The sequence below is a fragment of the Marmota flaviventris genome, chromosome 14, assembly GCF_047511675.1.
Source record: "Marmota flaviventris isolate mMarFla1 chromosome 14, mMarFla1.hap1, whole genome shotgun sequence".
NCBI classification, from domain to species: Eukaryota; Metazoa; Chordata; class Mammalia; order Rodentia; family Sciuridae; genus Marmota; species Marmota flaviventris.
The window spans coordinates 6,884,546-6,997,481 of record NC_092511.1 but is presented as its reverse complement, the minus strand read 5'-3'; the positions used below and the strand labels follow the sequence as shown (position 1 = coordinate 6,997,481).

The 112,936-nt window shown below is 42.9% G+C and overlaps 1 protein-coding gene and 1 long non-coding RNA gene across 2 annotated transcripts; both read left to right on the top strand.

The window, feature by feature from the left end:
• Positions 1–22,042: 22,042 nt before the first annotated feature.
• Nol10 (nucleolar protein 10) lies at positions 22,043–102,458 on the top strand. The gene is made up of 21 exons (XM_027937875.2): positions 22,043–22,208; positions 25,486–25,531; positions 27,267–27,365; positions 29,612–29,689; positions 31,919–31,956; positions 33,537–33,673; positions 35,249–35,314; positions 36,993–37,053; positions 38,690–38,775; positions 43,079–43,157; positions 44,737–44,886; positions 47,635–47,701; positions 51,540–51,592; positions 76,317–76,443; positions 79,433–79,512; positions 79,705–79,803; positions 81,277–81,366; positions 89,072–89,245; positions 89,504–89,751; positions 98,484–98,586; positions 101,806–102,458. Exons 1-21 carry the CDS (start codon positions 22,143–22,145, stop codon positions 101,923–101,925), a joined length of 2,067 nt encoding a protein of 688 aa, XP_027793676.2. The 5' UTR covers positions 22,043–22,142; the 3' UTR covers positions 101,926–102,458.
• Positions 102,459–109,854: 7,396 nt separating this feature from the next.
• On the top strand, positions 109,855–111,984 carry LOC114094675 (uncharacterized). Its single transcript, XR_003583108.2, has 2 exons — positions 109,855–109,960; positions 110,344–111,984. It is a non-coding gene; the product is annotated as an uncharacterized lncRNA (long non-coding RNA).
• The last annotated feature ends 952 nt before the right edge of the window (positions 111,985–112,936 follow it).

The window sequence follows — 112,936 nt, the reverse complement described above, 5'->3', positions numbered from 1 at the left end:
ATGCTCCCCTTTATGTGGAACCACTGGAATAGGCAAGTCCACAGAGACAGAATGCAGACAAGTGCTGCCTGTGGGGGGGCCGTGGGGGAACATGGAGGGTGACTGCTAGTAAGTACACGGTTTCTTTTCTTTTCTTTTTTTTTTTTTTTTGAGTTTTGAAAATGTTCTAAAATCAGAACATTTGCATACTCTGTGAATAGACTTCACAAGCATTAAATTGTACAGCTGAATTAATAAATCGTACAGTATGTGAATTATATCTCAATAAAGGTATTTTAGAAAGAAAGTACAGCCGGGTGTGGTAGCACACCCCAGTAATCCCAGAGACTGGGGGCCAACCTCAGCAATGACCCTGTCTCAAAATTAAAAATAAAAACGGACTAGAGATGTAACTCAGAAATAAAGCACCTCTGGGTTCAATCACCAGTACAAAGAGAGAGAGAGAGAGACAGACAGAGAGAGAGACAGAGAGAGAGAAAGAGACAGAGACAGACCGAGAGAGAAAGAGAGGCTGGGGGTATAGCTTAATGGAAGATCACTTGCCTAAAATTCATGAGGCCCTGGGTTTGCTCTCCAGCACCGATTTTTTTTTTTTTAAATAACAATTAAAGCAACAACAAATGCCATCTACTGAAAAACATAACCTAACAGCAAAGGAAGCAAGCCAGATCAAGCATGGCCTAATTTTTCTTTCTTTCTTTTTTTGGTACTGGGGATTGAACCCAGGGACATATAACACCTGAGCCACATCCCAGCCCTATTTTATTTAGAGACAGGATCTCAGGGAGTTGCTTAGGGCCTCACCACTGCTGAGGCTGGCTTTGAACTCGTGATCCTCCTGCCTTAGCTTCCCAAGCCACTGGGATTACAGGCGTGGGCCATGGCGCCTGGCTAGGGCATGATCTACCTTTGACACCATATTTCTGGGCATGTCCCATCATCAAGGCTGTTGGTGTGGAGGCCACAGTCCTGCTGCCTCGTCTGCCTCCACCCATGCTCCCTGAGCTACTGGACAGAAGAGTCACCCAGCCTCCTCTGTATTCAGGCTCAGCACTGCATGTGACACATAGTAGGTAGCCAGGATCTGCTTGACGATGAGTGGGTTTTCATAATTACTTTGAAAAACATGATATTTAATAATTTAATAAATACATTAAATGTTCATATATTTAAAATGTTCAATATGTAAATATATTGCTTATTGTCCTAATAATATATCTTCAACTCACCAGCAACTGGAAAACATTGCTGACACTGAGGTTCTAAGAAGACACTGGTTACAGCTTTCGAGGTCACAAATGCTGGAATCTCCACACACTTGGCCTCTATTTTGGTGACACGAGCAGCCAGCATTTCTGGGGAGTGAGCCAACATGTGGGTGGCTAGAGTCACTGTGCCTCAGCACCTGGACCCCCAGCCCAGCTTCTGGTGCCCTCCCTGGGCCCTCAGCCTGCAGCCAGTTATGATGACAATCCAGCTCATCCAGTCCTGTCGTCGAATCATCTCCGTGCCCCAGTGTTGGCCCAGTGTCCCACACAAAATGAGTCCTTGGGCAAGGCTTGCACTGTGGGCTGTCCCACCTGGCCTGACGGAGGAAACCCATGCTTCCCACGGGCCAGTGGGAGAAAATCTGCAGGCAGAGCCAAGAACAGGGTGGTGAGGATATGTTGGATCCTGTCACCCCTGTCCTTTTACCCCACTGAAAGCTTCCTGCCAGCTGAGAGGCCCCGCCCCCTTCACTCCAGCACCTTGGGAGGACAACCCAGGCAGAGGAGGCTCCAACTCCCCCTTTCCTTAAAGAGCTCTCCAACATCCGTTTTAGAACTGCTGCAGCCACCTGTGGACATCTGTGCCCCTGTGAGAGACCTCCGACCTCCGGGTGCATTTGTTCTATGGAGTAGCACACTGATGGGTGGGTGTGATACAGTGTAACAAGTGGACAGCATCTTGGCTTTTTAGCATCATTTTTCAGGTGCATCCATTTGTAAATCGTATAATAATGGAGAACTTTATATACAAATATGAGAAAGGAACCTACACAAAAGCCATGGAACATGGGTCTGGGCCTGTACCACGGTGGTAAAGAGCTTGCCTAGCCTGGGCAAGGCCCTGGATTTGAGCCTCAGAACTGCAAAATAGCAACCACCACCGTGATAATAAAGCCGAGGAACCCTGGCCCCCACTTCCCACAGATCTTCTGCTTCCTGGGAGCCGGCACACAGTGAACAAAATGGAACTTCGAGATGTTTGAAAGCAGGGGTGAGATCTCTTCAGGGGAAAAAAAAAATGTGTTTGAGGGTCTGGGTGGGGCCGGAGCTGAGCCCGTGTCACAACTTGAACTGACCAAAGGTGGTTTCTTCAGCCTGTGTCTTGCCCTCCTGCAGGTCATCCCTGCCTCCCCACACCCTGCTCTCTCACTTTCGTTCTTCCCAGAGTGCTGTGTCCTCCCTCCATCCCAGATCCCCAGGGCTCCCTGGGCCATCGCCCAGCTAGGCAAACTCACCAGCAACTGAAACACTCTGGGATTACAGGTGTGTGTCACACGTCCAGAGGACCTAGCCACCGGCCTCCACTTCCTGCCCTGCCTTGTGCCCAAGGACACTATGAGGGATGGTGAGTCCTGGACCCCTCTCACCTCTGCCCGGGACTGTGATTCCTCCAGGCCTGCCAGAAGCCCCTGCTTCCTAAGGGTCCTGCCCTCCTGCCAAACCCCTCTGCCCCTGCTAGAATGGGATGAAAGAAAGCTGTGTATGTGACGCCAGGTCCCGGGACGTGATACGCCATCAGGAGGGGATCTGGGGCTGCTGGGCTCATCATGGGCTGAAGCTAATCTACATTGTTTCCTGAATGAATTCATGAATGGTGAGTGAATGAATGAAAGGTTGTCATCTGCTCTCTCCTGGCTCAGTGCAGACCCAGGGGTCTGACTGGAGCAGTATGTCTCTAGCCCAAGAAAGGGTGCTTTAGTGTCCTGTGGACAATACCCAACCCCTGCCTCTGGGCTCCATCTCCAAGGACCTTTCCTTTTTTTGGGGGGGGGGGCAGATTTCTCAGAGATGCCTAACCACTGAGCCACATCCCTAGTCCTTTTATTTTTTTATTTTGAGACAGGGTCTCACGAAGTTTTTGAGAGCCTTGCTAAGTTGCTGAGGCTGGCCTCAAACTTGCAATCCTCCTGCCTCAGCCTCTGGAGGCTCTGGGATTACAGGTGTGTGTCACACGCCCGGAGGACCTTTCCTTTGTCCGTTTGGCTGCCTACTCCCGTGGCCACGCCCTGCACCTCGTCATTGCCTGAAACTGCTCCACCTCTGAAATCTTGAATTCCAGTGTCCAACTCTTACCACAACCTGCTGTGCTTCCCGCCCGCTTGCCTACTTCCTTCTCACGTGTTTGTGCACTTGCCTCTGCTCTCCCTGGCTGTTCCCTCCTCTGGCTCTTTTCTGGCCAAGACTGAGCCCCCGGGGTGGTTTGCACCTCCCTCTGCCCAGCGTGTTGGACTGCCATGTCCCCTTCTCCCCTGCCAATCATGCCCTCTCTGAGGTCAGTGGAGGAGGACCTCTTTGCCTGCACTCTCTGTCCCAGCGGAGCTGGGAAGGGCCCCACAGCAGCGCTGACAGCCGCAATCTTGTCCCTTTCCTCAGCCACTCACCCATCATACCATCTCCAATACGCACTGAGCAAGTGCCAACCCCAGCCCAGGAGGGTCCGAGGCTGTGGGAACTGATCGTCAGAAAGACACGCCAGTCCCTGATATCAGGGGACTTTCCTGCTAGTCAGGGAGACAGTAAATAGGTAAATGATTCTTGCCAAAAGACAAAATTGAGCCAGGTGCAGTGGCCCACGCCTGTAATCCCAGCAGCTCGGGAGGCTGAGGCAGGAGGAACGTGAGTTCAAAGCCAGCCTCAGCAAAAGTAAGGTGCTAAGCTACTCAGTGAGACCCCGTCTCTAGATAAAACACAAAATAGGGCTGGGGATGTGGCTAAGTGGTTGAGTGGCCCTGAGTTCAATCCCTGGCACCCCCTAAAAAGAAGACACAGTTAGGGGGTGTAGTTCAGTAGTGGAGTGTGTGCTCCGCATGTGCCAGGCCTCGGGTTCAATCCCCAGCACCAAAAATACAAAACAAGGTGGTTTAATGTTCCAATGAAAAAAAGAACAAAACTATAGCAGTTTAGTATGTTGGTCTTATTTGGCTTTGTTTTCCGTTGGAGAACCAGGTGACCCAGGTGACACTTCATTCCGTGAAATAGAGTCAGAGTTCCCAGGGGCCCAGCTGAGGAGTTTTATTCTATAGACCAAGGCTGACAAAGCAGAAACAGAGCAAAAGCCACTGATCCTTGCAAAGTGACTTTCTGTATAAGGTGGGGACAGAACAATAGAAAAAGAGCTGATTGGATAACATCTGATTTCTTCAGGTTGTTTTTTGTAAGGCTCAAAGGCAAAGAAAACTTCCTTATCAGCCACTGAAACGGCCTGTTGGGGAAAGCTGGCTGTTCTCACTTCCCGGCTTGCCTGTCCTATGAACAGGTTAGTTTCAACTTGGTGACAGCAACCTTAGCCCGAGAGACCCCGTTTTGATTTTTAGCCTGGTCTGTTGGTGCCCAGTGCAGAGTTTAGTCCAGAACAAGGCCTCTCGGGATTGGGGTGCAGCTCTGTGGGGGCTTGAGCTGTGCGAGGCTCTGGGTGTGATCCCCGGCGCTGCAACAGGGAAACAAGCACCAAAAGAGCACAAGGGCCTCCTCTAGTTTGTTTCTAACTTCACCAAAATGATTTAGCTCATAGCATGCATGAGTTTCTAGAGCTCCTTCTCTGAGCTTCTGCCATCGTCACAGTCGGTGATCTCGCCTCCCACTGCGAGAAGTGTGATGCCTGTCCCAAGTCATTGCTCTCTAATTCCACAGGTCTATGCACTTACCTCCCCACGCACCCCACCTGTTGTGCTTTAGATGTGGTGTCCCCCAGAAGCTCATGTGGGAGCCAATGCAAGGTTTGGAGGAGAAACGATTAGGTTCTACCCTTAACCCAATCAGTGGATTAATCCCTGGTGGGATTCACTGCGTGGTGACTGGAGGCAGGTGGGTGTGGCTGGAGGAAGTGGTTCACTGGGGGTGGGGCTATGGGGTATATATTTGTGTCTGGAGCATGGAGACCTCTCCCTCTGCTTCCTGATCAACACGTGAGCTGCTTCCCTCTGCCACGCTCTTCTTCCATGATGTTCTGCCTCGCCTAGAGCTCCAAGGAATGGAGCCTGCTGCCTATGGATGGAGACCTCGGAAACTGAGAGCCCTCCAATAAAGCTTTCCTCCTCCACACTTGTTCTGGTGGGTCTTTCAGTCAGAGCAGTGAAAAGGCTGACTAAAACACCACTCTGAACTTTCTTTACCCCCAAGCACGTGGGGTTTCCCTCCTCACACCAGCCGGTTCTCAACTCTGCACCAACTGGTGTCCTACAATTCAGTCCAGCTCTGATGCCAACTGCCTGGAGTTACCGCAGACCCCACAGCAGAAGGGCACAGTTCACAGACTGCCCCAGGCAGATGCCAGCCAGAGACCCCAGTTTCCCCCTGTTGCTAAGGAAGTGGTTATGGGCGGAAGGTTCCTGTCAGCCCTTCCTCAGCCTGGATAGTGTGCTAGAATGGTTCACAGAACTCGGGGGGCGGCGGGGGGAGATTACTTTCTATTACCATTTTACTGTAAAGAATGGAAGACATATGTGGGGGGTGATGGGCTGCACAACTTCTATGCCCTCTCAGGGCACACCACCCTCCCAGAACCTCTCTGTGCCCAGGAAGCCCCCTGCACCCCTTCCTGCAGGGGTTTCATGGAGGCCTTACTGTGAGGGCAGGATGGGCTACATCAATGACCACAGGCAATGAGCCCAACCTCCAGACCTCACCCCTCCCAGAGGTGAGGAGGGCACCAACAACAGTGCTGGTCTCTTTGGTGACAGGCCCGTCCTGAAGCTGTTTAGGGTCCCCCAAGAGTCACCTTAGTAGCCTACAAAAAGACAGTCTCCTCACTCTGGAGATTCCAAGATCTTACAAGCTCTTGAGTCAGGAACCAAAGGCTAAGAGCAAACATAACCAAAGATGCTCCTATCGCCGAGGAAGTCCAAGGAAGTCAGGCGTCTGTGCCAGGAGCCAAGGCCACAGGCCAGATATACACATTGCTCGTAGTCTCACCTCTGTATCACTTCTTTCATTTATTTATCTATTTATTTATTTATTTTTGGTATAGTGATGGGGATGGAACCCAGGGCTGCACACATGCTAGCAGGAGTGCCCCCGTCACTGAGCTGCATCCTCCCTCTTTTTCTTATCTCAAAGGATGCCTGGCTGCTCTTTTCAGGCCCTCATCTCCTCAGGAGCTGGCCCAGAATCCTCTCCTTTCCCCCACCAGTTACCTGCTTGCTTCTTCTTCTGCTGACCCTTCCCCCGCTCCAGATAAGCTTAATTGTCTCAGGTCCCCAAACCACTGTGCTTGGTCTTGAGGCCCCTGCTAGCCTCCATCCAATCTCCCCCCTTTCCTTCCCATCTCATTCCCTAGAGAGGAAGGCCTGGGTCACTGTCTCCACCCACCCCACCATGCCCAGGCCAACAGACCAGGCCACCAACTTCCTGAAGCTGGTGGTCGGGTGTGGAAGGCAGCAAAGAGGCCAGGGGGCAGGTGACCAAGAAGGACAAAGACACGTGTTGCTCTACAGTGCCATGAAGATGAGGAGGGGCGGCAAGGCCACCACAACGAGGTTCTCTCTGGGGCAGTGACAGGCCTGGGGGTTCAGAATGATCCAGACAGAAGAGGGGCGGAGGCAGGCACATGTGGGGCTGGAGGACGGAGGCTGCAGGGCTGAGAAGCCTGCTTCGGGGAGCCTGGCTCACCCGCCGCCCACCTGGCCTCCTTGGAAACAATGCCCTTTCTGTGTGTGAGCCCAAAGAGGTGGGCGGCCGCTGTCAGTCCGCCTGCTCCGACCCCAGATCTGCTCGGGCTCCTGTGTCTGTGGTGACCACCTGGGTCCTCGTGGATGATGGATGCTCTTTCCTTTTACGTGTTGTCCCCAGTGTCCCTGCTGCCCTCTTACTCTGCACTAGAGGCTTAGACCTTTGGGAGGGGGGTGGCTAAGATTCCTTTGATCTTCTTCTGATCTCTCATCTCCCCACAAAAAGCAGTGCATGCTATACCCGTATGTGATTTTTTTCATACAACATTTTCAAGGAAGATTGGGGTCCCTCAAACCCATGTCATGAACTCCAGATTAAGAAGCCCTGTGTTCTGGGTGCACGTTGCAGGGAGATTCCCCCTGCTCCCACGGTACTGTGTATAACTCCCAGAAGCTGGAGGCGTGAAGAGGCAGCGCACAGATGTTTAGGGCAGTGAAACTACTCCTTGTGACACTGTGGTGTGGGGAGGTGCTGCTGCACGTTTGTCAGAAGCCACAGGATGCATCAGCCCAGGGGCAATCCTAACGCAAGGTATGGACTTCAGGTGGTCACGACAAGTCAGTGTAAGTCATCCATTGTGACAAAGGTGGCGCATGGTGGAAGTCAACGGTGGGGGAGGCAAGGGCATAGGAATTGCCTGTACCACCTTCTCCATTTTGCTGTGAACTCTTTTTATTTTTTGCAGTACTAGAAATTGAACCCAGGGTACATGTTAGGGAAGTGCTCTACAACCCCAACCCCAGCCCTCTCTCTCTCTCTCTCTCTCTCTCTCTCTCTCTCTCTCTCTCTATATATATATATATATATATATATATATTTATTTATTTATTTTTTATTATTATTATTATTTTTCATACCAGGGATTGAACTCAGGGGCACTCAACCACTGAGCCACATCCCCAGCCCTATTTCATATTTTATTTAGAGACAGGATCTGTTAGTTGCTTAAGGGCCTTGCTAAGTTGCTGAGGCTGGCTTTGAACACGCAATCCTCCTGTCTAAGCCTCCCAAGTCTCTGGGGTTACAGGCGTGCACCACTGTGCCTGGCTATATTTTTAAATTTTTAGACAGGGTCTCACTAAGTTGCTGAGGCTGGCTTCAAACTTGTGATCCTCCTGCTTCATCCTCACTAGTAGCTGGGATTACAGGCATGTACCACTGCACCTGGCTGAGCCATCGTCACTCTTGTCAAGAACGGAGCACTAGAGAGGCCGGAAGCTCCTCTGCCCTCTTCCAGCCACTCCCCTCCCCCAGTCCCCATCCTGACCTCTCACCATTGATTGGTTCTGCCTGTCCCAATAGAACCTCACAGCGTCTCTCTTCATGATCTGTCTTCTTCCGTCCAGCATTATGCCTGGGAGATTCCTTGGTCTTGGGTGTGACAATCACTTGCATTTTCACCACTGTGTGGGATTCACTGTCTGATGCACCATACTGTATTTTGGTGGGCTTCAGTTTCCAGTGTTGGGCCACGGTAAATCACGCTGCTGTGAACATGCTCGTATTTGCCTTTTGGAGAACATACATACACATTTCTGGTAAGTGTGTATCTAGGAGTGAAATGCTAGGTCGTCTGGCACACATGTGCTCGACTTATGTAGATCATTCCTAGGTCTTCCAAAGTGACTGTGCTCAATCACATACCCCCCAGCACTGGGTAAGTACCTCTCCCTTGTATCAGTACTTGGTATTGCCGGCATTTTTAACTTCAGCCATTCAGGTATGTGTGTAATGTCAGCTCATGTTGGTTTAGTTTGTATGTTCCTGATGACTAATCATATGAAGGACATTTTCATGTGCTTATTGGTTATTAATACACTGGTATATTTATACTGGATTCTTTTTCTGATTATTTAGTTCTCAGAGTTCTTTGTATATCCTGGACACTGGTCCTTCCTCAGATGTATGTTTTGGGAATGTTTTCTCCCAGTCTCTGTGTATCTCCCCCACTTGTTTTCTTACCCCTCCCACTGGATGACCACTCGTGTTGTTTCTCTTTACAGTGAGGTGATGGCAGGGTGTTCAACCAGGTGTGGGCCCTCCAAGCAGGGCCTTGACACCTCACGCTGGTTATTGCCTCTGTTTCCATGGAGCTGACAGCTCAGAAGGCCCAAGGCAAGTCACCCGTGAAGCTAGTTGTTTTCTTTTGGAATCAATGGCTTTTGTCTTTTGCTACAACCTGATCATGACAAATGCTCTGAGAGAGGTGAATGTTCCCTAGCGTTACAGTCCAGTTACCCAGCTGTGAAAACCCATGACGACCATGATGACGAGGGAGACGCAACCTCAGTCACCAATTTCCTCACAAAGGTAAAGTCTATAAAAAGCATTTGGGCACTGTGAACTGTGTTCGCTCCTGGTGGCCAGTTTGTATACTGTATGGTACAGTTAGCCTGTGCTTATTCTCAGTAGATATATGACAATGTTCTTATTCAAAGGATTCTATACCTTAAACAACCCCAAATGTCTCCCCCCATGCAGACAGGAAAGGTGCAGATATTTGCATTTGGTTTTATTTTTACAGCTGATAGATTTGTGATTAACGTGGAAAGTGGAACGAGGGAATGTCCTCTGTTGGTAACTGGGTTGTGTGTTTACTGTGGTCTGGTTTGGGGCCCGGGTCCTAGGAGGATCTTCACAATCAAGTCTAAGGGGTCTTCTAGGCTGATTATTGTCATACTCCTTGGCCTTGTTTCTCTTTCTCTGAAACTCCGTGGACCTTGGGCTCTGTTTGCTCCAGCCTTTTATTCCTAAAATGTGCCAAAGTCTAATGTCTGTTCCACTGAATGTTTGGCTGATGAAAGGAAGAGAAAGAACAAAAATCAGGAGGGAAAGAAGTATATTCCTAAAGTTGTTCTCTGTTGTCCTGTGAAAATGAGAGAACTAAGCTTGGCCAGGTGGTGCAGGATGTAGTCCCAGCTACCAGGACTTGGAGCTACCTGGTTAACACACTCAGACCATATCTCCATAAAGAAAGAAGTGCCAGGCACGGTGGCGCACACCTTGTCCCCAGCAACTTGCGAAGCAAAGACAGGTGGATCACAAGTTTGAGGCCAGCCCGAGCAACATAGAGAGGTCCTTTCTCAAAAGAAAAACAAGGGCAGGGAGCACTGAGAATGCAGCTCAATTATAGAGCATCCCTAGGTTCAAAGGAACAAACAGGCAAACAAGCAAAACATCAGCAGAGTTTTCCCTACTGTGTGTGGAAGAGATTCGGAGCCCCAGTCGGCTGGCCTGAAAGAACACCATGTGGGAAGGCTGGGAGAATGACCTCTGGGAGCTGCGGCACGTGGCCCCAGCTGACAGCTGGCCAGGAAGTGGGACCTTCGTCCTGCAATTGTGAAAGAATAAATTCTGCCAACAACAAAAATGAGCTGGGAAGCTTATTTTTCTCCAGATAAGAACTCACCTGGCCAGCACCTAGGCTTCTCTGTGTTTATCCCCTTAGAAGAGAATCCAGCGGTGCTGTGCCAGTCCTCTGGCCTCTGGAACTGTGAGCTAGCCAATGGGTATTGTTTTTGGCCACTAAGTTTGTGGTCACCAGTTACATGGCAATAGAAAACTAGTCCAGTTGCTCATGGTATTTTGTTTTGTTTTTGCAGTGCTGGGGTTTGAACTCAGGGCCTCACACATGCTAGGCAGTACTTTACCATTGAGCCATGTGCCCAGCTCCTGCACATGGTATTTTTAAGGAATGGGAAACATTTAGGTTCCCAGCAAAGCTAAGTGATGATTCAGGGAAATGGAGGTGGGTGGGCTTGGAATCCTAGGTGGGCAAGCCTTGACCAGTTCTTTCAGACATCCCAGCACTCCAGGGATAATCAGATACAGCAGACAAAGGGACAGGAATCTGAGCAGCACAGAAAAGACTGAGATCAGCAAGAGTCGGAAGGACAGGAACCAGGTCTTTGGTGATCCCTTAGATCAGCATCTGCCTTGCATTCATTCAATAAATACGTCTATTTGTTCTGTTCTCAGCATTGCATAAGTAGTGCTCAGACAGACCAGGTGCCTGTTCTCACAGGGCTTATAGCATAGAGGAAAGCACAAGTGTCAAAGACCAAGGTCATTTCCAATCAATAGTGCAAGGAAGACTATAGAAACTATGGACAAGATAGAGGCTGCTGGGGCTGGGGATGTGGCTCAAGCGGTAGCGCGCTCGCCTGGCATGCGTGCTGCCCGGGTTCGATCCTCAGCACCACATACAAAGATGTTGTGTCCGCCGAAAACTTAAAAATAAATATTAAAATTCTCTCTCTCTCTCTCTCTCTCTCTCTCTCTCTCTCTCTCTCTATCTCACTCTCTCTTAAAAAAAAAGAAAAGAAAAAAGATAGAGGCTGCTGGGCAGTGGGAGGAGACACTTTGGGTCTCAGAAGGCATCTCTGAGGGGGTGATATTTCAGCCGGGATCCGGATGGTGCAAAGTGGCCAGCCATGGAAAAGTTGGGGTCAAAGCCTGCTGGGCAGAGAGAACAGCAAGTGCTAAGGTCCTCAGGCATGGAAACTAGTAAACGGCGAAGGGAGCCTCCTAGGTGAGGCCAGCAAGACAGGCCGAAGTGAGGCTGTGCTGGGTCTTGCCAACACAGGAAGGAATTTAGATTCAAAGGCGAGTGCTCTGGGTTTTGCCCAAGGAAGCAATACCTGGTGCACTATTTTTTTCTTCTCAGTGCTAGGGATGGAACTTAGTTCCTCACATGTGCTGGGCACGTGCTCTACAACTGAGCCCATCCCCAGCATCATGCACTATTTTTAAAAGCTTCCTCTGAGGGCTGGGGTGAGAACTGACTGCCCCTGGGAGGAGTCAACACTGGCAGACCAAACAGAAGGCTCTGGAAGCAGCCAGGCCGCAGGTGGGGTGGCTTGGAGGGAGCGTGCCAGTGGTGATGATACAGACAGTCTGCTTTGGAGATAAAGTGGGTCAGACTGTCTGGTGGACCTGATGTGGAGGGTGAACAAGTGAATATGTTTGGTGATCCCATTAAATGGTATAAAGGAGATCAGGGAGGGGGAAGATTCAGGGTCTGTTAAGGGTGAAGTTGGAAGACCCCATAAGCTTCTTGTAATGCTGCCTGGGAAGAAAGCAGTTTCTAGCCAGGCGTGGTGACACACCCCTGTAATCGCAGAGGCTCAGAAAGCTGAGGTAGGAGGAACTGAAGTTCAAAGCCAGCCCCTGAGCAACTTAGTGAGACTCTGTTTCAAAATAAAAAATTAAAAGGGGCTGGTGGGTGTTCTCAGTATTTAAGCACCCCTGGGTTTAATCCCTGGTACAAAAATAAATACATAAATAAATGAATGAATAAATAAGTAAATAAAGCAAACAAGCAGGTTCTAGAAGAAACAAGGAGATCCCTGGGCTGAGTGATACCATCAATGACAGCCTAACTGGCCTCAGTGAAGTGTTGCTTGGTGTGGGTGGGCCTCTGAAGTTGGCTAGGGCTTGTTTCTTATTTGGGTCCCAATCCTTTGAAGAATCTAATGAGAACTTCATCTCTTCTCTAGGAAAAATGCACATGTAGGGCTTTAGAACAGGAAATCAATCCCTGAGCCGGCAGCTCCTGGGACAGTATGCTAAACAGGAAGGGGACCAAAAGCACTCACTCACTGACCACAGGCCCAGAGTGTATGGTAGCGGACACTGTCACCTGTTACTGCCCAGCATTTGAGCCCCTCTTGCCCAAAGTCCATAGAAGAATCTCAGCAAACGCTGCAAACACGGTTCTTGCTTCTCAGCTGTCCTGCAGCTGGGCGAGGAACAGACAGGAGCACTCTTCTGAAGCTGGGGCTGGGCAGCAAGCTGTGGAGCCAGGGCCTTTGGGGATGGCAGCGGTGTCCTCAGGGTGGATTCCTGCCGGGCCCTGCAGCCCCGCATCCCTCATTTCTGCATGGATTCTAAGCCTGCTTCCAGGCCTTCCCCAAGGATCTGTGGGACACTCTACTTGCCTTCCACACCTTCTTTTCCTTTCGAATCAACCAGCGTGAGTGGTCTGCCATGTAACCGCAGGATAGCAAAAGGGCAAGAGAAGGAAGAGGAGGAGAAGGCAGGAGGCAGGGAGGAAGGAGGGCCCAGGTCACCCAGTCAGCCTTTGAAATCTGCCTCTCTGGGGGACAGTAAGTCACGTTTGTTTCTGTTTTTCTTTGTGAGCTTTCAAACCTATGGAAAAATTGAGCAAATGGTATTTCTCATAAACTCCTTATAAAGATCCAACGATTTTAACGTCTTTGGGTAAGTTTCTAATTTGCCAACCCATGTCTCATTTTCCTCATGTGTAAAATTGGAAAATTAAAACCACCTCCCTCAAGATTGGGCCGAAGGTTAAATGAGGTAACTTGTATAACATTTGACTCAGAATGCCTCTGTGCACACAATACACCCTGATTATTTTATTAGTGTCATTAATTCTCTTAATAGACACTTATAGAGCATCTACAGGGTGAGGCATTGTCAAAGTTTCAGAAGTCTGATGACAGATCTTGTGGTTTGGGAATCCACAGGCTATGGATAAGTAAATAAAAGATCACAATATAAGATAGTATTCTTCAAACTTGAACCGCGTGCAGTCTTGTAAGTGGACAGCTCAGACTCTCAGTGTTGACTTAATTCTTTCTTTAAACTTTTTTGAAATAATTTTAGATGTAGATAAAAGCTGGTAAAAATACTACAGAGAGTTCCTGATTGTCCTCCTTCCTGTTCCCCCTATTGTAAACATAGTGGGTAAGATGGCATTATTTATCTAAACTAAGAAATTTTCTGTCACTTCCTGTCCATGGGCTGTGTGTGGACTGTTTCACATAGTAGCCTCCTGAGGGGACAGGTCTGGCACTGGGAACTCCCTGTAGCACCCCCTCAGGGGTGAACCTCCTTCTCAAGCTCTGGCAAAGACCCCACACAGCACCCGTGATGGGTGTGACCTGCCAAGATGTCAATCAACCTGCTGACTGCAAGGCATCCCCAAGAAAGACTCCACCCTTGAAACCTTATCCCTGCCTTTGATGTACCCCCTTAAATAAGCCACCGGAGCCATTTTTTCTTTGTCTAGTTCCAGAACCCATGTGAACTAGATCTATTGGGGGCTTTGCCTTTTGTAAATATATTTCTGAGTTTATTTGTGTTTTGTTATTCTCTAATTATTTGAGATTTTAAGTTTTAGGGTAGCTTGGATTCCCCTGGGCAAGAAGAACCCCCAATGAGATGCTGGCATCCACTCCACGATAATTTTCTGGGCATGGTGGCACATGCCTGAGATCCCAGGCCTGTAATCCGGAGGCTGAGGCAGGAGGATTGCAAATTCAAGGCCAGCCTGGGCTATTTAGCAGGACTCTATCTCAAAATAAAGTGTCCCTGATTTCAATCCCCAGTACCAAAACAAAATCAAAACAACTAAGAAATTAACATTGGTAGAATTCTACTAACTAAAGTGTAAATTGTGTTGCACGTTTACCAATTTTCCTGCTAATGTCTTTTCTCTGTTCTGAGATCCAATACAGGACACTGTGTTGCATTTAAGACTTATTTGTTTGAATTTTGCACACCTGTAATCCCAGTGACTCAGGAGGATGATGCAGGAGGATCACAGGTTTGAGACCACCCTCAGCAACTTAGTGAGGCCCAAGCACCTTAGTGAGATCCTGTGTCAAAATAAAAAATTTTGTGACTCAGTGGTGAAGTGCCGCTGGGTTCAACCCCCAGTACTAAAAAAAAAAAAAAAAAAAGACTTAATTGTTTGCAATTTGCTACTTAAAGATGTAAAAATATGGATTGGAGTGAAGCTCAGTGGTAGAGCAGTGCTTAGCATACATGTGGCCCTGGATTCTATTCCCAGCACACACACACACAAATCAATAAACATGAACTTCACTAGATAACTTATTATGCATTTAGCACTTGCATTATTTTCTTTTTTTTTTTTTTTTAAAGAGAGAGTGGGAGAGAGAGAGAGAGAGAATTTTTTAATTTTTATTTTTTAGTTCTCGGCGGACACAACATCTTTGTTTGTATGTGGTGCTGAGGATCGAACCCGGGCCGCAAGCACGCCAGGCGAGCACGCTACCGCTTGAGCCACATCCCCAGCCCCACTTGCATTATTTTCTGGGAAATCTTTATTACTTGTTTTAAAGCAAAATTGTAAAACTCCAAACCAATATAATTCAAATTAACCAATATAATTCAAATTGATAAAAGATTCACTTTTCTATTTTCAGTACTGGGGGTTGAACACAGGGTTTCGCACATGCTGGGCAAGGGCTCCTTGGTGGCAGTACCCCAGCCCGGGCTCATATTGTTTCGATGAAAGTCAGAGGCCTCTTTGCTAAATGGATAAGTAACACTGCTATGACAAGAGACCTTTTGCTTTCTCTCTCCCTGTGACATCCTTTGACTTTCTCTTGGCTCAAATTTATCCCTGTGATATTAATTCCTACCATCCCGCTTTCCCATTGAGCCAAGACAATAAAAGTAGTGGCACGTGGCACCAGTGACCTGGAACTTTAAATATGAACTTGGCACTGAAATCAAGCAGCAGCACTTCTCAAAACAAGGCTAAGCAGAGAATCAGACTTGCACATCTCAATTGCTAAAACGATCATCAAAATAAAAAAGACCACTGAAGGTTATTTTGGGAACACACCTGTAAAACTCTGGTGGGAGAAACAGTGCAGTGAGATCATACATGGGAAGAACTTGGGCATAGGGAGTCCTGGAGGTGACATGCCTGAGCATTACCCAGGTGGGTAGAGCGGGGAGTTTTCTCTGTCTCTTGTTCTGTTATGAGATGGGCTCTTGCTACCTAGGTGGGTCTTGAACTCTTGGACTCAAGAGATCCTCCTGCCTCAATCTCCCTAGTAGCCAGGGAAGGTTTTAGTAGTCGCCAGATGAGCAGGAGGAAAGGCATGAAGGGTATGAGGAAGGGTCCCATTGTTCCCCCGACCCCCATTCTTCTTCTCCTTTTTTTTTTTTTGGTACTAGAGACCAGGGGCACTTGACCACTATGCTACATCTCCAGTCTTTTTTTTTTTTCTTTTTTGAGACAGGGTCTTGCTAAGTTGCTGAGACTGATCTCAAACACGCAATCCTCCTGCTATGGCCTCCCGAGTTACTGGGATTACAGGCGGGAGCCACAATGCCCAGCTCTCATGGTTTCCAAGCTCTAACTCTGATTTGGGGAGAGTGTAGTCAGTGGCCGGGGGTAGGTGGCAGCTTGGGACACAGGCTGGGCAAGGAAGAAGGGGCCATGTGCTGAAGGGTCTGGAGCCACTAAGATCTTCATATGTGTTCTTTTGTCTGTAGGAGAACTGAATTGTGCCACAATCAGATGTGCTTGATGGAGACACTCTCTCTTGTGACAGAAGTCCAGAAAAAAAGGATTGCACCAGGCCTCCCAAGGCACTGGGAGCAGAGGAGCCTGAATCTGATACCTGAATGAGTACACAGGACCTGGCCACCCAATGGCCCCTCGTAGAGGAATCCCAATGTAATTTAAAGGTTTCTGGAATGGCAGCTAACACCAGAACATTTTAGGTTGGTTGGAATCTATAAACTAGCAAGTTTTTCTTCATGTTTTTGTTCCTTACTAGCCAAGACTTGCATAGTGCTTAATATAACACACTTTTTATTTGTACTGTGTTTTGCTAAATCTAAAAATCCTGAGGCGCAGTGATGGTGCCTGTAGTCCCAGTTGCTCAGGAAGGTAAGTCAGGACGATCACTTGAGCCTGGAGTTCAGCCTGGGCAACAGAGTAAGATGGTTCTCTTAAAAAATAATGACAAAATAACCACTAATTATAATATAGACCCTTACTTCATATACCACCAGAGGAAAAAATACTGCCAATTAAACACACTGGCACACAGGGCACATCCTGATTTCTGGATTGTTAAAAACAGCCTGGAGCTGGGGCTGGGGCTCAGGGGTAGCTCACTTGCCTGGCATGTGTGAGGCACTGGGTTCCATTCTCAGCAGCACATATAAATAAATAAAATGAAGGTCAATCAACAACTAAAAAAATATTTTAAAAAACCAGCCTGGACTCAGTGATTAGCGGCATAAACTTATAGATCTTCACAACAACCCTCTGAAGAGGGTACTGTTAGCATCCTCATCTAAGAAATGAGGATGGTCCACAGGTAACAGGAGGCAGAGCCAGTGCTCAGACCCAGGCAGTGTGGTGCACCTTGCCCCAAGAGTAGCATCTAGTACAGCATTCCAGTCAAGTTCATTGGTGCCTGGGGACTGGATGCTGTGTTAGACATGATAGAGACACCCTGCATCCTGCATTACAGCCGTGTCCTCGATGGAAGCAGCCCAGGAGAGAAGTAGGTCAAACCCTCAGGCCAGTGATTGAGGAGAAGAAGTTGCTCTGGCTCTGAGGACCCAGCACGACTCACTTCATCTTGGAGAAAACGTTGTGTGTCCCCGGAGTGTGTTTCCCAACACTTAACTGTACTGCTTTGGGAGAGACAAGGGTGGAAGTGTCTGTATTTGACACAATAAGGAACCATGGGCCCCGAGCATGCTGTTTTCAATATCACCGAGGCCGAAATGCATGGAGTGTGAAGCAGGTCAGGATAAGGAGTGTCATGGCTTGAACCCCAAGGTGATGATATTGGGGGTGGTTCTTTGGAGCTTACTGGTCCCCTTCTAAAATGGGCCCAAGGGAGCTCATTGCCCCCTCCGCCCTGTGAAGTCATGGAGAGAAGACGTCTAGGAAGGAAGCAGGACCTCACCAGACACCAGAACCAAGGCATCATGGTCTTTGACTCCCAGCCTCAGCAACGGAGAAGCTACTGTTGTCTGAAGCCGTGCAGTTTAAGGGGTTCTGTTATAGCAACCGGAATGGACTAAGACAGGGAGACAACTGGTTCATTTTTATCCATAAGTATTGACTGAGAATGCCCCCTATACCAGGCACTGGGCACACAGACACAAACAAGGCCCAATCCTGTCGTCAGCTCTGTATGAAGGAGGGAGGTCACACAAGTACATTGTGACCCACAAAGACAACTGACACAGGTTTGCTTCAAAATCTCTAGGATAATCCAAGGGTGAGGTGGGGTGTGGTGGGGCATGCCTGCAGTCCCAGTGACTGGTGGGATTAAAGGGGCAGGGGCGGGTGGGGGCGGAGGCAGGAGGATGGCAAATTTGAGACCAGCCTGGGAAACTTAGTGAGACCCTGTCTCAAAATAAAGATAAAAAGGGCTGGGGGGGTCTAGCCCACTGGTAGAGTGCCTCTGGATTCAATCTCTAGTACCAAGGGGGGAAAAAATCCAAGGATGAAGGAGTAATGAGGGAACATCTGAAACAAGATGGGTCTGTGTGGATTGCAGAAGCCCAGGGTGGGGGGACGTGTGAGCGCAGGACACCACTGTATATTCCTATAGTAACCAACAGGATGGGGAAAGGGACTAAGAGAGTGACAACACATTCAGAAAGAGCCCACCTGAAGAGCAATAAAGATTTGTGGGCGGGGCTGGGGATGTGGCTCAAGCCGTAGCGCGCTCGCCTGGCATGCGTGCGGCCCGGGTTCGATCCTTAGCACCACATACAAACAAAGATGTTGTGTCCGCCGAAAACTAAAAAAATAAATAAATAAATATTAAAAAAAATTCTCTCTCTTTCACTCTAAAAAAAAGATTTGTGGGCTCTTTAAAAATGACAGTTTTATTAGCCTCGAGGTGATTTGGTGGCCTGAGGAAACCCTAGTGCCTGATGGCAACTATCCAGTGTGGACATTTAATAGAGTGCTACATTTGAGCTCACTATTAGTGCACTTGCAGGCTGTATTCTGGTAATAAAAGTTTATCAGGAAAATTGTAATTGATGTAAAGGTATTCATAGAGTGAAGCATAAGAAAACAAGTCAAAAATTTAGCAGGTGAGTTTTGAGGAGCTGGTGGGGCCTGGGTAGGAAGATCTGGGAGGCATTTTAGAGTCTAGATCAGCAAAGATTCAAAACCAGAATAATAACACCAACACTAATGAAGTGGCAAGCCCATCTAGGGATTTGGAAATAGGATTGAATTGAGGGAGGCAAAGTGGTCTGGGGCCCTTGATTATCAAAATCAGAAGTAAGATATACCTAGAAATCTCACCTTCAACACTTCCAAGTGTTTTACATTCCAGTGGGCTTTTACTACACATTCTTGTGTAATAAAATATTGTGTGTGTGTAAAATCATTCAAGATTTCTTTAAAGCCATCCTGCATATTTTGGAAAATATGCATTTTCTATCGTTATGCCTGTTTAACAAGCTGATTTTATCATTTCTACAAAGCCTGCGGTCTGTGAAGGTACACTGCCTCCCTAGGGAGGAGGGCAGGCCTGAGGACTTCCTTAAAGAAAGGCTCAGGCAGAAGGTAAAATTTGGATGAAAACTTCAAAGATAGTTGTAACATAAAAAAACAAAAACAACCAAACCTTGAGTGACATGGAGAGAGCATCTAGGCTGAGAATCTGTATGGTCAGTGGTTGCTGAAAAAAGCAGATGGTCAGCCCCGTATTGACCACCAAGCGGTTGCCCAGCCCAGAGGTCCTCACCCTGTTAGATACTGATACAATATGGCATGTTCTAAAATTGACCATGGTGATGGTCGCACAACTCTGTGAGGCTACAAGAGCTCCTTACATCGTACACTTTTGTGTTTCTGGGGACTGAACCTACAATGCCAGGCAAGAGCTGTATCACAGAGCTGCATCCCCAGCTCTGTGTGCTTTAGATGACTTTTATGTTAAAAAAGGAAATGCTAATGGCATTTGGATAAATTTTGTTTATTTAGTTATGTGCATTTATTTTCAGCTTTATTTTACAAACACTTCCATGATTATTATGTGCCATGCACTGGATTCCAAGCACTTTACAAAAGAATATATTTCATCCTCATAGTAACTTCCGCGGATACTATTGTTATTTCCATTTAACTCAGGCACAGAGGCACACAGAGGTTAAGGTACTTAAGGTCATTCAGCTAAAAATTGCAGTTGGGATTTGAACCCTGCCAGACTGGTTCCAGAGTCTGATCTTCAATGTTCTATTATAATAATTTCACACTTAGTGGGCTGGGATTGTGGCTCAGTGGTAGAGCACTTGCCTGGCATGTATGAGGCCCTGGGTTTGATTCTCAGCACCGCATATGAATAGATAAAATACAGGTCCATTAACAACCAAAAATAAAAATAAAAAAAAATAATTTCACACTTAGGTCTTTAAGGAACAACCAAATTGTTCTTTATAGCGGTCACACTTTACATTCCTTTTTAAATATATTTTTTAGTTGTTGATAGACCTTTAATTTATTTATATGTGGTGCTGAGAATCAAACCCAATGCTTCACACATACCAGGCAAGTGCGCTACCACTGAGCCACAGCCTCATCCCAAGCAATTTACATTTCTACTAGCAATGAGGGTCCACATTTTTATTTTGCTGCTTTTTCCAGTGATATTTTTAACTGTAAGTGAGGGTCTTGGATTTGAGGAAAAAGGACAGAGCTTAGAAATTTATCCCTATTTATGATGCTAAATGTAAATATTTGATAATGCTTAATATAGGCCAGACACTGTCAGGTACTGGGTAGTGGTGGCTGGGCAGGGTAGAGAATGTGGATAAATGACATACAGTTCATGAAAAATGCTCAGCCTAATTCAGATGCAAGGGGGATGAAATGATATATTTGGGTTTTAGGAAGTATGGCAGTGAAAGGATTTTCAAAGAAAGGATGTAGGAAGATCAGTTGGAAATGTGCTAATTCAAAAATGATGGATATTTGAACTTGGGCAGGAGGGGTGAAAATGGAATTGAGTTTTGAAGGAATATTTCAGAATTAAAAATGACACAGTTTAGATACTGACTGTGGGGACCAGAGATTGGAGTGGGTTGAGAGTGGTTGTGAAGACACTGCTAATACAATTAACCAAGAAAGTACAATAGAAGGTCAAGATGAGCTCAACTAAGGAAGGTAGTTGTAGACAGGCTAGGTGTGGAGCTGGTAAGCCATCCTGGTGATATTCAAATAGGCAGGAACTGGGATGTGGATATCAGAGAAGGCTCTAGTTTTGAGAAAATAAATGACTTTTAAAACCCCCCTTTGGATTTGAGGCACTATGTACTAAGTTATTATAAGCAATGACTATATAGAGTAGTAGAGCTACCATGCATTTTGGGACACTGAACCTTGAATCCACTCATTTCTCCAATCTATGGTTTGGAAGAATGCCAACACTGCTTAGTAAGGGAAGTGGAGAATGTTCCGCTTTCAAAAGGACTAGTGTTAACCTGCACTTGCCCTGCAGTTTTCCTTAAGAATTCTCAAGTCCTCCTATTAGACAACAGCAGATGCAGTTTTCTGTATATTAAAAGTCAGCATAAGAAGTTTGTGAAAACTTTCAGAAAAGGAGAAATATGGTACTGAGGAGTTGTGCTGTCACTGCTGTCACGCCCGCCTCAAAAGACATCAGGTTCAAACCCACTTTTCCCTCAATCATCATCATCTCCTTCTCTTTTTTTCTTACTATTTTCCTTTTCTGTGTGCTTTCTTCTTTTACTTCCTTCATCAGATGAATGTTAAGTACAGACAAAAACAACATTTAAGACGCTTTTCCCCCCTTCCTGCTACTGGGGATCACGCAGGTCTCTCCCACCCTCCTTTTGGAGACAGGCCTGGTCAGGAACCTCGCTCCTACTGCCTGGCCTCCCAAGGAGCTGGGAGCACAGGCGGGCGCCACTGCGCTAGGCCGACACTGCAGCTTTGAGAGCCAGCTATTCCCCACGCGGGAGGAGTGAAAACGGAACCGCGACAACAAGAAACCAACGCCCACTCCGAATCCGCAGCCCGGTGGGCTTCGCTCGCTGACCCCACCCGCCCCTGCCCAGGACCGCGACCTCTCGGCCTGGCTAGCGGTAGCGACCAAAAGGCGACTTCCTGCACCTCGGGAAACCGAGAGGTGAAAAAGCAGAGTCTGGCAGTGCCAGCAACAGCGCAGCCGCCCGCCCGCGCTTCTTCGCCCGGCCTCGCAGGTTCCCCCCACTACACCGCCGCGGTGATTTACGTCTCCCACTTCCGGGAAGTGCGCGTCCCGGCGCCCGGAAGTGCGTCATCTCCCCGCGCCGGCCGCCGCACGCCGTGCGCCCCGTCGCGTAGCGCTCGGGTTCTCTTGCTGTGCTGCTCAAGTGCTGGAGGAGCTGGGACTGCGGCAGGTGCCGTCGCTTCTTGGTGCAGCCATGCAGGTCTCCAGCCTCAACGAGGTGAAGATTTACAGTCTCAGCTGCGGCAAGTCCCTTCCCGAGGTGAGTCCGTCCAGTTCCCTCACTCCGGAGCTCCTGGGGGCACTCCTCGCCCACCAGCCGCCGCTCTCCTTGGCCCTGGCCTTGGCCCTGGCCTTGGGCCTGGCTTAGCGGGGCCTCTACTCCCCCCCGATTCGTGGAGGCCCAGGGGCGAGTGGCTGTGAGCTAGGGGTCTCGTCGGCCCTGGTAAACAAGGGCGCTACTGTCACCGCATCAGAACCTGGACCGGGAGGTGATCAGGGTCGAAGAGCTTTGTTGGAATTTTTGTGAGGTTCACCAGAACAGAGGGTCTCGTCCCTTGGGCTTGTGAGCATGTCCACAGCCATTCCCACGCCGAGCAGCAAAACGTGGGCAGATGGGTTGACAGAACTCTCTTCCCCTATTTGAATGTTCTCCCGGTTTTCATATCCGTTCGTTTTTGTTGAGCTCCTATTATGAGCGAGGTCCTAGGGTCACAACGGTGGACAAGGGAGATCCAGACTTTGCACCTGTAGCATTTATGGACAATGTATTCGAATCTTGCTGAACTTGATTCCATGGTGTTAAAACGTCGAAGTCAGAAAGGCCTGGACAAATCGGTAGTACTTCTTCAGTCTTTTCATGTTTGAAGTATTCAGCGAAGCTCTCGCCAGGGGAAAGATGACTTATCCAGGGTCACACAGTAGGCTTTGAAGCTTGGTTTTTAGTTCTTATAAGTGGTAGTTAAGCCTCTGTTCAAGCATTTCCAGGGAGAGAAAACTTTGTGGACGCTCATTTCCTTTCGCAGGTCTCCATTCTTAGGAGGGTGAAAATTTACAGCCTTAGCTCAAAATTCTCAAGACTCTGCACTTGTTAGAAAGTGGTTTCAAAATGTACCACTTGATAACATGCCACTATTGGGTGGAGTCTGGCCTTTGGAAAACAAAATAAAGGTAGCTCTACTTCAACGGAGCTCTTCTTCAGTGTATCCGTAACCACTGAGAAATTTGGAACCAATGGTTTAACTGATTCCTCATCTTCCAGTTGTTCTTAACATAGGTGATCTTTCTCATTTTGTTTTTTCATTTTGCTCATTTGTTGAGAGTTAGTATGTGCAGAGATTTCCATTTTTGTTTGTTTGCTTTTCTGTCCTGGGAATTGAACTTAGGACCATGCTGGGCAAGTGGCAAGCTCTCTATTGTTGGGCCACATCTCTAGACAAGGCAGCTCTAAGTGTTTGGGTACATGGTGAACGTGTTAGATAAAGTTCCCTGTTGGGGAAAAGGATAATGAACAAATGAGCAAATGAGAAAACAATTTCAGATGATAAAAAGTGCTTTTAGTGATGAATGGTTGGGAGTGGGGAAGTCTTATTTTTGATATTGAAAGTTTGAAGTTCTAATAAGTATCAAGTGGAACCTTGAGTAGTAAATAGTAGTGTACATTCTAGCTCTACCTCCTTCAAATGTAAGAGTAAATAGGGTCTTCCCCCAACCCCTTTCCAGCAAGAGAGAGGCACCTATGCAGTGAGAGTGAGGCAACCAGCCTTCCCAGAGCTTGCTTGCTTTTGGGGTGCAGAAGGGGGTGGGGCTAGGTTTCTGATTACATTATTTGGTAAGGTGCTTTTTTTTTTTTTTTTTTTACTGGGGATGCTCTACCAGCCCTTTTTATTTTTTGTTTTAAGACAAGGGTTTTTTCCTAAGTCACCCACACTTGGAACTTGTGATCCTCTTTCCTCAGCCTCCTGAGTACCTAGGATGGCAGGCATGCACTACCACACGTAGTACAATTCTTTATTAGGTATAACTTTATAGAATATTGAGAGGATGGCTTAATTTAGTGAAAGCTTTTGGTTCTTTCATGAACTTTAGAAACATTTTTAGGCTTCTTTTTTCTTGTCCCATGATGACTCCTTTTCCTGTGTGCTGTCAGCTTTTATATAGAAACTCCTGAATGAACTTTTCTTCCTTCCCATCTTCACTGTGTGGAGAATTCCTGGCCTTCCAGGTCCCAGACCCCCATGTAGAAGGATATCTCAGTCTTCACCTCTTTGCCCCACACTCATTTGCTCAAAAGGATGAGCCCTATGATTCTATGAATTTTTGCCTTTGTAAGCAAAACTTCTAAGAAAATTGTATTCTAGTGTACGGTGGTGGGGGGCACCTTAGTAATATACCTTTGTTCTGCTTATGATAAATTGATGTGAAAGAACACATTGAATGCCCCAAAATGTACTCAACAGAACCTTTAATTACAATGTTACTGCCTAAAGTAAAATCAGAATAATACAATCACTGGCATAAATCTGTGTCAGTCCACTAAGAAGATGGGAGGGAGCTCTGGCTCAAAATCAGGCTCTTCAAAGTGTTATCTTGTTCCTCATGTAGACAACTGCCTCAGGTGTCACTTAGGGACTTGAGTGGTGAATCTGCATAACCAGAGAGTCCTGAAGATTATCGTGTCATAGAATAGGGGATGTACATTGACTTGTGCTTTTAGAGGAGACATATGTTTATTTTTCTTTTGCTTTTCTTTCACTTCTTTATGGCAGGGTTTCTTCACCGATATTGACATATGGACATTTTGAGCTGGTCAGTTCTTTGTTCCTGGAGCCTGTCTTATGCATTTATCATAGGATGTTTGGCATTGTTCTGGTCTCGACCTGCTGCATGCCAGGAGGATAAACCCCCACCCCAGTTGTGACAACTATATTTTCAGGAATTGCCAAATGCCTTTTGGGGAACAGAACTGCCCTGGTCAGGAGCCATTGCTTTAAGATAATCATAATTGACAAGTGCTTCCTCTTGTCACCCAGTTAGGCAACAGAATTGTGCTGCTTGCTAGGCTGGGGTATAGAACAAAACCTGGTATCAGTGAGTATGACTGTAAAATTACCATTTATTTATTATCCAGTCAGCTATTTGGCCAGTTATTTATCTGCTTTATTCTTTATGAAAAAAGAGATATTTCAGACTTTCTACTTTTATGTAAAATTTTCACTTAAATAGATGCAGTTATTCCATATATGAGTTACATATTTGAGGCTTACTATTTTCCCTTATATTGTTTAGATGAGTTAGTTTTCTTTCATATGAAACATAGGAGTTTGAGAAACTCATTGTCTAATGTATGTAAGCATATACAAGAAAAAATCCACAACATCTCTTCACAGTAGTAGTATTAGGATCACAGAATATTTTCATCTTATGTAGAAGTATATATTCCTATCAGGTTTGAATTTTCTAATGTATTACTACTTTTGTAAGCAGAAAACAATTTAGGTGAATTTGTTTTAAAATACAATCTCTTTATTTTCTTTAAGTGGTTGTCTGATAGGAAAAAGAGAGCACTGCAGAAGAAAGATGTTGGTGAGTATTGTCTCTTTCTGCTTCAGTGACGTTAGTGATCCGTATTATAAAGCTCTGGCTCGCCTGTTGTAAGTAAGGAGTTACAAAATACAAAGGGACTACTATAGTGGAAAATAAACACTTTTGCCTTTTTCTTTTTAAGAAGCTTTTTGTTGTGGTTGATATGTTCCTGGGAGGTGTGGGATTTGATTTTATTCTACTTAAAAACTAATAAATTAACCTCTTACTTCCTGGGTCAGAGATAGAGACTTTATTACTTAGAGCACAGCAAGTCCAGTGAGTGTCAGCATACTCATGATAATTTCCACTAGAGTCCCACGGGGATATTCAGCACCATGCAGATGGGTGCTCCCTAGACAGTGGATTTGCGTTGCAGCTAAGGCGCCTTCAGCTGGGAAGACCACTGCTTTTATAGCAGTCAATAAGGAAGCCTGCTCTTTGTCTAAAAGGGACATATAATTGCATCTGTCAGGGTTTCCAGCTGTATAAATAACCCTGAAAAATGGTCTAGATATAAGAGTGGCAGTGCCTTGCAGTCTTGCCACAATCAGCAAGATGTATGAGAACTCGAGGCCCAAGGAGGACCTCTTTGAACATTCCAACAATTTTTTTTTTTTTTTTTGAGGGGTACTAGGGATTGAATTCAGGGGCACTTGACCACTGAGCTGCATCTCCAGCCCTATTTTGAATTTTATTTAGAGACCATCTCACTGAGTTGCTTAGTGCTCACTTTTGCTGATCCTCCTGCCTCCTGAGTCACTTTGTGCCACTGTGCTCAGCGACATTCCAACATTTGTTTTGTTTTCCAGTATATCAGAATCTTTTTAAGTTAAATCTATTTGTTTTTTAAATAAAAAGCATTTTTCTTTCTGAATGAAAGAATTATACACATAGAGTGTATGAACATAAATAGAAGATTTGGATTCTTTTGTAATATAATTTTTTCCCTACATTTTTTATTGGTACGTCATAATTATATGTATTAATGGGAAGATTTTGATTCTTTAACTTGATGACAGCAGAGAAAAATCAGAATGTAAGATTTCTGATTATGAAATCAGAAATTGGTGGACAGATTTTCTTTACATTTTTCTCTATTACATTTTGTCATGGATAAAAAATTTATCTTTCCTTGTTTTTTCTTTCTTTCTTTTTTTTTTTTTTTTTTTTTGGTACTAGGAATTGAACCCAGGGGTGCTTAACTACGGAACCACATCCACAGCCCTTTTAATTTTTTATTTTGAGACAGGGTCTCTCTGAGTTGCTAGGGCCTTGCTGAGTTGCTGAGGCTGGCTTTGCACTTGTAAGCCTCCTACCTTATCCTCCTAAACCTGGGATTACAGGTGTGTGCCACTATACCTGGCTTCCCTTATATTTCATTTAAAATTGAGTGTATAAAAATCAAAGATTAATGGGTTTCTGGATGTGGGGTAAAGATCACAAGGTAAGAGTAGGTTTTATATAATACTAAAGTTAGAAAATTAAAATTTTAATTCAAAAGATAACAAAAATAACTGCTATAATACTTACAGATTTTGATTTTATCTAATTCTCCCATTCCCTTGTTCTCTTGTGTAACAAAATGGATTCATGGGACTGGGGTTGTGGCTCAGTGGTAGAACTCTTGCCTAGCATATGTGAGGCACCGGGTTCGATTCTTAGCACCACATAAAAAATAAAGTTATGTAAAAAAAAAAAAAAAAATAAACTGGTTATTTTTTCTCTCTCTTTGTAGATGTCCGTAGGAGAATTGAACTTATTCAGGATTTTGAAATGCCTACTGTGTGTACCACTATTAAGGTGTCAAAAGATGGACAGTATATTTTAGCAACTGGTAAGCATCTTTTTGGTTATGATTTACATACATTTCATAGCATGAAATGCTGTGGTGGAAAGGTCACTTTTTTTTACCCTAACATTTTATTGTAAAAAAGTTCAGACATAAAGAAATATTGAAAAAAATTGTACTATGAGCACCCAGTTATTTACTGCCTAGATTCTGCAATTAATAGTAGACTATTTATAGTAATAATTAAATAAATCGTTTACTATTTGCTGTCTCACCTATTTATTTCTCTTTCTGTGCATCCATCAATCCCTCTTGTTTTTGTTGTTGTTGTTGTATTGGGGATTGAACCCAGGGGTTCTGTACCCTGCTCATCTCGCCCTTTTTCTGAGACAGGGTCTTGCTAACTTACCCAGATTGGCCTTGAACTTGTGATTTTCCTGTCAGCCTCCCAAGTAACAGGTTACAGGTGTGTGCCACTGTGCCTGGCTCTATCTTGTTTTTTGTTGCATTTCAGAGCAAGTAGTAAGTATTGGCTTACTTCACCTGTATGTACCTTAGCGTGTATGTCATTAACTAGAAATGCATGGAGGTTTTGTATGTGTGCGTGCTTGGTATAGTACAGGAGGTTGAGCTCAAGGCCTTGTTATGCTAGGCAGGTGCTCTAACACTGAGCTGCATTTCCAGCCTTGCATATGTCTAGGTTTACAATTTGTTGAGCTTTGACAAATGGACATAACCTGCGTAACCCAGAATTGTTCTTGGGAATGAGGGGGAAAAAACAGGAAATAGAAGGACTGCTTTTATTTATGTTTATCTTTTTTGTCACATATTTTGTGATGGTCAAAGTAAAACATGTAAACCTTGTAAATGATAAAAAAATAAAAAGCAAAAACAAAACCAAAACAAACAATATGGGAATGAAGGCCCCGCATATATTCAGTCTTCCATATGGCCCTTCAGACACTCAAATGTACAGATCTTTTTAAATGGTCATCATATAACAGTGGGCTCCAAGTATATTTACTGTTTTTTCAACTTCTGTTTATTTATTTATTTTTTGACAGTACTAAGGATGGAACCCAGGCCCTTGTGTATGGTAGGCATACACTTTGCCAGCTGAGCTGTATCATTAGCCCTGAACTTTTCTTTTTTAAAATGAAATCTTAGGCTTTCTTGTGGTATTGAGGATTTAACCTAGGGACTCTCTACTGCCAAGGTATACCCCCAGCCTTTGTGTGTGTGTGTGTGTGTGTGTGTGTGTGTGTGTTACTGGGGATTGAACCCAAGGCCTTCTGTGTGCAAGGCAAACACTCTACCAACTGAACTATGTCCCTGAAATCTTAGGTGTTGATTCATGCCAAAAAACAAAACTATCTCATTTTTTTTTTTTTTTAAGATTTTTTGTTTCAAAAACCAACTTTTTTCCTCTCATTGCCAATGTGATAAATTTATACAGAACACAAACTTACAGAAATACATAGCATAAAATGTGAAAGTCGTCAGAATTGCACTGCTCAGAGATAGACCATCATTATGAAGTCAGTACTTATTCCTCCACCTTTTCCTGCACAGAGTACTACCACCACCGGCGTTCAGTTCTACAGAATGGAGTGCCTCTTCTGTGGCACTCCCTTCTGTTTTCTCCCTCTGCAGGACGTGTCATTTTCCACCCCAGGGGTTACAGGTCTGTTCCTCTCTTTATGAGGTGCATAATGTTCCTTTGTGTAGATTTGCCACCGTTTGTTTAAGCATTTTCCTGTCAGGTGACATTTCATTTGCTTTCAGTTTCTAGCCAGTATAAATAGTGCACCATCAACTGCTCTTCCTATCTTTGGTACATTCTTGAGGATGTTTCTTTAGATCCAGTTTGTGTAAGTTGAAATGTAGTTTCAAGGTGCATAGACATGACATATCCTACAGGTATTGCCCGATTGTCCTCTGAAGAAATTGTGTCAGTTACACTGTTCAGCAGCAGTATGTCAGACCACTCCCACCAGCACAGATCTTTTTCATCTTTGCCATTGGGGTGGACAAAAACGGCTTCATGGTCTCAGTCTACTTTCATTAGCTCTTCCTGAGGTCTTTTATTTGTAATTCATTTTCCATGACTTGCTTCTTTGTCCTTTGCTCATTTCCCTCTTGGACTGCTTTTAAGTTAGTTCCTTTTGTTTGATTTGGTCACAATGAATACTGCCTACCTCTGAACAAAAGGTATCCTCACTAGTTCTACAGGATATTGACTATGAAAAGTCTATCTTTAGGTTTTACATCACTTTAATTTTTTTTTATAGGAACATATAAACCCCGGGTTCGGTGTTATGACACCTATCAGTTATCCTTGAAGTTTGAAAGGTGTTTAGATTCCGAAGGTGAGTAAGATAATAACTTTGAGTTTGTAAAAATAACTTTTGATATTTGTCTACTTTTCTGCCTTTCAAAATGGAAATGGGGTGTTGTGCTAGTTAGTTTTTGTCACTGTGACCAAAGTACTTGAGAAGAACAATTTAGAAGAGGGAAAGTTCATTTTGGTTCCTGGTTCAGTGGTTGGCCATTGCTCTGGGCCCTGGGCAAGTCAGGACATCACTGTGGAAGAGCATGGTGAAGTGCTACCTATCTCATGGTGACCAGAAAGCAGAGAGAAAGTGGGGAAGGGGCCTCAGGGAAGATGCACCCTTCCAGGGCACACCCCCAGTGACTCACCTCCTCCAGCCACGCCCAGTTAGTCCATTAAAACTAGCTTGGGCCCATCAACCCACAACTCTCATAATCCAATCATTTCACCTCTGACAGTTCTGCATTCACACAGGAACTTTTGGGGGACACCTCGTATCTAAACCACAACAGTTGTATATTAGTTTTCTATTGTTATGTATCAAATTAGTACAAACACGGTGGTTTAAAGATCCATTTAGCAGCTTGCTGTTCTGTAAGTCAGTAAGTCCTTCCAGGCTCTGCTGTGTCCTGTGTTCAGAGCTGAATCAGGGTGCCGGCCAGCTGTGCTCTTGTTTGTAGGACTGAACATAAGACTGTGCTTCCAGACTCACTCAGGTTGTTGGCAGACTTCAGTTTGTTGTGGTTGTAGGACTGGGGATCCCATTTCTTGCTGTCAGCTGGCTATGTTGGCTTGTTAAAGCTGTCTGCATGCCTTGTCCCGTGGTCACTGCCACATTTAAGCCAGCAGCAGCTCATTAGATCCTTCTAGTGCTTTGCATCTTTCTGACTTTCCCTTCACTACCAGCAAAAGGAAACTGTTTCTATAGGCTCATATGATTATAAATCTCCCCTTTGATATATAAGGTAACATTTCAGAGGAGTGGTGTCTCAGCAAGTCACAGGGTCCTCCCACACTCGCAGAGGAGCAAGGATTGTACTAGAGTAAAGGTCACTGAGAGTCATTCTCAGGTTCTGCCAAGCATGGAAGGCACATTAAAATGGGGAAGTTCAACTTTTATTAGCTGGCCCTGTGTTGGGGATTAAGGGAAAAGGAGTTAATGGGAGGTTACTAAGGGCCTCACTAAATTGCTGAAGCTGGCCTTGAACTTGTGATCCTCCTGCCTCAGCCTCCCTAGTTGCTGGGATTACAGGTGTGTACCACCACACCCGCGGGAGTTTCCTTAGAATTACAAGCCCATTCTAACTTGTCTCACCCTTGGCCTTTTGAAAACTAGAACCTCTGTGTGCCACTAGTACAGTGGTTTTCATTCTTTACTTTTATTTAGCAGATAAACTATGAATAGGTAAAGAGTTACTGTTATCCTTTTTTTTTAAATATTTTTAGTTGTAGATGGGCACACTACCTTTATAGTCGGGAGCTGAGCGCCCCCTAGCTTTGAGAGATGGAAATGTGGAGACTGGCTTCCCTAACTGGGAAGCAGGAGGATCCCCATCTCCCCTCAGCAGAGGAGCAAAGCTTTGGAGTGGGCTGCCTTCTTGTTCCTTTGAAATATTACCCCTTAATCTTTTTTGGGATAGAGTGTTCCATGGAATCTCCCCTTGTGTGCCCCCTATATAAGAATAAAGAATCCAGGTGGCTCTCTGTCTTTCCAAAGGACCCCTAAGGTCGAGAGCTGTCACTGGATCCAAAAAAAGGATATTTTCTGTCTGTGTGTAATTATTTTCGTGCCAACTCAAATTCACCTTGAGTGACCCTGACTGATTTAAATAAAAGTGTCGTGGCACTTTATTTATTTATTTTTATGTGGTGCTGAGGATTGAACTCAGTGCTTCACATATGCTAGGCAAGTGCTCTACCATAAGCTACAATCCCAGCTCTGTTATCATTTTTTAATCAATATTTAAAATGTTTTTAAACATATATTGGAAAGTTTTAAAAATTATTTTGAACATCTGGGTAAAATACTGACAAAATTTAGGAGTCATATTTTGTGGATTTGCTTCGTTCTATAAAAATCTAGATGGTTTATATTGAATTTTCCATTTGTCATTTTGGGGGCAACATGGCAGTTTTATTCTTTTATGGGTTAAACAGTATTTCTGTATAATTTCTGCGTTGAATTAGAATCTTTGCCTCAAGATTTTTTTTTTTTTTTAAATGTTGATTGATAATTGCATTTTTCCCCCTATTTCTTCTTTTTCAGTTGTCACCTTTGATATTTTATCAGATGACTATTCAAAGGTATGTTTGACAGCATGGATTTGTGCTGATTATATTAAAGGAATGAGTGAGTGGAATTTATAAGGATAAATATATTCAATTTTCAGTTGTTAAAGAAGATTGTGTATTAGTAGATAACCTATCTTTTTTCTCTTAATATGTTTGTAGTTTGGTGCATGTGTGATATGTAGTATTTTTTAGGACAACTGAGGTAGAGATGACTTTTGGCCTAATTTAGCTTTCCATTGATGAGACTTTATCTCCATTTTTAAGAATTGGAAGCAGTCATTTTTTTTAGACCATCTTATGTACTAGATTTGTAATTCTGATTTTTGAACTTAGGTTTGTTGCCAGGTTGTTTTTGCTCTCTGATTCATAAGAGTGAATTAGCACTGTTGTACATTTCATTTTCTTGACCCAGCAAGTGGTTGTGGTGTCTTCTGGTACAATTCAGAACACAACTAAACAGATTTATTTGTTTGCTTTTCTTTATGCTGTTGGTCCATCTTTCAATTCTTATGGTCATTTTCTACAATTAGAAAATGTTAATAAAGTCTTTATTCAATTTAAAGTGAAAAATTTTTATGAAACATCATGATGTCCCATTAATATCTATAATTTTTATGTACCAGCTAAAATAAATGTATTAAAATAAAAGCATTATTTAGTGATGTTAAATGGCATTGTGAGGAATGGCTGGGGGTGCAGTTCAATAGTAGAGCACTTTCCTACTGTGTGCAAGGCCCTGAATTCAATCCCAGCACCATTAAAAAAAAGTCGACTTGAAGGAAAATTGAATTTTCTTAGCTGACATGCTTCATGCTAGGGGAGCGCTGTACTGCTGATCCACAATCCCAGCCCCTGATATGGTTCGTGTATTGTCTTTAGTTCTGAGAACTGTGAGTTTTCGGTTTATTCTTTTATCTGTGGTAGCTTTTATCATGTATTTTGGGGACATACAATTTTAAAATATATATTTTTTAATATTGACAAATTTGCAATTAAATGCTATCTGTAGGGTTTTCAGTTACCTTTGTAGTATAATTAAAATTAAATTAAATGAGTTTATCAAACTGTGTGATCGTGTGGGATTATTAGAATGTGTTCTTCAGTGAAGCAGAAAGGTGCTCTTGCGACTAGTGTACACCACTCCACATTAGAATGTGCTGGAGCCACGTCAGCGAAAGGCATTTGTCTTAGTTCTGTTGGTTAGAAGGAAAGGCTCTCAGAGACGATGCTGAGGTGCAGGAAGGCATCAGGAAACAGAGAAGGGTTGTGATTCTTTTTCTTAAGTTTTTTTTTTTAATAGATATTTTTAGTTGTTAATGGGCCTTTATTTTTTTTTACTTATTTATGTGTGGTGCTGAAGATCAAACCAAGTCCCTTTTACATGCAAGGCAAGTGCTCTGCCACTGAGTTATAGCCCCAGCCCAGGGTTGTGATTCTTAATTCCACTGGAGTGTGTGGGATGTCTGTGTGTTTAGAGAGAGCAAGTGTGAGAGCGATCAGTTTTTTTTTTTTTTTTTCCCCCTTGCTTTGGTGATGATGAAATAAAAACTCTATGTAGAAACCTAAGTAAAGTGATTTTCTTTTATTTTCAGATTGTCTTCTTACATAATGATAGATATATTGAATTTCATTCACAATCAGGTTTTTACTACAAAACCAGAATACCAAAGTTCGGGAGAGATTTCTCTTATCACTATCCATCCTGTGATTTGTACTTTGTTGGTGCAAGGTATTGGATCTACTCACTCTTTTTCTTTTTCCTTTTCACTTCACAAACAATTTCTCTTATTAAATTTCCTGTATAGTTTCTCTGTTTAAATAACCTTAACAGATAAAGTGATACATGGTTATTATTTTAAAGAAAAAAATCTTTGTGGGGTGTGGTGGGTACATGCCAGTAATCATCCTAGCTGCTTGGGAGGTTGAGGCAGGAGGATTACATGTTCAAAGTGGGCCTCAGCAATTTAGCGAGGCCCTAAGTACCTTAGTGAGACACTGTCTCAAAATAAAAAGGGCTGGGGATGTGACTCAGTGATTAAGTACCCCTGGGTTCAATCCCCAGTACCAAAAAAAGAAAACAGAAACCAAGGAATAAGCCAAAAATAAGTCTACTAGTTACACACTGGTGCGTTTTGTGTATAAGAGGTATCGTAACGTTTTAATACCTGTTGTTCTGCTTTTAAAATATTCTAACATTAAAAGTGTTTATGGTAGTTTTATGTTACAGTGGGTAAAGCAGGAAATGCTGGTAGGAAATATAAGCCTGTTCAATATAGCCCAGTTGCCACAATGTACAAGATACATATTTGTTTATTTTACATATTGTTTATTTTACTCTGTTTCCCAGATTTCTCTTTATTTTTCCAAACTTGTAGTTCCTGCTTTAAGTTTTATTCAGTATCAGTAATGTATTTCTCTCTGAACCATTTTGTAATTGAGGTCATATGTGGTTATGGACTCTAGTTAAAAAACATTGGGAGCAGCTTTACACAAGAGTAATACATGATCCCTGCTTTTAAGTTGCTTTATGTTTCAAGGAGACTAAATCATTTAGGATGTCACCCTTGACTTCTGTTGCCTATTCTCTAAATACAGAGAGCTATATCTGCAACCTAGTAGGATAATTTTGTTGGTGAGGTCCATTTCTTAGCCCTGTTATATAGTATTCTAAAACTTCTTATCCTCAAGTGTCACCTTTTTATAAATATAAAAGAAAATTCAGGGGCTGAGGTTGTAGCTCAGCAATAGAGTACTCGCCTAACATATGTAAGGCCTTGAGTTCAGTCCTCAGCACTACATATAAATAAATAAAGGTATTGTGTCCAACTAAAAAGATATTAAAAAAGAAAATTCCTATCCCTTATAGAAAATTTTGAAAATGTAAAAAAAAAGTATAAAAAAAGAAAATTCATCCATAATTACATGACCCAGAGGAAACCTTTGCTAGTATTTTGTTGTATTTCCTTCTAATCTTTTATTTTATATTAGATATATTATATATACCTTTGAATCTTGCATTTTCTGTGTTATTTGTAAATAGTCTAATTACTTCATGATATTTCCTCAACAAATAGTTTAACTTACCTTTATACATTACGGGTTTGTAAATAAGATGAATATATTTTAGATCTGAAATAAATCTTTTTATCAGTTTTGCAAAGGAAAGTGATGAGTTATGATGATGATAATTAATCATGCATATATTTTATAAGTGATATGTGTATGTAGTTCTGAAATTTACATTTATTTAAATAAAAGTTTATTGTAGTTTGCCATATTTTTAGCTTTCTTCATTTCTTTGCAGCTCTGAAGTTTACAGATTAAATTTAGAACAAGGACGATATCTGAATCCTCTACAAACTAATGCTGCGTGAGTATTGTTTGAAGTGATGCTATATTTATTTTGACCAGGAGATGGTGCTAGGTGCTCAAGTTTTTAATCAGATAACCTGTATTATATTTAAGTAGACTTTGTTCCACTTAGTTTAAATTTTTTTTTCTTAAACAAAACCTTCACTAAGAGACCTGGTGATTTCTTTAAAAATTTCAATTCTCACTTTAAAACTTCCCCAGCCTTGAAAGGACTCAGCTTAGGGCTGGGGATATGGCTCATTGGCTTCCTACTTGGGTCACATGCATGAAGCCCTGAATTAATCCCCCAAGCTCAACAACAGCAAAACAAACAGAAACATTCAGCTTGATATTTTTATTTGCAGTGTTAAGTTTTCATTTATGATTTGGTTTTGTTCCACATTTTCTCACTTGGAAATTTTTGATTATTGTGTAATTTTTTAATTTTTTATTTTTTATGTTATCAGCAGACATTTGAGATTTAAAATTTTTTCCTTTTATCATACACTATAAGCTACACTTACATTTTATTCAAAGAGAAATTCTTTAGGAATGAACTTATTGTTATCATCTTATTGAATAATAAATAACCATGAGAATGAAAACACCACATACCAGGCATTATTCTGCCATTTTACTTATATCGGCTCATTTTAAACTGACATCAGATATTGTAGTAGGTCCCAGTGTCTTCACTTTACAGAGAGAGCAGCCTAGTATCAGAGGAGTTAGTGGTTTGCCCAAGGCCAGATAGTGAGTTCAGGATAGGAGCTGGATTGTTTCTCATTTGTGTGAAGAAAGAACTTGTTGAATTTGTCTTATTGCTTTGAGAATATTTTTAAAGGTTAGAAGAGCATACAGTGATTTATGAAAACAAGTAAACTTGTTCCACGTTGGCCTGAATTGCTTTTCTTTCTGCGGTACAGAGGATTGAACCTAGGGCTCTCTACCAGTGAGCTACATATCCAGCCCTTTTTATTTTTTATTTTGAGACAGGCTTGCTAAATTTTCCAGGCTGTCTTTGAACCAGCTATCCTGATGCTTCAACCTCCCAAGTTGCTGGGATTATAGGCATTGCTGGAATTATAGTCATGTGCCACCATGCCTGGTGTGCTTTTATTTTCTTTTTTAAAAAAGCTTATAGCTTCACAATGCATTATTGCATAACAAAACGTTACCTGTTCTTTAGTTTCATGATTTCCTGTTTATTATAATAAAAGCTGGTGTATTGTGTGTCTTCATACTATGTATATTGCTGAACACTTTGCAGTCACTTTCATTTAGTCCTCACAACAATCCAGTGAGGTAGGTGAAATATCTACTTGATAGAGACTGAAAATGAGGCTTAGATCAGCATTGCTGTAGTGATAGCCTGTATTCCTGAGACTTGCCTTGGAAGAAAGCAGAATAACCCTTTCTTTTCTAGATGGTGGAATAGTGTTTCAGAAGGAAAGCCTGTCTTGTCTGTCACAGGGTAAACAGGGTGTTACCTGTTACCTTGGGGACTGGAAGCTCTGGTGGCTGCTAGCCCAGGCTTAATTCCTTCATTTTTCACTTGCAGGTGATGAGAGAATATGCACATCTTCTGTCTCCTTGGAATTTGTATTAAATGTTTATTTTGAAAGCTTATTGAATACCTATTTTCTCAAAAATAGATGCTAACTGGTATTTTCTTCCTTGTTGCTTTACTGTTTTAGGGAGAACAATGTTTGTGACATAAATTCAGTGCATGGCTTGTTTGCCACAGGAACAATTGAGGTAAGCATGTGCTGACCTTATTTCTTTTTCCATTTCTCCTTTTTTTTTTTCCTTCTGTTCTAGTCATACATGACAGAGGAATGCATTTCAATTCATTGTAAACAAATGGAGCATAACTTTTCATTTCTCGTTGTACACAGTGTAGAGTTGCACGATATGTGTGGTCATACATGTACCTAGCGTAGTGATGTTCATCTCATTCAACCATCTTTCCTGCCCCCATATCCCTTCTCTTTGCCCAATCACTGACTTTATTTCTTTCAGTATTTGTTTCACATTTGATTGTGAATGGAATTTTTATTTAAAGACAGTTGCTTGATTCCCCAGAGCAGGATGATAATGAGGTAATGGCCCTGGTTTGCTGTTTGCATATTACATTGACCTTTGTACACAGAGACATGGCTACTCCACAACTGCTGACTGTGCTGGTCGTGCATGCATCAGAGTGGGCACCACAGAGACTGTTCTGGGTACTTGAGGGAAGGTATAGATAGCTAAGTCCAACCTGCCACTGCCCTGGGATTGCTGGCCCAAGAGGAGCACTGCAGGCAAACACGCTGGTTTTTATGGGAGGCAATATTTTTTGGAATCTCAACTCTCATTTATTAGATGGCTTCATGTCTGTGAATTAGTTGTTTTTCCTAAGACTGAGTTTCTTCATTGCTGAGACAGTAATACAGTCACAAGCTGCTTAATGACATTTGTGTCAATGATGGACTCTATGGGCTATGCCCAGCGATGCTGTAGCTGTCTTTGTGTTAGTACAAACTATAATGTTTATATAAGGATAAAATTGCCCAGTGATGTGGGTCTCAGATTGTATCCCCATCATTAAGCAATATGTGACTGTACTTACCTTAGCAACTCTTCAGAAGTGTGGATGATATTCATATGAAATAACCTATATAAAAACAACATAAACTAGAAAAGTATATAGAATGGTGTCATGTGTTATATAGAAGCATTCAACAAATATCAAACACACACTGTACTTTTAAACTACAGTAACTTTGAATCAGGGTGCTTCATGTTTGTCAAGAATTTTTCTAGATATCTGGGCATGGTGGTGCACACCTGTAATCTCAGTGACTTGGGAGACTGAGGCAGGAGGATTGCAAGTTTGAGGCCAGCCTGAGCAACTTAGTAGTAAATAGGACTTGGATGTAACTCAGTGGCAGAGTGCTCCTAGTTTCAATTCAATTCCCTGTACTGGGGGATATATATATATATATATATATATGTATGTATGTATGTATGTATGTATGTATGTATGTATATATGTATGTATATATTTCCCCCCACCCCGAGATTTGCATTTTTTCATTGGGATAATGAGAAATACTCAGAGTTTAAAAAGATGCACATATACCAGAGGTACATAACAAAAAATGTATTCTTGTATACCTTCCAGATACTAAATCCCATAATAGAGATAACTTATGACCAATTTTTTCCTTAATTAAAAAAGGAAATCAGCTCATGAAATAATTATTTAAACAGTACTAAAAAGGGCATAAGGTAAAAAGTTAAATTTTTATTTCCCATGAGATAATCAGTGTTAATAAATCCTATTTTGAATGTGTTTAAAATTCTTGTAGTAGTAACTTTCATTTAAAATTGGTTTTCATTTGTGTAGGGTCGAGTGGAGTGCTGGGACCCAAGAACTCGAAATAGAGTTGGCCTGTTAGACTGTGCGTTAAATAGTGTCACAGCAGATTCAGAGTGAGTAGAAGTTAATTTGTGATATAATTAATATGAACCTTCTGATTTAAGCAAACGTATCAATATGAAATTACAATAAATTGCTACAGTATTAAACTCTTTAGGGAAAAATTGTAGTGACTGTAATTGTTTTACATAAAAATGCTCTCATGTAAAAGCTGATTAAGTGGTTGATTCAGATACAATTTCTTTTTTGCTCCTTTCCTTCCTTCTGCCTTCCATTCCCTTTCTTTTTTTCTTTCTTTTCAGTTCTAGGGATTGAATCCAGGGCCTTGCACATAGTAGGCAAGTGTCCTGAGTGTCCTCGGGCCTTTAAAAAATTTTTTGATGGTGTTGTTCAAGTTGTCCATGCTGACTTCGATCATGTGATCCTCAGCTTTTGGAGTAGCTGAGATTCCAGGCATGCACCACTGTGCCCAGCCAAATAGAATTCCTTTCTCAAATACTACACAGACGTCTTAGTTCTGTGGAATTTGTTAGCGTATTATAGAGATTTATATTCTGATTCTACTGTATGACCAAGGACGCACTACTCTAGTTAACAGGCAAAAAGATGTGCTTTGAATGCTAAGGTGAAGGAAAGCAAGTTTTTAATTTTTTCTTGCTCGTATTTGTCTAATTCCTACACTAAACACATTTAGAAGAGGAGTACATAGTTGGAGTTAAAAACCTCTAACACAAAAGAATAGAGACTTGAATTAAATAAGAAGAAAAAGCGCTTGTTTCTTCCCACTCATCAGAGTGGCAGTAGTGTCGTCCTGTGCATGTGTGAACTCTTGTAGAGGATATTCTTGGGCAAATCCTTAACATGGGATTTGTTGCCACAGTCAGTTGAGAAATTGCCTTTTCTCTGGGCTCTAGTGCCTTTACCAGTTCATCCTCATTTCAGTTCAGTAAGATTTTAGATATGTTTTATAGTCATATAATATGGAATGTGGGGTGTTTGATGACTCCAGGATATAAAGACTGTGAACTCTCTGAATTATTACAAAATTTTGTGCACTTTCCTTTTTTGGGGTGGAGAGGGAGGGAAGAATTTATATATTTATTTATTTTTTAAATCAGTTCATGTGAAACATCTTTGACCTAAGGGAAAAAAAAATTAAGAATCACAAAGTTAGGAAGATGTGTCTTTCTAATATGTATTTCTTCTCTATGTGAGAAATAAAGAATAATTTTTTTCACCTTTTTTATTATGAGATTTAAAGTGAGCATAGAAACATTTTTTTTTTGTCCTGATTTTTATTGTCTTATTAAAGCAAACAAACAACTTCATTAATTTTGGTGTGGTATACAAAATATTAAGTAATTTTAAATTGGAAAATTCATTCCTATATTTACTAATAGAATAAATCAGTGTAAAATGCACATTAATATTTTATCATACAGGCATGAAAGAAAGCAAATCAGAAACCTGCTTATTTTTGGAAGGTAAAAAAATTGATTATAACTTAAAGATCTTTACGTACTCCCTAGAAAGCAGAGACTAATTTTCTCTCACTCTTAAATATTGACTATTCCTTGAGGTAGAATAGAGGCTTGGGTTCTGGAATAAGTTCTGTTGTCGATTGTTACATCTAGGAAAAAGTATATAGAAAGACAGGTTGTTGTAGTCTGTCTTAAGACTGTTCCTTCTTTTAATGTAGTGACTGCAATGGAGGTAACATTATAGAGAATCTAAGGAAGAGATGTGAAAAAAAAAAAAAAATCTTGCTGGGCAGTGGTGGTGGTGCACATGTGTAATCCCAGCGAATCAGGAGGCTGAGGCAGGAAGATTACAAGTTTGGCCAACCTGGGTGACTTGGCAAGACCCTGTCTCAAAATAAAATCATAAGGGGTGGGGGATGGATTGGGGATATAACTCTGGGGTGGAACGCTTGCCTAGCATGTGCAAGACCCTGGGGTTCAATTCCTGTAACAAATATATTTTGTTAACTGTGGTCTTTAGAAACAAGAGGGTATTTATTCTATTTATTTAAAAAATAGAATATTGGAGCTCCAGTGGCGCAATCGGTTAGCGCGCGGTACTTATAAAAAATAGAATATTGATTCACAAACATTTTTTACTGGCTTCTTTTGTCTTAGAGATAGGGTATTTTTAGCTGTCATGATGGAGTTTTTTTTTTTTTTAAATAAATGTTATTTTAAAATTTATTCTTAGTGAAAAAAAATTATTAAAAAGTTCTAGAAATACAAAAAGGAAAGTAAAAATGACCTGTGTATATGTAGGAAGATATCTTTAAGTAACCAGACCACTGTTGCTATCAGCTGGGTGTTTATAATTTGGTAATTATTTTCTGAGGGAAAATATCTAGAATCTGAAATATCCTGAGTTTAACAGCATATTTTTAAGCCATTTGATATGTTGCTAAATTGTCTTTACAGAAAACCTAGTATCCATTTAAATGTCTGCTCACTTGCTCATAGTGTACACTCTCCCATCTCCTCAGCCCAGGGCGTCCACCATAGCGCAGTTACTAACATCTCTCTCTCTTTTTTTTGAGATGGGTTTTTATATGTTGTCCAGGTTGGCCTCAAATTTCTAGGCTCTAGCAATCCTCTTGCCTCAGTCTCCTTAGTAGCTGGGACTACAGGTATGGCTGCCACAGCTTGCTTTCTTGTTACTAATTTTAAAGTGTTAGAAAGAACCAGAGGATATTGATTAAATAAAGCTTGGTAGAAATAATAGCAAATACATAGTACAGGGCATTATTCTAAGTTCCTTCTGTATAGAACAATAGTTTTTTGATCTAGTTGCTGTTATTGTATTTACAGATGAAAAGCATCCATCAGTGGCATGTTTACTGTTCAGCCTTTTAAGAATTGTTTCAGAAGCATACTTTATTAACAGGAAAGGATGCTTCAAGTATATGGTGCAGTGGGAAAGTAAATCACGGTTGCCTGTAGAATTTTTTCACATTCGTGTAAGAAGAACAATGAACATGTATGTGTACAGCCAGAAGAAAAAATCTGGAGGTATACGAAAATGTTAAAAGTAGTTTTCTTACTGATTCAGTTTTAGGTGTTTTTATTTTTGTTTTTTAACTGCTTGATTTTATTTTTTTCCTACAAATCTTGTAAGCCACCATTTCCATTATTTAACAAGTTCTGGAAGGTAGAGTCTATACAGAAAGAAAGAAAAAAGTGTAAATATGCATGGGGCGGCAGGAGATCATTATTTGCAGGAGAAATTGTTGTCTGCCTGAGAAGCCCAACAGAATCAACTGAAAACCTGTGAGAATTAATTAAGATAAATAAATTGGTTACAAAGTAAGTGAACAAAGATCAGTGACTTTGGTGTTCATCAGCAATATCCTGTTTTATATAATGGACCAAAGTTCTCATTCACCACAAAAATTGCAAAGTACAATAATTCTGTAGTACTTTTTATGAAGACAATGGCAAAATTTTAATAAGAAACAAAGTTTGAGTAAGTGGAAAAAAAATGTATCAGTGTGCTAAAGAATTTTCCAAGGTTCACTTTGAAGAGGAGGCAAAGCCTCAGGCTTCCTTCTGATAGCTACTTCCGTGGCGGTTCCAGGCTGAGGCTCTGGGTGGCAGAAGAGGCAAAGCTGTTGCTCAGTGCCAGCAGCCTGGTGGACCTGGGCCAAGGACATTCAGACATGGAAAGCAGGAATGCTTGTCCATTTCTGAGTCATGTCCGTCACTATTTGCACTTGGATCATTGCTTTTTGTGCAGAAATTCCCGGTTGGTGGGTAAGAAGCGCATTCTAGAGATGTCTTTGATACTCTTAGAGATCCTAGGGTCCTTATTTGGAGATACTCTTTTGTTTTACCTGGATGTAGCAAATTATGAAATGAAAATGTGTATACCCAAGTCCAAAAATAAAATTGTTTTCTCCTTAAGTAAAAACAGATTTTTTTCTGAGAATACCTTATCATGGTTTAAATAAAATGGAAGGTAAATATAGATTGCATTTGTATGTAAAATGTATTTCAAATTTTAATTATAAAAGTGTGGCTGCACTTATCCTCCAAACAAAAGGCTAGAAAGTCCCCATTAGAATTTTTTTTGGTACTGAGATTGAACTTGGAGGTACTCTTATCACTGAATTCCGTCCCCGTCCCTTTTTATTTTTTTGATTCAGGGTCTGGGTAAGTTTCTAACGCTGGCCTTGAACTTACTATCCTTTTGCCTCAGCCTCCTGAGTTGCTGGGGTTATAGGTGTGCACCACTGTACCCAGCTCCCTATTAGATTTGAAGTGAAGTTTAGCAATGACTTTGTTACTTAGAATGAGGTTTGACAGTATATTCATGGAACATGAATATTTTGCCTTTCAGGATAAACAGTTTACCAACCATCTCTGCTTTGAAATTTAATGGTGCTTTGACCATGGCAGTTGGAACATCTACAGGGCAGGTAAATAATGTTTAAGTTGAAATGTCATATGGAAGTTGGTCTTTCAGAAGCATGTGTCAGGAGAATCATACTGTGGGAACACAGAATGGGACATTAAAGTTTGGCCTGAGTGGTGAGGATACTCCAGAATGCTGGATTCTTCTAATACCTGAGGAAAGCTTGACTTAACCAAGCATGATGCACATGTTTGTAATTCCAGCTACTCAGGAGACTGAGGCAGGAGGATCACAAGTCTTCCCTTAGTGAGACCCCATCTCAAAAACTTAAAAGGGATGTGGGGTTTTGTGCATGTATGATTTTGTCAAAATGAACCCAGCTAGTATGTACAAACAATGCTCTAATTAAAAAAAGAAAAAGCGGGGGGGAAGGAGGTTGGTGGGGTGTGGTTCACTGGTAGAATACTTGTCTACCATGCATGAGACCCCGAGTTTAATCCCCAATACTACAAAACAAAACAAAAGAAGAAATATTTCCCCTGTGCGTTGTCTGAGTACTGTGGAGTTAGAGATAACAGTGGGGTGGGCACAGGCACTTCCCCCCATATTCTTCTGTTGGTGCGTTGTAATTGTACATAATGTTGGAATTTGCTGTCCCATGCATGTCTGTCAGAACCTGCACACAATGTAACACTGTAATTTGGCCAGGAGGGCCCAGGGGTTTTCTTGGTAGGGGTTTGGAATGGCATTTTCCAGAGAGTGTGGAACAGAGATCTGTGGTCAAGAAATGGAAATACGGAATTTTGCCCTGCTCCTATTCTTGGAAATTCATAGTGGGTTTAAACACATGTCAAAGAACCTGAGAATTCCTGCAAACAGGAAATGTGGTCAGGAGATACTTTCAAGATTTGTGTATGCAAGGGACCTTTTGGTCACATAGCACTGTTAGCCATATCCCTTGCAGTGAGACCCTCAGAACCTCCATTAGCAGGGCTATTCTGAGGTCTGACTTTCCTTGAAGGCAGAGCCCACATGCTTGGAAGTTTTCTTTAAGTCCATGAGAGACCTGAAACCCACCTTTATTTAATAGATACTGCCTCTATTATTCTGTGCTAGAGGGGGCCTGTCACCCAGGACTGAGATTCTACCTTCCCTAGGCCCCCTTGCCTCTAACAACAAGGGTTAGAAGAGATTTCCCTGCTACCGAAGTTGTGCCATGCTGTCACTGTCGGCCTTAACCTCCCTGGCCTGTTTCATTATGTCTTTCATTCACACATCAATTGCGATAGCAGCAATTGGACATAGTAGGCCCTCAGTGTGTATATTTGTTGAATTAACAAATGAAAAAAATAATTATGGACTTCCAGTTATTTCTTTCTTAGTATAGATCAGGAGTTTTCAAGCTTAGTGTATGTAAAAATGACTCTCAGTTTTGAATTCATAAACTATACATTCTAAGGGTAATTTAAAAGACTTTACTAGATTATTGCTGGTAATGTTAGGACTCTGAGTAAGGGTGTTGATTGTGTTCATGAAAAGGTAATGAAACAAACAAATGGCTATCATTCTAATTCCATATGTTTCTTTCTAAGGTAAATGGTTTAGTTTGTTGCAACAGAAGTAACTTGTTTTTTTTCTTTCAGGTTTTATTATATGATCTTCGCTCTGATAAGCCACTGCTAGTTAAAGATCACCAGTATGGTCTACCCATTAAGTCAGTTCATTTCCAGGAGTCATTAGATCTGATTTTGTCTGCAGACTCTCGAATTATCAAAATGTGGAATAAGAACTCAGTATGTATTTTTTTGTTGGAATTACTCTCGTTTTTATTTGTGTGTGTTCCCAATGCTCTTGTGCTCCCATTGCCTCTTTTGAATGATGTGGGTTCCTGAGCAGGAGATTATGAGGATCCGCGCGGGAGCCCTAGGAGGAGGCCAGGTGCTTATGTGATGTCTGTGCTTAAGAGAGGCAGTCGTGCTTGCACCTTCTCCTGAGGTTTTCCAGGGTTGCTAGTCCTGGGGTGCATTTTTGATGTTGAGTTAGGTGGATAGAAAGCCATTGTTTTAAAAAGTCTATACCTGAGATCCTAAGCCTTTGTCACCACCCAAGGAAGGTTCTTCATGGACCATGAGTTATCTTTCCATGTCAGTGTTATTGTAAATCCCAGTTTTATTCGTTTCCCACCTTGAATAGGTGGATTTTTAGAGGCGGCACCTTTATAACGATTTCTAACAATATTTTTCTTAAAAAATAATATTTTCTCTTGAATATTTTGATATCCCTTCCCTCGGTTCTTAGTGTTATTTAAAAAATAATAAAATCCAGCATTACTGGCTTTAACCCCCTTTTGCTTTTTTCATTTTATTTATTTATTTAATTTTATTTAAAAAAATATTTTTAGTTATAGGTGGACACAATATCTTTGTTTTATTTTTATATGATGCTGAGGACCGAACCCAGAGCCTCACACATGTGAGGCAAGCACTTTCCCTCTGAGCCACAGTCCCAGCCCCTGCTTTTTTCATTTTAAATAGTAGAAGGTAAGTTTATCAAGTAAGTCAGGAAAAAAATGCATTCAGTCTAACAATTGCTTTTAAGAGGTTTTTTTGCATTTAATTAATTAGAGACTTATAATCTTAAATTTGTTTTTTTAAAATAACATAATAAGTGCAAAATAGCATCTGTAGTTTAAAAAAAAAAAAAAGTGTCACTTTTACAGAGTTTATCCCTGAGATGAAGGTGGGTGGAAGGTAGCTGCTGGTCTCACAGGAAGCTGCAGAGCTCAGCCTTGTCATCTTGTTCCCTTGTCTCTAGTTTTCAGACCATTACTTTGGTTTTTTAAGTTCCACTTTTTGACTCCTGAAGTGTTGAACTTACTTACCTTTTTTCCCCCTCTGCATTTGCTCTGGAAGTTTAGAGCTGTTCTTAGGGGGTTTTGCCTCTTGAGCCCTAGTTCTGTGAGTTCCTTGTGACTCTTGAAGTGACTCAGGGACAATTACCCTGATAAGTGCCCAGGAAACAGTTGAGCTGTGTGCACTGTGGGCTTTGAGTTTGCAGGAAGTTTGCTTTCTCAGGAAGATTCAGCGTGTCTTAGATCAGGATTTTCTCTGCTGCTTTTCTGGCAGTCCAAACTTCTTCAGTGTTAAAAACACTATTCTTGCAATAGGGTGGCATCCCAGGGACTCAAGACGCTAAGGCAGGAGGATTGCAAGTTCAAGGTCAACCTCAGCAACTTAGCCAGACTCTGTCTCAAAAATAAACAAAAAGGGCTGGGACTGTCGCTCAGTGGTAAAGAGCCCCTGAATGAATGAATGAAAGAAAACACTTTTTTAATTACTACAAATGCGCTTGTTTTTATTTTTAAAAATCCATACATACTGATGCTGAGGAAGTTACTTTGGCCTGGCTTCTGTCCTACCTAAAGGCAGCAGCTTATCAATTTAGATATTAGCGTGTGTTCCCCAGACTCTTCAGCTGCGTCGAGTTTCCCACAGTATGGATTTCTGTAACTGTGGTACCCCTTCTTTTTCTATTATAGTTTCCTTTCCCTTCCTTCCTTTCCACTTCCTTTTTATCTCAGGAACCTGGAAAGGAAGAGAGAGAGAGCCGTGTGAGTGTCACTGTTGGCTGCAGTTGTTCACGGAGCTTGAAGTGACCCCCTTGCCTGGCTGCAGTGCCACTCCCTCCCACCCTGAGGACTCGCTGTGGCCAGATGTTGGTCTTCTAGTAAAAACTAATAGCTGCAAGAGCTGGCAGAGCTCTTCAGCATTGCAACTTAAAACTTCAAACCGTCACACTGTAATTGCTACAGTAAATTTTACTTTGGCATTTTTTGTTTCTTATGACTAAATACTTCCTCTTGACTAACTCCCAGGTTGCTTGGCTTTGCGTGACTTGCCTGCCTTGTTTATCTTTCTCATCGCCCTTCTCACACCCACCTTCTTCTGTCAGTTTTTTTCTTTTACTTTCCTCCTTTTTTAAATATAGCACACTACCTCACATTTAAAATAGGAATGTTTTGGCCTTATTTACATAATAACTCAGGCCTTATGTATTTGTAGACTTCTTTTGTATTTCACATCCATTGTCTTGGTCTCCTGTGCCCTGTATTTGAAGTATAGGAATGGCAGATGTCCTCATTTACCATGGTGGCTGTTCTCCTCTGGGTTCTTTGAGTACGAATTAAGTAGGGAATATGTCACAGATTTTTTGTAAAGTTGCAAATTTTTTGTAAAGTTGATGTGCAGTTTATTTTATACTTTGCCCCTTTTCAACATATAGGTATCATCTTTAAAACCCTGGGGCTTTTTTGGACAAGTCACCTCTCCAATTTGGGCTTTAATTTCTTCATCTCTAAAATGAGAACATTTGATAAATTGATACCCAAATTCTCTAAGATTTTTTTAAATATAGATTTCTTCAGTTAGGTTGTTTTATTTATTTCTGTAGCAGCAGGTGGTTGAGTTACGTCTCCATTTTCTTTACATTGCTAAAAGTTATCTTTAACTATTTAAATAATCCTTTTTTGCTTACTGTTTTAGGGGAAAATATTTACTTCCTTGGAACCAGAACATGACCTTAATGATGTTTGCCTGTATCCCAACTCAGGTATGTATGATGTAGCACACAATGTTTGGTGAGACAAATGTTGGCTTTACATTTTTTAGCTTTAAACTAATTTTACTTCTTAAGATAGAGTTTGACTTGGTATTGGGTATTTTATTTAGAAGAATAAAGAACAGGAAGTGATATGCATGATTCAGAAGAAGGTACTTTTAATGACTCAGTCCTCATCCCACCTAGCTATTAGTAGAAACTAGTAACAATATTTAGGTAGGCGGCAGGTGAAATGCTATTTTGGTGTGCTCCTTAACTCTTTTATGTGATTAGTAATAGTGGGTGGAAATTGAGGTTAGAAATCGGAGGAGGCTGGAATTGCCTAACAATACACATATGGCTCATGAAGCCATGGGGTTTGGGTTTGTTCTCTGTTGTGTGCTGTTCAGAAAAGAATATGATAGATTTCCATGTTGAACAATACATTCAAGGCAATGTGAAGACTTTAGGGGTATGAGAGAAGAATGAGAACAGTTTCTACTCTGAAGTAGTATATTCCAGGTGTGAGCACACACAAATAATTCTAATGCAGGTATACATAGCAGAGCACAAAGAGTTCTGTCATGTTTGTGTGGACACACATTAGAGGGAACACTTTTTACCCAGAGTACTAAGAGAAGAGCCTTAGAGGAGATTTTGTTTGGCATTGAGTTTGGTGCAGTGAGTGAGGTTGAATTAGAGGGAGACGGGGTCTGTGATCCACTGAGGGATTGTTATACAATCTTTGTGAAAGAATAACAAGGAGGATGGGGCCCCTAGGGCCTCAGTGGGGATGGGAAACTTCACACCTGAGTTGTGGTGACTCTGGGAGGACTTGAGGTGGGAACAGGTGGAGAAGGTCTAGAAGTGACATGCTGAGTGACTTGGGGTCTGTCTGTCATCAGAGCACCTGTTGTGGTAAAGGGTGGATTGGTTTGAATCTAAAATGCTATGATACTGTCAATCTGGATACTGGATGCTGTAATATAAATTTATTATTTTTATAACCCTACATATTCAGTGACCCACAGTCTTTCTTTCTTTCTTTTTTTGGTGGGGCGGCTATTGGGGATTGAACCAAGGGCGCTTTACCACTGAGCTACATTCCCAGTGCTTTTTATTTTTTAATTTTGAGACAGAATCTCACTAAGTTTAGGGTTTTGCTAAGTTGCTGAGGCTGGCCTCAAACTTGTGATCCTCCTGTCTTAGCCTCCCAAATTTTGGGATTATAGCTATGTGCCACTGCACCTGGCTTTTTCTTTTTGTCTGTTTTTTCCTTACCTCTTAGATCAAAGCAGTTGGCTAATTTGCCAGGACTGGTTACCCTGCTGGTGTGTGGCAGGGCTTTGGTTAGGATCTTTCTGAAATGGGCTTATCCTAGTTAACACGTTAAGAAAGAGAGAAGTAGCTAGGGATCTTGTTATTTGCATTTCCCCTGTGAGAGTTTGAAGGCTCTTATACAGTGGGAAGGTAGTTGCATCCTGGAGAGTTCAGAAATACGTTGCAGGTGAAAATGCTGCAACCCTAGTTGGGTTATTGAAGTGATGGGGCTGTGGGTGGGAAGGTAGCTTGATGGTAAAGCACTTGCCTGGCCTCTGCAAGGCCCTGAATTCAGTTCCCAGTACTGCAAAATAAAAGGATCTGGGCTCAGTGTGAAGTGAATGAAGCAGGTGAGCTGAGGTTAGGACAGGGGCAAGGAATGGGATTGGCTGGAAAGGGAGTGACATTCTGAAGAGTGGCGGAGAGTAGTGAGAGAACCTCACTCCGGATCATTCCCCCATCTCTTTTTCCTTTTTCCATGACATTGACCTTTCTAAGATCAGGCTAGCAGTCTTGTAGAGCGTCCCCCTCCTGGACATGTATGATTGATTCTCAAGATGTTGTGTAGCTAGTTCCTCCAGCTCTGTTTTTATCTAAAATGACAGGGAGGACTAAAGGCTTAAGTTTAGGTTTAAATATTTTGATGAAAATGATGCAAGGCTGCTACAGGCTGAGGTCAGTCTGCAGCTAGCTGACTGTCCCCGAATTGGTAAGGATGAGGCTGGTTCGCTTGTTAGCGGGAATCTCTATTACCAAGTATGGTTTTCTTAGATTTTTAGAAGTGACATTTTGGACAGAGGAACAATTGTATTGTCAGATAACTTACAAGAGTCATCAGACATAAACCAGCTGGCCCAATCATTGCTGGGCTCTGTGCGACGGCAGGCGCGGGCAGATGAGTCCCTTACGTCTTCTCAGTGGCTTGGGCCTGAGCGTGGTTGATTCACAGGCTTTGCTTTTTCTTGCTTTGCCACACCTTTCACCCTCCGCGCCACTCCATATGTTTTATGCTTAATCACTATGAGCTTAATCATATTTTCGAAAAGCTAAAACCTCCTTGTTTCTTTATCTGCTCACTTACTCATTTTGGAGTAATTAAAGCCTAATCATGGTGATTGTTTTGGAATGTTTTTCTAGTAGTAAGGTGCTCAGGATATTGAGAAATGATTCTGCCTTTCTGGTTCTTTTTACCGCCTCGCTCTTCTTGCTTATTCAGCCCTCTGTGCAGTTCTCATGTGTCAAGCAGCTGCTCTATGCAGGTCAGGGCACTTACAGAGGCAGTGGGACTCTGTGACATTGATGTGCATCAGATTCATGACCCAGGAAGCTCCCGTCCAGACCTCTGGAAGAAGGATCATTGGTTTGAGAAACCATTGGCAGAGACAAAAGATGGGCTTTGGGCTCAAGAAAGACCTACTTCAGGGTTAATAATTATACCAATATCCCAGCCTCAGCTTTCTTGCCTCCTTTACGGGGCTGTCGGAGACCACGCATGCTGTTAAACGTAGCTTTTTATCCTACAGCAGCGTCCTCTGAACTCATGGAAATCACTACTGGGGATAGCTGTAAATATCCTCACGTGCTCACTTCAGACAGGAGTTTACACAGGGGGAGTCCATCCCTGCTGTCCCTGTGGTGCAGTTTTGTTCTCAGAGCCTGAGCTGTTCAAGGCAGTGCTTCTGTGCTTCTCAAGTGTTTCTGGTAAAGGACTAGATGATGTTTCTTTTTTAAGAGTTGTGTGTTTGCTAAGATACTCTATGTGAGAGTGCTCGGTATATTATCCTGGACCAGCCAAGTGTTTGCTGAGTTCAGTTTTAGAGTGCAGCAGTCTGGAACTGAGGCTACGAGGAGGCTCAGCAGGTGTGTCTCACCACATTGGGGAGCTGTCCCCCAGAAAACTTGGGGGGTGAGGGATGTGTTGAAAAGTAGAAGAGAAAAGATAACAAAACTGAGACATCTGAATACCCTGGTATCAAATAGTCTAGAGCCAAAGAATAATGGCTCTTTAGGTAGTCACTGCTACTAGGGTTACGGAGAGTCCTTTACGGAATTCCAGAAAACTGGCCTTCCTTCAGTTGTGCTTGCTGACAGTGCTGAGCCCTCAGAGACTCAACTAATCATTCTTTCTAATTAACAGAAAGAAGTTTTTCTTAATTCCTCATTATTACTCTAATAAAATAATACACCAAACTACCTTTAATTCATCTTTTGAAACTGAGCATTTTGCCAAACTTGGTGTGACTCTGAACACCTCATGGTGAGAACTTGTCGTGAATTTAGCTAGGACAGCCTGGTGTTTCCCAGATGGGGAAGTTGCCTTTGTGAAGATTGAGGTCCTGTGTCGAGGAGGGGCAGCAGCTGAAGCCAGGACCTGCTCCAGGGGAGCCTGGCTTCCAGGCGTGGTGCTTCTGCTGGACGCTGCACAGTGTGCGCCGCAGGCCTGTCAGAATGAGACCCTGAGTAGAGAAGGGTACTGCCCCTGGTGTTTACTTCCCCGTGTGTTTACTTTCCCCCGTGTGTTTATTTTTAGGAATGCTTTTCACTGCCAATGAAACCCCCAAGATGGGCATCTATTACATTCCGGTAAGAAATACAAGTCAGAGTTATAATATCAACAAGGCGAGTGAAGGGGTCAGTTTTGAACAGGTGTGTGGGGACTGGGCTTTGTGTGGCTGTGTCAGTGACGCACAGCAGACTCACTCGTGGGTTGAGTTTGCCTCCTGAAACGGGTGAAGTCCAGACACTCTTACGGGAAACTGCTTTATATCGTGTTAAAATAGACATTCTAAGTATTTATCCTTTAGAGTTATTCTTGGTTTCAAGCATTTCAGAATCTTAAACTTTCAGCTGTTGATCAAAAGACCTAAATCTGGAAGCCTGAACTTGTCCTGTCATACCAGCGCAGTTTGTGTCTAAAAGAAGCGAGACCCATCCGAGGTCGACATGGCCCTTGATAATCTGCCCTGATTCTTTCCTCCTTAAAGCATTCTTCTTTTATGCCAGAACCTTCCCCACTTTACCTCTTAGTTTATAGTGAAAAGAAACATAGAGGAATGTCATTTCCAAAGCAAAAGGATACAGAGTATAAAGTTGGCATTAAATTACTGAGATTTGGGGGGAAGAAAAATGGAGGGATTTGCAGATCAGAACTTGAGGGAGGTGAGCTCTCCATGACCTCTTTCACCTCCACTGATGAAATTACTTTCTATTTATGATGGTTCTTTTGAAGTAGCTCAACTATGTGAAGTATTCCGCCTGACACTTGAGTTGCTGTGGTCTCAGGAAACCAATGTTGAAAGCACTTTGTGATACTTCTTTTGATTGGTAATGAAATGAAGGCCTTTGGGTTTACCTGTGTTCCTTTCTCCTGGGCTCAGCGGCTTCCATATTCCCATCAGTTGACCTACCTTTCCTTGTGTTGGTTGTTGAACAAGTGTATGTTGGTTGCCTCAGCTGCGTGTCAGGCACAGTACTGTGTGCTGGCAGTGTGACAGTGCCCAGGAGAGACGTGGAGAGACTCAAGGTTGGTTATGTGGGCCGGGTGGAGGGGTGGGTTGAGCGGGATGTAGAAAGGGCGGGGATCTTGGCAGGAGAGGGAGTGGTGAGTTCAGTGCTCAGGGAGAAGAGCCAGGTGAGGAAGAGTCTCATGGCCAGGTATAGGAACAAGGGTCTGGAGTGCTGGCAGCGTCCTCGCAGAGAGTGATAGGATCAGATGTGTGTTTTAGAAAGGTTACTTTGGCTGCCACGAGAATGGGTTGGATAGGAGCCGGCTGGGGTGGTCTACAGGAAGACAAGAGTGCCTGCCCGGCTGCACCAGGCCTCCCTTTTTAGCGCTAAGATAATTTGGGAAAAGAAGCCCAACCTGGCAGGCAGTCATTTCAGAGGGTTCGTAATCCTTGAAATGTCCAGTGGTGTATCTCAGAGGTGTTCAGTGGTTAAGACTTGTGTAGATCACAAGAAATACCTCCCCTCAGCCCAGGGTTACCTCATTTTCTCCCCATTTCTGCCCCTTTGGGGAGCCGTGGGGAGAGGCAGAACACACCAGCTTGAGGTAACTCAGGGAAGACAGCTGTCTTCATCCTCCTCCAAAGAGAGCTTACCATGTTCTCATCTTCGGCTTCATCTTAGGTCTCTTCCCCATGTCAAAAATGGACTAGCAGGAAGGTGAAGGCAAGGCTTTTTCCTCCTCAGGAGGGGCTGAGCAGGCCAGATCCACCTGTGTGGGGTGGAGATGGGCTTTGGAGACTGGCAGTAAGCCCTCCATGAAGACACATGAAGCTGGGGCAGTGGGACGGAAACGGAAGGGCTGTTGAGGCTGTAGGATAGACTTGATGATCATTTGGCGTGAGGCAAAGGAAGAGGAAAGGATCAAGGACGACACCCTGGTTTCTGCTTGGGCAAATGTGTGGATGCTGAGGTCATCCCCAGGCCATGAAAGGTGGAAGAATATTAGAAATTATTTTTCTTTGATATTTTTGCATTTTATAAAATGACCTTTTGTAGAAATAGACACAGCTTTTTTGATTTGCAAGCAATCTATGCATTTTTCTATTCTCAGTGCTTTAAAAGTATATGGAAAGCAGTATGGAGATTTCTTGGAAAATTGGGAATGGAACCACCATTTGACCCAGCTGTCCTTCTCCTTGGTCTTTACCCAAAGGACTTAAAAACAGCACACTGCAGGGACACAGCCACATCAATGTTTATAGCAGCACAATTCACAATAGCTAAAATGGAACCAACCTAGATGCCCTTCAGTAGATGAATGGATAAAAAAAAATGTGGCATATATACACAATGGAATATATTACTCAGCAATAAAAGAGAATAAAATCATGGCATTTGCAGGTAAATGGATGGAGTTAGAGAAGATAATGCTAAGTGAAGTTAGCCAATCCCAAAAAACCAAGTGCCAAATGTTTTCTCTGATATAAGGAGACTGATTCATAGTGAAGGGAGCATGGGAGGAATAGATGAACTCTAGATAGGGCAGAGCGGTGGCGGGGAAGGAAAGGGGCATGGAGTTAGAAATGATGGTGGAATGTGAGGGACATTATTATCCAAAGTACATGTATGAAGACATGTGACTATACTTTGTATATAATCAGAGATATGAAAAATTGTGCTCTATATGTGTAATAAGAATTTAATGCATTCTGCTGTCATAAAAATATTAATTAATTAAACAAATTAATTTAAAAAGTACAAAAATCATCCTGATACTGCTATCACTAATAGTAATACTTGGATGTTATACTACTGTTAATATTTGAATGTATTATCTTTCAATTTATATTTATAATGTTACACATGTGAAATTGTATTTACTATACAAATTTGTATCTGGGTTCCTTAAGTTAACCTTAGAAATATAGTGCCAAGGTATTAAAATTACCAGAAGCATTTTTAGTTACCTCCATTATATTTCATTGCTTGGCTTGTGACGTATATGTTATGTTAGAACTGTAAGAGACTTCTGATTTCCTGGGTCTGTTTCTTTGGGTTCTTGTTGCTGTTCCAAATGATGGAAACTTGAAGCAGCAGGAGTGAGAGGAGCTGGTAATAGCCAGGTGGTGAGAAACTGCTCTCTAGATCAATGTAACATAGGACCCTTTAGTTTCAGCTTCGTAACAGGAAGCTGTGACAAAAGTCCAGAGCCCTCGCCTGATGCCTGTGCGTGTGGCTCAGTTCCTGCAAAGTCGAGTGCTGTGTGCAGCTTGCACTGCCATGCTCCCTCCTGACCAGGCCTCCGTCCTGCTGCCCCTGCGTGTTTTATAGCAGCACTTGTCTTTGCTTGGAACCTGCTCTTTGTAATACTCCAACAAAGTGCAGAGAGCCCAGGGGTCTGAAAGGCTGCCATTTTTCATAAGGTTTTATCAGACTCACAGAGCTGATATTTGGCTTGAAGTTTCATCTGAGGCCTATGGAACCAGAGAAGTGTGTGTTTAAGACATGATTTGTGCCAAGTGTAGGCAGTCTGGACCGATTTGTATTAATATCTTATAAATCAGGCATGAAATACTCTCCACCCCACTTTTGGGCCATGTAAAAATGAAGACAGCTCAATGTACTTTCAGCCTGTTCAGTTTTGCCTTTCTGATACCATCTTTCTTGAATACCTGAAGTCTTTGTAGATTAAGGCAGTTCCTGATTTATACTACCTGCTGCCACTTCAGTAGCTAAGTAGCTAACTAGTCCTGGGCAACCACATGGGGTTTTTTTTTTAGCACTTGTCCCATTTTCTGAGTGACCTCCTTTTTTCCTTCAGAGGTGGGACTCTGAGGTGCTGTTTGCTTGCTTGCTTCAGAGTCTAACTCATTTTCAACTCCAGAGACTAATGCCAGGATATTTTGTTTTCCTCTAAAATTTAATTTAATCTCAGGTTAGCGTGTCATAACGGACACCTTTGGCAGCTGTGTAGACTCCAGGGAATCCAGTCCCCTGTTGCTTTAGAAATGTTTGCAAGTTCCATGCCTCTGATGCACAGTTAGCTTCTGCAGCTGCTGGGCACTTGGTCATTGGGTGTCTGCTTGCTTGGTAATGTGGATGTGTAAAAGGAAAATGTATTATTAATTGTTTTGGAAGCTCTTTGATTTAGAAGAACAAAAAGGATTGAGTTAGCAAAGCATGTAAGTTTCTGGTTTTGTTCTAAACATATAAATTTAAGCTGCTATAAAGATCATATGCAGTGTCACTGCACCCAGGTTTTATACTGGTGTTAGGTATTTATTTTAAAACTTTTTTTAGGAAAAACTTGTATATTATATCTGCTAAAATGTTTTATTTATAATGAATCAACAAAACATAATGATTGATTATTTTAGCATTTACTATTTAATTTAAAACTTGGAAAGTACTTTTGGAACCAAAGTCCCTGCAGATGGGGCAGAATTAGAAACAGGAAGGATGATATCTAACCTACACTAGTGCTTTTGTTTCTAGTATGAAATGGTCCTTGAATTTCTCCAGCATAATTCATAAAACACCCCAAACTCTCCCTTGAAAATAGAGGAGACTGGGTGTGGAAAAAGATGAAGTCTTGGGAAACACTTGCTTACCTTAATTTTTAACTACACAGAGCTGGGATGCGGCTCAGTGATAGAGTGCTCCCCTTGCATGCATGAGGCCCTGGGCCGAATCCCCAGAACTTCAAAACACACCCCCCCACACACAACCCTTCTGGAGACATGCAAAGCCAAAGGCAGTGCACAGCACATGCTGCACAGTGTTGAAGGTGGCAGGGAGCAATAGCTTAAGAGCATCTGGAAGCCATTTGTAGACAGGTGACTGAGAAATGTTGTGGTAAATATATGGATAATTGCAGTCTCGCACATTTTTTGTTGTTGCTTAACAAAGAAACAAAACTAGGTGTTGGAATTTGTTTGTTTGTTTTTTAATCAGTATTTTTTCTCTGAGTACTTTTGTGCCAAAAGCAAGTTTGGGTACAGACGATTTTAACTGCCCTGTGTGTAGTGAATTGAATTTGTTTAGTTATAAACTCAGTCACTATGTCAGATTGTCTCTTTGTGGCTAGTTTTTGGTCATATCTGTGGGATCCTCTTTATAGATGACATCTTTTTCAAGTCCAGTATTTAAAATATTTGTGTTCTGGCGTGCTGTGATGTACATTTCCTGAAGGCTAAGAACACAGCCTCACTCTTTAACTCTTAAAGCAGATGTCACTTTGCCAGCCATCCAAATTAAATGTTGGTTTAGTTTAATATTAGGTTTGACAATATCTTGAAATTAATTATCTGAAAATCCTAGGTGGATAACTTCTGCTCTTTTTCCTATTTTTATTTTGGATTTTCCTATATTATAAAGTAAATGTGGGAGGCCAGCGTTTCAGCAAGGATGCACTGAGCACTGTGCCCTGAGAATGTGCTGGTGAGTTAGTCTATCCCTTGCCCTTGTGAGCTCGCAGTATGGGAGGGGCCGGCAGAACTACAGCTGGGTGCTAAGAAAAAGGATGCTGGGGCTCAGTGGCTAAGGAAAATGCTTAGGGCAGTCCAGGGTCAAGTACTTAATATAAGTCTTTTTTTAGGTAGATATTTTATCATTTTCCTTCTTACATAGATATTGTATATAGGTATTGTATATGTATATATTTTTTCCACTCTTTAAAGTTTAAGACCAAGGACTCGGTCTTCTATCTAACGATGATACATACCTAGGGAAAATGGTAAATGACACTATTTGGAAATTTTGGAGAACAGCAGAGTGAGTGGTGGCCAACAGTGCAGTTTTGCTTTTCCAAGACAGTTGATCAGTTGAACAGCCAGCCAGTCTCTCTTTCCTCACTGACATATCTCATATGCCTATTGCTCTACTTTATGTCCACGGTTGACCAGGCCTCTGTGCCTCTTAGCAGCACAGATTAACCAGACTCTTTCCTAGAAAAATATGAAAGGAGAATATGGAAGCAAGGGCTTTTGTTGTAGCTTTTCTGGAATATGTGAAAAGTTGCCTTTACTTGCAGGGCACAATAGACTTACCTGTTTAAAAGATTGGAAACAATACCTGTCACTTTTCTTCCTGTGCTTTCCAAGGGAGTGCTAGAAGTGCTGTGTGTGTTCCTCCTTAAGATTTGGGTAAAGGCTGTGGCTCGTGCCTGTAATCCCAGCAACTCAGGAGGCTGAGGCAGGAGGATCACAAACTCAAGGTTAGCCTCAGAAACTTAGTGAGACCCTGTCTTAGCAAATAAAAAGGACTGGGGATATGGCTCAGAGGTAAAGTGCCCCTGGGTTCCCCAATACATTAAAAAAAAAAAAAGGATTTGAGTTCAAATGTGACCATTAACCATGATGGGTTCTATCGATCCCTGCCCTCTCAAAGCCAACCGTGGCTCATGCATGTTTGCTCATAAGATACTGTGCAGAGCGCCCAGGTGAGTGGTCTTATTGGCCTGCTGGTGTATGTTGAAAATTTCTACCTAAAAATGCTCATTTAAGCAGATAGATGTTAGACATGGTGATAGAAGTAATTTTGTTAGAAGTTACTGTTTTATAGTTTATTAACAACATATTCTCTTGAAGTTGTACCAGATGCAAAGAAAACTATCCCTGAGGAATTGACCAGTATACAAAGAATATCCAAGACAGAGCGTAAATTAGACACATAGGAAAGGGAAGCTTTTGAAGCTTAGAACATTAGAATTGGAAAGGATCTTTGAGGTCCCCTAAGCCAGGATTCAAGTTGTTTGTTCAGGGTCAGATGACAAGTTGGTGGCAGAACTGGATCTAGGAGGCATTTCCTTACCCTGCATCACAGCGAAGAACTTAGATACTGGAATTAGTTGGACCAGATTTTGAAAACCACCTTTGCCACTTAGAAATTTTGTAACTTTAAATGAGTTCTTAATCCTCTCTGAGCCCTAGTTTCTTGGACAGGGAAAGAGGGAGAGCAGGAGCATATACTTACACTCTCTAGGGGTTTGAATGATGAGGCCACCTGTGCCTTTCCATGGGCATATTATGTCTTGAGAGGGGAGAGCAACCACCATGTGCTGTCAGTCTCCTGTGCCTGCTGTGTCTCCAGTGGTGCTAGTTTTGCCTCCTGTGGGGAGCGCACCGAGAAAGCAGTTCTCTTGTTCTTTCTAGTGTTCTGTGCTGAGGTGAGGAATACTGTTTAAAAAGGCTGTTATTTCTCAGCGCATAGTGATGCCACCTTGAGTGTGCTCTTGGTAACTTGCAACGTGGGATTTTTTTTTTTTGGTGTGACATGGTCACAGGATGAAAATTATTCATTGTATCTGGTGTCACTCCAACACCAGAGGAAACTATTCCAAAGGGATTCTCAAGTTTATTTTAATTGTATTCCATTTAGTCCTTCTGCTTGATTTAGAACCCGATCTCTATAAGAGGTTAAACCAATGAAATTGAACTTGAGAAACATTAATACAATGGGTAGAGTAGGAGAAGGGGAAAGATTCACAACATAAGTTAGCAATGGGTGAAATGGGCCTTAGCAGCAACATGTTAATTACAAAAAAGAGAGAGATGTAGGGGTTTTTCTTGCCAGCAACCTGCACTGATGAGATGAGCTGGGATCAGAAGAGCTGGCTGCAAATTAAGCTAAGAAAACAGTGAGAAAGCATAGGACACAGAGGATAGGACAGCTCTGTGACCTTAAGGTCAGCTTCCATGCTAGAAGACAAGAGAGTGGGCCCCCGGAATCTATTTTTATGGGGGGAGGTGGGGAGACACACAAAGGAGTTTCGATAGAATGTTCTTCACAAATAAGGCAGGGGATAAGGTTTCAAAGCAGGGGTAATGCCCAAATCCAGAGCTGAAGCAGACTTCTTTGCCCAGCGAAGGCGAAGGCCACTTACTTCGAACAGCAAGTCGCATGCGATGCCAGACCGACACTCACTTTACACAAGGCTGAGAGGGGATGCTTAGCTCCTGGGCAGGTGGCCTCCCACAGGCTTTGGTCTTAAGCCCAGGGTATAATATTAAGTAGGATTTGGCAACAGTCCCTCCCATGCATGGGGTGGAAAAGGACAAAATGCTACCCAGGCTGTCCTGGTTGTTGTGAGTTGAAGAAAGCTCAGCCAAGAGTTGTGTTATCACAGGATGTAGGGAAAAAATAAAATCCTGAAAGAAAGGCGCTGTAGTGAGTTAGAGTGAACGCTGGGGCATTGGGCTGAAGAGGTTTTCTATTACTGAGTCTCTAGGAAGAGCTGTTGGACCAGGGCCAGGGAGACACTCGCCTCTCAGAGCTACTAACAGGAAGAAAAGTCAGTCTGAGTGAAAAACATGATTCACTTTAAACTGAGTTCAGAGATGCATATTTTTTAGATGTCTTGATTCATAATAATGCAAGGGGACATATGCTTCATTTTATGATCCAAGAAAGGGATGTTAGATGTAAAATCAAACCTGTAGGAAAGATCTGGAAGGACAAGACACCTTATGGAAGGTAAAAGATCTAATTTTATGGAGAAAAAATGTGGGGTACTTACCAGCAAACCCAGCAGGTTAGATTCCAAACTCGAAACATTTTCACTCGCTTTTCCTGATTAACAGAAAAGGAAATGTATTGCTTTTTAGTGTTTTTCCATACTAACCCAAGTTCACAATAAACCTTTCATAATGGAATTTTATGTATGAAATTGCTATGTAAGGCAGTGCTGCTCTGTCTGGGGTTTTTCACTTACATATTCATGACTATGGAATGGGAAGTAAGGCACAGATGCCAGGTGGCTGTGCACATGCTATTGCAGTGCAGACAAGTTGTTTGCGACTTTACAGAGGGGAAATGGGGCTTCCTATGTAATCTAAACATTCTCAGCCAGTAACAGTATCTATGGCATTTTTTCCAACAAAGGAAATCCTCTCCATTTCCCATCACAATTATTGGGGCACAAGAAAGGTAAATATACAGAGAGCACTAATGTGTGAAAATCAGGAAGTAATCTTCTGAGCATCCTGTCACATATTCTAAAGTTTATTTCAGTTCTGAGTGGGCAAAAATTCATGTAATTTCCATATGGAAATATTTGATGTACATATGGCATATTGTATTATGTTAGGTTAATATATCAAATGATAATTTTTTTTTTTTGCTTTATTAAACAGGTGAATGTCTAGCTGTCCATTATCTTGAAAATAAGTGACGACCTCCTGTTCATTCACTGGTTTGAATCTATTAGTGGCAGAGGCCTGGCTTCTAGCCTCTGACTCTTCCTCTCCCTTTGTGCTCCCTTAGCTGATAGTGTTAACCTTCTTGTTTTAGATAAGATAGATTGGGAAGTAAACTCCAGATTCTATTGTCCTGTTGGTGTGGCCAGTCAGGTGGCAGGGATAGAATATTGTGCTCACGTAGTGATTGGTTTTTGCATATGAGAATCATGTGGCACTCTCTTTGATTAATATGCCCATTACCTATTTTTTGTTTTATTCCCTTAACAATAGAGAGCAGGTAGCTGGCCATGGTGGCACACATCTGTAATTCCATCTACTTGGGAGGCTGAGGCAGGAGGATCGCATTTGTAGCCAGCCTTGTCAACTTAGACTGTCTCAAAAGGCTGGGGATATAGATCAGTGGTAGAGCACCCATGGGTTCAATTTCCAGTACCACAAAAAAACAGGGGGAAGTGGGGGCAGCAAGGCAGATTATACAGATAGGCAAGACATTTGTGCCCTGTTCTTTGAAAATATCCAGCTTGTATAGACAATAATAAAATCTGAGGACTTGTAGTACCTTTACTTTGATTCAGTGCCGCAGTCCGGCTGCAGCAAAATAACCGGGGGGCGGGGGGGGGGGGGTGGTGACGAGCAACTTGTGTAGATTGATACAGCAGGAGTGGGAGCCGTTTTTTTGTGGGACAACAGAGGTATTTATACATTCCACACAGCTTATCTTAATTAACATAAACTAGATACAGCAGTCAACCAATAAGGAATCTCCACACTTAATGGCTCACTGGCGTTACTTCACAAACCACTCCCTCTGGCAAAATGCCAGGCGCCATCCTGACTTGTTTACAGACTCTAACAACTCAGTGTTCTCAGATTCTAAGAAAGTTTGCCTGCCGAGACCACTGCTGGGCGCAGACCCTGTCGCAGCAGCAGCTTTGTGCCTCAGGTGCCTGGACTGCTGCAAGCACTCATTAAGTCCGTGCTGGTTTGAGGAAATGAAAATACTGTTAACACTTTATTTTTATAAATTTTTTATGAAAAAGTTTCAAATATACATAAAAGTGACAGGAAGTATATGGAACCCTTCATCTGCCCATCCCATTGCCTCTCTATTCAGCTCTCCTACATGCTTGTTTTGGTATTGGAAGTGGGCTTGACCTTACTAGCGCTTCTAGAAGGAAGTTGTTGAAATTGATAAAATGGGAATAAATGCTTGATCTTTATGTGGGTACATGTCTTCAGCTAGGCTTATTTATGTATTTACCTTCTTGAGAAAGAGGACAGTATTCTTGGGTGGGCAAAAATTATATATGAATGTTTGTAGTGCAGCATACTGAAAGGAGGGTTAGATCTGCCTACTCATGCTTCTTGTATATCTGCACATGATGACGACATCCCTTCATTTAGTCAACTGCAAAACCTCTGTTCACAGCACAGTTGAGTAGATCATAGAGTTTTTATGCACCCTCCCCATGGGGAGGCGGCCAATACTTCATTAGGGGGTTCTTATTCCTGCCAAGGAGGTGTAAGCCACCTAAGAAATTAAGGTCTAGAATAATTAGTGAAGAACAAAAGACAAAGTTGGAAATATAGTTTCAAAAAGGTGGATCCCCTGATAGGCCAACAGGAAATGGCTCCCCTGGTTTATTTAAGGGGGTACATCAAAGGCAGGGATAAGGTTTCAGGATGGAATCTTGCTTTGGGAAGTCTTGCAGTCAGCAGGTTGATTGGCATCTTAGGTCATACTCATCTTAGAGGGGCTATGCGGCTACAGCAGGTCACCCCATCCCCAATGCTGTGTAAGACCTTTGGCAGAGCTGAGGGGGAGGTTCGCCTGCATCAGGTGGTCTAACCTTGTGGGGGTACCATGGGAAGTGCCTAGTGCCAGACCTATCCCCTCACTGGCTGCGATGTTGATAGTCCACATAAAGCCCGCAGATGGATCTCGACACCCACCCCCCATCAACATTCTACAATAGAATGCTACAACTGGTATACTTGGTGAACCTAGATTAGCACATCATTTTGCTCCAAGTCCACAGCCTGTGCGTTCTGTGATTTTGACAGTGTGTAGACACATATACACCATTACAGTATTATTCAGCATCATTGCCCTACCTGGTCAGCCCACACATACACCCGGGTGTCCCTGACCTTTTGCTATCTCCCTGATTGTGCCTTTTCCAGAATGTCATAAGTTGAAATCATAGTATGTGGTCTTCTCAGATTGGCTTCTTTTACTTAGTATCATGCAAAAGCCTCTTCCCTGCCTTTTTGTAACTTAATGGCTTGTTTCTTTCTTATTACTTAATCTGTTGTATGGATGCACCAGTTTGTTTACCACTCACCTATTGAAGGCCCACTTGCTAGCTTCTAGTTTAGGCAGTAGACATAGAGCTGCTCTAAACACTCAGGTGCAAGTTTTTGTGTCCACATAAGTTTTCTCCTCTTTTGAGTAAGTAGTCAAGGAGCCTGCTTGCTAGATCATATGGTAGCAGTATGTTTCTTGTGAGAAACTGCCAAACTGGCTTCCAAAATGTCTGTACCATTTTGTATTTCTTCTGGCAGCAAATGAGAGTTCCTGTTGGTCCGTATCCTTGGTGATAGTTGATGTCCTCAATGTTTTGCGTTTTGGCCATTCTGGTAGGTGTAGAGTGGTATTTCAGTGTTGTTTCAATCTGTAGGCATCGTTTATTTTTAAATTGATCATTAAAAAAAATGCTGTCTGTGTTTTCTTTGTGGGCTTGGTGATAGCCTATGTTAATTAGTTAACAACTCTGGTCTTTGGAGGGACTGGATCATTCATTACATGGGCAGCTTGGTGGGCGTCTTTCATTTGCCTACACTAAGGCCTGGGGTATCAACGACATTTTAATGTGCACCTTGCTGCCTAGGCACTTATGATCTAGTAAAGGAGCAGACAGCGCAGGTGGTGTGGGACTTGAATATACACGCTCTTACAAGAGCACATAAGAAAGTCACCTTCCCTTAAGTAGGAGGGCTAGAGGAAGTAGTAAGGTTCGGATTGAATTTTAAAGGACATTTTGGAATTGGACAATAAAGGTGGGAAGAACTGTGGTAGAATTGAAGAGACCATTCTCTACACCGGGAATTAAAATAAGACAGATCAACCTTAATCAGTTCAGTCTGTTTATAAGAAACTTGGGTCTTTCAGGGGGTGGTGAGGGCAAGAGATAGTACTGGAGAAGTATTAAGGCTCAAATCTCTGCCTTTTGTGCCATGCTGAAATTTTTACTTTTGATTTTAAGTAGAGCATACCTTTGGAAGGTTTTATTATGGGGGTGTGAAATCATATGTATTCATTAGATTATTCGCCTGTGGCTAACTTTGGAAGAAGGTGGTAGGAGAACACATCAGAATTGATTAGGACAAGCAGTGAGAGAGAAAAGGGGTATTGAGGAAGGACCTTGGTAGTGTTTGTTGATTCACTGAGATGGTGAGTGAGGAGGAGGGTAATTTAATGGCTACAGTGGCACCATTCACAGAGATGAGGTAGAGCAGATGCTAAATTTGGTTTTGGAAATGTTAAATTGTCAAGTTCTCTGTCCTTTTGAGAGAGTTAAACTGCTTTCTGGGAGGGAATTGTCCTCATTTTTCTGATTTATCTACATGGAAAGATGAAAGGTTGTGAGTTAGGTTCTTGACTTCTCTGGAGGAAAAAAAAAATCATCTTTATTATCTGAACTCTGAAGGTCTCATCTCATTAATAACATAAGTACTGATCCTGGTGTTCACTGATGGCCTTAGTCCCAAGTCATGGCATGGGTCTCTGCTTCTTTACCAGGAGTATTTGAAAGGGTATTTCAGATTGGCAGTGTAGCAGTTTGTCAACTTTCCCTCTATGTCTGTACCCGTGGTACCCATGCCTGAATCCTTTTAGGGTGTTATTAGTTTTGTTTTAGGCAAAAAATGCTGTAATAAAAAAAATTGCAAAACTACATGTTCTAGAAAGGAGGAGTTCCCTCATCATTGCTCTTCCCAGTGCCATTAAGAAGTCCTTGGTATACATTCTTTGCAGAGGGAAGTCTCATGCAACACACCCTCTCGCATGCATAACAGAATCCAGCTATTGTCATGCTATTCTTCTGAAAGACTTTTTTTAGTCATTTTACAAAATATCATTCTGGTCATCAAGCTGATTTTTTTTTAACCTGTATTTATTTATTTTTATGTGGTGCTGAAGATCAAACCCAGCACCTCGCACATGCTAGGCAAGTGCTCTGCCACTGAGCCACAACCCCAGCCCCAGAGCTGATTCTTTTTAGTTGCATAGTGTTTTGTTGTATAGATGTATCATAATTTATTTGCATGGTTTCCTAGTAAGGTTACTGAACACCTGCATTTTTCAATTCTCTGAACCAAAGCAGATCACCAGTGTTTCTGAGCAGATTCTTCACCTACCCTGTCCTGTATGGTAGCTGCTTAGTCACTGGTGGCTGTTGAGTTCAAAGTATGGTCAGTGTGCCTATGGGGCTGGTTTTAAATTTTATTTAATTTTAATTTTAATTAGTTTTAATATGAATAGCCCCATGTGGCTACTGACTACAGTGTAGGAGTGTTGGACAATGCAGCTCTAAACTATTCCAGAGTCACGTTCAGTCTTTAAGCTACTTGCTTGGACTGTGTTGCTATGGCCTTGGGGGAAAAAAAAAAAGTTTCTTGGTGTTGAAAAGTCATGAATTTTTTTTTTTTTTTTTTTTTTTGTAAACCTGTCCTAAAGAGTGCTATTCATTATTGGAGCCCCTTCCAGGTCTGTGATGTGCTGCTTGAGTTTAGCTCTGAGATTGAATTTCTCTTTCCAGACCTATCACTGTACCCCTTATCAAGTCAGGGGGTCTTTCTTCCTTATTGCAGATGGCGGCCACATTTTATTTGATTGAGACCAAATTGAGTTCTTTTCAGGCTCTCCTTTGCCTTTATGTAGGGGACATGTGGGAAATCTTACTTTGTTTGAATTTGAAGTGTGTTCTTCAGGATTTCCTAGTTCCGTACCTGACCCTTGGAGATAACAAATTACTGCTAACTGATGGCAACATGTTTTTTGACCTTCTTAGAATAGCGCTGTGAAGGTGTGGAGCCTTCAAGTGTTCATAGAACCTTTTTAAAGTTTTAGACTTCCATTGTTTCTGCCTAGTTTCCGTCCCTGGGTATTTTTAAATATTACGATAGTCTTATTTTTTACATAACCTTCAGAATTAAGATTTAGAAAGCAATAAGAATACACTGAAAATTTATTAATCAACACTTTGCCTGCAAGGAAGTCAGCTTAAACCGGAACTGCTGATGTGCTACCCAAGGGTAATGCATTAAGCCATCTGTGACTCTTGGCAGGAGTAAAGTAACTAAACAAGATCTTGGAGAGTGCTCATTACCAGGTGTGTGATCAAAGAGATAAGTGCATTCTCGTGTGATAAAATTGGCTTAGTGCCTTTAGTACCCAATGTGTGTGTGTGTGTGTGCGAGGTTAGCATTTTAGTGTAATTAGGAAATTGGAAGAGGAAAAGGCTAGAGGCAGAGGACTTTAACATTGCTTAGAGTCATTGTTAATGCAGACCCTAGGAAGCTGCTCTGGAATTTCAACTCTTATATGACGATAAACATCAAATGGTTGTTTATACTGAGGTGTAAGGTCAGGCTCTTCAGGAAAGAATGGATGAGAGGGCTTAAAAGAAACATCTGTTTTTCTTATTCAACTAATAGTGGACTGTGAAGAAGATTGGGACTGTGTTAGTCTTTGTTTTGTTTTTCAGCATTGGAGGAAAATGGAAGCTGAGGATTTTTCAGTGTTATTTAATGTATTGTTTATGCATTTCAGTACTGAGGATTGAACCCAGTGGTGCTTTGACACTCAGCTACATTCCTAGTCATATATTTGACTATATATATATATATGAATATGTATATGCAATACTGAAAATGCATCTGCATATGTATGACTATAGTATGAATATATATGTATGTATATGAGACTATAGTCATATATACACATGCATATAATTTTTTTAATTTTTCTTTCTTTCTTTTTTTATTTTTTTTGGAGACACGTTTGAGGCAGGCCTTATCCTCCTGCCTCAAGCCTTCCCAGTTGCTAGGATTATAGGCATGTGCCACTGTGCCTGGCTTGTTTATACATTTCTACCTTGAATTAGAATAACTTAGGTTAAATAAATCTAATTTGGAATACTTAAGACAGAACTTTAAGAGATTTTTTTAAAGAAATTTCATGGGTTTGAATAAAATTTTTGCTCATATAAACTGTAGTAGTTCATTCAAGGTTAATTTTGTTTCTCCCTTTCCTAAATTTAGCAGGAGTGTCTGGTTTTCTCTAAGCTTGCCTGTTCTGAATGCGGTGAAGGTCAAAGTTCCTAAACCACCAGTGGATATATGAGTTTAGTTTTCAATAAATTGTTACTTTGGTTTCCCCAAAGCTTCCTTTACAAATTCTATCTCTTCAAGTAAATGTTAAAAAGTTAAAAAGGAAAAGGAATAGATTGCTTTTAACCTCTTTTCATTTGGTGAAATAAGGAAACAAGATTCAGTCTTTTCAGATAAATGTGCTGAAAGGTCATTTCTTATCATCTTCTATTGAAAAGAAATGAGGTGTGCCCACCCCTTGCCTCCCTGTCTTTGCAGTTTATTTACGTGTGAGCAGGTATTTCCTGCATCTTTCTGGCCTCTCCTCTGTATAGCGCAGGGTAGTTTAGGAACTTAAGCCTAACTGGCTCTCGAGAGAAGGTCCCCAGACAACCCTTGTTAGACCCTCCTTCCTGGAACCTCATTTTATATCAGAAATTCAAAACTAATGAAAAAAATACAAAAGTATAAAGATTTATGAAAATAAAATGATAAACACATGACTTCACAAATGTTAATCATGCGGAGCCACTTACTGAAGAAACAGTTTCAAGTGTTCTCTTGTCATAGCATCCTCTGCAAGATTCTTGCCAGAAACTCTTAACTGGCTCTAGTTATGAGGAACAATTGTGAGGAAAAATTCACAAACTGGGGAGCTGGCAGGTCAGCTGTCCTGACTCTTAGCCAGTGTAGATGATCCTATAGGCAGGAAGCTTGAGGGGACCTTCTAGATTAGAGGCAACTAAAGAGATATGATAAAGTAGTACAGTGTGATCCTTAACTAAAATTTTTAAAAACAACAGCTTATTAAGATATAATTTATGGGCTGGGGATGTGGCTCAAGCGGTAGCGCGCTCACCTAGCATGCGTGCGGCCCGAGTTCGATCCTCAGTACCACATACAAAACAAAGATGTTGTGTCCGCCGATAACTAAAAAATAAAATATTAAAATTCTCCCTCTCCCTCCCCCCCACTCAAAAAAAAGATAATTTATACTACAAAGTTTGCCCTTTTAAACTGAAAACCTATAAATCTCGTGGGTTTAGTATACCGTGGGCACCACTGTCTAATTCCGGGTCATTTCATTACACACACACACACACATACACACAGCCCCTTACCTGTTATTCCCTGTTCTCCTACTCTACCCCTTCAACCTCCATCAACCCCTGATCTCCTTCAGGTCTCTGTGGATTCGCATTTCCTGACATCTCATTTAAATGGAATCATGTGACATGTGGTGTGTTTTCGCTTACCTTTTTTTTTTGATCATTGAGTGACATTCCATTGTGTGGCTACAACACATCTTGTCCATCCATTCATCAGTTGCTGAATATCTTGCTGACTTACTGAAGGAATCTGCCTCTTAAAGATAGCCTGTTGGCTCTTCCCCAACTCCTGTACATGGCTATGCTTTCTTGATTTTTTGCATGCCTTGTAATTTTTTGTTGAAAACTAAATGTTTTAAATCAGATAATTTGGAAATCATGGAACTCCATCTCTTCCCTACCCAGGGTTTGTCATTGTTTGTTTGTTTAGTGTCCCTGCTGGACTAATTCTGTAAACCCTGTCTTCTTTGCTGTATGTAGCCACTGGAGCCTACACTTGGTTTGCTTGACTGTCAGCTGATGATTGAGCAGAGCTTTCCTTAAATGCCTGGAACAAGCAAGTCCCCAGCCTTTGCCAGGGTGCTCCCTGTAAATACAAGTCAGAACACATTACTTTTGCTTGTGCCCAGAGCCCTCTGGTGGTTTCTGTCTCCCCCAGAGTTAAAAGGTGAAGGCTGCAGTGGCCTGTGGGACCCCACGTGATCCAACCTCTACTTTCCCTGGCACCCAGTGGAAGCCATGCTGGGCTGGTCTTTTTTTGACAAGCAGTTCTGACCTCAAGTCCTTTGCAGTTGCTAGGTCTCTGGGTCACTCCCCAGAGGTCTGTGTCCAGTCATCACCTTGGTGTGTGTCTCCCTGTCCGCCCCTCCTCTCCTTCCCCTCTGCTCCCCCAGCTTTCTTCACTTCATTTTCCCCAGTACTTACTTCTGACCCACCCTGTGACCTTCCCTGTCGCTGTTCCCGGTTCTGGAATGGAAGTCCTTCGAGAGTTTCTTGCATGTTTTGTTCACTATTACGTGCAGTGAAGGAAACAGTGCCTCACAGTTACTCTAGATTGAGTAAGTGCACAGGACCATTGGTGGACTGTATTTTGTTTTGTTTTTCCTCTCTTCAGCACTTGGGGATTGAATTCGGGGCCTTAGATGTGCCTGCAAGTGCTCTACCACTGAGCTACATCTCAGCCCCTGTTATTTTTTATTTTGAGACAGGGTCTCACTGAGTCATTGAGGCTGCTCTCAAATTTGCAGTCCTCCTGCCTTGACCTCCTGGGTTGCTGGAATTACAGGCATAGGCTTGGCAGTCTGTTTTTTTTTTTTTTTTTTTCAATTTAGTTTTTAGTTTTCGGTGGGCACAACATCTTTATTTTTATGTGGTGCTGAGGATCGAACCCAGCGCCTTGCGCATTCCAGGTGAGCATGCTACCCCTTGAGCCACATCCCCAGCCCGTCAGTCTGTTCTTAATTGTTCTTGACGAGGAGGCACTACACTGCCTGTTGGAGGTCTTGTCCACTGGCAGTTTTCATTCTGACCCTCAGCTATTGACTGTTCTGGGTTGTCAGTGTCTTGGGGTGTCTTCCAGGACCTTCTGTTTTCTCCTAAGTCAAGGCATTAGGGGTTCAGCTGCGTGGAGTGGAAGTCCTACATTCACTTGGTTTCTGGCATTCCAGGAGCTGAGAAAGGGAACCGAGGGGCACAGTCTGACTGGCAGACACTTATCCACAGGTTGGCCCCACTGCTCAGGTCACCTGTGCCTGTAGTTACCACTTCCCCCACCATGTGGGCAGCTTTTGTTCCCCTTGTACAGAGAACTGTCCCCTGGTCTCCACTGGGGTGGTGGGAACAAAGTGCTTGTCAGCCCCTGTCACCTGCTTTGTTTGAGCCTGGGCTTCCACCCATGTGCCCACACCTGGGGCCTCGAAGTGATGGCCCCACATCCTGAGGGAGCTTGCTGTCCTGTCTCTTTGCTGTCCTCCTGAGCCCTCCTGCCCACCAGTGGGATCTCTAATCCACTGTACTCTTCTCCTATTTAATTCCTTTTCATAATCATTTACAGTGCTTTTAACAAGCTTGGGAGAGGTAGGGTGCCATTATTAACAGAAAGCTTTGTAGTTCTAAATATTGGTTTTAATATTGTATTAAAGTGTTTGCTTGCACATCTAGTCAGTCATCCCTTGCTGTTATGTCCCAGGCACATTGTGCCTGTTTGTGCTCACAGAGCCTCTTGATGACCTGTTCCTCCATCTGCCGACCAGGAAACAGTGGCATAAACAATTTACTTTTAAAAAAAATTAATTTAGTCTTATTTTTCTTGTTTCACTTCAATGCCTATTTTTGCAAAAGCTAAATCAAAATCAAACCAGAACACAAGATATTTTCCTCCTTTTAAAAATAAATCTTTAAAAGCTTTGACATTAAATTGCTCCTTTGCAAATCTGATTTTTAGGAACAGAGGATAAAACACTACAAATAGAGTACCTTTAAATGACTCATAATTACGCAAATGCATGTAAACTTGGATGTACAATTAGGCAGCTCATTATGCTGCAAGGTAACTACTTGCCTAAAGACATGGCCACTCCCTCTGGCTCTCACTAGTTTCTCTAGTCCTAGGATCAGGATCCTTTTTAATAAAGACTTGGCTTTTAGGATTTGAAAATATGCACTAGTGCTAGTGGGGTCTTTCAACCAATAGTAGAGGAAAAGTTGGAAAAAGAAATTTTCTTTTAAATTTGTGTCGTAGAGTTGATCATCTAATTTTGCAAAATCCCATTCTCCCCCTGAGAAAGGCAAACTGTACAATTAGAAAAATTATCATTAATCATAATAGTGTTCCATTACTTACAACTGAATTCAGTATGTATTTACTGTATATAGCTTTTTTTTTTTTTTTTTTGGTGGTGCTGGGGATTGAACCCAGGACCTTGTGCATGGGAGTCAAGCACTCTACCAACTGAACTATATCCCCAGCTCTACCTATATATAGCTATTTTTACTATGTATATTTATATATAGGTTCATCATCTCTTATCTACAATTCTCAAATTCTGAAATTTATTTTTGTAACTCACTGGTGGCAAAACCTGACCTTACCTGACCTGATCTGAATTATTAGGACTGAAACCTGAAACGAAATGGTGAGGCTCTTGCTAGCCTTTTTTCCCCCAAACTAGTGGTGCAGTTATATGGGTTCTGTTGCAGACATGATGGTGGGTTTGACTGTGGACCACTGTCCCAGGTTTCACCCAATATTTTTGTATATGGCCCTGGGAACTGAACCTAGGGCCTTGGACATTCTAGGCAAGTGCTCTATCACCGAGCTGCATAAGTGTTATATAATTCACATCTTGGGCAGCTGATAGTCTTGGTCTGATGGTATCTACTTCAAAATTGGTTCTTCTCCCTGAACGAGTTGGGACAGCAGATAAGAGGCTGCATTATAGCTAAGACCTTCCCAAAGTCAACCTCGATAAGTATATATTCTTTTCATGTTTGGGGACCAAGCATTTCCAGTTAGATTGTTGATCAGATTATCATTGTTCCTTTCTAGCAATCTGATGAGTCACTTTTTAGTTTTTTACATTTATTCTCCTGTGACTTTAGGAAATTCTTATAAATTAAAAGTGGAAGGTCATTAATAGATAATAACTTTAAAGTAGAATAATCTCCCAGTTTTCTGAACCAAAATTCTTAAGGTACATTAAAATATAGATAAATAAGCAATAATCAGTCTTGGCTAATGGATAGAATATAGCAATTTGATGACATATAGGAAATCTAGATTGATTGGTTGGTTGACTTGGTGTGCTGGGGATCAAACCCAGGGCCTGATGGGTGCAAGGCATGCCTGTACCTCTCCACTTCATCCAGCCCAGAGAATCTGGAACATTTAATGTGGTAATTATAGTCCATCAGTGGTTAAAACAATGTTTTCCTCAATTGTAAACAAAATTTAAGAAGTAAATTAATATATTTCCAAGAATTAGTTGAGGTTTAACACACTATGGCTTTGTAGACAGCAAGGAGTTTTTGCACATTAATATGTGGTCAGTGTAAGCACATCAGAGTTAAGCCCTCCTTGTTGGTTAAGGTGACCACTGTTTTTGCAGCTTTATGGTAGGCCTCTGAGGAAAACTCTAGTGCAGATAAAACCCACAGTTAATCCCAGTCTGAATCAGTAATTTCCACTTTGATATGTTGTTTTTCTCTCTGAAAAGGCATAAGGGAAATGTGATTAATAAAGCCAACCACTAGTTTTCATTTTGTTTTTGATGGAAATATTTCCTCCCATAAAATTTAATGGCTATGAATCTGATTTCAAAGATTAGTTATCATAACGAGCCCTGTCTCCTGAGAGGCAGTTTAGAACAATTTCATTAAAATCAGGTAGCCAATCAAAAAGAATGGAACATTATCAAAGAAGACTATATAAAAATAAATTCAGATCTGGTCTGATATTTTGTTACTCCTACCCCTCACCCTCAAAAGAAGTCAGTACACACAGTGCAGTCTTTTCATTTTCTTTGAAGCCCATGTTTATGACTACTTTAAAGATGAAGCTGCAGTTGCCCTTTATATCTGTGGGTTCTGCATCTGCAGGTCCAAAAACCAAAGATTGAAAATATTCTAAAAATAATTATATCTGTACTGAACATGTACAGGTATTTGGGGGATTATTAACCTAGAAATGACTTTAAGTCCACAGGAGGATTTGTACAGGTTATAAGAAAATATTATGTTAGTTTGTATGAGGAACTTGAGCATCTTTACATTCTGGCATCTGCTGTAGTTATGGCCATTCCCGAGAATACTGAGGGGGAAGTATTGTGGATAACTGGTGTCCCCTTGCATAGGAATCAGAATAGATCTAAATTCTACCAAAACACTTAAAAAAATACTTTTGCCAAAGAAAACCTTCTACATTTTAGTGTCTTGTATATATGAAATTCATATGTGCCCTGTATAATATGAATGGGTTTATTTGTTCAAATATGTACTGAGCATCTACAGTTTGGCAGGTACTGTTCTAGGTGCTAGAAATCCAGCACTTAGCAAAGCAGACATAGTTTTCACTCCCCAAGAAGACTGTGTCTTGGGTCATGATATTCTAGAAAAGTGATAATAGTGTACTTTCATACTGTCTAAAAGAAAATCTTGCTGTCTTAGGTAGTAACCATCATCTGGTAGAGCTTGGCTCTTACAGATTTATGACTGACTGACGCCCCCCGTGGTGGCAAGTGCGCGCATGCATTTGTTCTCAGAGGCTGCCCAGTGACATTTCCAGCTTGCCTACGTGTTCATTCAGACCTGAAGTCCTTTCAGACACACTTGCCTCTGCCTAAGTGCAGTCTCAGTTATTGCTATACATGACTCTGTGTGATACACACGTGTCACATACACACAGGCACACACCGTTCTGCTGATTTCTTCTGTTCTCCACAAAGGTTAAGCTAGGTTTTGTTCTCCTTCAGAGAGATCATAGTCACATGGTCAGTGTTCTGGTTTAGTAAGTGCTTTATATGTGGTAGCATTGGGTATAAATATTTGTTGACTTCAAGCTACTGTCCTAAAATCACATAATATAGCAGGTCCTTTAAAAGTGTTGTGCGTTGGATTTTTAAAAATACTTTGTATTTCTTGACGTTTTGTCTTTTATTGAGTCAAACCACTTAGTGTGTCAAATCTTGTTTTAAAAAAATGGTACAAATTGCACTAATACGAAACTTCTAAGACTCCATTTATGCTCATTAAGACTTAGTATTCATGTTCATGGGCCCTATACCCTTTGTGGTGGAGGCAAAATAATATAATTAAAATTAGTATGGCCATGTCTAATGTCTACTTTGTTAAATTGAAGAGAATGTTATCAGGGGCTGTTTTCCTTTAACTCTTCCTCCTGCCTCTGTTCTCAACGAAGGTTAAGCTAGGTGTAATGATTTCCATTATGAACTGGGTTTTTTCCTGTGTGAATAATTGCTGCTGGGATGGGCAGGTAGGTCGTCACTGGAAGTCCCTCTGGTCTGTGCCCAGTGTTCTCTTGGCAGCAGCGTGTCTGCTCCGTGACCCAGCAGACTTGCCTTGGAGTAAGCGTCGATCTTGAGGGTGGGCATTGCAGAAAAGATTTGTATCAACAAAGAGTACTCAACAATCACAGAGTTAATGGAAATAGTGGGATTACAAAGTTAACTATTCGTGTTTTGTTGGTTGGTTATAAATTCTGTTCAGGCTTTAGTTCTTCAGTCTTTCATTGGGACAACTTGTGGGACCTGGCCACATTATGTTACATTTGAAGAATTTCATGTATGGAAAAAAGTTTTAATTAATTATTATTTTTTTTTTTTAGTTTGTTTTGTGTTTCTTTTTCTTTTTTTTTTTTTATTGGTTGTTCAAAACATTATAAAGCTCTTGACATATCATATTTCATACATTAGATTCAAGTTGGTTATGAACTCCCAATTTTACCCCAAATACAGATTGCAGAATCACATCAGTTACACATCCACATTTTTACATAATGCCCTATTAGTAACTGTTGTATTCTGCTACCTTTCCTATCCTCTACCATCCCCCACTCCCTCCCCTCCCATCTTCTCTCTCTACCCCATCCACTGTAATTCATTTCTCTCCTTGTTTATTTTCCCATTCCCCTCACAACCTCTTATATGTAATTTTGTATAACAATGAGGGTCTCCCTCCATTACCATGCAATTTCCCTTTTTTCTCCCTTTCCCTCCCACCTCATGTATCTGTTTAATGTTAATCTTTTCTTCCTGCTCTTCCTCCCTGCTCTGTTCTTAGTTGCTCTCATTATATCAAAGAAGACATTTGGTATTTGTTTTTTAGGGATTGGCTAGCTTCACTAAGCATAATCTGCTCTAGTGCCATCCATTTCCCTGCAAATTCTATGATTTTGTCATTTTTTAGTGCTGCGTAATACTCCATGGTGTATAAATGCCACATTTTTTTTATCCATTCATCTATTGAAGGGCATCTGGGTTGGTTCCACAGTCTAGCAATTGTGAATTGTGCTGCTATGAACATCGATGTAGCAGTATCCCTGTAGTACGCTCTTTTAAGGTCTTCAGGGAATAGTTCAAGAAGGGCAATAGCTGGGTCAAATGGTGGTTCCATTCCCAGCTTTCCCAGGAATCTCCATACTGCTTTCCAGATTGGACGCACCAGTTTGCAGTCCCACCAGCAATGTACAAGAGTACCCTTTTCCCCACATCCTCTCCAGCACTTGTTGTTGTTTGACTTCATAATGGCTGCCAATCTTACTGGAGTGAGATGGTATAATTATTTTTTAATTGACAAAAAAATAGTATATATTGTATGAATCATGTACAGCATGTTTTGAAATAGGGGTACTGTGCATTGTGTAATGGATGTATTAAACTAGTTAACATGCATTATCTCACACTTGTTTTTTTGTGATGAGAACACTTAAAGTCTCTTAAACTCACAGCAGTAGTAATACAATACATTGTTATTAACTATAGTCTAGAATTTTAATTTTTTTTCCTAGTACTGAGGATTGAACCTAGGTCCTTGCGCATGCTAGACAAGTGCTCCACCACTGATCCACTTCACCAGCCCCTACCTCTTGATTTTATTTTGATTCAGGGTCTTGCTAAATTGCCCAGATTGGTCAAACTTGTGATCCTCCTGCTGCAGCTTTCTGAGTTGCTAGGATTACAGGTTACCCCCACAGAGCTCCAGATTTTTAATTTTTAATGAATTAAATGAAGCAGGCTGTAAGAATGGAATATAATTAAGTAGTTAGTTGAAAAATCTTAAAAGAAGGTAATTCTCACTTGAGACTTTTATTTATTATGAGTGATAAATTTTTTAAAAAAACAATGATATACAAAATATATTTTTGCATAATTCTCGTACACCTTTGAGTGAGGGAGGTGATGGATGAATGGGTGGAGGTTATAAGTACCTGAATTATGGATCTGTATTTTGACAGTTCTAATGTAAGAATATCCATTAATATCTTTGATTCTCAGACTGAGATTTTTTTTTCCATTATCTACTTGTTCATTACCTGTTGTTATTTTTCAGTTTTTCTGATATAAATAAGAATTTAAAATTGTATTTAAGGAAATGGTTGTAAAGTAACTAAGTCTGGACAGATGTGGCGAGAATGTGCACTTGCTAACCTTTAATAAACACCCACAGGTTTTGGGTCCTGCTCCGCGGTGGTGTTCCTTCTTAGACAACTTGACGGAAGAATTAGAAGAGAACCCAGAAAGCACAGTTTATGATGATTACAAATTTGTCACCAAGAAAGATCTTGAAAATTTAGGTAAAAAGAATTACAACATCTTTATGAAAATTTTCTCACTTTGTTTTAGTTTTGAACATTAAAGGTGACTGGGTCAGGTTTATCTAATTTTCAAAATCTTCCCTCTCTATCAGATCGGATATTTAAAGTGTTATGAATTGCCAAATTTGTAATCTCTGCTTAGACAAAGTTTTAGGTAAATTCAATCTCTAGATTTTTTTTCTGTATGTTAAAGGAGAAATGATTTCTTTGAACATACTAGCCATGTATAGAAAAATTACATCAAGAAAAGAGTGATTTTTTTTTCCAAGTGCTAAGTTGCAAATAAGGTTTTGAAAATATTTGCCTATCATCCAGTTAGTACTCACAACCCCACAGAGTAGGTATTATTATAATTCCATGTTATAGATAAGGAAGCTAAGCACAGGAAGATAAAAGGAACTCTGCAAAGGGTTCTGTGTTAATATATTTCAGAGTTGGGACTTAAACCCAGACCCCATGCTTTTTACCTCAGTTAGGCCAGTCTCTTGGGAGGGCATATTTATCCTATTGCCCAGCAGTCCTTTGTAGGATAAAGAGGGTAGATTTTGCTAATCTTGTTCTGTTGTTGGCAGAGAACTACATAGCAAATTATTGAGAGTAGGAAAACTTAGAGGATCCCTTCTCCACAAGTCTGGGCAACTTCATTGCCTTTAGAACAATTAGATGAAAACAGCAGTTGAATATTAAAAGAATAGAGTCATGTAATAATTAGATTAATTGAGCAGTTCTTAAAGCATTTTAATATTCATTTTTTAGTTTTAGTCAGACACAACATCTTTGTTTGTATGTGGTGCTGAGGATCGAACCCGGGCCGCACGCATGCCAGGCGAGCGCGCTACCGCTTGAGCCACATCCCCAGCCCTTAAAGCATTATTTATAACTTGTATCTCATAGCAGTTAGTCCAGACAGAATCATTTTATACCAGTTAACACCAGAATAGTTATTTAACTTTTAATGTGTCTAAAAAGGAAGGAACAACATTCAGCCTTTAGTAAATGACTGACGAATGAAATAGGGTGACATAGCATCTTCTACAGAAGTGCCTTCGTAAGTATCTCCAACATAATTAATCTTTGTAATGTCCTGTGTCACACTCAGCTACACCCTTAAGTTGGAGGGGGAAAAGTCATTTTATTTTGTGGATTTTTTTTTTTTCCTTTAAACTATCTTCAGTATGTTTTGGATACTTTTTCCAGTCTTCACTATGTTTGAGTGAGGAAAGCAATTAGTTATAAGTTTAGATACATTTTGTTCAAATGTAATTTTATTGCCCATTTAAGAAAAACTATAGAAATAGATACATTAGTCAACAAAATAACAGTTATACTAGAAAGCATGGCAGATGAGTTTGGTGAATATTAGGTTAAGCAAAGTTCAATCAATTCCTTAACTTGCAAACATCTTAGACCTATTAATGTGGAACATTATAAATCCCGGGGGAATTGGGAGGGGCATATGAAACATTCCTCAGTTTTTTTTCTTTAGAAGATCTCTCAGGACCAGTACTCTGTGGAGCTATCTTTGGAAAATGCTGCTTCTGTCAGATTGTGTTTAGAAATATGAAAAGCTTTCTGCTGTTTTTTAATTTATGACCTTATTTGATACTGAAATAATCCTGGGCTATAATAGAAGTTTTATACACTTAATGTAATAAAGGAAACAGATTATTTTGCTGTAACTTATAATAATAATTTGACAATCAGACCAATCATTCTGAGGAAAGAGTAAGTATAATCATAATGGGTACAGAAATTTAGGTTGTTAACATGGTACATTTTTGTCATAGTTCAGCCCTCTTTTTATAAGAATCCACTGTGAAGTTCTAACTCCTGGGGTTTCATTAACCTGATGAATTCCAGGGAAAGAGTTCTCTGGCCAAGTCTTATGATTACTTTATGAAATCATACTAAAAGGATATTAAGTATTCCCTTTTTATATTTCTCTGTACTGCGTATTGTTTTGTACTGCCAGGTGACTTTGCCTAGTACCTGATTTTCAGAGCTGTGGGTATATGTTCCTAAAATTTTGAAATCAGAGTAATGTTTCTCTTAGAAATACAGTTACTTGTTATTATACAAAGTTATTTTTCTTGTAGGTATATCTCATATGGTCTGTCATTGAGATAAATTTTTATAACATTTTTATAACATTATTTTATAACATATTTTTATAACATTATTCTGTGTGAGTATTTACAATTAATAAATAATATCTGTGACATTTGCAGAGAGTCCTTATGTGCCCACCAGCACCACTACTCCAAGTGTAATCTATTAGGAAACCCTACAAAAGGTGTCATTTAAGGCAGGGTTTCCAGACACTGATTGGCAGTGAACCTTTTGTGTGTGTGTGTGTGTGTGTGTGTATATATATATATATGTATATATATATATATATATATATATATATATATATATATATGTAATGTAGGTCTTAATAATATAAATAAATATATTTATAATATAAATAAATAATGTAGGTCTTGGTGTGTATAAGTGTGTTTGAAACGTGAACATACGTTTGTCCACTGTTCTTTCTTGGGAATGCTTAATATCCTTTCTATATTTCTGTTGTGACCGTGTCCTTTGCTTTAGGAAATGATGGGAGATGATATTTCTCCTTTGCAGTACAAAGTTTCAACTTATCTGTTGATTACCAATATTCCTTTTTAAGTTAAATTAGCAGAATCCTAAAATCTGAGAATCACTAATATAAGGAACCCTGTTTGCCAATTTGTCACAGTTCATAAAGACCTTTTTTTTAAAATTAAAAAAAAAACATTTTTATGCTTAGTAAGATATTTAAAATGATACTAATGAAGTAGATTAAATTTTCTCCATAGATGTTGAAAATTAATAATTCTGATTCCTAAATTTTACTCCAAAGTGAAATCTTATTACAATCAAGTTGTTCATTTTTAATCAAGGCTTCATAAAGACTTTCCCTCTTCTGATTAACTTTTCCCAGGACTTACACATCTCATTGGATCACCTTTTCTTCGGGCATATATGCATGGATTTTTCATGGATATAAGACTATATCACAAGGTAAATACAAAGCTACAGTTGTTTTAGGGGCTAATGAGCAATCTGTAGCTGTTTCTTCTCTAGGCACTTTCATAGAATATACTTAACGACTTGTAAGGGCTATGTCTGTCCTTTGGCATAGTAATCCCAGCATATATGAAACATGTTGCTAAATACCATTCTTTCACTAATTTTTTTTCTCCCTTTGAAAAGGTGAAATCAATGGTAAATCCATTTGCTTATGAAGAATATAGGAAAGATAAAATTCGACAGAAGATAGAAGAAACACGTGCACAGAGAGTCCAATTAAAGGTAAAGATTGTACATAACCATTGAATTTATTGGAGAGGAAAGCTGATTTCATTTCGTGTGTTCTTCCCAGGAAATCTGCCATCCTCTCCGGTGCTTTTTGTTTGTCTTTAATTTACATATTTTATTTATACTTTGGTATGTTTTGTTCACTATGAAGGTGGACACTCTTCTCAGTCTTGCCATTATGAACTCTATGGGAATGGAGTTGTCAGAAATAATATAAAATGCCCAATATTGTCACCCCTACTAAGAAAATCCCATAGTGTTTTTCAGACAACTGCAGGTTTGCAGGCTGGATCATGGGTATTCTCATTAGGTTGTCAGGAAACAAACTACACCAGTTATATTGGTCAAGCGAATTTAATATAAATATTAATCAGGTGTTAGAGAACACTGACGTATGGATAGGAGAGGCAGTTACCACTTCAGAGCTGTGCAGCAGGGAAGAGGAGAGTCCTGTGGCAGGGAGACCCAGGCTTCTGAGGAAGGGCTGCCGGCTGGTCCCTTTGAGTATAATGAGGATGGACTCGACATATTGGGAACTGCAAACGGGCATCCAGCACCATTGCTGGAGTCACCTGCTGCTTCCATGGTACTGTGTGATGCCAGCCCTGGCAGGAGCTTTCTGTCTGGCTGCTCCTGCCTTCCACTGTCTCTGGTCACCATTGATTAAGTTTAGTCACCAAGTCATACAAATATTTATAACTGAACATTGGTAAAAATACCTGTTTGTGTATGCATGTGTATGTAAAATATGCATGTACCCTTACAGGATAAGACTAGTGACTTGTTTGCTGAAATTACCTCAGTGTTTCTTTTTTCTTTTCCTCTGCTGTTTAAAATATGTGTATGTTTGTGTGTGGTGCTGGAGATCACGTCAAGGACCTTGCACATAGAAGGCAGGTGCTTTTGCTCTGGCCTTTTACACTACTTGTCAGAGTTGTGTTTTGCCTGATGTGATGTGGAACATAAAACACTGAGTGCAAGAGGACAGTAGATATCCTGTAGCTACCGGAGAGTTGTCAGACTCACATCTAGAATTCCTTTTGAAATCTATCATGTGGGAACAGGAAACCGTGCAGTGAGCATTATTAGCATTTTATCATTAGCAGTATTAGCATTTGAGTTAGAGGCTTCCTTGCCAGACCTGCTGGCCTCCTGTTGATCAGGATGAGTCCTAGGCCCTCTATGGCTAATGTAGGTCAAATACAGCATCTCCCCGTTTATTTTCCACATGCTGGGAAAAGGCATATGGAGGGCATGCGCTCCCAGCAGCCGGCGGAGGCTGCCATTTTTGTACCTCGTGGCCTACCTATAACATCCCTTCTGTTTGTGTTATTTTTTCTAGTGTGATTGATTTTAGAAATAAGAATTCACTATCTCCTGTTTGTGAAATTATACTCATTACAGAACTACCAACCTTTTTTAAAGTGAAAATATAGATGTCTTTGCTTTTTCCCCCCTCTTTACTAGAAATTGCCAAAAGTGAACAAAGAACTCGCTCTTAAATTAATAGAGGAAGAAGAGGAGAAACAAAAATCTACATGGAAAAAGAAAGTTAAGGTAAGATTTCATAAAGCTTAGGAAATATTGATAGGTTTTTTTCCCTATACTTTTCTTGATAGTAAGATGTATCTTTTTGTTGTTGTTGTTTCTTTTTACTTTAAAAATGCATGTATTTTTTTCTTTTTTCTGCCTATAACATGGTATATGCTCAATATGGGAAATTTGGAAGGTAGAGTATTCAGGAGAAGGCTGCCGTGGTCTTCTATCCAGGGAAAAACATCATTAATATTTTAGTGAATTTCCTTCTTGTCCTCTCTCGAAATTATAAACTATAATAGCAAGCACTGTAATCAAAAAATATAATAAAATATTTATCCTGGGTATATAAAATAACACAGGTGGTTCCCATTTTGTTAGAAATTCTTTGTGAATATTTTTAATAGCTGTATATTGTCTTATGTATGTCTTATAATTTACTTACTTTTATTGGTAAATATTCTGATAGTTTTTTTTCTTTGTGCTTACTAGACTTGTTTGTGATTCTGGAGGTAACCAGCTCTTACTTAACCTTGCACTATTGTGTGTGCAGGCTGACATGTACCTGCTGCCTGTCTACCTGCCTTTTTCTGGTGTGAAGGTAGACACACATCAGTTGTACAATGAATGAGGGTTGGCACTTTGCCTAGCTGACATTGTGCAGAAGTGAGAAGACTTTTCTAGTTTGTCTTGAGACATGAAGTCCTGTTTTCTCATGCATGTAGAGAAAGCAGGCAAGGCACAGGTGTGGCTGGGCACTAGCCTGAGTTGTGGGAGCCTAGACCCGACCTTGTGCCCTGGGCCAGCCGTGAGGAGCCCTGAGTAGGTATTTGTCTATTTATTCTGTTCTCTGGTTTTTAACCAGATAAGTGAATGCGAGATAATGGAGCTCTTATGCTTATTTTTGTTTCACTCTCGTCTTACCCAATACGCAGGGACTTCAATGACAGGGTCGTTTCTGGGCATCTCGCTCACTGGTTGTGTGATATTGGGAGGTTCCTGCAGCTTCCCTGGGCCCCTGTTTTTCCATCTGTAACATGCAGGGATAGATGGGGGCATTCTGGGTGCTATGCTTTCTGCAAAAATCAGGCTCACTACGTCCTTGCCTTCCTCTCTTCCTTACTCTCCTAATTCTCCTAATACATCCCTTCATCCAGTTTGCTTCATTCTTTTAATATATTGTTTGAATCTTAATTTTACTTACTTCCTTAAGTAAACATATGACTTTTGTGCTTCTTTTTTTATTACATGAATACTATATCAATATTGAAAGGAAAACTTACTAGTATTTAAATTTACATCTATGTACTGTGGCTGTACACCTTCCTAACTGGATATGTATACCTTGAAATGTCTAAAACATGAGCGCTTCCTGAAGCATCCACTTTGCTGCTGCTGTTACCGAGGCCTGAACATGACAGGGCCAGGTCCTTTCCAGCTTCCCCGTGTCATTTCACAAGCTGAGTGGAAGTGGTTTTTGTATATACATGTCCTAGAGCGTCTTTTTTAGATATAGATAGATAGATATAGGTATATATATATATATATATATGATGTTGATGGATATGTATTTATTCATACGTGGTGCTGAGAACTGAACCCAGCACCTCACACATGCCCTATAAGTGCTCTACCACTGAGCCACAGTCTCAGCCCCTGTCCTGGGGCTTCTTCAGAGAGAGCGTGGGGCTGCCTCTGCTGGGATTTGTGCGCTCCGCATGTGATCTGTGCTTAGGAGTCCTCACCCAGATGGAGCACTGCAGAAGGTCGGTCTTGCAGCGTGGTATGCTAGAGGTTTTTCACAAGACCCTGTGAAGATAAAGGTGAAGGAGAAATCATCTCTCTTGTCCCCATTTTCTTTGGGAGGTTTTTTTTGAGGTTGGGAGCAACTGGAAAAGATGGAGAATTCATAGTAACTAGGAAGTAGAAATGAACTTGAATGCTTCATACACGCAAAGTGATCTTCATAGTCAGTGGGGAAAACTGCCATAAAGTGAAGACATTAAAGATCACTCATGAACTAAGGAAGAATCCTTTCTTCTAACTGTAAAGAGTACTTGAAAGAATGGTTAACTCTCTCAGCAGATCATCACTCTTGCTTTTGAACTGTGTGCTCTTCAAAACCCCAGGAACTCTGATATCTCCTGGTTGTGAGTATCTTGTGGGGATGTTCTGCTTTGTCTACAACTGAAATTTAATGAAGGCAGACAGTGAAGTGTGTTCCTGAATATCACCAACCCTGATAACATGATAAAAGTCTAGTAAGATGATTATTGCACAATTGATGTTGAACCTGTGGTGGGAAGTGGCCCACCACATAGTGTCAATAAGCGCTGTCTGGACTTTGTCCAAACCTCTAAACTTGGTGTTGTGGATTCTAACTAAGAATTAATACATTGATTATTTCAACAAATACACAGTGAGCTCTGGGTATGCATGAGCAGCTTCGAGAAGTACAGGCATCTGTGATCGATTTTGTTTGTAAGGGTTTGATTTGGGTTCAAGCTGTGTCTTTCTGCAAAACTTTCCTTTTTGCCAGTTTTCCACTGTGCTGCAAAGTCTTGTGTAACTGCACCTTTTCTTGGATCTGCAGCAGCTCAGTCAAGGCAGTGTGTGAGTTTCCAGGCCGTGTGTGCTCTGGCTAGGAGGACATTGTGGAAGAGGCGTCTTAGCCTTAGGAATTACTGAGTACCACTGAGAGTTTATATTAAAGTAGTATCCATCTCTTTAGGAAAAAGGCATGTTTACATACAGACATTTGTATATAACATTAGATCAGATAGTTTTAATGTCCTAAATATTATTTTTAATATACTATTTTTAAAGCTTCTTTGGTAACCAGTTTAAAAAAATTGTGTGTGTGTAGTTACATTTATACATAATAGTTTAAAAACAAAACATTTCTCTGGGCTCTGTTAAGATCATTGGCTAATCAGAGTGCAGTGGCACACACCTGTAATCCCAGCAGCTCAGGAGGCTGAGGCAAGAGGATCACAAGTTCAAAGCCAGCCTCAGCAACTAAGTGAAACCCTATCTCTAAATAACACGTAAAAAAGGGCTGGGAATGTGGCTCTGTGATTAAGTGCCCCTCGTACAAAAAAAAAAGAAAAAAGATCATTGGCTGTCCATTGTTTCTTCCGCCCTACCCTTCCTCCTTTCACCTCAACTTTTTACTGTTGGGCTTTTTTTTTTTTTAAGAGAGAGAGAGAGAGAATTTTTAATATTTATTTTTAGTTTTCGGTGGACACAACATTTTTTTTTTTTAGAGAGAGAGAGAGTTTTTTTTTTTAATATTTATTTTTTAATTATCGGCGGACACAACATCTTTGTTTGTATGTGGTGCTGGGGATCGAACCCGGGCCGCTTGCATGCCAGGCGAGCGCACTACCGCTTGAGCCACATCCTCAGCCCGACACAACATTTTTATTTGTATGTGGTGCTGAGGATCGAACCCAGCACCGTGCGCATGCCAGGCAAGCGCGCTACCGCTTGAGCCACATCCCCAGCCCGGTTATTTTTTTAAATAAGCCTTTGCTCCTGGTAAAGGCACATTGTGATTTTAGTTTTGTCTGTGTTGGACATGTACACTGTTATAACTATATAAAATAGTATTTCCAGGCAGGTGGATGGCAACTTTGTTTCTCACATAATCTCTACCCTGGAGTTTGCAGTTGTTTCTCTCACATGGGGTGTAGTTATCACTGACCAACCACTAACTAGTTCTTTACCAGATATCTTCATCTCATCTCAAATCATCTCCATAGGTCAGATATTGTGTTAATTTTACCTTCCTAAAGAAGTTGCTTCTAGGGGCTGGGGCTGGGGCTCAGCAGTAGCGCGCTTGCCTGGCATGTGTGAGGCACTGGATTCAATTCTCAGCACTGCGTATAAATAAATAAAGTTCCATCAACAAATTATATATATATATATATATATATATATATATATATATATATATATATATATATATATATATTTTTTTTTTTTTTTTTTTTAAAGAAGTTGCTTCTAGATCTTTCTGGACTGATCACCTGATCCTGGGATCTCCCTTTCCCATTTTTCTGGGGATTCATACCACCTCACTCTGATGTTGGACAAGGAATTAGACGAAATTTGTTTTCTGAAGGAGTAGAGTTTCCAACCTGATGTTTTATACCCCATACAAGGGGTCTTTCTAGGTGAGAGTGTAGTAAAGGTGATGTTAAAATGCAGTACTCAGCCCTAGTGGCAAAGTGCCCTTGCGTGCTGCTTCTCCCCATGAGGTGACCAGAGAAGCTGCCCCTCTGAACAAGAGAGGTAGCCTGGGAAGCAGCTAGGAAACCTGCAGGCGGCGAGCATGCTGGGCTGTGTGCCCACTCTGGGCTAGACTCTGGCCTGCATTGTGGCTGCTTGGTAAGCCCTTCAGACTGGACACTTGGGCTTGTTGTGCCAGGGGATTTTCCTGAAAAAAATTCGAATAGTTTTTACTTTGTGACCCTTGTTTACTTGTTCATAGTGAAGAGTGAGGGAGTTAGCAGTATGAAAACTCAGAGGTGGGCAGGCCGAATATCTGGCGAAGGCCCAGCATCAGTCATTAAGTCTTCTCTCTGCTGCTCAGGTCCCCCTGCTTGGAGGGTGGCTGTCCCTCTGGCAACTAGCATTCTGCAGGTGCTGAGCACTTGGGGGATGCCGTGATGGACAGGGGGACACCTCGGGCCTCAGGTGCTAATCTTTACATCCATTCCTGTTACTAGCACAATTCCCTTGCCCTCACCAGTCCCCCTTCTCTTCCTTTTCCGCTGGGACAGGGACGAGTGTTGAGGCAAGCATTCCTCCATGTTACTCCAGTGAGACAGTGTTAATGGTAGCCACCCTGCTCAGATTGACAGATGCAGTTCTTTGGGCTTTGGTCTGAACACTGCTTTCAGATGTTTTTCACACGTTGCTGGTAGGTGTTGAGCATGTGTGTGTGTGTATTTATAGGGAGATCACTAGCCAGACACTTGTCTACTACTACAAAACATCGCTAACTATGCCTTATCCTGCACCCCCCTGTTTTAAAAAGACAGCTGTGAAAACAATTAGACTAAGAAAAGTCCCTGAAGGAACTATTTTTATAGCTAGTTCAGGAGTTTTTTTATTTTATAATTGTTCATCTAAAGCATGCCTATCTTAGGCAATGCAATTTATTTTAAATTAAGAAAAGCATCTCAAGAATACCAGCAACAGGGGCTGGGGTTGTAGCTAAGCGGTAGAGTGCTTAGAGTGCTTATCTTGTATGTGTGAGGAACTGGGTTCCAGCCTCAGCACCACATAAAAATAAGTAAATAAAATAAAGATATTGAGTCCTGCTACAACTAAAAAAAAAAAAAAATTTATTTAAAAAAAATCAGCAACATTCTTTTTGACATGGCTATTGACTTGAGATTATCTGGATCTTTGGCAGTGTCGCCTTCCCACTGCCTGAGACACTGCCTGACACCTGATGAAGTCCTCCAGCGTCAGATGACTGTCTATTGTCGCACCCGCAACCAGTGTTAAGTGGAGCGTCAGTCCTTACCCTTTACTCGCCCATGCCCTTTTTCCAGTGCTCCCGTGGTGCTTCCTAACACGGTAGCACAGCTGTCTAGTCCAGTCGCAGCAGCGAGTTGCTGGAGAGCCATTTCTAACCCTGCTTTTTGTGTGTGCCAGGGATTAAACCCAAGGGTGCTTACCTGAGCAACATCCCAGCCCTTTTTATTTTCTGTTTTGAGACAGGGTCTTGCTGAGTTGCCGAGGCTAGCTTTGAGCTTGTGATCCTCCTGCCTCAGCCTCCCATGTCACTGGGATTGCAGGCATGTGCCACTGCACCCAGCTTCTAAACCTGCTTTGAACCCTTGACCCTCCTGTGTCGCCCATAGCTGTAGCTCTCAGTTCTGCACCTCAGAAATGTGCCTCAGTAAGTCTTTCCTGAACAGTGTCTGCCCACCTTTTATTCCCATCACCCTTGTTCAGACCCTGCCTCTTTTCCTGTTTCCTAGGGTGGCCTCTTGGTCTTTCTCACCAGCCCACCTTACATTCTTAGAGCATGGTTCTGTTTGTTGGCAAAGACCCCTGAAGAGCTCCTTCTCCTCGTCGTCCTCTCCTTCTCTATAGTGGCTCCCCAAGACCTTTAGAATAACAGTCATGGTGTTTAAAATCCTTGACCGTCTGCTTGGTCAGAAATGCCTGTTTAAATTACCCAGCTTCTGATGTCATCAGAGGACTTGCCACTCCCCAGTCTTTCTTCACGTTTCTGCCTTTTGAAACCCACTCGTCCCTCCAACCTCCTCCCAAATTGTCTCTGCTGGACTTCCTCGTGTGGGGCCTTGTAGCACCCTTGTTGCAGGTTGTTTTTTTTCCTCACGAGATTGTGGTCAGGAACTAGATCTTTCCTGTGGTTTTTTCCTTAGCCCTCAGTTTGTTTTAGAAGCAGCTTGTAATCAGGGAAGACTTGTTGAAATCTCTCTCTCATGCATTTTTAGGTAAGGCCTTACCAGTTTTTAGGTATATACAAGTATTAAGCCACATTCCTTAATATCTTAAACATCTCCAGGTGTTTGTGTGGATCTGTCACAAATAGTGTTCAGAATTCAGGTACAAAACAGTCAATAAAGTAAAGCCCGTTCAGTGGAGCGGATTCCACTGCAGGCTGCTTGGCCCCGTTCTACTTAAGGCTGTTGGCTCTGGTTTGCCATCTGTCCTCAGTCGGTGATGCAACCTGGTTTCCAGGCCTGTGGCTTAAAGGTAAGGAATAGTAAGAGCCCCAGTCTGAGGTTGCTGTCATCTGTTTCGGTGAACAGGTAAGTTTGTAATACGTTTTAGGAAACTTTCTGTTTAAAATGATACAAATAGGAGGTTATGTCAGCCCTGAGCTATCCATATGGGTCTCAATAGCCACAGTTATGGGGAATACACTGCATTCTTTGAGAACAATTCAGTGGCCCAGGGAAGAGATTCCGGTGAAGTTATCCTGTAAGGACAGAAACATCCTTGTTTTTCCAAGAAACTTACTGGAGTTCAGTAAATTTATACTGCTCCCTGTCCTCACCCACTGTGTCAACTGAACTCATTGGCATATTTCTACTTACAGAATTTGAAGGTGGAAGACTCGCTTAGTTCAGTGTCGTAGCTGTGCTTTAGCCATGTTGTCCCCTGCCCGCCCCCCGATATATTTCTTTGTAAGGTGTTGTATTTTGTTTTGCAGTGCTGGGGACTGAACTCAGGGCCTGGTGTGTGCTAATTAACCCTCCATCACTGAACTCTACCCCAGGCCCTTTATAATTTGAAACAGGGTCTTAACTGAGGTTTCCTCAAACTTGTGACCCCCGTGCCCCAGCTGCTGTCTGGAATACAGGTGTGCACCACAGCCCCCAGCTGAAAGTGCTTCTTGGCACTAGAAATATTAATTGAAGAAAATTCTTTCTGATGTATTGAGCATGAAGTTAACCAAAAGCGTTTATTCTTAGCTCGTTACGTATAATGGCCAAGTACCATAGATCAGTCGCCAAGTAGATCAATAGAATGTGTTTTGTTGGTAGGAGATAAAACCTAGAGTCAATTAGAAAGTTCTGGAAACTAGTTCTAAAGAAATTACAAGAGATTATAATTTATGCCTCATGTAGTTTATTAACTTTACAACAGAATGAATTGTAAGCCATCTTTCTGGTCGGGTTTTATTTAGATTTTAACTTAAATTTTTACATACTTTTTTCTGTTTTTCTTATAGAACCTTCCTAGTATTCTCACCGATGATCGATTTAAAGTTATGTTTGAGAACCCTGACTTCCAAGTAGATGAAGAAAGTGAAGAATTTAGGCTTTTGAATCCACTTGTTTCAAAAATTAGTGAGAAAAGGAAGAAGAAACTAAGACTCTTAGAGGAACAAGAACTTCGTGAAAAAGTAACGTACTCTTTGCTCCTGTTTCTTTAATATAAAATTTTTCATGTAAATTAGGAACACTTGAGGTATCGTTAATTCCATCCTAGGGGCTTGGCTTTCAGCCTAGGAGTGTAGCTATTTAATTAAAGGCACTTGTGCAGTGTGCATGTTGGGGTGGTGTCTCGTACTCTAATGGACTAATGCTATTTAAAAAAAAAATGGTGGGACAGGTATTTAGTTGGGGAAAAGGAACTCTCTGCTTACCATTTTTAATTTCAGGAAGAGGAGGAAGAACCAGAAGGAAAACCCAGCGATGCAGAGAGTTCCGACAGTTCAGATGATGAGAAAGACTGGGTGGAAGAAGTCAGGAGGCAGCGCAGACTCCTGCGGCAGGAGGGAAAGGGGACGTGGCAGCACCAGGTCCAGGAGGACCAGCAGACGGTCCTGCAGCCCCAGTTCTATGAGATCAAAGCAGGGGAAGAGTTCAGAAGCTTCAAGGACTCAGCCACAAAGCAGAAGCTGATGAAGTGAGTAGTGCCACATGAGTACCACCTGAGTGGCAGCCAGCCTGTGGCACCCTTGCCTCCCTTGCTGCTGACAGGCGGCCCTGGATATGGCGCGTCTCCTCCCGTGGTGGGACTGCAGGTCCGGGGCAGGGTTGAAGGGCCGGGCAGCCTGTGAGGAGGTGAAGCTGCGGAAGCTGAGCTGGTCCCTGGCTAATTTGTTCATTTAACTTTTTGAAATGTAGTTACCGCAGTAAAGCACAGGACGGGTCCTGTGCGTGTGGATGTGCACACCTGGGAGAGCACTTCAAGCTAGAAAGGCACACCCTCCTGTTGTCCTTTTCTCCCATCAGCTTCTCTAACCTACAGATATTTTTGTCTTGTTCCAAGTTTTATAGACCCAAGGTTTGAAACCTTTGAAAATAGTAAATTAGAGGTAACTAATTATTTGCCTCTTAACACAAAGTTATTTTTAAAAACCAGAACCACAGTTATTTTTACCCCATCTCAGCTTTTTTGGTTATTGAAAAGTTCACTTGGAAAATTTGCTAGAAATTTTAAGCCTTTTTCAGGAAAATAGATTTTTAAAAAAACAGTATTCTAAAATAGTCAAATAAATAGCAGTGGAGAGCAGAGGGTGGCTGCCCAGGGCTGGAGGAGGAGCGTTGGGGGCTTCTGTGTCAGGGAGACAGCATTGCAGTCTGGGATACTGGAGGTGTTCTGGAAGCAGATGGAGGTGATGGCCACACAGCAGAGAACTAATGCTACCAAACTGTCCCTTTGAGATGGTTAAAACAGTATGTTATAAATGTTTGTCATCATGAAAAAAAAAATCTAATTTCAAAAAGAAGTGGTATTGTTTGAACAATTTTCAGTTGTCAATGTCTCAGCAGGGAGTAGGCTAGGTCCTCAAGTCCGTTGGAAAATCTCTAGGCGGAGCTTTGATAGACAAAGTTTGGTTGTGCTTGATGGTCACAGGACATGTCTTGAAAGAAGAGCTGAGCCGTCCTGCGAGAGGAATGGGTAGGGCAGGTGGGTGGTAGGTGAGGCCAGTACTATCTCTGTGCCTTGTACTTCTCCAGAGTCAGGTTTCCATTCAGCAGACGGTGAGGAGGTGAAGGTGGGGAGGACATGGTAGACGGGGCCGAGACATGCCTGTCTCCTCTTCACTTCCCCCAGCTTCTAGCACCATCGAGGACACCAGATGATAGGGTCCTTCCATTTAGATCCATAAGCTTCCCAGGATTCTGGTTCTGATTAACTGAAGATTTGTTGGTGAGTGAAGAAGCTGGGAATATTCCTGACATCTTTCAAAGGTGTTTTGTTTTGTTTTGTTTTTGTTCTTGCCTACCTGCCTCTGGTTTTTGAAGTAACTTTCTGGAGGTGTAATTTATATTTCATACACTTCACCTGCTTAACACATGCAGCTCATGGGTTTTTAGCAACTGTCACCACAATGGTAGAACACTGTCATCACCCCAGAAAGAAACCCCGTGCCTTCACTCTCCCCTCTCCCAGACCTAGGGAACCACTAATCTGCTTTCCTGTTTTCAGGGATCACCTATTCTGATATCTCCTAGAAGTGGAATTGTGTAGATATGTAGCATTTTGTGTCTGGCTTCTTCCTCTTAGCATAGAGTTTGTATGTCCATCATGTTATAGTGTGTATTTTTATGATCAAGTAACATCCTAGTGTATGGATAAATCACATTTTATTTATCCATTTGTCAATTGACGAGCATCTGGCTTTTGCCCACTTTTTGGTTGTGAACACATGGGTTTACTTTTGCCTGGCCATATGTTCTTATATATCCTGGGTTTATACCTAGAATGGAATTGCAGGTCATGTAGCAGTAGTTCAGTCTTCTGAGAGACTGCCAAGTGGTTGTGCAGAGAGCTGTGCCATTTTATATTGTCACCAGCAGTTGTGCAACCTCACTGGGAATGCTGTTATTCTTAGGCGTTTTATGTAGAGTTTCATCAGAAACAGGGGAGGTCTTCTGTTTCTGGTGGGTCTGTGGAGTGAGTTGTTAGGTTATATGATATTTTTGTTTCGCTTCGTTTATTCCTTTGTTTCTAGCTCCCGTTTTAGTACTTAGAATAGACACTTGATAAATACTCATTGAAAGGGTGGCTCTTCTGTGACCTGAGTACACGTCAGGCAACTCGGGAACTCTCCCAGTCAAGATCTGCTGAAAAATAGTTCGTTTCCCTGATATCTCACAAAGCATAGCCATGGTACTGGTATTTGGGGTGATATCTCACGGAGTATAGCCATGGTACTGGTATTTGGGATGAAATCTCACCGAGAATAGCCATGGTACTGGTATTTGGGGTGATATCTCACGGAGCATAGCCATGGTACTGGTATTTGGGATGAGGCTGTGACTATTGACACAACATTCTTCCTTCTGCCTATGGGTTGGAGCACAATACTAATGTAAAAATAAGCAAGATAAAAGTGTCATATTAAGAATAAACAATAGGTGAGTGAACCTTCTGCAATTAAGCACTCTTACTTAGTTAAGCACTCTTCTTGAGAAGAAGAGCTGCTTAAGAAATGATACTTCCGTGAGCCAAGAAGAAAAATCCTGTTGTTTGAAGTAACAACCCTCTGGTATGAATAGCCTGCCATTTACTAGCCTTTGGCACAAACTGCTTATTGAAGTCTAGTCATGACTGGATTATTGTGGCAGATCCTGAATTTGCAGTATCTTAATATTATTTAATGAAGCATTGAGCTATTATCCTTCAGAGAACTGAAGTATGTGTGTTCTGCGAGTTACCACAGGCGACAACAAAAGGCAGCATGGAGTTGAGTGCATTGTGTGTAAGTGTTCATTCAGACCTGCCCAGCTTGGAAATTATTTCTGTGAAGGGAAAGCAAATGGCACATGGTGGCTCAAGTGAGTCGTCCTCTCTGCTCAGCGTCCTCATGTGCCTTCAGATAAACCCGTGCGTCTGTCGGCACTTGTTTTTGTGCCTTGCAGTTAGGTAACTGTATTTGTAGATTGTTCATCCACTTCTCAGCCTCCCACCCACCCTGTGTGTGTGAAAAGCTCCTTGGGAGCCTGCGTGAGCCCAGTGCCATCCTAGACCCAGGGACTCATGCCTTAGCAGGTATACTCAGAACTGTGAGAAGCCCTGGGGGGAGGGCAGAGGGAAAGGGGGACTTAGTTTGGGGGAAATTAAGGAAGTCTTTGTGAGAGGTCACATTGGAATGGTCTTTTGAGAGGCTCAGACCTGGGCACTCAGCACAGGGTAGGAGGTGGGAGGAACTTTCCCGAGAAGAGCAGGAGCATGGGCAGCAGTGGCTTGGCCCTTCCTGGAAAGCCATGAGACTGTTCAAGAGTAACGTGGTTGCATCTGTCCCAAGCCCTCTGCCAATCATGTAGAGACTTTTATAATAAACACAGTATGTGTTTGTTGTAAAAACAGAGGTGCAAAAGGTCCCTATTTCCAAGAAACCTGTAGCAAAATATCTCAGTTTTAGAAAAACAGAGGGAGAGAAACTAGACACACAGAGATCAGCTCACAGATGTCACAGTAGTCCTAGACAGAAGAGAGGGGGCCTGAACTGTGGGGTAGGGGTGTGGAACACATTGATCACAGAACCATGGGAGAACGAGAGACAGAGAAAGACAAAAGGCCTGAAGCTCAGTGGTAAGCTGGGGAGAAGCCGAGACAGAAATGCAGTCTGGAGTCCAGTAAGCCATTTACTTCTCTTGAGAACAGTACAGGTGCGTGCAGAGTAGTGAATTGAATCTCGGAGCTGTCCCACAGCTACTGGTTGTTTAGAACTGACTTCAGACTCAGAGGCCAGGCCGAGGAGTACATGGGCAGTGAATCCTAAGGAGCTGTCCGGGGGCCGCGGGGACATGGAGTGTGGGTCTCCCAGGAGAGAGCCATGCAAGCACCTGTGCAGAGGGGTTGAGGGCGGGGAGGATCAGCTCCTCGCCACCGTTTCTCAGGCAGACCACAAGTCTGACGACAGGTGGGAGATTTAAAGAACATTGTGGACAATTAGTGTACATGACGCTTCCCAGAAGCCTAGAAGTGAAAAAGGAGTCAATCCAATGACTTGAGGGAGGTGATTTGCCAGTGGGCTGAGAGGATCACCATAGTAAAGGGGCAAGTGGAGAAAGGAATGGAATCCACTGATGGGTGGGGTTTGGTGAGGAGTCAGGTAGAAATTGGACCAGCAGCCCTAACCAGGGAGACGGCCACCAAGAGAGGTATAGCTCTTCAGAGCCACAGGGGAGAGAAGTCGGCACGTGTGGAAATAATCATGTCAAGGAGCGAGGATTGGCAAGTCCATGCTTGCTGGCCTGAGTTAGGGTCTGGGCACTTGGCCCTTTTTGGTGCCCTATGCACTCCCAGCAGCGTGCCGCATCCCCTCCTCCTAGCAATGGGCATTAGCAGTCCTGGAGCAGCCTCGCGGGACCTGCAGGTAGCACTGATGATGCCTGTGTTGGTGAACCAAGGACGCGTCCTTAGAATGCCCAGCATTGCAGTCAGTGAGCCTGTCTCCTCTTCCTGGGTAGTAAATACTAGCTGCTGGGTGGCCCCTTCAGTTCTCTTATGAAAGCAGTCTTTGAAGTGTCTACCCTGTGGTAGGTCCTAGAAATTCAAAGATTTTAAAGACAGTTCCTGCCTTTGAGGACCTGTCTTCACTGGGGAGCTCAGCAGCTCCTGGTGGCACGTTTTACTCCTCAGCTCATTTTCCACATTGATAGTGGATAAAGCTGAAGTTATGTATAAAGCATTTTAAACATCTTATTTTGAAAATAATTTAATTCAAAACTTTAAATGTTTAAAAAAAGAGAATCTTCTGTCAAGTTAGTGTGGACAGTGATCTGTCAGCAGTCAGCCTGTGTGCTGAATGGTGAGCTCTCCCGAGTCGTTGCCATGTGTGGCCATTCTTCCAGCCTGTCAGCTGCATGCACTGCCACGCAGATCCCCACCCACCTATGTGTAGTTGTGGCTTTTCTTTCTTATGATGAATGCATCAGGTTATCATATTGATTAACGTGCCCTTTTCATTTAAAGTAAGACTTAGGGCTGGGGACAAGCTCAGTTGGTAGAGTGCTTGCCTCGCACGCATAAGACCCTGGGTTCAATCCCAGGGTCCACACACAGAAAATCCCAGAACCACGCACAGAAAAAAAGATTTGGATGTCTTTTTCGATGGCACGCTTTTTCGATGAGGTCTACTGCGTCTTCACATACTCCATCGGGGATGTGCCCCCACTGAGGTAATTTTCCCCTAGCTGCAGTGGTCAGGCTGCTTCTCGTTTTTCTCTTACCTTTTTCACAGTTGTGAATTCACAGCGTATTTCTTTGCAGTCTATTCCAGTGATGGACTTAGCTGGATCAAAAGGGGGGTGTGATGCCGCCAGTCACCCTCCAGGAAGGTGCACTCCCAGCAGAGTGCAGCATCCCCTCCTCCCAGCCGTGGGCATTAGCAGCCCTGGCAAATTTTAGTTATGCTCAGAGATGAGGGTCAGATTCCATGGTCGCTTGAGTTTACGTCTCTTCAGTAGAGCCTTTGAAGTACCTGTGCAGACTGAAGGCATTGAAATAGAGTTTGGGGGGCTGAGATTGTGGCTCAGCGGTAGAGTGCTCTAGCATGGGGGAGGCACTGGGTTCCATTCTCAGCACCACATAAAAATAAATAAACTAGAACTTAAAAAATATATATTTAATAAAAAATTTTTAAAAAAGAAAAGAGTTTTGAACAGCCTTTATAGCATAGGGAAAGATTTTTCTACTTAAGGTTAAATTTTTAGAACATGGGTTTTGTTTCTCCACTTAAGTCCCCTGAATTCTGAAAAATGTACTTTTATGTTGTCTCCTGCTCCTCTGCTTCCTCTTCCTTGCAAAGTGATTAAAAACTTCGTTGAGGAGCATAATTTTTAATTAAATATTTCTAATTAAAGAAATTATAGAGTGTGTATTTTAAAACCTCAAAGAAGTAAGTTCCTCAGCTTTCCTGGGGCATCTAGTATCTAGTTTGACTTTTTTCCCCTTGTAGTTGATGCCCATTTTTCCTTATTATTTTAAGACAGCCCTACGCCCGGGAAGCCCTCTCTGTTGGGTACTGAGTAATCTTACTTCACCTGCAGCCTTTTAAACCCAGATCTGTTTTCTTAGTGTGTCACCATCAATCTGAAGGGGTTTTGTTGTCATCCACCTTGTGCCAATTACGTTTTTCCCTAACATACTTTACTATCAAGTAGAGAGTGCCCACATGCCTGCTGACCTGCAGCCTGAGCTGGAGGAGACAGGAGGAGGGCCGGAGGCATGCAGTCCTCCTCACTGTGCTCCCCTGGGGGTTCTGAAGAGGTGTCTGTCTCCCTCTTAAGTCAGCTGTACCAGAGCCACTCAAGCAGAAAGCGCTGAGCCACTGGGTAGAAGCCACATTCAGCAAACGGACTTTCAAAGGGAGGAAGTAGAACTTTCCTATGTAGAAATCTCCACACAGTCCCCGTCTGTGTCTGATCTCCTGCCATGGCTCATTCTAACACTCGCTTGTCTCTCCAGGCAGCCTAGACAGAACAAGTTTTTACAAGTGCACATCGCAAGCACATTGAGCAAAAACGAGAATTTATATGCTCTATCATGGAGGAAATAAGGTCATTCTTAAAAGAGTAGTAATTTCCCACAATTTACTTGAAAAGTCTTTTTCTTCCCAAATTAGTGTTCTCTGTGTCCCACTTTGTCTCAGTGGCTCCATAGCTGTTCAGGATCCCTGTTAGCTTTGAAGCTCAGAGTTTATAGCTGTTAAAGGAAAGAACAAAAATGAGATGAGCGGGCTGAGGAATTTGCTGAGGCTGACATTGCACCCGCACGCTGTGGGCAGCCCAGCACGTCACTTTGGAATTCTTGTTTTTAAAAAAAAAAAAAAAGGCTGCATTAAATCTTAATTTTGTTCTGTTAGTCATGTGGAAACTTGTCATTTAGAACACTTAGTGGACAAGTTTCCTGAACAGAACTTTATAAATCAAGTATGGTCTGACAGTACTGGGAAGGAGAGGTCCTGCCATTGGAACCTGCTTTTAGAATCTGGATCCTTGCATGGCCTGGGGCGAGTCATTTCACATTTTACCTCCCTTTTTCCATCTATAAAGGATAAATACTTCTGTCTCAGGGATGTTGAAAGGATTAATTAGTTTGTCTGTAAAGAACTTTGAAGATGAAAAGTGCTTTAAAAGTGCTTCTTAATAACATTATTGCTTAGAAAAGAGTGCCACTTTTATGCTAACCACTTTATGTCTCAAATTACATAAAGAAGGTGTGTGTTTAGTACATTACTCGTAGTTATAAACTAGAAATAAATTTCTCATGGTGTGAACATCAAACATCAGTTTCAGAATTTCAAAGGAGCGTTGCTTTGTCCCATGGATCCTCTAGGAGCTGTGTTCTACTCAGTTACTAGTTAGGAAAGTCATATTTCAGGGAAAAGACAACCATTTCACACAAATCAGCCCTTTTTTAAATTCCATCAAGTTTTTTAGTGTTTATTCCCGACACTGAAAGGGCTCATTCAGCTTGGATTGGCACAAGGGGGGAGTAGGGACGAAGGGGAAGTGTTTGAAGAGGAGATAGAAAAGAAAATTACATTCTTCCCCTTTTTCTTTCCTGTCCTCTCCCAGTCTCATCACAGGGATGGGCATGTGTCGCTTTAGCTAGTCTAGAAGAATCAGCTGTCTAATTGTTAGGCTTCATTCAGGTTTCTTCTCCTCTCAAGGAAGTTAACAAAAAGGCCAAAGTTCTGATTCATAATTAAGCATTATTATAGCAGCATGCAATGGCATATGGTATAACTGGTTTGACATTCAAATTTAACATCTTTATTAGAAAGTGCAGTCCTCCTCAGTTACTCTAGTGATCATGAACTGAAGGGCACAACAGACAGTTACAGGCATGGGTTGTCTGAAGTGGCCCAGAAGAGTCTGGAAAACATGACCAAGAAATGAAGTGTTATTTAACTCTAGGATAAAGTATGTCGGGAAGAATAATTCAAATTAAAACAACTGAAAGGAAAGACACTAGAGAGCCAGCAGCGAACACAACAGGATCAGGTAGCTCCTCTCTGAGCTGCTCTCCATATGAGACGATGACTTGTCAGGGCTGAGTGAAGGGGAAATCAGAAGGACCATAGCTCTTCACGTCGGCTTGACCTGGAAGTCTAATATTGCATTCATTCCATTGTAGAAAGCTGGCAAGTTGCCAGAATACTCAAATACCTCCATTGTGCATGGCCTAAGTAAAAATGCTTGGAATCAGCATGCCACCAACCATTACAGTAAGTTGCAGGCTTCAGAAATAGATTTCTCCTTGCATTTATTTGGCCTCACAAATATGTTTTAGTAAGATAAGTAGCAATCATTGAAATCTTTGGTACTGCCACTTAAAATTTTTTGGAGTCTGGGCTGGAGAAGCAGGAGGGGCCAGAAGGCGAGTGGTCCTCCTCACTATGCTCCCCCCTGGAGGTTTCTGCAGAGGTGTTTTTTTCCCTCTTAAGTCAGCTCTCACCAGAGCCACTCAGGCAGAAAGCGCAAAAGCGCTAAACCGCTGGGTAACAGCCACGTTCAGCAAGCCGACTTTCAAAGGGAGGGAAGTAGAAGTTCCTAGGGTGTATTTTTTGTTAGTCTCCTTAAAAGTCTTTTCCTCATGAGCTCGGTCTTAATTAACACTTGATTCAAATGGAACATAATGCTAATTAATATGTCATTCTTTTAAACTTCCTATAGCAAAACCCTTGAAGATCGTTTGAAACTCGAAGCCAAAAATGGGACATTGAATGTATCAGACACCACTGTTGGCAGCAAACAGTTGACATTCACATTAAAGAGGGTGAGTTTTGAGTTTTGTGATCATTTTTGTTTGTTTGTTTATTTTTAATTTACAAAGGAAAAACAGCCTCCAGTAGTGTCCTGTGTGCTCTGTCCTCAGGCCTGCCTTCCCAGGCTTTCCTCAAGGAGGAAGTTATATTTTGCCTTTTCTAGAATTTTCCCTACAGCCAGAGCCCCTGCTGGTCGCCAGCCAGGAGAAGCAGTGCTGGGAAGGTGGCCTGAGGCAAGCAGGCCTTAGTGACCCAGAGTTGGCTGTGGTGGTGCTGAGCCAGCCATCTTGTGTTCCCGGTAACTGCCGGGCCTGAGGTGTGTCCTTATAAAGCAGAAGTCCTAACCGCCTAAGGGTATGAACTACCTGACACTCTGGTGAACTTCAGAGAAGACCAGGAAGCAGCTAGTTCTGACCCATTTGCTCACTAGGGCACCCTGGCTTCCCAAGGTGAGTTCTTGCCACTGGTGATCCTGTTCTGGGTCGGTTTTAGATGGAGGTCTTTAACCGGCTGTAGGAAGGCCTGTTACGAACTGTGGGAGGAATAAGCTTCTCAGATACTTTTCTGTTATCTGATGGGTAAAATGACATGGTTTTATTTCTCTGAAAAATTTTCTCATTCATACTCTGTCCTAAATATATGCACCAAGTAGAGAAGAATGAGTTTCTACCTCTCTTTAAAATACAATTTATATACCAAAGACACTCTTTTAAAGGTCACTAATTTTTAATAGACTCATTACATTGTATAACCATCACACTGATTCTAGACAATGTTCATGACCTGAACAAGAAACCAGGTACTCTTTAGCAGCAGCCCCATACTCCCATCCCACCAACCCCTGGTTGTGACTGCTGATCTACTTCCTGTCTCTATAGATTTTCCTGTTCTGGACACTTCACATAAATAAAATCATACAGTGTTTTCTTTTCTTTTTTTTTGTACCGGGGATTGAACTCAGGGGCACTCGACCACTGAGCCACATCCCAGCCCTATTTTGTATTTTATTTAGAGACAGGGTCTCTAAATTTAATTAATTTATTTATTTATTAAATTTTATTTAGAGACAGTTGCTTAGCGCCTCACTTTTGCTGAAGTTGGCTTTGAACTCACTATCCTTCTGTCTCAGCTGCCCGAGGCACTGGGGTTACAGGCACGGCTCGGCTATACAGTGTTTTCTTTTGCAGTTGGCTTCTTGTTTTCAAGGTCTATTCGTGGTGTGTCATGAGTCAGAACTTCTATCCTTTTTGTGGTTGAGTAATACTCCATTGTAATGTTTATGCCACATTTTGCTTTTCTGTTCATCCATTGACACACACTTGGGATGTTTCCCCTTTTTTGCTATCACGAATAATGCTGCTATGAAAATTCTGTGTATGTTTTTAGATGAACATTTTTCATTCTCTCGGATGCATATCTAAGAGTAAAATGGCTGGTTCATGTGGTTAACTATTTAACTTTTTGAGAAACAGGGGCTGGGGATGTGGCTCGAGCGGTAGCGCCCTCGCCTGGCTTGCGTGCGGCCCTGGGTTCGATCCTCAGCACCACATACAAACAAAGATGTTGTGTCCGCTGAAAACTAAAAAATAAATATTAAAAAATTCTCTCTCTCTCTCTCTTTTTCTCTTTCTAAAATAAAAAAAAAAAAAAAAAAAAAAGAGAAACAGACTTTTTCCCAAATCCTCACCAGTACTTGTTATTGTCTTATCTTTTCTAATAGCCATTCCACAGGGCAAGTGGCATCCCGCTATGGTTTTGTTTTGCAGTTCCCTAATGACTCAGAATTTTGAGTGTCTTGTCTCACGTTCAGCAGCCATTTGTACGTCTCCCTGTCCTTCATCCATTCATCTATGGAGCTTTCCCTGCCTGCAGCCAGAAGGCTGGCCAAGGGATAAAAGCTTTTTCTTCTCAGTCAAGAACCTCTTCAGTTTACTCGTATATTTATCCCTGAAGCCAGAACTGCATTCAGAGTGACTCTTGGTGCCTGTTCCAAGTTTCATGTAAACTCTCTCAGTGCCATTGAACATTCCTGATTCCCTTTTCGGTTCAGCCAAGTCGAGTGGGAGTGCACAGGAGAAGCACTGCAGCCCTGCTGGGCTGTGCTGAGGGAGGGACAGCTGCTTTCAGGAGGGAGGAGACTAAGCCTCTCCTCCTGTTTTTAAATTGGAAGGTACTGGGGTGATTGTCACTTTTAAAATAAGATGGCTCTTAAATTATATAGAAGAAATCCTAAGAATTTCTTAAAATGACCTCCAAGTTGGATTGATTGCACAGCAGGAAGGTGGTCAGGATCGGAAGAAGAGAGAGCAGCTAGGTAGGTGTGCAGGTTTCCCATGACTGCGGGACGGCCTTTTCCCCTGCACTCTCAATGCAGCAGAGCCTCCTCAGGCAGAGACACACACTTCCACCAGCTGCCTGGGTTAGCTGGGCTCCCATGCAGGGTCTGTGTCATCTGAGCCGTCAAATGTGAGGCAGCTCTGGGACTGAGCCCAGGGCCTCGCGCATGCAAGCTGCGTCCTCTGTTCCTGAACTGCATCCCCAGCCCCATCAAATGTGAGGCTGTGGGGCTGGGCTGGGGCTCAGCGGTGGAGCGTTCATCTAGCCCATGCGCGGCCCTGGGTTCGATCCTCAGCACCACATATAAATAAATAAATAAAATAAAGGTATTGTATCCATCCAACTCAACTAAAAAATAAATATTTAAAAAGAAAAGATGTGGGGCTATGTATGAGCTCATTGCTCTAACTTCTAGCAGAAGGCTTCTGGGAGAGGAGGCCTGTGAGAAGCAAAGTACCTTCTTCTAATAGCTCTTGGGGCCTTTTTAAAGCACACCAAGAATGTTCATGTGGGTTCATCAGATTAGTGTGATGGGGCACTTCTCTTGCCTGGCATTTAGAATTTCTGCTTTCAAAGTGACACTGGAAGATGGTTGGCTGCAGTGTGCAAGGCCCTGGGTTCATTCCCCAGCACATGCCCCCCAGGCCCCACCCCCAGCAAAAAAAAAAAAAAAAAAACATAGTGAGAAGTTGGACTTTGTCCTGCCACTCCTGTCTGCAAAGTCAGCTCCAGCACTTGTTGGAACCAGGTCCAGCAGCCACACCAAGTGGCTGGGCAGCCTTAGCTGGGAGGCAGGCCCTTGCCCTGGGGTTCTGCTGTTGCATTCTGAGGTCACAGAAGAGGCACTGGCCTTTTTTGTTTTTTTCTCCACTCATCTTATTTTCTCCATTTAGTCAGAACAGCAGAAGAAGCAGCAGGAGGCTGAGAAGCTGCATCGACTAGAGAGGAAGAAACTCCGTCGTTCTGCCGGTCATTTGCGGTCCAAACCCAGAAGAGGTCGGTCGCGGCATTGAGCGTGGAAATGGCCTGCATGTGATTCGGAGGGTCTTCCTAACTGATCCTCTTGAGGACATGAAGTCAGATGAGGGAGTGCAAGTGCTCAAGCCGCACATCAGGGCTGGTGTGCGCTGGTCAAAGTTTGATGCCAGGTCTGCCATTCCGCCACTCAGTAGCCCCCAGGGTGCTTTTTCTAAGTTGTCACTCCTTATAATATTGTTCTTTTCACGCTTAATCAAGTAAACCAGGTGGTTGTTTTTAATGTTTTTAAAGGTGTGCCATGAAATGAACAGTTTTCCTATGTAGAAAAAAAGATTTATCATGTTCTAGGGGTTTTTTCCTCATCCTGTCTACTGCCATTCTCCAGTTAGCCACCTGGAAAGACTGTTCCCATGTTACCTGGTGCCTGTGTATTGACCCTGTTTGAGTTGATAGGTTGGTATTGACAGGTCATTTTCTGGCTTATATATTAGTTTGGGATATTTTAAAACTATTTTTATACCAACAGCATAAATTAATTTTAATAATAATAAAAAAGAAATGGAAGCTACTGGTTATTCTTTTTTTTTTTTTTACTGGTTATTCTTTTAACTTGATACAAGATTGAGTAGGTTCCCCCGCCCCACCCCACGCCCCCATACAATTAGAGATAAGCTTGCTGGAGGAAACATGTCAAAAAATAAGCATATCTGAAATCCCAGCAGCTCAGGAGGCCGAGGCAAGAGGATTGCAAGTTCGAAGCCAGCCTGGGAGACTTAGTAAGACCCTGTCTCAAAATAAAAAAGAAAAAGGAGACTGTGGCATAGCTCAACAGTAGAGTGCTTACCCAGCGTGCTTGAGGCCCTGGGTTTCATCCCCAGCACCCCAAAAACAAGTAAATAAAAAGGGCTAAGGACGTCTCTTGGTAGTAGAGAATCCCTGGGGTCAATCCTCAGAACCAGAATAAAATATTTTCATTCAGATAGCTGCTTTTAGAAAAAGACCCATTCCTTAAATTAATTTGAAACTAACTTTGGTTCTGTAGTTCTTCACATGTTGTGGTCTTAAAGATGTTTTATGGAGGTTTTGTTTTTGTTCTTATGTACAAGCAAAATTGTGTGAGTTTTTGGACTATTGTGGATAGAGTTCTCCTTGAAATGGCGCGGGCCACGAGGGCAGGGTTCGTGCCTGTCCCCATGCTCTGGGACGTGTGGCTTCAGGAGCCCCTCGGGCAGGCTGTAGGACTCAGTCGGCCCTCTCCCCGTCTTTCCTTCCTCGTGAGTCAGTATGGTTCTCTGCTGTTTAGGTGTCCCCTTCTATTTCCTCCACGTCATCTCTGCTGCTGCATGCAGGCTCCCCAGGCAGAGGACATGTGGGTCACATGTCCATTTCTATGGCCTGTGAAGTGCTGTCTGGCACAGTGGGAGTGTGGACAGGCGCAGTCACCAGACCACCCGCCCAAGCTGCAGTTCTGGAGTCCTCTGGCTATTTCAGTCCCTGCGGCCACTGCTTTCCTGTCCATCATCTTCCCCTGGAGCTCCTATCCACGATCCACCCCAGAGGACAGGACCTCGGCCTCCAGTTCTCCTCAGTTTCCCGCACAGCTTCCTCCAGGGATGGGAGCTTAGAAGACCTTGGAGAGGGAGACGCAGGGTGGGACGGTGCTGCAGGTTCAGTTCCCGAGCCCAGGCTCTTCCCAGGCCCTCTTTCTCCTTCCTTGGAGACCTCCTTGTTCTCTGGTGACAGGTCCAGGAGCTGTGCTACACTTAGCAGAAGGCATGCGTCCACTCCGTTCAAGAGGCTCCTGTGAATCAGGGACAGACCAGCAGCAGAGTTCAGGGACTGATTCTGGACCTGGAGGCTGGTGACATGGGCAAGGCTGGGATTTGGCCCCACTGACCAGGGTTGAACCAGCTTTGTTAAGGATGCTCTTTCAGTCACCTCTGCACATGTGAAGGCCCCCTGACCCCAGAGGAGATGAGGCTAGAGGCCTTCCTGCCGCAGAGGGACCACCCTGTACAGCCCAGGGTGCTCCAGCCCCAGAAGCACCTCCCACACCTCCACCTACCTCAGGCCACACATGCACCTCTAAGCCCAACTGTCTTTTTTTAAAAAAAATATTTTTTAGTTGTAGTTGGACTCAGTATCTTTATTTATTTGTTTTTATATGGTGCTGAGAATCGAACCCAGGGCTTCGCACGTGCTGGGCGAGCGCTCTGCCCCTGAGCCGCAACCCAGCCCCCAATGGTCTTTAAAACCTGGGTTTTCGAGAGCAGAAGTTCCTCTCTGCTCTGGTTCTGGGGAATCCCTGAAGGGCAGCTGGAGGGACTGAGCCGAGTCTATGGTGGACAATCGAGAACTTGCTGACCAGCAGTCCCATAAATACGCCTTCCAGGCCCCACTGCTCCCGCTTATTGCCCTGATTTTTCTACCTATTGATCCCTTAAAACAGACCTCCTCCTCAGGATGATCCCTGCAGTGGCTGGCAATCCACAGGCCTTTGACGTTTCCTGTTCTAAAATGGTTAGGCACATTTTGTACCCTGCTCCATCATTTTTCTATGCCTGTGATACCTTAGTTGCCAGCCTCAGAAAATGGCCTTGTTTCTCCTGGGTCTCTACCAGCAAGGTGCCCCCAGGGGTGTTCATGAAGCAGCAGGGGAAGCTCGGCCTTAAACCTGGGGACGCAGGGGCTGGGTTCCTGTGTTAGCACCGTGCTGGGGTTCTAAGTGGCACTCTTTTTTCTGCCTCAGAGGCATGACTGACTGACGCCACACACCTGGAACCTGAGTCTCTTTATTTACCCCAGTTGTTGACTTTGGGAGAGGGGAAGATGGTGGAAAGGGCGTGGCGGGACATGAGGACCCAGGTTAGTTCTGATCTCCCTGCAGTTGGCGGTCTCAGACCCTCGAGGTCTGCTCTGGACTCGCAGGCCTTTCTCTGCAACGTGCACCTTGTACTTAAATTAGAAAGTGTCATTGAAAACGAATTATTTTTATCAAAGTGACATGTACCCATCACAAATTCATCCCCCTCCCCAGAGGTAACTTGTAACATGGTAATAAGATACATTCTGTAGACAACAGGACACACATCTGTTTTGATAATGTACATGGTGTCACCTTATGAGTGCTGTTCTGCAACTTGATTTTGTAACTAATGTACATTTTCCCAAGTTGGAACCTATATTGGGAAACCTGCCTCAATCTTCTCTATGAGCTTCAGGGTGTTTCACTATATGACTGAACTGTAATTTAACTCTGCCTGCTTATGATTCACCCTAAAAAATGTAAAGAAAAGACCTTTTAAAAATCCCTTGTATAATGAGTAAAACTTATTTTTTTTTTTAAATGAACATAGTAACTTTAGAAAACATCAGTATGTGGTAAAACAATGAAAATGTCATTTCAGTTTTCATTTTCTTTCCCCTTTGTACGTGAGATTTTAGAGAGAATTTCCGTTATTTGGCTTCTTTTTCATCCATCATTTGTTATAAGAGCAGAAACAGAATTTTGTAACATACTTGAGCTAATCTTAATAACATCTAAATAGCATTTATGGGGTGTTTTGTTTTGCCTGCAGTAAATTTATTGAGGTTCCTAAGACAGTTGTCTGGGTTTCCCCGTCTCTTGTGAATGGCCCACAGCATTTATTCTTGAGGCCCAGAGAAGAATGGGCCACGGGGGGTGCAGTATAGGAAGGCCCAGTGGAGTGGAGGCAGCCTGGCTGGGGGAGCCGGTGCAGGCCCTGTGGGGAGTGAAGGTGGCATTCCAGGATTTGCTGTGGCATGAATGTGGAGGATGCAGGAAGGAAGAAGAGTCAGGCATGACTGCATGGCCTTAACAGGGACAGGGAGCTGCCCTTGACGACCTGGGAAGCCCTGGCAGAAGCAGGCTTCGGGGGTTGGGGGTAAGGAGGGATTCTCAGTAGAGATTGAGTCAGAGCGTGTCTGTCTTTCCAGAATTCCCCAGGGTACAGCAGAATCCAGCCCCTTACTGGGCTCTCCTCTGCCTGCTGGCAGTCAGGGTCCTGACCTTGCTATTTCTAGAACATTCTGGGCATTAAGCCAGAGCCTTTGTGGTTACAATTCCCTCTGCCTGGAGTGCTCTTCCTCCCCATCTGTCTCGTGTGGCTCTCTGACCCGCCTCAGGCCAGGACCACCCTGTTTTAGTGGCCACACCACACTGCCAGCATGCACCATTGCCTGGATTGCAAATGATGCCTGACATAACAGTGCTTTAAAAAAAAAAAAAAAAAACTTTCTATGGAGAATGTCAAACACATACCCAAGGTAGAGAAGAGTTTAATGGCTTCCCTGTCCCCGGCGCCAGTGTCAGTAGTTCACGGCTGATCTATTTCCTCTTTATTCCCCCCACTGCCCATCACTTTGACTTAGTTGGTCTCAGACATCAATGGTCTCGCCATGAGTATTACAGAGGTCTCTTGTTTCTCTTTGGATCCTCTGCAAGGGTGGGGAGGGATTTGGGGTCTGTTCTAATCAGTGTTGGATATCTGATGTCTAAAACAATGCCTGGCACCTAGTAGCTCCTTAGTGAATATTTACTAAGTGAATAACTCAGGTAAGTTAAAAGAGGACTAAGGATTGAATTGGTCCTTAGGGGATTTAATACCAGAGAGGTATTAAATTTTATTCCAAAGAGTCAATTCTCACTTGAGAGCTGTTTCAGAGAGGCTGGAGTGCTGAAGAGCCTAAATTGACATAGTTAAGGGATGGGGGGAAAGGAACCAGAAATGATCAAGAGGAGTTTTAGATACATGGGGACAGGAAATAGGACTTGAGGTCCAGAGAGCATTTTTAAGATGAGAGAAAGTCCAACATGCTCATGTCCACTGGGAATGATCCAGGGAAGGAGAAGGTGAAGACAGAAGGTGAAGAAGGTGAGGACAGTTCCTTTAGTGACATCCACAAATGGGTATATATCCTGCATAACCAATCAACCCAGAACATAGTGGCTTCAGATTGCAGTGACAGGGTCAGTGGGTCAGGAGCTGAGGAGCAGCTTAGCTGGAAGGTATTTTTTATTCTTCCCTGTTCTAAATCCTTTGCCCCCTTCCCCACCACCAAGTTCACCCATTAAATTGATTTCACATCCCACAGATGGCTTTAAAGGCTGGGATGTAGCTCCATGGCAAAATGCTCCCCTCACCTACAGGAAGCCCTGGGTTCAATCCCCAGTTCCAAAAGAGAATAGCTAAAAAGGAGACCCCAGTCACAAATGGCTCCAAACCCACGTGGAGGATCACTGCTTACTACCCGAATAGACTGATTGTAACTCTTGGACTCCATTTCTGCTTACGCTCCCCAGGTGACCAGAGACCTCCACGGGAACTCTCCTCATGCCTCATCTCCCTTCCTCCCACCCCTCAGGGTTCCACGGACACGTTTGCTCCCGGTGGCCGCTCCATCCCTGTTGGTAGCCCACCTTGGGTCCCCAGGCGTCCACTCCAGCTCTCGGAGCAGGGTTGCCTGGCCGCCTCCTCCACAGCACTGGCCTCTTGTCTGCTCGCTTGTCTGTCCTCGGTTCCCCGTCCGGCGCCTGTGGCTCCTCACTCCCCCAGGCGGTCACGCTCGAGGATTTCTTCCTTAGCCCTTTCATCCTCCTGGAGTCGCCTCTCCAGAGTTCCACCTACCAAATGTGGCCGGTGGCATCTCCATCTCAGTGACCTCAGAACAAGTCTTCCTGCCACTCACCTTCCAGACTCATTGTCTTCCTGGCCCCCAGTGACCTGAGGCAGAAGGCATGGTTCATTCAGGCGCTGTCGGGGGGCTGAGCAGAGGGTCCTGCTCTCCTGGAGCTTCCCTCTGCACAGGGAAACAGACGTGTCCTGTCGTCGCAGGGCCGATGGGTGCTGCGGGTGAGGAGAGCTGCCACGGGCCTGAATGAATCATGCTGGCACCAGGATGGGCTGGAGGCAAAACGTGGTGGCCATAAGGCCAAGGAGAATGTTCTAGGCAGAAAACTAGAGCTGCTCAGAAGGCCTCAAGGGCTTGTGGAACATGGTTCTGGCTCAGTGGGTCTGAGGTGGGTCTGGAGAATGAGAATGTCTAACGTCACGCACAGTACAGCTGGCCCGGGTTCCCCTCCTGAGGGCCATGAGGCTGCAGCAGAGGCCCAAGACGAGGTGTACCTATGCTAAGGAATGGGCTTTGGCCACTCTGGGTGGCACCGGTGGAGGATTCCTAGGAGGGGCAGGTGCAGCTGGGTTTCAGTTTCTTATCCCATGAAATACAAGGTACGTGCTGGCCTCCTGGGCCTCTGCGGGGCTCTGCAGTCTTGGTCCTGCCACCCTGCGCGCCAGGTTCTCTGCACAGATCGTCCACCTCAGCGCTTCCCACCGCTGCCACCTCTGCTCCCTCCACAGCTCTTGACCCAGCAGCCTTCGCACACAGATGACCGCACAGTCTGGGATCCCCAGCCGTGGCTGATCCCCAACCCTGGGAAACGCTAATCCTTTAATGATGGAGGACTTTCAAAATTCAGGATGGAGTCTGATTCGTAAAAACAGAAGGAAACAGAGGAGACCTAGATCCGGCCTGGACTTGCTCATGGCTGATCTGCCAGTTAGTGGCAAAGTCACTTAACTCACCCGTTCCTTGGTGTCTGCATCTGTAAAATGGGTTTAATAGTATCTGTCCCCTAAGGACTTCAGAGGATGTTTGTGAGCTTAATGAGTGAGGCCCATTAAGCTCAGAAGAAAGGTGTAGCTAAATACAAAGCTCTGTTATAATTAGCTCTCAGGTTCTCCAAGCCAGGTCACATCTTGTTTTAAGAGGGTTACCATGACGACACGTTTGTTTGAAAAACGCATGTTTAAAAGGCATGGCCATAAATCTCGCCATAATAGGTGAATTTCACTGGTTTCTCTTAATTGGGAGCCACATCGTCCCTTACTAGTTGTCACATGGCGAAAGCTAGCTGTTGCTGCTGGCTGCTAACTTCTGTCTCTGCACCCTGCAGGGGCAGGACCTGTGGTCACCCTCCTGAGTACATTGTAAGCATTGTCGAACCAGTGAATTTACTCTGTAGGCTCAGGGTGACTCTGGGCTGCATGGCATGAAGGCAGTCCTGGTACTGATGCTGACTGTGCTCCAAAGAACCAACAGGAGACATAGGTATAGGAAGAAATTTATTGTAAGGAACGAACTCAAAATTATGGAGGCTGACAAGTCCCAAGACACAAGCTGGAGACCCAGCAGAGCCAACAGGTAGGTTCTGCTCCTACCACACCAGGCTCAAGACCTAACGTCTCAGACCAAATCTGAAGGTAGGAAAAGGCCAGTGTCAGGCAGAGACAGCAGACTCCCCCTTACTCTACCTCACCTTCTGTTCAGACCCCCGAGGAGTTAGGTAAGACCTGCACTGGGAGGAGCTCTCTGCTTTGCTCAGTCTGTGGACATGACCTAGTCAAGCTGGCCCAGAATTAACCATCCCACCAACGTGTACTATACCCCGATGATGCGACTTGAGAAGCTGGTCCTAAATGCTGTGTTATCTCATCTGATTCTTAGGTTTGGATTGAGCTCCTCTGGTTGCTAGCTCATTGACCCAAGGCACAGTTCTTCCCCCCTGGGTCTCAGTCTCCTCATCCGTAGGATGGGAGTGATAATAGTCCCTACCCCACAGATAACGTCAACAACAGGACCCCCACACAAGGCATCCAAGTCTGGTGAACCTTGTTATCCTCGTTTCACAGGTAGGACTCAGAGCCCCGCCCAAGGTCCATGGCTCCTTCACAAACCTTGATCCATGGGTCCTGTTGTCCTGCCACCAGGTGGCAGATGCCCTGGGCCCAGTGGTGCTGGGTGAGTGCCTGTCTCAGTACTTAGGGCTGACATCCCTGCCCAGTCACTGTGACAGTGCTCACAGGCACCCCAGCAGAAGGAGGAGCATGAGCACCCACATTTAGTGGTATTCATGGAATCATGAGCACAAGGAAGTCGGGGAAAATCCAGGTGGAGAGGAAGCTGCTGTAGCCGTTCCCAGCAAGGGAGCCCTCCGGCCACCTTCAGTGGCAGCCATGAGGAGTTGCCCCTCTGTATCCGTTTGAGAAGGTGGGTTGGAGCAGACTTAGGAGACTCAGGCTTTGCACCATTAACTCAAGGGGAGGGTGCTGGAGGACTGAGGGGAAGGTCCAGGATAACAGGGCGAGTCAGCTGGGTGCTAAGCTCAAATCTGGTTTCATGGGCCCTGACGCCCACCTATGATGGGGGTATGCCAAAGAAGCCCAGGGCCGAGGGGTGAAGATCTGCATGGTGGGAAGCAGAGCCAGAATTTGAAGGCAGTGAGGCCAACCAGAAGTCCTCGCATATTGGGCCTCGCAGTGGCAGCTGGGGACCAAAGGGATTTGGGCCACCTCATCAAGAGGAGCTGAGCTGGAAGGAGAGCTGGACGGGCGACAAGGGACTGGGGTCTCACGCCAGGGACTTCTTCGCAGATGAGAAGAAACCTCAGCGTGAGACACACAGGCACAAGCGCGACACGCGCCCCGGCCGGCCTGCCCGCCACCAGCCCTGGGCACAGCGAGCTGGGAGCCGCCTCCACCCCTCCTCCTGGTTAATTACGGCGCCTGCTGGCAGGCCTGCTGAGGGGCAGCTCCCACTAATGGTGCGTTATTCCAGACCTGGGGGCTTCTCTTCACCCATGAGAGGGACCAGGAGAAGCTTTGAGGAGTCATTTAAGACATTTCTGCTGGAGAATATTTATTTTCCCTCGGGCTTGGCCTAGCAAACAGGGTCATCACCTTTCATGTAGTGGAGGGAAGCTGCTCAGGGAAGGCAGCTGCTGCTGGGGACAGGGGGCAGGCACGTGGCGCTGCTTGAGAACATGGGCCAGCCCTCCCATCTCGCCTCAAATTAGTCACTCCTGCCCTAGCAGGACCAGGAGGTCCTGAGTCCCAGCCCCAGTGGCCCTGCAGGTCTTGGTGAATGTCTCCAAACGTGTGGGAGAGGGCTCCAGTCTGGTTCCCAGCAGCCACAGAAACCCTGTGGCCCACAGACCTCTGCCCACCACCAGGGTCCCCACCTCAGGCTCCTGGAAGCCTGGTGACCACGGAGGCCCAGACACCACACAGCTCAGGTGAGATGAACAGCCCTGAAGCCATTTGCCTCTGAGAGTATCTGAAACGTGCCAACGTTACCATCTCTGGTTTCTTTGTCAAGTGGACGTCATTGTTCTACCTTCAAACGGTTCAGGGGCACTGGATGAGATGAAGTGGGTGAAGGGCCTGGTGGTGCTGGCACGGGTGTTCTCTGGCTGGGTGCTCACCTGCCGCTCTGCCCAGCCTCGCCAATGCTTTGGTCCAGGGCAGACCCAGCTTAACCGTAGCTGTGAGGACAGCAGGAATGTGTTCTAGTGGATTCTGTCCACAAGGACAGTCATCAAACTGTGACGAGATGCTACCACAGTGGAGACTGCTTCCAACGAGGTCCCAGGCCCTATGTCAGGGAGCAGGCTCCACACGTGAGTGGCAAGGTCCTGCTACTGTAGAAACCAGGTGGCTGGGAGTTTCTTCCTCCAGCTCCCCCGGGTTGCGCTGAATTAGATCAGGATAGCTCCTGGCCTCATTGTGTCCTCCCTCTGGACAAAGCCTGTCCACAGACCTGGGTAACTCAGCCCAGGAGCTGTCCCTTTTGTCTGATTGAGTTGTCAACATTGAAAGTCGAGGTATGTCACAGGAAAGTCCAGCTAGACACTATGAGGAGATGCAAGGGCAGAGGGTGGGAGACTACGTCACCCTTAAGAAGCTTCCAGAGAAAGGACACAAGAGACCACCACAGCCTTGTGGAGCCTAAGAAGACTTGGTGGGATGGGGTACCCTGCAGGGGACCTTGGGACAGAAAAAGAACTTTGGGTAAAACCTAAGGAAATCGGAGCAAACTATAGACTTAATGTACAGCACCAATACCGGCTTATTAATGGTAACGAATGTTCCATATCAAGGTGGGATGTTGAAACGGGGGAAGCTGGGTGTGAAGTGCACACGGAAACTGTGCCATCATCTCAATCTGTCTGTAAATCTTAAACTGTTGGAGCAAATTAAAGTCCACTTAAAAAAATAAAGACATGCATAGGCAAACAGTGAGATGTTTGTTGTGGGACAGGAAGCCCACAGCTTGTTCTCAGCACGACTCAGGCCTGGACCCCAAATGTGCACACCCAGGGACCCCAGAGGGAGGGCCCAGCTGGCCTTCCCAGCCCCAGGGGGGACAAAGGAGATGAGTGGACATTTCAGGACAGAAGAATCGAGTGTCCCATCTGTAAATGGTCCTCATCCTTCCTGCCAGGTCCCTGGTCAGTCAGCTCTGTGGCATCTGTGGCCTTGGAAATGCCACTAAAAAAAGGGGACAAGAGAGAATTGGGTAGCGAGAAGGGTCGACGGGCTGAAAGTGGGGAGGCTGGGCTGTGGCTGTGGTTCCGGGAGTCCGGGTGAGAGGGCTGCCATGGAGAGACACCCAGCCTGAGCCAGCGCTGTGGGTGACCCCCGTGGCCTCCCGGCCTCCTGTTTTGACTGCTGTTCATCATGAGGTCAGCGCCCGATCGCAGCTCCGAGATCACGCGCCTGCTTCCTGTGAGAGCACTTGAGGCCGTGGGCCCGGGCCCGGGGCAGCCTGTCCTTCCTGGACGTGCATTTGTGGAGGTGCTCAGGAGCATGGCTTTTGGAAACGTCTTAAGATAGGAAGCAGAGTCGTCCCCGCTGAGCAGCACCTAGGTGACAGGGGAGGCTAAAATATCAGATCATTTCCTCCCAGGCTGCCAAGTTTGGAAGTCCTGCCTGGACTCCCACATCCTGCAGATGACTCATCCCGAGTTTTCCTCCCTACACTAATGTGGTTTCCATGCGTGAAGCCAGCCTTGGGGAGACCGCAGGCGCGGGGGAGCCGGGCTGCGTCTCTGATTCCTGCTCCAGCGCCTGGCGGGCCAGCCGCATGCCCAGCCCTTCATGTTACCCTGCATGCGCTTAGTGAAAAGCCACTCATGTGACAAGAAAAATAGCCTGTCCCTTCCTGGGGGGCCGAGGGTGTCGCTGT

Bases quoted from the DNA above. Each gene is read 5' to 3' on its own strand.
- Nol10 (XM_027937875.2), top strand. From the start codon at position 22,143: ATGCAGGTCTCCAGCCTCAACGAGGTGAAGATTTACAGTCTCAGCTGC. The intron at 43,158-44,736 runs GTAAATAATGTT...TTTTTCTTTCAG, and splicing joins TTGGAACATCTACAGGGCAG to GTTTTATTATATGATCTTCG. The intron at 98,587-101,805 runs GTGAGTTTTGAG...TTCTCCATTTAG, and splicing joins TGACATTCACATTAAAGAGG to TCAGAACAGCAGAAGAAGCA.